The sequence below is a fragment of the Halichoerus grypus genome, chromosome 5 (genome assembly GCF_964656455.1).
Source record: "Halichoerus grypus chromosome 5, mHalGry1.hap1.1, whole genome shotgun sequence".
Taxonomy (NCBI): Eukaryota; Metazoa; Chordata; class Mammalia; order Carnivora; family Phocidae; genus Halichoerus; species Halichoerus grypus.
In genome coordinates, this window is record NC_135716.1 from 90,637,480 (window position 1) to 90,741,017 (window position 103,538).

The 103,538-nt window shown below is 45.3% G+C and overlaps 2 protein-coding genes and 1 long non-coding RNA gene across 7 annotated transcripts; 2 read left to right on the top strand and 1 right to left on the bottom strand.

The window, feature by feature from the left end:
• Positions 1-13,099: 13,099 nt before the first annotated feature.
• VTCN1 (V-set domain containing T cell activation inhibitor 1) lies at positions 13,100-63,946 on the top strand. Its single transcript, XM_036071033.2, has 5 exons — positions 13,100-13,261; positions 44,625-44,689; positions 55,120-55,467; positions 58,294-58,572; positions 63,810-63,946. Exons 1-5 carry the CDS (start codon positions 13,230-13,232, stop codon positions 63,932-63,934), a joined length of 849 nt encoding a protein of 282 aa, XP_035926926.2. The 5' UTR covers positions 13,100-13,229; the 3' UTR covers positions 63,935-63,946.
• LOC118522166 (uncharacterized) lies at positions 61,642-90,030 on the bottom strand. Its single transcript, XR_013447951.1, has 5 exons — positions 89,185-90,030; positions 82,774-82,908; positions 81,016-81,088; positions 75,872-75,974; positions 61,642-71,563 (listed from the first exon to the last, which is right to left on the bottom strand). It is a non-coding gene; the product is annotated as an uncharacterized LOC118522166 (long non-coding RNA).
• A 460-nt stretch (positions 90,031-90,490) lies between these two features.
• On the top strand, positions 90,491-99,592 carry TRIM45 (tripartite motif containing 45). 5 transcript variants are annotated; one of them, XR_004910506.2, is made up of 7 exons: positions 90,493-91,336; positions 93,214-93,947; positions 95,242-95,371; positions 95,975-96,089; positions 97,711-97,837; positions 99,040-99,356; positions 99,450-99,592. XR_004910506.2 is itself a non-coding variant. In XM_036071029.2 (7 exons), the coding sequence occupies exons 1-6, from the start codon at positions 90,849-90,851 to the stop codon at positions 99,186-99,188; spliced, it is 1,743 nt and encodes a 580-aa protein (XP_035926922.1). In that variant the 5' UTR covers positions 90,493-90,848; the 3' UTR covers positions 99,189-99,199; positions 99,450-99,592. The 5 variants fall into 5 exon arrangements, 4 of the variants coding, with proteins under 4 accessions (XP_077928685.1, XP_077928686.1, XP_035926924.1 ...); XM_036071029.2 differs by having other exon boundaries at positions 99,040-99,199; XM_078072559.1 differs by lacking the exon at positions 99,450-99,592 and having other exon boundaries at positions 90,491-91,336; positions 97,711-97,825; positions 99,040-99,322.
• Positions 99,593-103,538: the final 3,946 nt, after the last annotated feature.

Genomic DNA, 103,538 nt, shown 5'->3' on the forward strand with positions numbered 1-103,538 from the left:
ACTTCAAGCTTCATAACAAACCTTATTGAGTAAACAGCTTTTATCTACCATGCATTTCCTAGGTAGCTTCCGACAATTTACTGCGCCTAGAAGCCCAAACTGCCCCCTTCTTTCCTTTGTCTAGTCACTTCTCCACCATTTATCACCCTTTGTTAAAGTGGTATATAAACCCCAGGGTCTAACCTGTTTTTTGGATTTTCACTTCTTTTCTGGAAAACCCCATGGGCAGACTAAATAAACCTTTCTCCTGTTAATCTGTCTTTTTGTCATTTTAATTTGCAGGCTCTGCGAACTGAACCTAAGAGGGTAGAGGAAGTTTTTTTGTCCCCTACACTGACCATTCAACGATGCCCTCGAACAACTGACCAATAACCAGTCATGTGACCTCTTTTATTTATAGTCTGATGCCAAATCTCAGGTGGATTTTAAGTGCTGCCTGACAATCTGAATATATTTCTCTAGTAAATTTACTGGAGTGTGAGCTCTAAGTAGGCAAGGATTTCTGTTCTGCTCACTGGTCTATCGCAAGAGCCTAGAACAGAGCCTGGTACATAGCATGTACAGTGAATGTTATGGACAAGTATTTCACACTTTCTTCTCTTTTCAAAGACCTCAGACCCTTTCACTGCAATTCACACTGAGCTTTTTAGTTCACTGAGAAAAGAGAATCGGGGCACCTGGGTGGCTCAGTCGGTTAAGCATCTGCCTTCGGTTCAGGTCATGATCTCGGGGTCCTGGGATCGAGCCCTGCATCAGGCTCCCTGCTCAGCAGGGGAGTCTACTTCTCCCTCTCCCTCTGCCCCTGCTCGTGCTCTCTCTCTCATTCACTCTCTCTCTCTCTCTCTCAAATAAATAAATAAAATCTTTAAAAAAAAGAGAGAGAATAGAATTAATCTGAGGAGAATATCCACATACTCCTACAGCAAAGGCAGCCACCCCCTTGTAAACTTACCCATATTTGCTCCTTTCCACTATCACAAAGGACAATTTCTCCCAGCTTCTATCCAAGGCTGACTCTTCCAACTGTACATGGTATCCCAGCCCCTGGGATAGACTTTGCTCCTGCAGTTGGCTCTTCTCTCTCCTACATCACCAGTTTCTCCTCTCAGCTGGATGATTCCCAGCAGCATTCAGATTGGGTTAGGAGAAAGCTCTGAGCAGAAAAGCAAAGAGGTGCTTTGGCATGTGCTGGGTGCTAGCAACCTGCACAGCACAGTCCAACAAAACTGCCTTTAGGTGGCCTGCAGGCACCCAAAGCATCTGTTGAAGGAGCTGACTACAGTTTTTCTAATGCATAATTTTGTACCTGAGAATTAGCAGGTGTTAAATAAATATTCACTGAGGAATGGATAATATCTCCCATCTTAAATTGTCCCTCTTTTGGCTATAATCCCTCCAATTACCACCTCATTCCTCTTCACTTTTTTTTTTTTAAGATTTTATTTATTTATTCATGAGAGAGAGAGAGGCAGAGGGAGAAGCAGGCTCTCCGCAGAGCAGGGAGCCCGATGCGGGACTCGATCCCAGGACCCTGGGATCATGACCTGAGCCGAAGGCAGATGCTTAACTGACTGAGCCACCCAGGCGTCCCTCTTCACTTTTTTTTTTTTAAGATTTATTTATTTGACAGAGAGAGAGAGCACAAGCAGGGGGAGTGGCAGGCAAAGGGACAGGGAGAAGCAGGCTCCCCGCTGAACAGGGCGAGCCGATGTGGGACTCGATCCCAAGACCCCGGGATCATGACCTGAGCCGAAGGCAGTCTCTCAACCAGCTGAGCCACTCAGGCGCCCCTCCTCTTCACTTTTATAGCCAAATCCACAAGAGCATTGTTTATATACTTGCTGTCTCCACTTCCTATCCTCTTTGTCTCTCTTGATCTCACTCCAATCCTACTTTCATCTCTACCATTCTACTGCAATTTTGAGATCACTAACGACCTCCATTTTGCCAAATTCAATTCTTAGACCTCATCTTACCTGACCTGTCAAGCAATCATTTGACCCAGGGAATCATGCCTCCTTCCCTTTTCCTCATTGGCCCCTCCTTTTCAATCACATTTGCTGGTTCCTATTCAGCAATTAATTTTGGAATATTCCTTCTTCTGCCTTCAGACATCTCTTTTCTATCATACTGACTCCCATACTTTATGTCCTATCTATATGCTGATGACTAAAATTTATATCCAGGCCCTAAATTTGAGACTCATGTATTCAACATCTCCTCTTAGATTTCAAATAGACATTTCTTTTTCTCTCTCTTTTTTCTTTTAAATTTTAGGTGCATAGAAATGAATTAATCATAACCTTTGGTTGATGATACACTCATTTTTGGTCAATGTTTGGCCTTCTTTAAAATTTTTTTATTAATTGTTTTAAATAATATAATAAATACCTATGAATTCACAGCCCAATACAGAATATAGAATGTTGACAATAATGTAAATCATACTCTATGGTCTTCCTCCATCCCATCCCTGTATCGCCCTGCTCCCCTTGAACCCCTTCTCACCATCTCCATCACTATAATTGTCCCATATGTCATCAGCTATCTCCTGGACTTACACAGTAGTCTTCTAACCAATCTCCGGGCTTCTTCTTTTGCATCTCACTCCCACCCCCAGCCAATCAATTCTTTTTGTTGTATCTGGGGTGATTCTTCATGGTCTGCTCACATAAATTTTCTCTTCATAACTTCCAGTGGCTTCCCATCTCATGCAGGATAAAATCCAAAATCCTTACAATGAATTACCAGGACCTGTTTGACCTGACTCTTGGTTCTGATCTGCTATCATCCTCCTCACTGTTCCTTTGGCCTAAAGTCTTGGAAGTTGCTGTTCCAACTGCCTAGAGTACTCTTTCCCTAAATATCTTGTCCCTTTCTCTTATTTTATTCAGGTTGTTGCTCACCAGTTACTCCTCAGTTTTCATTAGGAACAGTATTCCTCATCCACTTCCCAAGTCATTTTCCAACTCCCTTATTCTATTCATGACACCCTTTAACCTCTTATATGCATATTTGTTTATTGTCTGTCTTGTCTCCGTAGAGTGAATGCTCCATGAGGGCAGGGGCCTGGTCGTGTTCACCACTCTAATCCCACTACCTAGAACAATATCTGGCACTTGTTATAGGCTGGGGTCCCTGGAAAGCAGACTCTGAGATAGGTTTTGGTGTGCATGACTTCTATTAGGGAGTATTCTTGGGATGAACAGCTATAAAAGGGAAGAGAAAGAAACAGAATTGGTCAGAGGGAGAAGTTGGGCGATGATACAGTCTTCATGAAGGCCTTAGCCAACCCCACAGGAAACTCTCAAGCTGGGATGGCCTTTCAGAGTTGTACCAAATTGGGGTGACAAACCTGGGCCTTTGTAGGCCCGTGTAGATCAGTTGTTATGGGGGTTGCCCTAGGAAGGGGGCATGACCTTGGAAGAAGGGCTCTCTTTAGCTAGGCAATTGAGCCGTGGGCTGACAGCTGAGTGTTTACTGCCAGCAACACTGCCAGGAGCTGGGGAAATAATTCCTTCATTTCTGAAGGAAGATCTAGGTGGCATATCACAATACCCACTATAGCACTCAATAAGTTGAACAAATAAACTTATTGAGATCCAAGAAGAGAACAGATGGGGTGAGGGTTCATGACATGCAAAAAAGGAAAGAAAGGAAAACCAGGTCAGTGAATCCTCATGCCTGAAGTCCCCCATTTGCCTACTCTGGGGAAGGCCCTGTGCTGGCGCTCTGTGGGATATAATGTCAAAAACAACGTGCCTCCTGCCCTTGAGAAAGAGAATGAAACAAAAGCGCAAACATCCATGGCACCGAGCAGTGTATTTTAACTTCCATGTGTAGCACAAACTAGTGCTCATAGTGGGAAAAGAGGAAGAGGATAATAGATGTAATGAGCATCACCAGTGTAACCTTACAGATGAAGACACCGAGCACAGAAAGATGAAAGGACTTCGCAGGGTCATGCAGCAGATCAGTGTCAGAAGTAAAACCTAACGATAAACGCATAGGCCCCATGCCCCTTAAACGACTGCCTAAATATTTGGCCAGAGCTCCTTATGTGTTGCCTGCTTCCCCCTTCTTTAATTAATACAATGGGAGTCACCGGCCAACCCAGTTGCGGGGTCAAGCAGACACTCTCACCTAACTGTTACCACTGCAAAGAGGAATGACATCACTTGAGTCAGCTTGGGGTCTGTCTTCCCGTAGCTCCTGAATAGCAAGCGGAGAAATAAACTATGGGCATTATTGTGGGGGTAAGAGAACAATATACAAGGCTCCAGCAGAGGTCATTAGCCTTGGCTGTGATGGAAAAAAGAAAATACTCTACGGTGGTGACATCAGAGAGTGACAAATAGTGACTTGAAACCATGGTTTCAGCTTGAGGTTCCAACGTGGCTTTGTGTTTTCCCTCAAGTTAACCAATTTCCGTTTGCCTAATCTAATCAACCTGAATAGCAACCTGCCAAACTGCCCTCTGTTGGATTATACTCCTGCTTGCAAAGCTTGAGGGTGCCTGTTTACCCAAACCCTTGACAACCCTTGTTGTCAAACCCTTGTACGGTTGCCAAGCTGACAGATGAAAATAGCATCTCACTGTAGTTTTAATTTGAATTGATCTTATTATAAATGAGTTGAAGCAGGTATTTTAAAAGCTATTTGTATTTTATTTACTATAAACCGTATGTTCATATCCTTTGCCCCTTTTCCATTGGGTAGTTGAACTTCTATATTTATAATAAGGAAACTTCTGTAAGGAATATCTTAGAAATAGAAGCCCTTCATTTGTAGTATGAGTTGCAAATAACTTTCTCAATTTGTCATTTGCCTTTTGATCTTGCTTATAGCATCAGTTGTGTGTGTGTGTGTGTGTGTGTGTGTGTGTAAGAAACCATCCCAAAACATATTGGCTTAACACAACAGGCATTTATTTACTCATAATGTTATGGTCTGGCCTCAGCTGAGACCACTGATGTCTGTTCCACGAGGTGTCAGCTGGGTTCACCTATGCTTTAAAGTCACCCAGTGGTTGATGGCCTCAATCACAGGTCTGGTGGTTGACTGTCAGTAGAGAAAATGGAGATCACTAGCCATTCAGCAGGCTAACCTCGTATTCATGGTGGTCACAGGTTCTAAAACATAGCAAGAGAGCAAGCACCAATGCCCAGGTATTTTTAAGTTTCTGCTTGTGTCACATTTGTTATTGTCCCAATGGTCAAAGCAAGTAACATGGCTAAGGCTAGAGTCAGGGTAGGAAAGCAATACCCAGGGATGTGAATAAAGGGAAGAAATTTGGGGCACCTGGGTGGCAGAATCAGTTAAGTGTCCAAATCTTGGTTTCAGTTCAGGTCCTGATCTCAAAGTTGTGGGATCAAGCCCCATGTCAGGGTCCATGCTCACTGTGGCGTCTGCTTGAGATTCTCTCTCCCTCTTCTTCTGCCCCTCCCAGTTGTGCTCTCTCTCTCTCTCTAAAATAAATAAAATAAATCTTTAAAAATAGGGGCTCCTGGGTGGCTCAGTCGGTTAAGCATCGGCCTTTGGCTCAGGTCATGATCTCAGGGTCCTTGGATCGAGCCCCGCGATGGGCTCCCTGCTCAGCGGGGGGCCTGCTTTTCCCTCTCCCTTTGTTCCTCTCCCCTTGCCCCTCTCCCCACTCATTCTCTCTCTCTCTTTCTCTCTCTCTCATAAATAAATAAAATCTTTAAAAAATAATAATATATCTTTAAAAATAAATAAAAGGAAGAAATTTGTGGCCATTTTGCAAATAACCTACCACACTTATGGGATTTGTTTGTTTTGGGTTTTGGTTCTTTATCTTGGTGTTACTATTTGTCAGTTTGTTTTTCTATACAGTTTTTAATTTTTATATAATACAATTTCATGGATTCTGAATCTTGAGTCATAGGTAGAAAGCCCTTCCCCACTCTAAGATTATAAAGGTAATCCCTATTTTCTTCTTTTATGACTTCATTGCTTACATTTAAACTTTGATTCATTTGAAATTTATCCTTGTGTTTACTCCACATATTTACATATATATATACATGTACATATATATATATATATATTTTTTTTTTTTTTAAGAGAGAGAGTGTAAGTGGGGGCAAGAGGGAGAGGGAGAGAGAGAATCTCAAGCAGGCTCCACGCCCAGTGTGGAGCTCAACATAGGGCTTGATCTCACAATCCTGAGATGGTGACCTTAGCCAAAATCAAGAGTTGGATGTTTAACTGACTGAGCCACCCAGGGCCCCCACATTTATATTCTTAACTAAAAAAGAGTCCTCCTCAATTTGGAAGGTTGTTGTATCAGTCAGGATAGAAAAAGTTATACCCAATTACAAACAAATCCTAATCTTAGTGGCTTTTAACAAGAAAAGTTTATTTCATGCTACATGTCCATCAGGGTTTGGCATAAGCTCTGCTCCACATCAGCTTTACTCTGGGGCCCAGACTGATGAACCATCCTCCATCTAGAACATTCTCAGTCTTGCACAGGAGAGAGACCATGAGCAAACACAGACTGCCTCTTCCAGCCTCCTCTTGGAAGTCACACACGTCCCTTCCACTCTCACTTCATTGGCTAAAACAAGTTGCACAACCACTCATGATGCCAATGAGGTCTTCCCCTGAGGAGGGACAGCAAATATTTGGGAACAACATTTACAACATTTCAGTCTTTCAAAATTGTCCTTTCTGCTAATGTACAGCTCTGGAAAGAAACCCACATGGAGCCTGAAGCAGGCTGGGGACCCCATCTCACCAGCGAGCGCAGGAACATCACCGCTAGCCTGTGGTTATACCTGCCAGAGGCATTTGGTCCCCAGATCTTGTATCCTGCTCAGATCAGAGGGAACAAGTATAGTCTAGAGCAACAAAGGACAGAAAGGAGGACCAGTGGGGCTCACCTAGGGGACTATTATAAGTTGAATTATGCCTCCCTTAAAAGAAATACATTGGAGTACTAACCCCCACCCCCGGTACCTCAGAATGTTACCTTATTCGGAGCTGAGGTCTTTACAGAGATACTCAAGTTAAAATGAGCTCATTAGGATGAGTCCTGATCCAATATGACTGGTATCCTTACAAAATGGGAAATTTGGACACACACATGTACAGAGGGAAGATGATGTCAATGCACAGGGAAAAGCCAGCCATCCACAAGCCAAGGAGGGAGAGAAAGAGAGAGAGAGAATGAGTGGGGAGAGGGGCAAGGGGAGAGGAACAAAGGGAGAGGGAAAAGCAGACCCCTCCTTCAGAGCCCATGAAGGAACCGACCCTGCCAACACCTTAGTGTCGGACTTCCAGCCTCCAGGACCGTGAGATGGTAAGTGTCTGCTGCACGAGCCCCTGGTTCTCGGGGATGGCAGCCCAAGCAAACAAATACAGGGAACATCGCCAGTTGCTTGGGAGGGGCCTCCTGGATGCTCTTTTGAAAGGGTTTCTGGTGCCCCAGCAGACGAGCAGGAAAGAAATCCGTGACCAGCTAGCAATGTTGTCCCTGAACGTGGGGTGGGGAGCAGTACTGAATTTGGACTCAGCTGGCCAGAATATGCAGCCGGGCTCCAGCACATTGGGCCTTTGCCAGGAAAACGGGGGCTTTGCTGAAAGATGAGGAAGGGGGCACAGAGAGCTAGCACAGCATCCGTGGGGATCCTGGTCCCTAGCCTGCCCAGCAAGAAAGCAATCGGCCCTTTACTAATAAGACAGCACAGCCACTAACAAGAGAAAGTCCAAGTCTCAAACAAAATGATAGCTCCTTAATATTTTACCAGATGTCAGCATCCCCTTCAATTATCCTTTTTGAAGTTTGCTATATTAAGACTGCATTGTCTGCTTTCCCCAGCTCTGCAGAGCATTATGAGATCTCTTCACCTCCAGCAGAGTATCATAAGATTCCAAGGCCCTGCTAACCGCAAGGTGTCTGTCACAACAGGTCTTAGAGTGTACCGGTGTATAAGAGAAAGCCTGAAATAGGCGTGAATAGGCCCAGAGGTATGGGTGTAAGAGTGGCTTTGGGCAGCTGAGGGCCCCTCTTTATTTCTCTCCTGATGGCACATTCAACCACAAACTTCTGTATGTTAAACCTGAGGCATCAGTGCATGTGTGCGTGTGTGTGTGTGTGAGAGAGAGACATGACTCAGCATACCAGGTGCTCCACGGAACACCACTCCAATTTGGAAGCAAGACACCGTTTTTGCTATTGACATCAGGATTGATTCCACAGGCCCCGGAAGTAGTAACCACAGTGAGATGACATTGGAAGGGACTCCAGAGGCAGCGATCACCACAAAGAAACACAGAGCAGAATAAAATGAAAGACATCAGCCTATCACTGATGTAACAAACCACCCCCAAACTATGGCTTGAAACCACAACCATTTTATTTGTTCATGATTACGGGGGTCAGTAATTTGGGCTGGGCTCAGCTGGGTGATTCTTCTAGTCACCCAAGGTCATTCATGTGGCGGTAGCCAGCTGGCTGGTCTAAGGGGGCCTGGTTGACGTAGGGAATGTCAGCTGGTTTGGCTTTCCTCTGCTCCACAGGCTTTAACACAAGCTGGCAGAAGAGTCCTCAGCAGCCAGAGAAGGCAAGTGCTGATGCATTAGCCCTTCTCAGGCCTCTGCTTACATCACACTTGCTAATGTCCTGGTGGCCAAGCCCAGAGCCGGTGTGGGACGGGATTGCACAAGGGCTTAGATCCACGAAGCCATGATTCCTTGGGGGTCTTTCACTGTAATAATCTTCCACGCTTTCACTACATCTAAAACGAATGATGTAATGTATGGTGATTAACATAACAATAAAAAATAAAAAAAATTTAAAAAAAGAATCTTCCACGCTTTGCTTTTCTGAGAACTTTGTAAAAGGTGCAGAGATTCTCCAAGGTAAAATTTGCAGACAGCTGGAGCTTCTGCTGTAGAAGGTAGTGATATCTTTATTACTCTCATTACTGTGATCCCATCTATACACACGGGTGAGTGGGCCTGGGGAAACTCAAATTATGGACCTCGGTCAAATCCCTTAATCTCTGAGCCTCAGTTTCCCATTTGTAAATCTCACCCCATAGGGTTATGGTAAGGATCGTGTGAGCTCATGGCCTTTCTGGAAAGTACAAAGCCATCAGTGGGTCTTCTATCAGCCAGGAGAAACTTTAAGCTAGGTGCCCAGGGAAATGTGCAGATACTCAATGAGAAAAGAGAGTTCTGAGAGACTGGGCTGTTTAACGAATTTTTTAAAAAATTAATGAGAAAAACTTTTGGTTCGAGAGACATGAAGTTGGTCTTGGTCTCTGTGTCTCTCTCCCCAAGATCGACAAGGAGAAAACAGCTTTTGTCTTTGTTTCACACATCTGCTTTCCTTCTGTGCTAATTCTAAATTGTTCCTCTATCTCAAATGCAAGCCACGTGTTCTCTCCTGCTCCGTATAGTGTTGGTCCATCTCCCAAGACATCTCCTCCAGAAAGGATTTGATGGATCGCACCCCAAGTTGATCCCTGCTCACCCATCCATCAAACATTACCATATCCTTTTTATGTGTCTGGCACGGTGTTAGGACCCAGCGACACAAAGATGAATGAGGCATAGTTTTTATCCCCGAGCTGCTCACAGACTAGTGATGAGATAGATGCATAAACAGGAAATAGCACTATCATTGTGTGCTGTGAAAGAAAAATGTGCATGTTTTTCAACAAACATGTAATGGTCTCTTACACGGTGCATGCCTAATACCGGGATGAAATGCAAAAAATGACTAAGATGACTTTTCTATTTTTAAGGGGCATCTAGTGCAGGAGTCAGTCGAGTCAACAGTCACAATTCCAGAACATAGACGCAAGCACGAGGCTCACATGGGAGCCCCAAGCCTGGCACCTGCTAGATTGAAGCAGTCGGGGGAAGTTTCCCATAGAATTTCTATCAAACAAGAAAAAGCAGGGGGTGGATTCCAGGCAGACAGAGCAGCATGCACAAAGGCAGAGTGGCTTGGGGGAATGTGGCATTTTGGAGAAACCCAAAGCAACTCAGAATGCCTGGCATGCAGAGTGAGCAGGGGGAAGGTGAGAGCAAAGTAGCAAAGTCTGAAGAGGTGGGCAGAGGCCAGACCCCAGGTACTGGGGAACCACTGATCATTTTAACCTGGCAAGTGGTCCGGTTGGATTTGCATTTTAGAAAGATCATTCTAGCAGAGGTAGGTAGATCGCCACATACAGGGGCAGTCTTGGGGTAAGACAGTGACAATTAAGAGACTGTTTAAAATTCACTTCAAATGGGAAATTATGAGGGATTGAATTTAGGTAATACTACTGAGGACAGAGAGAAAGGGGTGGACAGGAAGCCATAAAGCAATGTTATAGGCTGAATTGTGTTCTCCCCTGAAAAAAATCATGTGTTGACATCCTAACCTCTGGTACCTCAAAATGTGACTGTGTCTGGGGAGAAGGTCTTTAAAGATGTGATAAAGTTAAAGGTCATTAGGGTGAGCTCGAATCCTATATGATTGTTGTGCTTGTAAGATTAGGACACGGAGGCTTACAGAAGGAAGACCACGTGAAGACCCAGGGAGAAGACAGCTCTCCACAAACCAAGGAGAGTGGCCTCAGAAGAAACCAATCCTGCTGATACAGTGTCTCGGTTTCCAGCCTCCAGAATTATGAGATAATAGATTTCTATTGTTTCAGCCACCCCATCCGTAGTACTTCACTATGGCAACCCGAGCAAACGAATACAGGAAGGAAGAGTCGGGAGACCTGGGGGGAGATGGATGTAGGGGCTGAGGGAAGAGAGGAGAGGGTGGCTTTCAGGTTTCTGACTTGGCCACCTGGCAGGTGATGCCGCTGCTTTGCAAGAGGTATAACTCAGGAGGAGGAGTGGGGTAGGAGATGGAAGATGGTGCATTCGAGCTTGGCCATGTTGGGTTCCAGCTGGGACGTGTTCGTGGTCCCTCTAGAACAATGAGTGGAGATGCCCACTAAGCACCTGGACGTGTGGGGCTGGAGCTCACACGGGAGCGGGGGGGATACGGATGATGGCATCTTCAGACACAGGGGCAGTTGAAGCAGAGGACAGCCGAGGTCCCCCCAGGAACACGTGTGCTCTGAGAAGAGGAGGCCGAGGCCAGAATCACAGAGAACCCCACTGCTTATAGGAGAAGTGCAGAAAGATGGTCTGGGCACAGGACAGAGCGAGAGGCTTCGGCATTTCTCAGAGAAGAAAATGTTAAGAGAGGCTCTTGAATCCTGGAGAGATCAATGTCTCAAAGTCTCTGTCTCTCTCTTTCTCTTACACACACACACACACACACACACACACACTCTCACACACCACACAGACGAATTTATGTTGTTCTACTGTCTTGCAATATTGGTCTGTTGCTTTGCAATGATTTTCCCATTATTTTATGTGCATTGCTTTTCAGGTTTTAGAGTCAGAAGTAGAGCAATGTCTCTCTACTTCTGGGAGGCAGCAGAATGCCTTCAGCTCTAGCCCCCTGCCTGTTAGTGCTTGCCCTCGTGGCTGGGGGGGGTTCTTCAGCCATGCCCCAAACAGAAGCTGCCCCTTGGTCACTTTCTCTCTCCCACAGGGGCATTTCAGTGGGCCCTCTTGCTTTTTCCCGCAGGGCCTTCTTAGCCCATCCTGTAGTGATGATGGGTGGCTGGAGGACACAGACGCAGTGGCCCTGCTCCAGGGTGTTTGAGGTGAGGCGGCTCTTTTTAAGGCTTTTTGAGGAGTCGGGCAGAAACCTTGTGCCTTCGGGGTGGGGTCAGTTGTATAGGAATTGTGGAAATCACTGCTCTCACTTACCCCAGCCGCCCAGACCCGGGAAACGCTAGGTAGCTCAGGCACTTCCTAGGTCCCAGGTTTATTTCCACTGGGGAAAGGGAAGGCACATGGACCCCCTCTCGTGGACTCCTCACTCCAATCAAGATGCCTTGCAGAAAGGTAATTTGCCCAGAGTTGCATGATTAATTAAGAACTTAGGAGGCGGGGGCGCCTGGTGGTTTAGTCAGAAGAGCACGCAACTCTTGATCTCGGGGTCGTGAGTTCAAGCCCCACGTGGGGTGTAGAGACTACTAAAAATAAATAAGAACCCAGAATGTGGACCTGTCTCTGGGTGACTCTAAAGATCTCTCGACTGCTAAACGACCGTCTCCCCTGTTGTCTCCCCCCACCCCCACCTGGTTCTGCCTTCCTGTCCCGGCATCCTCCATGCTTGTTCCAGCAGCCCACGCACCAACACGGGAATCACGCTGCTGAAATCCTGGGGCGCTTTACCCCGAAATCAGCAGTCAGGCAGGCTGGATGTTTACCCTCCAGGGCCCTCCTCCGGGGTACGGAGGGTATGGACGAAGCAACAGGAGGAGAGCAAGAGAAAGAGCTTTATGCCCGAAGAACTTCCTGCCTCCTTGGAAATCTGAGTGCTGGGTATAATGTCAGAGATCAGTTTTTCTCACCCACTCACCCGACAGCACTAGCTTCTGGGGAATGCCAGTCAGTGTGTCTCAGGGCTGTGAAAGTCGTGGTGGGGTGGGCAGGTGTCCCCCTTTCGCTGAGAAGAAGCCTGAAGAGGTCTGCCCACCGGGCTGGACTGTCTCAGGGGCCCAGGGCCAGCTCCATCCTCGGTGACAAACTCAGCACTCTTGTCATCCGGGCTCACAGCCCTCCTGAGGTCCCTCGGCATGACCCCCCCTCCCCCCTAGATACCACACCGGTGGTGACCAGCGTCTGTCTGAGCATCCACTGCCCCCAGCGGGAGGGACTCCAGCCTCCTCGCTTCCTGGCACAAGCCCTGACACTTTGAGCTGTTCCAGGCCTTTCTTATTTGGAGATTAAATCGCCATCCCTGCTGCTGCCTTCCAGAGTCAGGAGGAAAAGACGTGCGCTGCATCCAGACCCTGAAGCAAGCCCTCCCCACCCCACCCCCCCGACCCCCGCCCCGGTCCGCTGTGGCCTCTGCCCTCTGGCCTGGTCGAGGCCCGGAAAGGCAGCTCTGCGAGCCCGGCCTCCCCGGCTGGCTGGGAGCGGGCAGCCTCGGTGCCTGCGGGGACTTCTGCCCGGCAGCCCTGCTTCCTCATACCTGAGCCGGCCGCCGCCGCCGCCCCACTCCCGGCCGCAGCACCCTATTTAAGGCCGGCCGGCGGGCGCTGGCTGTGAGTCAGGGCGCCGGGAGGGCGGCCGCAGCTCCGCGTCCCCCAGCACCCAACACGCCGCGGGAAGGGACCCTTCCCCTCGCCATGGCTTCCCTGGGGCAGATCATCTTCTGGAGGTAGTGTACTCTTCCCTAGCTTGGCGGGGGAAGGGAACAGGGGTGAGGGCTTTGGGGGAGGTGCCGAGGACTCGTGGGCTACCTGTGCCCTGTCTGACCCAGCCCCAAGGAGCCCGGACGGCGCAGAGCCCAGCCGGACTTGACCGAGCGTCGCAGCCCAGCCACTCGGGGTCAGGCTGGTTTTCTGCCATGGAGGGCTGCCACCTGCCCGGGCAGCTCTGGATCAGGGGATTGCGTGCACCAGGCCTAGAGCTCCCCGAGACATCGAGGCTCTTGGGGCGCACCGAGCAGGGCGGCATGGAGCTGCGTGCTGGGACTGGAAGGCACCAGTGACTGATGATGGGTGGGATGCAGGGGGGCCCGCTATACGGTCCCCGGGATGAAGCAGGTGAGCCTGTTCTGACCCTTCTCTGGGGGTGTGACTTCCCAGTACTGCTGTGTAACCCACACCAACACCCTCCCTCCACCCCCAGCTCCAGGAGGGGGTCCCTCATTCTCCTGGGGGCTCCCTGGAGAGGAGACTCCTGCAGCTCCTGCTGAGAAAGCAGGGATTTGCTAAACCCTCCCCTCCCCCCCCCAGTCTGCTCACCCTGGGGGCTGGGGCGGAGCAGGGAAGGACACTGGAAGGAAGAGCTTGAGAGGCACAAATGCAGAAGGCAAGTAGAGCTGACAGGATGGAGAGCCCAGAGCTGAGAGGAGGGGCCCCCATACATGAAGAAAGAAGAAAGCCTAGCCCTGACATTTTGCTCCTCTCACTTAGCTGCCTCTAGTTGCCTCCTTTCCCCTCAGGACATCACTTCCCTTTCTGCAAAGAAAGAGATGGAAAGTGAAGGAAGGGTTTTTCCCGGAGAGGGTTGGTGATTCAATGTCGGTCACAACTCATGATGGTGTTTAGGAAGGCAGGAAGGCTGGTACCTGTCGGTTCTAGGGGTTGTTTGCGAGACCAATCCTCTTAATTTCTAGGTGTCTTTTCCGCAGAGAGGAAAAGAAGGGAGAGAAGGAGGAAAAGAAAGCTCAGCTTAACAGTGAAGTTTGTCAAGAGGCTGAGGAACATTACTTCCCAGGGGCAGCCTGGAAAATTCTCTCCCTTCAAACAAAATGACAGCTCCCTCCCTTGTGTCCATCTGGAATAACTAGTCCTGCTGCAGGGGTTGGGGGGGGTGAGGGGCCCCTGTGTGGCCAGTAAGGGTGTAGGGCAGCACTCCCCTTCCGACAAGGACACTGCTCCCAGGAGAAGCAGCAGGTAGAGGGGGGCATGCACTGAGGTTTCCTGCCCTGCAAGAACGCCCCAGGAAGCACCGACGTCAGAGGAACTGGTGTTTTGCCAGCACCTTCTATCTCCATGCCCTGGGCTAGGCGCCATACAGAAGTCTCCTTTAATCCTTGCCAGGGCCTGTGAGAGTTCATTATCACCTCAGAGAAGTTAAGTCATGTGCTCAAGGCCACACAGCGTGCAGGGCAGCGTTTAAATCCACTCTACCTAACTCTGAAACCCAAGCTCTCTCCTCTGGGCCAGGCTTGCGCCCCCCCACCCCCCTCCCTGACCTGCCTGTCCCAGCTCCCCCCGCCCCCCCACCCCCATTCCTCCATTCTGGTTCCATAGATGTGAAACACTCATGCAACAGAAGTGATTCTGTTGTTCCAAAGATGGATGTGTGGGCTTTGTAATAATACATTACAACCAGCCCGACTGGTTTGGTGGGAGGATTAGCAGGAAGTGGGTGTTCAAAATGCATACTCCCCCACCCTTTAGAGACCAAATGGAATCCACAGAGGCTCCTCTCCGTAGCCCCAGCATGCCTCATTAGCTATTCATGCTCTGCAGTGGCAAAAGCAGTGACAAGGCACAGAACAGCAGAGCTTTTGTGACAAAGAGACCACCGGGAAGAGGGTCAATGGGCGGGCTGGGTGGGAAGCAGGGTCTGGAGAATTCATCCCAGGGAGCCATGGGAGCCCACCTGGGGGAACCCCGTGTCTACTTTTGGCCCTAACAAACCCTCTTTCTTTGCCATAATTGTCTTAATTCATAATAATTCCTTTTATTGAGGCGATCATGACCGTTGGTGATGTGGGAGAGCTTATGAGAGGGCCTGCCCATCCTCTGCAGGCCTGGTGGTGGACTACTTCCTTAAATAATTACCAGAGAGCTTAATACCTTCAAATCTCATGCTCAAAGATGCAGGCCACTCAGGGATGGAATACCCATGTGCGGTTTCTACTGTGCCTGACCTCCTTGGGCTATTTAAGTACTGTGTGATCAGAATTTTCCTCCCCTCCTCCCATTATAGCTGTCAACGGGAACAGCATTTGCCCATAGAACATTTGTTGAGTACCTGCTGGGAGTCCAAGGGCGGAAAAGTCATGACCCCTGCTCAACGAGGTTATGTTCTGGTCAACAACATTAACTGAGTACCTACTATATGCTGGGCATTGGACTGGGCACTGGGGCAAAAGCAGCTAAGACATTGATGAGATTATAGCCTAATGAAGGAGGACTCCCAAACAGATCATTCCAACCTGCTCTTCAGAGGTCAAGAGATAATAAGAGCAGGAGGCAACAGCAACACTTCCTTAACCTAAGGCTTTGGGGAAGGTTTCCTGAGCCAGGCAATGGCTGGATGGCTGGGTTAAGTCTTGAAGGATGAGTTAGTGTGATCCAGGTGAAGAAGGGTGGGAAGGACACCCTGTGCAGAGAAAAGAATAGAATAGAACTCATGAACCAGCATGGGGTGTTGGAAAGCTACAAGCTACTCTCCTATCATCATCAGAGTATGAAGCATGAGGGAGGGAGTGGGATGAGGCAGGAGAAGCGGAGCCAGGTCATGCTAGGCCTTATCTACCAGGCTCCAAGTTAGGAATTTGTCGTTGTGATGAGGAGCCAATGAGGGCTCTCAAGCAGGGGAATCTTGGTGGTTTTCGTCTTAGGTGGGTTACTCCCGAGGTAGCATGGAGGATGGATAGGAGGGCATTGAGCCTGGAGGCCAGGAGAAACAGTAGGGAAACAGTTGCGGTCAGAAGTATAAGGAATAATGAGGACCTGAAATAGAGAATGATAGCGGGGATCTAGAGGGGAAAATCAATTCCAGAAACGTTTAGAACTGAAAATCAGTAATATATGATAAATCAATAGAGGGGGAGTTAGGGTGGTGCAGAGTAGGAGTAGATGAGGCAAAGGAAGGAGCCTGGAATGCCCCATGTTTCTGCATTGGACAGAGTGAATAGGGAAGAGTGAGGAGAGATGGGAGTTAGTTAACTCTGGTACATGATGAATTTGAGGTTCCCCTGGGACCTCCAGTTGGAGATGCTCAACACGCAGTGGAAGGCATGAGGCTGAAACCGGGAGAAATCAGGCCTGGAGATAGCAATTGAGAGTCATTGACTCATAGGCAGGGAATGATCACTTGGGATGTCTTCTAAGGAAAACACATAGAGAGGGGCAAGGAGGCAGGGATGGGAAGCTAAAGAAAACCAACTTTCAAGGGTGGGCAGAGGAAGATGAGTCAAAGAAAGAGCTGGGAGTACATGGTGGGAGAGGTAGGAAGAGAGCAGGATAGACAAGTCTCAGGGATGTCAACAGAGCAAAGTTTCAGAGAGGTCCCAGGGCTGGAAGCGGTGTCATTCAGGCTCAGTAAGGTCTGGTGCTGATAGAGAGATCCACTCCAGATAAAAATATGGCCTATGCAGCATTTCAGCTGGCGTTGCCCAGAAAATGAAGAGAACATACTGCCAAGGAGATCCTGCACCCAAATGAGGCCAAGAAGGGACAGGGATGGCTCTGAGTCCAGCCTGAAGAAGGGCTCATGGGTGCACAGTCAGCAGAGAACACCAGATAGCCGTAACATCTGGTAGCTCTCCTTCCTGAAAACAGAGACACGACTACAGCAGAAATGAGGCCCAGCTCACACAGATTTCAAATTTTTATTCTGCTTTCCCTCCCTTCATCCTCCTCTCCCCCCCTCCCTTCTTTCCTTCCTTCCTTTTCTCTGGATCCTTCATCTATTCTTATTCTGACTCTTCTATCTGAAGTGAGTTCTTTGGAGCATTTAAGACTGGGGGAAATCACCAGCTACGATGGGTTTAATGAAGACATGTCAAAGGAAGGATATTACTGGGTGGAGAAAGAACAGGCATCATTTTACCAGAAGAAGGTACATGAAACACAAAATGAGGGAGGCTAGAACAAGAGCAGCTCAAGGAGCTTTGCTCTGCAGTCTTGCTTCCCATTGTCCCATGTTTTCAAGCTGGTGGCTGGCTCAAACATAGCGGACATTAATGGCCAGAGAAGACAGTGCTTGGCAACACAATGAAAGTTTGCCTGATGAGAAAATCACGCAAGGGCTGGCGTGGAGAGGATCTCAGCACAGGTCATGATGATACTTGCAACCCCACTTAGGTATGAGATGGGCCCAACTTTCAGACTCTCTGAGCCTACAAAATCTAAGGCTTCGGGGCCCATCCCCCATGAACAGGATAGGAAGTTAGAAAATGAGATAAAACTGCACATTAGAAGAAAGACTTAAACAGGTGGCACCTGTGTTCCTGCCCCCATCAGAAGTACATCATCTTCTGAGCCTGGCAGTCTTTCCCCATTTCCACCTCTTATAATGCCACTCCTCTCTTTCAACATTCAGCTCAAATGGTGTTTCCACTTTGAAGTCTTCCTGGATCTTTCTGGTTGCAATCAATTCCTCCTTTTATGTTCGTGGTTGGCCATGTTGATGGATTTCTGTTCCTGGTGCCCATCTGTTTCCCTCCGTAGAGTTAGCCCCTTGAGGGTCTGGCCTTTGTCTTGTTCACTGTTGTATGAAGGCCGTGTAGCACCATGGCTACATATCTGGGCTCTGGGATCAGACTGTCCGGATTCAAATCCTCCTGTCACCTTGAACACTTATCCCACTGGAATTAGTCTAATTAGCCTCTGTGAGCCTCAATTTCCCTATCTGTAAGATGGGGTGACAGTAGTACCTAACTCCTAGGGTTATGTGAATGACATGTAATGATTATATGTCTGGCACACCCTAAGAGCTCTATAAATATTAGCTATTGCTAGAGTTATTACTTGCAATTCTACAATGCCCAATACCTGACTAGTTCTCTGTAAGAACTTACTAACCTCAACTCCATGAGCCCACTGACCCTCCTGTCCCTTGAATAGATGTTCTCGTGAGACTATACTTTGGATAAATTGCCAGTGGGGTCTCCTAAAGACAGTTGACTCTAACAACAGTCTGGAGAATAGTCAGAGTTTTCTAGATTCTTGTTTTGAAAAAAAAAAAAATCAAGTCCACCTCACCTTCTATTGGTTATGAAACTGACACATGATCCATCTCTCCACCTGAGAATGACTAGTTGAGAATAAATGTCTGGCGCTGTCAGTATGAAGCATGAAGACAAATGAGGTGAGCTGGGGAGATCCCTGTGTATACAAGCTCAGCAGGTAGATCTTACTAATCAGGCACTTCTTTTTTTTTTTTAAAGATTTTATTTATTTATTTATTTGAGAGAGAGAATGAGACAGAGAGAGCATGAGAGGGTCAGAGGGAGAAGCAGACTCCCTGCCGAGCAGGGAGCCCGATGCGGGACTCGATCCCGGGACTCCAGGATCATGACCTGAGCCGAAAGCAGTCGCTTAACCAGCTGAGCCACCCAGGCGCCCCTGATCAGGCACTTCTGACATCAAGAGCCACAACCTCCAGGGGGCAGTGGGAGCTACGGAGACCTGACCAAGCACTAGGTAATGGTTAACCAGCTGAACCACCCCACACTCCTAATTATCTCCATTTCACAGATGCAAATGTTGAGGCAAGACGCCTTGCTCAATGTCTCCTACCCAGCCAATGGCAGGACCCAACTAGTTCCCACCTAGACCGCCATACTGCCTGTTATTAGAAAAGTATCTTTCTAATCAGCTCTGCCTCATCTCCTGCCACTTGAAGCAAAACCCATCTCATCACTGGCAAAACTCACTTCCTCTGGGACGAGTGACTGCCAGGGTTCTTAACCATGGAGGAGGGAGCTGTCCCCAGAACAGGCTGGAGCCTGGGGATTATCCAGTCCTGGTTTGTGTTATTTCAAGTAGCACACAGCTACCTGAGCTCTAGATGAGTGAGCTGAGGAAGAAAAAGTGCCTAAATCTCAGTGAGAATTACATACTTTCAGAACTTGAAAATTCAGACATTCATTGCTGAGACAATGAAAATAAATTGTGTGACTTGCCCAAGGTTATGCAGTTTAAAAAAGTGGGTACAACCGAGGTCTTTCAATAATCCTATATTGCTCAGTGTCCCTAGTGTTGGATGGCAGCCAACCATGATTTACCCAAACAACAAGGCTCCCTCAATCGGAGAGACCAAAGCTTCCTCCACATTTACCTTTGACATATAAAGAGGTAGAAATGATGTTGGTACTAGAATTAAGCTGACGTGTGTTCATATTCCAGCTCTCCATATTCCTAGCTGGGTGACCTCAAGTACGTTACTTAACCCCTCTGTGTCTTCATTTCCTCCCCAGTCAGTTGGGGTTAATAACAGTACCTACCTCGTAGAGTTGTTGTCGAGACTAAATGAGTTAACACGCAAGAGAGGTTGAGAGCGGCACCTGGCAGGGTTAGCGCTTTCTGTAGGAGTTACTCTTATTCAATTATTCCCTCCCACTGTTTTTACAGAGCAACAAAGTGATTTGGAGGGAGGGAGAGGAAGGACAAGTCCAACAGTGGCAGCTGGGGTTAAGAGACCTCAGCATCTGAATTGTTCTGGGGTTTCAGTCAACTGGAGATACCTTCTTTTCTAGTCCCTGTTTGGTGAGATACGGGAACAATCCTGGCCACCCGAGGGGCAACACACTCTACAACACTCCAAGCCAGTCTCCTGACGGCAGCGGCAGTAGCCCCACCTGGGCCTGTTAGAAATGCAAATTATTTCTGGTACCGCCCTCCCCCCCAAGACCCACTGAATCACAGCCTGGGGGTGGGGCCCGGCAATGTGTATTAACAAGCCATCCAGGTGATGCTGATGTGCTCTCAAGTTCCAGAAGCTCTGTAATAGCGTTCTCTCTGCGCTCTTGATTCCTCGGGGAAAGCAGGAGGATTTCATCCAGACAGAGATAAATTTCACCTGGGATCATTTATCATCCCCACAGTTCTCCTTAAGAAATGTTCTAAAGAGGGACAGATGGGCCTTGATGAAAACAAAGGGAAAAACATGAAGTTTCTGCAGGTAAGAAACCCAGGTCATATTTCCCTTTATATTAGCTTCCCGCAATCCCAAACCATCTGCCTGGAACGTTTCAGATTTACTAGCCGATCACTTCCAAATATATTCCTACTACTCCCAGCACAGCAGTAATGGGAGAAAGGGCAGACAGTTTCCCCTCTTTCTTTTTCTGCAGATTTAGAATGAAAAATTTCATAGAATAAAAACCATGAAAGATTTGAGAAAGGGAGAGAACATCCATACAATTTAGGGGTATTGAATAGTCTCTTTTAGCTTCCTAAGGGCTCCTCATTGTGCTCTCTCCCACCCCCGCCTCCACCCAGAATGGCCATTTCATACCTCTCTTCAGTCCTCTTGCAAGTCACCACCCCCACCCCACCCCACCCCCGCCCACACACACCTCCTGCCCCAGTCTCAGATGATTGTCTTGCTATATCCTTCGCTGAGAAAATAGGAGTCAGCAGACAGGTACTCCTTCATCTTTCCATTTCCAAAACTACCTGCTATACTCACCTGTGCCCTTTTTCTCTGCCTCCCTTCCTGGTACGGAGGATGAGTCCAGCTCCTATCAAAGAGCAACCCCTCTGTGCCCTGGATCCATGGGATCCATCTGATCTCGCCTGCTCCTCGAAAATGCTTCCACCAGCCAGCATCCGCAGTCCTCCCTCTGCTCATCTTGTATCCCTGTCAGCATGCAGCCCACAGTCAGTGTTTGCTATCTTCAAGGGGAAAACCTCTCGAAGCCTTACAGTCTCTCCAGCAGCCGCCCCCCCCCACCCGGCCCCCATGCCCCCATGTCTCTTTTCCCTTCTCCGCAAACTTGCCAAGAGAGAGCTGTCTGGAGTTACTGCTCTGAGATTTGCAGCATCGTGGAGGGAGTATGATGTGGTTCCTAGCACAGTCTGGAGCCAGGCTGCCACTTTCTAGCCATGTGGCCTTGGGCAGGTTATTTTTTCTCTCCGTGCCTGGGTTCCTCATCTGTAAAATGAGGATGATGTTAGAATCTGCATAATAAGACTGTGAATTAATACATATAAAGCACTTAGCAGACCCTTACTGTAAACCATGATTTTGTCCCCACTATACCAAGATATTGCTCCTGTCAATGCCAAACCTAATGTTGACTTCTCTGTTCCTATTTTCACAACAGCATTCAATGCAGATGTCCCACTACCTACTTCTTGATCTCTTTTCTTGGTTTCCATGATACGACACTCCCCTGATTCCACTCCCCCTTCCCCTGTGATCCTGGTATGATCTCTTGGGGTTCACCTCTGCTTCTCTATGCCTGGTCCTGGTTTGGGGATAGCTACACCCTCCCCTGCCTCCCCATACAACTGAAAACCAACCAGGTCTTCCTCTGGGGAACCTGCTCTGGTATGAGGCCTTTCATTCATTTCCTATATTTGATGATTGGTTCTACTCTGCTAAAAAGCCTCAGGGTCCAGGAACAAAATATAATGGTATAGGGACAATTATCCTTTAAAGGGGCTGGCATAAGCTTCAGGGTTGGGATAGAGTCCCATAAGGATGCTAGGGTGAGTCATGTACTAGCAAGTGCGGTGTAGGAGGATGGCCACATTGGGCCACCATTCTTGGAAACAGCCTCAATGCCTAGCAGGATTCCCCCATCTGCCTGCTTCTCATTCTGCTCAACCCATTATCCTGTCGCATCAGAGCATCATGGAGTCCAAGCAACATGCACGATTCAAATACCTAATAATCTCTGTGTTTAAGTACCTAAGACAGTGGTTCCCAAAGTGAGGCCAGCGGACACGGATACTGCAAAAAAATTTTCCCCAGAAGAGTTCGGTAGTCCAGCAAATTTGGAAGCGTTGAATATTATTAGGTTGGACCATATGAAATTGTCAATGTTCAATTGTTTTCGACCTACAGAAATGGTAATTTCAAAAGGTTCAACCTAAAATGTACTCTTCTGGGACATTCACTTAGGCATATTAGCATATTAAAGTCCTAAAAGTAAAGAAATCTGATTGTGATTGATGCAATGTTATGAAAATGTAATCCTTTTTAAAATAATACTTATTAATAAACATCAGGACACACTTTGGGAATCTAGGGGCCCGAGTAATTAGGAAAGAACAGAAGTCATGAATAGAAAAAAGCACATTACTGTGGGAGCCTGGGAGCAACATCAGGGACTGAGCAAATGCACGGGAGGAAAAGAGCAGGCTGGTATTTTCCATCCTGGGAATGCCCGCTCATCTTTGATATCCAAAGTCATATTTTTCAGACCTTCCCCTTATACAATAATTCTTCCCTGATTAACCTTCTTCCAAATAGGCTTTTTTGTAACTGACTTCTGCCCTTTCCTCCCTCGTAAAGTATAGGGAGGATTCGTGAGGTGACGTCAACAGCTCACCCCATATTCCTCAAATGACAGATACTAAGTAAACATGGGTATTATGTTGACTGCCCTCTCATTATTATAATTATTAATTAGGTTATCTTTTCCGGGTATTAGCATCATCCCAGTTCATAGGTGCTCATCTAATACGCTTACAACTGTGAGGTGAGTTCAGCTAATCTGGATGCAGGGAGGAGTCTCAGCGCTGATGTCCTCAGGGACCATCTCACATATGCTCTATGAAGAATGTGGGCACGTAGCCAGATCTGAATTTGTTGCTCTCTAGGCACCAGAGCCGAATGTCCGTGACAGAGAATGAAATTGTTGGACAGGGTAGATTCAGGTAGAAGAGAGTGAGACACGGGGCTTGGCCAGGACTACATCCTCAGTGCTTTCACCCTTCCCACCCCCCCATCCCACTGTCTGGAGTTCTTCCCCTGAGAGAGCCTTTAACAGGCTTCTCCTTCATTCATATGCAACCTAATGGCCATCACTGTGACAGACCCTGTGTGGAGCCACTAGGCATTTTGACATCTGTCAGCCCCTGTAGTCATCTAGCAGGTGTTAGGTGCAGGTAGGTATTGTCTAATACTCTGGGGAAGTGCGGGATGAGAGCTGATAGGTAGGGTGTTGCTTCCCTATGAGAGCAGAGAGTTCATTAAAGTAGCTAATTGTAGCCTGGCGGGACTTAAGTGACATTAAATGGGGCCCTGGCAGTTTCGTGTCCTGCGATGGAAGACACTGCCCAGAGTGGGCAGGCTTACAAAAGAAATGCTTCACCTGCCAGGGGCATTGCTACAAACACTCAGTTGCCAGGAAGGGTAAAAACAAGCCTTTTTGATTTCTCATGATGTAAGTGAAAACAAAGCCTTTGACTTAGGGATGCTGAAAGCGCGAGCACGGATAAGCCTTGAGCGAGCCACATCATCTTTCAGATCCTCACGTCTCATGTGTCTTCTACCGGTAAAAGTCAAATGATCTTCGTGATATTTGGAGAGCTCTCAGAGCCACGGGAAGGGAAGGGGCATGGACGTTGCTACTTCTCTTCAGCTGCATGATCGATGGGAAAAGGGTGGGATTTGGAACCACAGGGGCCTGACTCGACTTCCCTTTCCAAATCTATATTGTGTAATAGGCCAGTCACTTAATTTCTCCTGTTAAGCAAGGACAATACATGGACCTCCCAAAACCGCCCTGAGGATCAAAGGTGATGAGGCAGAGTAGATGATCATGGCAGTGACATTGACGGCAACACATAGCTCTCTTGCATTACTTGACATGTCTACATCTTTAATTAGAAGCTGTCTCACCCATTTGAAGAAGATAACTTTTAAAAAGCACCAAGACCCATACACTGTGGACTTTAAAATAGGCAGAAGTATTAAAAGCAATGGTCATACATGTCCTATCGTCCATTTTCTGTTGGGTCCAGCTTTCAAAGGGTCTGTCCGTGTTAGGGATGTAGCCCCACATTCTGGATCTCTCAGACCACAACTTATATCAGTTCTGGTGTTGGCCTTCCTGTAGGATCACCTTACAGTCCCACGACCTTATAATCAAGGCCTCCAGTATTGGGTTCTTCCTGTGTCAATATGGTTCTACAAGTTCTGCATACACTACTGATTAATTTGACAAATATTTATTGGTCATCTCTTTTGCACCTGGCACCAGAGATCCTAGGGTTTCAGTCATGTACCAGGTGTAGGGCCTACCATCATTCGGAGTACGGATGAGAAGAGGCAGATAAATAAGCACATGATTATCATACAGTACTCTATATGCCACTGCAGGCCAGTTTCCGAATGCTTTGAAATCAACTTCCAATCCAGCGTTGGTGACTGGAGAGACCTTTCAAAGGAGGTGGCTTCTGAATGGGAATTAGTGAAGCAAGGAGAAGTGGGAAGAACATCCAGGCAAAGTGCAAGGCCTATGAGGTGGGGCAGGAAGGGAAGACGAGTGGGAAGGCAGAGCAGGGACCAGAGTGGCATCGGGAGAGACCAGCGTGGGCTAGATTTAACCTTCTCAACAATTGAAGGGACGCCTGGGTGGCTCAGTCGGTTAAGCATCTGCCTTTGGCTCAGGTCATGATTCCAGGGTCCTGGGATCGAGTCCCATGTTGGGCTTGCTCGGTGGGAGTGTGCTTCTCCCTCTGCCTGCTGCCCCCCTGCTCATTTTCTCTCTCTCTCTAATAAATACATAAAATTTTTAAAAAAATGATTGAAGAAGTTGGCTTTTATCCTCCCATTTTGCAGCTGAGTAAATTAAGGCTTAGGGTGCTGTGAGAAAGTGAAGGGAGATGTCCGGTGGAAAGACAAGAAGATGTACAAAACCAGCAGAGGAGATCAAATCACTTTTGAGAACGATTTTCAAATGAGTGAGGAGAGATGATGAGGTCAAGAAGCCTTTGGTTAACGGCAGGACTCTGTGAGGCCCATTACTTATACTTTCTGCAGGGGATCATAAATTTCACTACTTAACCATGATCACAACTGTTGAATATAACATATGCAAAGGGAATCGAAAATAGAGTCTAGATCTATCTGCCTCCAAAGTCTATACCCTTTCCTAGTTTAGAAAGAAATTTATTTTATTTTTGATGCTAAGAATAAGTGGTTGCAGCAGCTGGGGAAGTCAGGGTGCCCGGGCTGGTGGCAAGGTGACTCTTACGAGGTCAATCTCTTTAGGTCCCAAGGCTTGATGGCTGTACCGTGTCAAGAGCCCGGCTCCCCAGGAGCCTCAGTGCCAAGACCCCAAATGCCACGTTCCACTGCCTTTCTTTAAAAGCCCTTTGAAGTAAAACTGCAAGTGTCAGCAAAGAGGGATATTGGTATGAGAGAGGCGTTTTGATACTGCAAGCTATCAGGTCCTTGGCCCTTTTGAGGCACCAGAAGGACTTTTTTCCTTAAAGAGGTCCCCCAAAACCTCTGTGCTTAAACTGTATGAGAAGACTAAAATTTTGAAAGCTTTTGCGGCACCTGGCTGGCTCTGTCAGTGGCGCATATGACTCTTGATCCCGGGGTTGTGGGTTCAAGTCCCACACTGGGTGTAGAGATTACTTAAAAATAAAATCTTGAAAGCAAACAAACTTTGAAAGCTTTTGACCATGACCAACGCTGGAAAAGGAAAAAAGATAAATCTGGCTGTTTTCTCATATTTCCAGGTCGACATTTTCTCATAGACAAATTCCTAGATCAACAAAATGCTCAACTTCGTTAGATTTAGCAAATAGGTAATTATAGTTGCCCTAACGCTGACCCCAATATATTCCGTTTATTCCAATAAAGGTGTTATCTGAATGTAAATGCTAATTTTCTGAGGCAGAAAATATGGGGCTTACAAGAGAATCTGTTTAATATGTGTGTAGAGGATCCTGCTACTTTCCCGTTTCCTACGCTTAAGGCAAGTACAACTGTAAAGAGGGGAGTTGCAAGATGGTGGGCTTTTACTGGCATTCCCCAAAGGTGCCAAACTGTGAAGGAAGTGTTTTTCATTTATCTGAAAATTCTGGGAGCTCCTGGTGCTGCCCACCTGGGCTTCCTGGAACTGAGGTTGTTCTTGAACCATCATGTTGGGCAGGTGTGAACAGCCTATCACGTTATGAACACTTCTGCTCACTTAAGTTGAAGACAAACCAGTTCTGTATGACTTCTAGTCCGTATGCACTGGGTCCCGGCTCTGACTCTCACAGTGTAAACCACTGACCCCCTGTTTTAACTGTTTCTGTTTTAACAGCATCACGTTGAAAGAAGTCTGTTCGCCCGCCATCTAAAAGACAGGTCAAACCTAAAGAAAATAGAGTTTTCTTTGCAAAATGTGTTTTCCTTATTTGTTTACATATGCAAAGTGGGATTAGTGTGGAAACTTTGGGAAATACAGAAAAGCACAAAAGAAAAAAATATCAAAATCTTTATCATCCCTAACCGAGGGATAATCACCATTGCTATGTCTTCCAGTCTTTTTCCTCGGTATTTATATTTAATAAATGATGTCATACAGTGCATATTATTTTATTTTATTTTATTTTATTTTTTTAAATTTTATTTGTTTATTTGCCAGAGAGAGACACAGCGAGAGAGGGAACACAAGCAGGGGGAGCGGGAGAGGGAGAAGCAGGCTTCCCGCTGAGCAGGGAGCCTGATGCGGGGCTCGATCCCAGGACCCCGGGACCATGACCTGAGCCAAAGGCAGATGCTCAACGACTGAGCCACCCAGGCGCCTCCCAGTGCATATTATTTTAGATACTTTCAGGACGCCTGGCTTGCTTAGTGGGTGGAGCGTCCAACTCTTGATCTCAGGGTCGTGAGTTCGAGCCCCATGTTGGGAGTGGAGATTATGTATAAAATCTTAAAAAAGAAACTACTTTCTATTCGCTGGCTTTGGGAACATGTTTCATATAAATAAATATTTTTGGGTGATGTGATTCTTTATGACTACATTGTACTGCCTCTAATAATGAACCTTAATTCACTCACTCAGTTCTCTGTTCTTGGACATGTAGGCTGCTTTCAGTGATTTGCCCACAATTACTATGTTAATTTTAACTAACCCTGTAGTTGCCATCCTTGGGAATGCATCCCTTTGGTTCTTTAGAATGAGTTCTTAGAAGTAGAATTACTGGTTGGAAGCTTGCTAGGTACATTGTAAGCCTTCTGATGCACGTGGGCAAATTGTCCCCCTCTCCTAACCCTAAAGTTTGCACCCACTCACACCCCTACCAGCCATCTAGACTTCCCAAAATAATAGTGTCTGCCTAGGCCTTTTCCAGGAGCAGCACTAACCCCTTGCCAACATTTTGATAAAGAAAATGGCAAATTTTGTATCTAATGTTCCCACTTTTTCCCATTTCCAAGGCTTTCTTTTTCATGCCTTAGCTTCCTTAATTTACCCACCATCCCTACTCTCAGTAAAGTAACTAATACACTCATTTACATCCAGGTCTCAGTGACTAATGAGATAAAATATTATACTACACATTTTAATCAGTAACAAAACCAAAGGGCTAAATTTCTTATAGGATTTCACTTGATTATCAAGCTACTGATGGGAGAGATTGTGGAGTAGTGAAACCCCAGAGGTAGTAAAACAGAGGGTCACCTCTTCCCCTTACTCCCAGGGCTGCCCTTTGCCGAGTCTCTTATATGGAGTGACAGAGGAAACAATGAAATATTCACAGCCCCTTCCTTCTCTACCCAACCCCTCAGGAAAATCTTGGGTGTTTTCTGCTAAATCTCCCCACCCTCCAGCTCATAATGATGAATTCAATGGAGTAAGCCAAGCAAAGAACGCTGGGAAAGGTCTAAGAGAGAGGAGAGAGGATTTGCTGGTGAGGATGGACTTAAAGTTATGGGGAGAAGAAACCAGGGAGTGGACTTCAGAGAGAGTTCTGGGGAAATTTCAAGAAGGAAAAGCTTGGGTAAGCTCATAAGAAGGATAGAAGTTGCAAAAGAGGACTTTTTGGGGTGGTATTTCTTTGATAGTGGCGCTGTCAAAAACTAGACCACAGGATATTTGGGCTTTCCATAGGTTATAATGAGATCATGTCTTCAGGCGCACCTGGGTGGCTCAGTCAGTGAAGTGTCCGACTCTTGATCTCGGCTCAGGTCTTGATCTCAAGAGTCATGAGATTGAGCCCCGTGTGAGGCTCCATGGGGAGCCTACTTAAAAAAAAAAAGATCGTGTCTCTGGAGCTAGACAATACTTATGCATAACAATGAGGAGCTGATTTCTAAATGTGTATTTATATTTAGCTACTCATTTTAATTATTCATATAAAATCTTTCCAAAAAGGTTATTTGAGGAGAGAGAACCCTGAAATAAAATATGGACTGCCATTCAGTTGGGCTGCCTCGTGGACATATTTTGGCTCAGTAGAAGAAGAATATGTTCCAAAATCAGATCAGCTCGGTTTGGTATTTATCAAATGCCTAGGATGAGTCAGGAACTTTGTCTGACACTTAGGGGAATAAATGTGACTGATATATTGATTCAGCATGACCAGTAGGTTCTAATCAAAGCAAAATTTTATTTTTATCTCTCTCAGACCTTTTAAAGTGCATTCAGTAGGGAAATACATGACAAAACTTCCGAAGGCTCCGATGAAAACTTGGCCTCTTCTCAGCCCCCGGTCCTGGGAGGGTGCACTTCTCACATGACTCAACGCTCAGGTCCCCTCCCCCTGGTATTCCTACTGGTGAGGACTCGCCATGACTTGAGGATATCTGGCCTGTTGGACAAACTCCTGTATTCCTTGCCTCATACAAGGGCAAATGACCTCCAAGTGCAGCCCTGTGTTCCTTCTGCCCCCCATCCCCCCCACCTGAACCCCCGTCTCTGTCTCTTTCTCTCTCACTGACCTGTTCTAGACCACATTAAATTTCTCCAGCATGATTTAGGGTCTAGTACATGGTGTCACCAGGACACACCAACTTTGTGCTTTGTGCATCGGTGACGGGGAGGAGTTATATTCTCAGAAACAACCTCACAAATCTTCTCTCCCTACTCTGAGCCCCTGTTCTATCCTTCATCTGATTGAGGTGTCTCGGAATCATGGACCTGGCTGTCAAAGATCCCCTTTTAAAAATCTGCACAGTGGCGTGGGATCTTGCTTTGGTATGCAGCATCTATTGTATCTTGGAACCCCAGCTGAAATTTTAAACTTAACATCCTATTACGCAAAAAGGAAAAAGGACAGTGCCTGTTATTGAGAAGTGTGGAGGAGACCAGGAGAGACACAAATGTGCAAACAGATCATTTCAATTTGATGTGACAAGCATCGGGATAGAAACACATACTGGGGACAGCGAGGACACGGAGACAGCTTCTGATACATATTGTCGCCACTTTCCCTCAAACATTATCTGGAGGAAGGCCATAAGCCGAAGAATGAGGAGTCCATGTGGCTTACAAGGGAGCTCAAAGAATATGGTGTCTTCCTGGGAACTTCATGCTTCAGAACAAAAGCTACTGAGGTGCCCCCTCGTTGCCCAAGTGCCTGGGGAAATGGAAAGATTACAGGTTTGCGGGAATAGTGTATAATTGGTTAATGTGGCTAGGAAAAGGGTCCTTTTCTAAGTATTTGAAAGGAGGCCCGGAAATCTTAGCAGCTAAATAGTAATCCTCTCTGAATCTGCCTCGAGAATGTATAGACACAGGGCAGGTTCTGGGGCCAGGGCGACTCCGATGCGTGTCACTGTGTGTCCCCGGCTCCGTGGCATCCGTGAACACGGAGGACACATCTGCCCAAACACAGCCCCGGCTATTAGGAGTGGAAAGGGAAAATAAGGGGCCCTGTCCACTAAAGCTGCCTTCTCATTCTCTGCACGTTATCTCCCCTCCAATTTCCTTCTTTTCCTTTGCAATAAATAGCTCATTGCACTTTCTCAGCCCCTAACCCCAACCCAAAACCTGGCCTTACACAACTGTCAGGAAAATACTGAACGGCTAAGAATGAGCTTACTCTTCTAAGACTGCTGAGGCAGGGGACAAGTGTGCTGTGACCAGTTAGGGCCTCAACTGAACTTTATGCTGCCGAGCCCAGAACCCTAGAGATGTCCCACCCAGCTGTCCAAACAGGTCCAATCCACCTCCCACACGGAGAGGAACCTACCATGGCCACATGTCCACAGGCCTGTTATACTTTTGGTTATGTTACCTATTGTCCCTCTGAGCCATTGACAGAGCCCAGAAATTCAAGTAGTTATGAATCTAAACTACCCCTTTCAGACCTCTCACACATGTCAAACCACCGTTCCCATTTTTGGAAGGATCACTCCCCCCAGCCAGAGACCATTTTGGAGTAGTGAAGCAGCATTCCATGCCCAGGGGATCCCCCACCCTGTTAGAGTCTGACTCCTCTGGCAGGCCCTGGAAACCTCCTTTGGGAGAATGGGGCTGGCTTTCACTGGGTAATAGGAAACCTGGCCGGATGGAGAGGTTCCAAATTCCCCACCAGTCATCCCTGCCTCTTGTCTTCTGGGCCCCCGGTCTGCGTTGCCCCATCCCCACGGCCATCCTGGGTTTCTCAACTCTGGTGGCCACCGGAATTTGACTGAAATGTGACAGATTGTTTCTGTCCTTGGTTTGGGTAAGATATGCCTAGAAAAGGGGGAAAAAACTAAGAAGCCATTGTAAATATGAAACTAACAAGGCTAGTTTCTTATCCTGACTTCTGAAATCTAAGTCAAGATAGATGTGGCTGGGGCAGCTTTAAGAACTTTGGCATTACTTCCTTTTCTCATCTCCATCCAGCCTAGTGAGAAACAAAGCTAATCAGTTTCTAGACCAAGGGAAAATCGGGGAGGCATTTCCCCCAGGCCCGGTAGGATTCTTGGTCCTCGACAGAATCTGCTTCTAACTGTGTCCTCAGGAGACCTTCGTCTCCTGATTCCACCCTCCACCCCTTTGGCCTGGAGAACAACACAGTTTGTATCCACCGTCACCCTGCTTCTTCATGTGGGCCTTGGCCTCTTGGGAGAGGAAAGGAATATAATATTTTTAGAGCCTTTGCTACATACCAGGCATTATCCTACAGGTGTTATATACACAACGAAGAAAGGCACCAAGTGAAGAAGGTAGTTCCCTCCCTGGCCTTCAACTATTTCTCCCTCGAGTTCAGAGCATTAGAAAGATGGTAGTGGTACCCACTAATGCCCCACCAACCAGCAGGTAATCCAAAGTACAAAAAATTACGAAACCTTAACACTCACACACAAAAAAACGTATACACGCGTTAAAATTAAAACCACTTCCCTCCAGTTTCCCTGATTGGAGGACAAACTGAAACTTAACTTTGATCTCTGGTCCCATTGTGAGTGTTGGTCAGGGGTGGGAGAGACAGGTTGCCATTTCAGCTGTGCTAATGCCACAAGGTCATGCTCATGAAGAGCCCAGGGCTGCCTGGGCTTTGGGTGTTGCCCAATAAAGTTTGCTTTCGCCCATCTCTTGAAGTTCTGATAGCTTGGACCCCTGGACAGCAAAGCTCTGTCTGTCATTTGTTTCTCTAACTTGTTCAATATTGCCTGAAACGAATTTTCTGGATGACCATTAAGACTGAGTCTTCCCCGTAGTGGAGGTATAAATCTTACTTTTCAGTTCTTGTAGCATCATCTAGTAGTCTGTCAGTGGGCATGAAGGCTTCATGTTGGGTGCCATATTCTCTCTATATCATATCTGTGTCTGCGATCCCTGCCGGGCACTAGAACTATGCTTCATATCTCGCATTTCCTGTTCTCTTAGCACTCTGAAGATATCATTCCATCATTTTTTTCTGACATCCCTTGTGACTTTAGAAAGCAAGCTATTAGTTTGTCATTCCTTTCTGGGTAATCTGTCTTTTCTCTCTTACCGTTTTTAAGATCGTTTTGGTCTTTGCTCATCAGCTGCGTTATGGAGTGTCTTGTAGCTTTCATTTACCCTACTTGAGATTCACTGAGCTTCCTGAATCTGAAAATTGGGATCTTTCATGAATACTAAAAAATACTCGGTCTTTTTCTCTTCGGATATTGCCTCTCTCTCTCTCTCTCTCTCTCTCACATTCTTTACCTCTGATATATATTAAAATTTCTCATTTTGGCCTTGGTGTGTCTTACCTTTTTTTCATATTTTTCATCTCTTTGTTTCTCTATACCGCATCATGTGTAATTCTTCAGCTCTTATTTCTGCTTAACCGAGTCTTCCTTCCAGTTGTATACAGTTGTAACTGAACTTGTCCCAGAGCTTTAAGTTTCAATGATTTATTTTCCATTTCTAGACGTTCTGTTTAGTTGTCTTTCAAACCTTTATCCGGTCAGATGGCGTCTTTTGCTCCTTCCTCAAGCTTCCCATTCTCTCCTTCCTTCATTTGAACACATTGAAAAGTCTTATTTTATATTCTGTACTCCGTGGTTTCAGTATCTGAAGTCTTTTCATTCCAAATCTGCTGCTTGTTTCTACCAATTCTTGTTCACGGTACCTTTTTCCTTGTGATTTTTTATTATGAGCTTATAGAGTCCAGGAAATTTCACCTGCTGAAATCCGTTGAGGCTTGGATTGAGAGCGTATGTCTTCAGAGAAGGTTTGCTTTTGCTTCTATGAGGCATTGGCCCATTAGCAACGAGGAACCCTTTCCACTTGATTCTTAGTTTAGGTTCCTTTGGAACCAGAGGCCTTGTGAAATCAGGCCTCAGACCTGTGTGACAACTGGCTGGTATACACACCATCTCAGGGTAGTGCTGCCTTCTCGTCCCCCAAAACCAAGACCAAATGAGGTGGTCGCCCTTTGGAGGAGTGGGGGGTCCTGGATTATGTGAGTCTCTAATTCAGAGCCCCCAGCTTGCGTGGCCCCTTAGCTTTGCCTCCGTCTTCAGCATGGCTCTTAAGATGGAAGCTTTTGGCCACTAGACGGCATAGAAACCACCACGTGCTGCCCCTACCTGTCTGGATTCATAAGTCTCTTTCATTTTAGCCTCTGCAAACCTCTCCTACGCTCCTGCCAGCAAAACCAGTGTTCAAAAAACGTGTGTGCGGTTTTTGGTTTGATTCAGCATGTAGAGCATTTTTAAAGCAAGATTGTTATTTTTAAAGGGTATTTATATCCACTGTTGCTGGAAATTTAAATTTTCCATTCCCCAATGAGTTCCTTTTTCTTGTGGAGGGACACCTCTATTTTGTAAATCACTGGTGGAGAGAAATGACTGAAAGGACCCAAGTTTAACAAGTGATCAAGCACAGCAGTGATCAATTAATTCCATCTCCAGGTTCACTTCCTGTCCCCCCACCCCCACTCCTGCCAACTAGGTCTTCTATTTCCTGCCCTCCCAGGCAGTGTGTTAGAATTCATGGCACCAGCAAGATTTCATAGACCCTAATTTTTAAAAAGATTATCTTCCTTTAGAGAGGAATATAAATGATAATTTCTCCCATAAAAGGCCGTTCGAAAGTTAAGACTGCATTAGTTTCCCTTAGTAACACAGCATGGATATTTGATTTATTCATTAATTCAACAACTTTTAAATACTACGTGCTCGATACTCTGAGGGAAGCATTCTCTAAGGCGAAGCATTTATTCAACAAATGTTTATTAAGTCCCTACCATGTTCTAAGAACTGGGAGAATAGCAGGAATAAAACACGGAGGCAAGAAACAGCCTGGCATCTTTAGGGGCCCAGAGTAGTTTAGAACAGTTGAAACACGGAGGTAGGGGGCCAGAAATGGGGCAAGAAATGGAATGAAGTATCCAACATTTATGTAAATTCTTCTTGAGCTTGTATTTGTGTTCGAACTGTTTAAACTTTCCAGAATTCATATACATTCTTTACTTTTTATGCTCAAATCAATATTTTATATTTAGATTTAAATTTTAAGCTTTTACTAAAATACGGTATTTGAATATGTAGAAGTCTACACCAGAAGATAAAACAGAAATTTTGTGTTTCCTAGTAGCCCTGTTACCAATTAATCCCTGGGTTACTGCCAAACCCTGGGCCAGCCATGGGTTACGCTCACAGAGGATTTTCATTTTTTTTTAATTCAATTAATTAACATATAATGTATTATTGGTTTCAGAGGTAGAGGTCAGTGATTCATCAGTCTTATATAATACCCAGTGCTCGTTACATCACCCTCTGTCCTTAATGTCTATCACCCAGTTACCCCATCCCCCCCTCCCCCACCCCTCCAGCAACCCTCAGCTTGTTTCCTAGAGTTAAGAGTCTCTCATGGCTTGTCTCCCTCTCTGGTTTCGTCTTGTTTTATTTTTTTCTTCTCTTCCCCTGTGTTCCTCTGTTTTGTTTCTTAAATTCCACGTATCAGTGAGATCATATGAGAGTTGTCTTTCTCTCACAGAGGAGTTTAACTCAAGGATGGATCCGAGGACAGGGTTTGTCTCCACTCCCATCCTTGGTGTGAGCAGCCCAGGTCTGTGGCTGAGGAGTGTGGCTCCAGCAGGCCGGGCCCTCAAGGAACGGGCCAGGCTCTCTAACTGCCACACGTCCATCCTCCTGAGCTTCCTACATCCACACCTGCAGAACCATGCCCACGTCTACACAATGAGAATGTGCGTCCTAGCAGGTGAGGTTTTGTGGTGGAACTCAGGGTCGGACTTTAGGAAGATGGAACAGCATATCCCTTTTGATTTCTGGCATACACTGGTCTGCCTTTCACTGGGGAGCTTTCCTGCTATGACTGAGATAGAGTGAATGACAGATGCCTTAGGGGGGTACAAATATGACACTGTATCCCATTTCAGAACACAGGGGCATCAGACCGCCTGACAGGTATATGTGCTCCAGTAAAGTTCTGAGGGTGACAGATAGACTTGTTTCCAGCTTTCTTAATGAATAAACAATGAGCTGATCCCAGGACTAGGCTTTCTGAGAGAAGACAGCCCAAGCACTTCTCTGAATCTCTTTTGTGACAGTGTGGCTTTCCCGAAGGCAAGAAAGGAATGAAAAGTCGCCACAGTCACTGTGGCTTTTGGATGTTGCAAAGGTAATCTAGACTCCAGGTCATTTGCTCCGTGGGCCATCCATCTGCCAGAGCCCAGGTCACCATGACTGATGGGGAGAAAGGCTTATGGGAAACGTACTCGCCCCAGAGGGAGACTGCCCTGTCCTCCCCCATCCAGCTTCTCAGTTCCATCTCCTGTGTCCTAGCCCCCATCCTAAACCCTAGTGCCTGGCCCTCCTCCCCTCTCTCGGGCCCTGCCCCCTGCGGTTCCTGCCTCACCCCCTGAAATCCACTAAGGAAAGAGAAAGGAGAGCCCGCTCTGGGCTGGGCCTTCAGGAAAGGTGTCAGAGAAAAGGCAGAGCTGAGCCGGGCTTTGAATGGGGCCTGCCTTTCAAAGCCAGAGAAGTGGTAGAAGAATGTTATAGGCAGAGGGCAACGGAGGGCAATGCACAGATCATTTTGCTAAGAATTCACAGCTCCAGAAGGGGAGAAGGGTCACATAGATAATACGGGGCCTTTCATGATGGTCTCAGATTCTAAGCAAAATTTGAACTTTGATCTACAAGCAATGAGAAGCCACTTAAATTGAAGGATACTGAGAAGGGCTAAAAATAAGAATGAACATTAATAATTTAAGAACAATAACTAATATCTGTACAAAGCGTAGTTTGTTTCTGTGACCCTAACAGCGATCCTGTGGAGACAATAGCGCTTAATGTGGACATAGGTATAGGATGAATTGCAGCGTCACTCAATTATACAAGCCCCCTGCTCCCATCAAGGCTTCGTTAGGAAAAGAACGCCGGGTTCTCCGTGGAGCTGATAAGGCGAGAGGTACGGCAGCACCTTCTCTTTGTTCCATCCATTCTAGAAATGACCAGGCTGTCACCGAGCAGTGCTCCTGCCCTCCTCTGCACCGGGCTGGAGCACTGGGAAGGAGGCCATGCATGCGAGAAGAGCAGCCGAAAAAACCACCACCCATCATGACAAGAATGTGCTTATTAGCAGCCCAACCTCACTGCAGGTGCTGTGAGCGCCCCTGGAAATCTCTCCCAGGCTTTGGTTTGGAAGACTTACAATTAGGCTGTTTCAGTTGAGCCCACACAGACTGCCCAAGGGCTACCTGCTTTTTCTGACATTACAGACCCTTCATGGGAGGTTCATAAACGGTCTGCAGTGTGTTTGTTATTAAACACAATGGGATCGGTTATATGGCTGGAGACATCTTCTGGAAACGGTTTTCTTTGCTCTGCAGTGAGAATAGGGAGGAATGGGAAACACAGGTATGATTAGGGAAAGACTAGCAATCAACCTTATCCTGACTTTTGTCTCGCTCTGCTTGCATCACTGGGAAACAGTGTGCACAAGGCCGATGAAATGCTCGTGTGTGCTTCATGGGCAATCAGGGGGCAGGTATAAATAGAGCGGGCCGAAGAATAAAATAGAATGGTTTGCTGCAAACTCAAATATTGTTTAGGGAAGGGTGTCTGTCTGTTCACGTTCTGCATTTTTCCACCTGTTACTACTCCGCCTTTTGGCTTTCCTTCCAGAGTCTCAAACCAAAGATACCACCTAGAGAGGTGAACTTCTTCCATCTATGGAAGATAGGGCATGGTGTCCGTCCAGAGGTTACAACTGGACACAAAACATGAGCCTGGAACTGACTTGAACCCCGGGGTTTAGAAAACTTTGGATTTATATAACGTACAGTGTAATAATTAAGGCCATGGGTGATGGAGTATTAGACCCAAGTCTAATCCTGCTATAATTCAATAATCTAGGGGTGAGCCCTTGGATGAGTTCCTTAACACTAAAAAGAAAGATAATAGTACCCATCTCGTAGGGTCGTTGTGGGGATTAAGTGAGATAAATGAGGCCATGCACTCGGGAAGTATTAGCTATCATTGTTATGTTATTAATAAAGGCTTTAGGAGGCATAGACAGAATGTACAACTGAGGCAGGGGAAGGGCCAGAGCAAATCCTGAGGAACATCAAGTTATGGAATCCTTTCACTTTTTGAAAGGGACTTTCAAAACTCTTCCAACCCCTATCTGGTGCCCCCAAACTTCCTTCCCCACTTCTGTCCCTAAGTAGTTACTCAGCCCCTGCTTGTGGGCACATGTCCCGTGACGGGAAACTCTGCAGTCTCAGGCCAGGACCAGGGAGCTCTGCCGGAAAGTTTCTCTGTATACCGAATCTCAATCTCACCTCCTAGAACTTTGACCTATTGCCTTTGTTTCTTCCAGAGTGATAGAGAATAGGCCCATATGGCACCTTTCAATTTCTGACATGATTGTCACTATATTTCGACTCCTCTAAATTAAACGACCCCGGTTCCTTCAACTCCTCTTCAAAAGCAATGTCTTCTAATCACAACACCATTGCTGGTCCCACTTCTCTTAGATCAGTGGTTCTCAACCGGAGTGACATGTCTAGAGGCATTTTAGGTTGTCACAGAAGGGCAGGACAACTGTCAGCATCGAGAGGCCAGGGATGCTGCTAAAGATCCTACAATGCACAGGACAGCCCCCAGCAGCAAAGAATTATCTGGCCCGGATGGTCAATAGGGCTGAGCCGGAGAAACCCTGTCCTAAACAAACACGTGCATCAGTGTTCTTCTTAAAATGCGGGCCAAAAATGCACACAGACGAGTGTCCACCATTTTACTGTCATTACTCTTGGATAAACTTAGCCTAAGACTCTGGTAGTTGGTGGCTAGTGGCTAGTTTCCTGTGTTGCTGCTAGCCCAGAGATGGCACTCACGGGGCCTCCATGCTCACTCAGAAGTCACTCATCATGAATGGTACTCTCTGCTGCTGAGCCCAGAGGCAGCCTTGCAATCTTCTCCAACGCAATATCCGAGGCCATTACTATCGATCATTCAGAAGAAGCTGGCATGTGAGATGCAATCCATTTGCTGGTCGTGTCTCCCTGGTTTTGTGGCATTGAGGCCCAGGTAGGATGTAATCCTGGGGCCTGTGCTCTGGAGGACCCCCATAATACCATGTCATGATTCTTAGTGGCATCTTAAAGGAAGACAGGGTGCCTCAACCTGATACTCAAAAGCACCCATGTATCTCCCATGCAGTTTTCTAAAATGTCTTTCCCAAACAGAAAGCCATGCTGTCCACCACCATGAGAGCAGTGTGGACAGGGCAGGGCTGCCCAGAAGGGCGCCCCCCACCCCACACCCAGTGCTGAAGCTCACGTAGCAGTCTCTTCTTTGCCAATTGCTTCCTGACCTTCCATTTACCACTCACAAATGCTCATGCTCGCAGTTCCCTAGATCAATACCGGCCTTGATTTTACCAATATAAAGAGATAAAGCAGGGGACTGTAGAGATGGGGAAAAAGTGTTTGAGGGGACAATAATCTAAGCCTCTCAGAAACTTAAAACCTGTACTAATCGATATCTAGAAAATAGATAATTTTACCTTAAAGCCCAATGCTCTGTTCCACATAGTATTTAAAAATAATTCCTTTTCACCTTTGATGGGGGAAAAAAAGAGAAATGTTTTGGATAGGCTGAAATAAATGTCTTCAATTTCAGTGTTCTTTATAAACTCAGTCGCTTGGTTAGTTTATGAACAAAGTAATATGTTCGATTTATTCAAATATTTACTTGATTTACTCAAATATTCTGGTTGGTATATTTAATTTAAAAGTATAATTTATTCAGATTAATCATATGTGTGTTAACTTAATCTACTTTTCAGAGTCTTAATCATTTATCATTTATTCAAGTGGAGGTAAGCTGATGATCTTAAGGAATGTGGCATCTCTCGGTTCTGTCAGTATTTGGGAAGGAGGCAGAAATTAGAGAACATAGAAACCATTAATGTTTGGATAAAACAAAGAGCGCTTATGTCTTCCAGAATGAGTGCTTTACACACTGCATAGCAGATCCAGAAATCCTTTGTTTTTGGAAACGGAGCTAGAGCTGATATGCAGGGGTGGGGATGAGGGGAGCCTTCTGAACTCGTGGCCTCTTGCCACATGGGAATTTTGTGGCTTGGTGTGGCTTTCAGGTTTGTTTGGCACTTTTATTTTTTTTTTAATTTTAAATAAATACCTGCCCTTGGAGCTCCCTCCCCAAAGAGGCACGTCCTAGGCTCCCCTCCCCACGTACCCATCTTTCCAGAAAACTCACTGGTGCACAGCACCCTCAGTCTGTGTCTGCTCAATTGTTTCTGTGCATTTTTAATAGCCCCTGAAGCAGCTTCTGGCCCTACTGAGCTGCCCGCTTTGGCTGTCAGAGTTATCTCCCCACATACCAAGTAGTATTTCTGTTAGTAGATCGATTACGAAGTCACCTAGGTTGTGAGTGGTCTGCCCTTAACCCTGTTTTTCCCCATAAGCCTTGCTCCTGTGTTGTGTGATTTGGTCCAGTGTGAGCCTTTTCTGGAACCCACATATCATGTCTTCACAGAAACGCCTAATTTCTTTCAAGGTGGTGGCAGCAGAAGCAAAGACATGTGAGAGAACTACCATCCTCGGGTAGTCCATACTACATGTTTGGCAGAATCCAAGTCTGTCCCCTGCAAGGCTCTGAGTCCTGCAGCCCCTGAAAGCCCCTTCTCCCAGCCCAGAGCCCTGCGCATGATGCTTGGGTCCTGACCCTGTCCGTGCAGCAGAAATACCACTTTTCTTCGGGTTTCTGCCTTAGAGAGCATGTAGCAGCATGAATTGGCCAAATATATTTCTCAGTGAAGCCTTTCTCTTTACTTTATTTGAAATTTGTTCATGGAAATACACTTCGATTCTCCCTGTTTCTCTCAGATTTAACCATCTGAGCCACCCAGGTGCCCCCTTGTTTCCCTCAGATTTAAAATACACCCTACTCCCTAGAATTCCTGTGAGATTTTGTTTCTCTCTTTACTGAAGCCCTGACCACATGTGTGTTGTGTTATTACAGTGTGTGTGTGTGTTTGTGTGTGTCTGTGTATGTTGTACGTGCATGTGTGTGTGTTTTACCTCAGTTACACTATAAGCTCCTTGAGGGTGGGGGGGCGCCTGGGTGGCTCAGTCGGTTAAGCGTCTGCCTTCGGCTCAGGTCATGATCTCAGGGTCCTGGGATCGAGTCCCATGTCAGGTTCTTGGCTCAGTGGGGAGTCGGCTTCTCCCTCTCCCTCTGCCCCTCCCCCCTGCTCATTGTCTCTCTCTTTCTCTCTCTCCAATAAATAAAGTCTTTAAAAAAGAAAAGCTGCTTGAGGGCAGGCACTTCATCTCTACAGTGTCCTCCCAGCAATATCTTCCACACAATAAATAATAAATGTTTCCTAAATGAACAAATCCTCCAAAAGCATTGGTTTTCGTCTGGGCCCCTTTGTAAGGAATGTCTAACAAATGTGCACTGTGAATTCCAATGCAGTGGTTAAAAGACAGCTTAGCATTAAAAATTTCCTGCAGCATCGTTATCGGAAATTATTCTGGAAAAGTAAAAACCAAAAAGCAATGTAAGAACACCTTATGTGATGATTTCATTCAACTTTTTAAAAAATTAATAAGCAGCAGGCAGGAACTAGGTAATTTGGCTGCTCTGAGAGTTTCTGCTTCTCTCTCCGAGGCTCTGGAGGGTGAGCTATTTCCCAAGGGATCGGCAGCTCCGAAGCAAACCTCGAGGTGATTGCTGCTAAGAGAAATCGCTGATAGCCAGGAGGGTTCTGCTTCCACAATTGGGGGAACATGTGGGTGTGCGGGTGACGGAGCTGGGCTCGGCCACTCTGATGGGTACACGCAAGCCCCACCGTCCCCTTCCTGTCGGTGAGCGGCCAGGTATCCATTCCGTTGTCTTTGCTTTGCCTGAGAGAGGGCAGAGGATAGCATAAGGGAGGGCCTGTGGCCGGGGGGCGGAGGGGTCTGCAATCTTCGAGGGGAAATGTGCGGAGAGGCAAAGACTGGGGAGAAGGCAAGGTACCCCCTTTGAAAGGCCATGTGGGCCACATCAAAGAGTGAATCTCCCATGGGGGAGATGACAGGGTGCTCAAAGTTTTAAGCAGAGGACTATGAGGACTCCATTACAGTCTGGTAATCATTCTTACAAAGAGCTCAGTAGCTGAGCCGAGGGGCTCACCCCCACACCGGCTCCCATGGGCACCACCAAGGAAACATACATTCTAACTTAGAAGCGTGTTGGTTACATCACTGCAGCAGAAAAATAAGAACCGGAATAGCTAGGACTTACTGAAGCTTCCCGGGTGCCAGGCGCTATTCGAAGTGATTTTAGAAATCACCGAACTCGTGGTAACGCTGCGGTAACTCATTTAATCTGAACAAGAAGGAATGGGAACTTGAAGTCACACATCTAGAGGCGGTGGCGCCGGGGCTCGAACCCACGCGGGCTCGGTCCGGGAGCCACGCTCGGGACCTCAGCATGTCCACTGTCCCCCTCATCACCCCAGCTCCCACTTGCCACTGGGTTGTCTCCCCTTGGCCGCTCCTGTATAGAAATCCCGGACTGCAAACAGGGGAAACTGTGAGGAGGGCACCGGAAAGATGCTGGGGAGACGCAGTGGTGACCGGGGACAGTGAAGACAGAAATGAAGAGGTGTGAGAGAAATGAAGGAGCTACTCAGCAGGACTTGATAAAGGGGAAAATGCTCATTGGACACCAGCCCGGAGCCTGGTGCATGGTATTTTTGATGTATCAAAATACTATAATGTTGCTATTATTACCAGTTGGGCTAGTCCCCAGGATTAAGTCATAGCTTTTTTTTTTTAAGATTTTATTTATTTATCTGTCAGAGAGAGAGAGAGAGAGCACAAGCAGGGAGAGTGGGAGGCAGAAGGAGAAGCAGGCTCCCCGCTGAGCAGGGAGCCCGATGTGGGGCTCAATCCCAGGACCCCGGGATCATGACCTGAGCCGAAGGCAGACGCTTAACTGACTGAGCCACCCAGGAGCCCCCAAGTCATAGCTTTTAATAACAAAGGTACAGCAAAGAGCTGCAGGTAAACTTTTTTATGGTAAAAAGCAATATGTGAATGGCCCTTTATGGATTATGCCACCCACCGCTGTCTACTTTGATCTGAAAACAACCCTTTTATATTAGTTTGTTCGGGCCACTGTAACAAAGACCCACTGACTGGATGGCCTAACCAGCAGAAACGTGCTCTCTCACAGCTCCAGAGATGAGCACTCCACTCGTCGGCAGGGTCACTTCCTTCAGAGGGGGAGGGGGAGTCTGCTCCAGGCCTCCCCTCCAGCTCCTGGTGGTTTGTGCTCCATCTTTGATGTTCCTTGGCTTATAATCTCTGCATTCATCTTCATGTAGTGTTTTCCTGGGTGTGTGTGCATGTCTGTGGCTAGATTTCCCCTTTTTATAAGGACACTAGTCCTATTGGACTAGGGGCCCACCCTACTCTGGTATGACCTCATCGAACGAATTACATCTACAAAGACCCTATTTCCAAATCAAGGGACATTCTGAAGGACTCGGGGTTTGGACTTCAAAATGTAAATTTTGGGGGTGGGGGCAGACACAACCCCTAACACCCTTAGAGCAGGTGAAGTAGGAATTACTCTTATTCCCATTTTAAAGATAAAGAAACCGAGTCTCAGAGACATGGAGTAATTGAAGGTAAGTGAGACCCCAGGTCCCAAAGTCAAGTCCGCCCTCTGGCTCAGCAGTCCATGCCTCTTGCTGAGATTGTGTAGCTGTTCTCCCACACTCAGAGCAGTGAGAACCAAGGCTGTCCCGAGGCTAGAGAGAGGGGGAAGTTGTCCAACGTGGTCTCCTCTTAGAATCAATGGCAGATACCCAATTATTGGAAGCATCATTTGGCTTATTCACTTGCTGCCTCTACAGCTGCACCTCACGAGGGCTTGACCTCCAGGGAAACTGTTTATTCAAATGGTTTCTTGTACGTCTGTTGTTTCTCTCCGGTGGGCCCATCCCTGAGCCAAGGGGAGCTGGGTACAATGAGCCTATTCAGGGCAGAAAGGCAAACGTCCCGCGCTTCCCTGTTCTCTCTGTGGCACCATTCTTTGCCTCCCTGTGCCTCTCTTTTGTCCTGCTATTGAGTAACTTCAGTGTGGGCGTGGGGACTGTGTGAATTGCCAGTGGGGAGAGAGTGTGGCCCAGGACACCTGCCTGACGACTTGTGCACAAGGGCGGGCAGCGATGGGCCAGCTTCCCAGGAGCCGCTCTGCCAACACATCAGCGCCGACCTGGGCCTTCTGTTCCGCCTGAGTCACTCTCAGCAGCTAAAGCTGGTGCCGCTCGAGGAGCCTGTGGGGAGTAGACGAGTGCAGATTCCAGAGACAGATGCCATTCCCAGCTCGGCCACTGACCAACAATGTGCACTGAGGGAAGATGCTTAATCTCCCTGTGTCATTTCCTCATCTGTAAAATGCGGATGATAAATGTGTTTACCTCGTAAGGTTATTGAATAGATAAATGATATCATCCATAAATGGTGCCTAGAACAACATGTCTGCCAAGTAGTTCTAGCACTCAGCAAATGTAAACAGTACTTCCTTATTTTTTTCCCCCAAATGCCATTTGTTAATCTGTTCATTGAAAAAGGGCAGGGATACATCTCAAGAAGCTAACCACGGTTGTGTCTGGATGATGGAATTGCAGGTTATTTTATTGTCCTTTTTTAAAACTTATTTGTAGTTTCTAAACTTTCTGTAAGAAATACGTATTACTTTTTTAAAAGATTTTATTTATTTATTTGACAGAGAGAGGGAACACAAGCAGGGGGAGTGGGAGAGGGAGAAGCAGGCTCCCCGAGGAGCAGGGAGCCCGATGCGGGGCTCGATCCCAGGACCCTGAGATCATGACCTGAGCCGAAGGCAGACGCTTAACGACTGAGCCACCCAGGTGCCACCCTGTATTACTTTCTTAATAAGAGAAAACAAACTCCCACTGAGGATCTACAGGGTTCAGGGAACTAGGGACAAGTGGGTACAGGCGAAGACATGACCGTTGTCCTTAGTGTAGTGTGAAGTCTATGGAAGGAGACAAGACAGGTAGATCAATGATGGGCATTGATGCTCCGTGTGGGCTGAGTATGGGACCCATCCCCATCAAGTCGCACTTAGCACTCCAGACATGTCATCAGTTTTGCCCCAACCATCTTTGTACGGGGTCTTTCCCGATCTGGAAATAGGACAGTGAGATGATACACGACGTCAGATAAAGGGGTCACTCCTTTCATCTCTCCCAGCACCTGGGGAGATGGGGATTGTTGAGATCCCTGCCTAAGGCACCTCTTTCTAGGAAGGGGCTACGGTGCGGACAGAGGTCAAGATGCTTTCAGTAGCACTTCTGACAAACGACACACATGAAACCCAGTCGCCAGGGAGCATGTCAAGTGAAATGAAGAGTAATTTCCTGTTTCTCTATCTCTCCATAGCATTATTAGCATCATCATTATTTTGGCTGGAGCCATTGCCCTTATCATCGGTTTTGGTATTTCAGGTATGTGATTTCTCGCGTTACTGTGACCCACTCACCCCTCACCGTTCTGGCCCAACCACTCCATGGGGCTGAATGGAAAGAGTGCAGAAAAATCTCAGAGTAGAACACTGGTTCTTCTGCTTATTGGCTATGCTCTCTTCGCCTTAGTCGTTTCACCCCCCTGGGCCTCGGTTTCCTCAGGTATAGGGCCGGGAGATAATGTCACCAGGTAGTTGAGAGAACCAAACGGTGTCCGAGGGAGAGGGCTGTGGCTGAGCCATTCTACCAGGGGTTGGCCTGGAGGATTCCTGCTCGGTGAAGCTTCTGCTGACGTGTCCAAGAGTATGAGGTCTTTGCACACCGGGGTCTTAGGGAAAGAGAATACTGGTTGTGACCAGTGGAGGGAACAGGTGTCACTATACGTGGAGGGTGAGTCTCTGAGCGCAGCTGATGTCAGTTGCAGGAAGAGTTTTGTCTTTCCTCTTCTGTGTGGACCACGTCTTGGAAGCATCTGTTGTGGAGGCACCTTAAGTAAGACATTGAGGTAGGCCAGCAGCCGTCTTCTCTGAGGCAGACATGTTTGCTCCATTTCCCTTAAACCGCCTGACTCCAGCCAACATTTCTATTTTAACTTAGCCCGCGGCCAAAGCTGTCCCTTGGCGACTTTAGTTTTTATAGTTCCAGCTGCCTTTTCTCTCTGTCCCTCTCCCCTGGCATGGGTGTGCGGCCACCAAATCGTGGTCACAAGGCCTAAATGAAGAAAACACGTGGTAGATGTGTTTGCCTCAAAAACGCATTAGCCCCCTTCCTCACTTTCTTTAACAAAAATAGGTATTTCGGGGCACCTGGCTGGCTCAGTCGGTACAGCACGTGACTCTTGATCTCGGGGTGGTAAGTTTGAGCCCCACGTTGGGTGTAGAGATTACTTAAAAAAATAAAATCTTTAAAAAAAGTTATTTTGTCTTTCATCCATTTTTCAATTGGATTATCTGTCTTTCTCTTTTTGATTTGTAGGAATTCTTTATATGTTTTGGATGCAGTTTGGTGATATGCATTGTAAAATCTCTTCTACTCTATGGCTTTTCACTCTCTTCGTGAAGTCTTTCAATGAGCAGAAGCTCTTAATTTCAATCTAGTCCATTTAATCCATCTTTTCCGTTATACTGGAGCTTTTTATAACCTGTTTGGTTAAGAAGTGTTTGTCTATCCCAAGGTCATGAAGATGTTTTTCTAGGTTATCTTATAGAAGCCTTATTGTTTTACCTTTCACATTTATATCTATTAAGCATCCAAAAGTAATTTTGGGTATGGTGCAAGATAGTGGTCAAGATTCACATGTTCCGCGTGGCTCTCCAGTTGACCTAGCGCCATTTTTTAAAACCACTGCCCTTCCCCCACTGCTCATCAGGTGCCATTTTTATCAGAAATCAAGTATCTAAATGTGTATGGATCTGTTTCTGAATGTACTTGCCTGTTTCATGCTAAGATCCCTTTATAATTCATTTTCTTTCTTATGTTATCTCTTTACCTATTCCTAATCTTGGGCACTGTGTGTGTGTGTGTGTGTGTGTGTGTCCGTCTCCTCTTAAAAAGCAGGTTTATGAGGTCAACAGTGGTTTTGAAAGAACCAGGTTTACGTTTTTTACTTTCTCTGATTGTTTTCCTATTAATTTTGGCTTTTATCTTTTTTAACGTCCCTCTTTCTGCTTTGTTTGCTGTCTTTTAATTCTTTTTTCTAAAATCTTAAAACTAAGCACTTTGGAAAAGAGTTTGTCAAAGAAGGCAATAAATAGCTTTTAGTAGATATTGTCATTCAGTTTTCCAAAATGATTTACCAATTTACTCTTCACCAGAGGTGTATGAGAGATCCGGTGCTCCATGTCCTCACCAACACTCGATATTGTGGAATCTTGTTGTGGCTTTAATTTCTATTTCCTAGTGACTGAGGAGAGTGAGTACATGTCCATATGGGAAACATAACGTAGAGTGACAGAGCCAGACACAAAACAGTACATTCTGTATAATTCCATGTATATATAGTTCAAAAACAGGCAAATGAATCTCTGCTATTAGAAAGGCAGGGGCAGAGGGAGGGGGTAGCCATTAGGAGCACGAGGGGACTTGTGAGGGATAATAAAGTCCTAGTTCTTGGTGTGGGTGGTAATTACGTGGGATGAAATTGTGGTAATTCTTCAAACTGCACAGTTATGATGTGTACATTTTTATGTATGTATGTTATACTTTAATAACTCCTATATGTACACACATATGACAAATATATATTATAAAACATGTGTATATATTTTTTTGGAAATAAAATATTAATAAAGCAAATATTTTGGGCTAACTTTTAAAGATATAAGTGCATACATTTCGGTGCCTTCCTCACTAATGCTTAATTAATTCTTCCTTAGTTATAATTTACCCTATTCTGGATCTTATATACTACCTTGAATTAAAACCCTAGTGCCTGTCCTTCACTCTAAATCTTAGTGACTAAGCTTTTTGGGCATAGGGCTAAATGGCTTGGCATCAGAGCCCCTCTGGAATTATGTCTTGCTTGTCAGGGGCTTTGACTACCCGAGCAAGAATGTTCATATTGTCCCAGCTTCCCTGGGAAAGTCAACACTTTGCCACTCACACTTTTTCCTGTTGAGTAACTACGGTGACCTCAGGTACTTAGCTCAGTTCCCGGAAGAGGGTACTCCCTAAGTGGTTTTTGAATGGAAAAGTGAAGGGATGCTTGGAGAGGCAGATACATAGATAAAAGCTAGTCTATTCAGTTCAGCAATATTCCACCAATAATATTAAAACCCTACCACCAATGAAGAGGTTTTCCGCCTCCTTCCTATTTCATGGGGGTAAGAGCTGGTTGTTCTGGATAAAATGGGCTGTTTATTAATTTAACACTCTTTAGTTGGATTTTTCTCAATTGCTTTTATTAAAAAGACCATAACCCTTACCTGAGAGCATCATATTATCACACTTTAGATAAATTCAATAAAATGTTAGCTGGCTTAATACTAAGGCAGTGAAATTAAGGAAATGGCATTATGTAAGTGATGATGATGGTATCTTTTGAATCCTTCGTATGTGTACTTCACTGTATTAAATAACTCGGCATACATCATCTGATTTACTACTCACAACAAATAGGAGATAAGCATTATTACTACAACCTGATGTACTCACCCAAGGTTGGTTGCACATCTAGCAGGTGGGACAGTAGCAGGTGGACTGTTTGAGAGGATCCCATTAACCCCTGCTTATAGGACAGCATTTGTGGATGACCCTTCGAGAAGGGGGGAGATATGTGGAAAGAGCCCTGACCCTATTTAGCCCAGTCCTTGTGCTATCACTCACTCACCGCATGACCTCAAACGGCTCTGTGTAAGGGAAGAGTTTAGGAATCAGACAGAGACATTCTAATCTTAGGTCTGACACTAACTGTATGTCCTTTGGGACATAACTTAACTTTCCAGAAAGAGTTTCCTTGCTGGTAAAAGAGTCAGAGCCGTTGTGGGAATTAAATGAGAAAAGTGTTTGTGAAGTACCTGGCACGTGAGCATAGAAAATGGCTGCCACTGCTATTTATATTGCCATTAATAATAATTTGTGATTATTAATGCATTTATATAGCACTTCCTGAAACTTGCACAATTTCCTGGCCACACCAGGGCTGACTTCCTTTGAAGTTAGAGAGGCCAGGGCAGGAGGCCTCAGGACACTGCCTCAGAATAGATGCTGCATCTTTGGACACTGGATAAGCCAACCAGGCATGTGCTTATGGCACCAAAACAGAAGACTGAACAGATTGTTTGAAGAGTGAGAGATTTTTTTTTTTAATTGTAATCATCTGAGAAACAGCTGTTGGCCTTTCTTACTTTGGTTTTATGGTTTTCAGTTGTTTTCGTTTTTACGTAAGGTGGGGATACCAATCTCTACGTATCTCAATCTGCCCATGGATACCAGCAGAACGTGGTAGAAAGAGGACAGGCTTAGTTCCAGACAAGATCGTGTTCAATACTGGCTCTGCGACTTGCTAGATACAGGGCTGTAGGCAGCGCTTGGCTCCCATGGAGCCTCTTTATCCTCATTTATAAAATGGCTATCATGGTAATTCTTACCTCTCGTGGTTCTTACCAGGCTTAGAATGAGTCACTCTAACTGAAGCACTTAATAAAGTGTTCCTCTCTGCCTGCTGCTCTGATCTGCAATCTTTCCAAATGATTCTAGTTAATCATGGTCATCGATACCATTAAGACCGCTAATACGTGGCAAGTCAGGTACTGTGTTAAGCTCTTTACCTGTGTTGTATCATTTAGGCCTTTCAGGGACCAGCTGAGGGAGCCTCTAACTATCATTAACATCTTCATTTTATAGATGAAAAAAAATGATGAAATAAAGCAGTTAGAAAACGTGCCCAAAGTCACATATCCAGGAAGGGATACGGCTGAAACTCGAACCCAGACCGCCTGACACCTGTTCTCAAACACCAGCTGCTTCCCACATTGTTCCTTCCTCGAGCCCGGCCCAGCATCCTTCCTAATTTCTTCTCACGGAAGCAACGATTACCCCCAAACCTGCTCTCTTCTCGGGCATGAATGGCACTCATATTGGAGCCGGCTAAAGCCTGTGTGTTACCACCGTTAAGCCTTGTGCTATGGTGTCTGTCTAGACGCCTGGGCTCCAGCAGGTGCTGAGTGGCCACTGCTGAACGCCTCCAGTATGTTCTCTAGGCTGCTGGAACGTACAGGACTTGTCTTAAGGAACTCCTATCTTACAGAAGAAAGTTCATTTTCCAGGTTAAATCCAGCGCTACTGGGACATTCCAGATTAATAATCTCTGTGAAGAATTCTTGCTTTGGTTACCTGTAACCTCACTTTTCCAAGAGATTTCTGCTCCTACTGCACAGGGCAATTGAATGTCGCTCAGCCCCTCTGAAAACAGAACACTCTGGATTTTGGCTTGCTCCTCTTTTCCCATGCAAACCAGAGCTGTCATAGTAATTAGCCCTCAAGGGCTAGAGAATATATTTTCAGTAAGTAGCTGGGTCTTCCGACTTTAAAGTTCAAATCTGTGCCTGTTTCAATTAACAGAATTCTCTGTCAAGAGATAACTGCCTTGAACCCACCTCCTATAGCCTTTTTTTTTTAAGATTTTATTTCTTTATTTGACAGAGAGAAACACAGTGAGAGAGGGAACACAAGCAGGGGGAGTGGGAGAGGGAGAAGCAGGCTTCCCGCCGAGTGGGGAGCCCAATGCGGGGCTCGATCCCAGGACCCTAGGATCATGACCTGAGCCGAAGGCAGACGCTTAACGACTGAGCCACCCAGGCGCCCCTCCTAGAGCCCTTTTGCCCTATGGCTCACCACACAAGAGCCACTGGTGGTTAAGAGGCCTGGAGAATCCTACCAGGCCAGATTGTGTTTCCCAGAACATAGCTCTTTGAGCCAATATTTGTTTGCAAGTTTGAATACAGATATCTTTTTTTTTTTTGAGAAACAATTTTATATGCTGTTGCTTGCTAATTACATTTCATTTAATCACTTTTGATCATCATTTATTCACCTAACAAGCATTTATTGATTGCTTTCTGGGTGCAAAGCAATGGTGAGGTCCTCCTGGTTTTCTCAGTTCTCACTGGCTTTTATTCCTCCTTTTGATTTGATGAAGGAGGGGAGAATTTAATAGACATTATATCCTTCCATCTGCCACATCTTTAATGCAACCTTAAATGGGCTAGAGTCTGCAGCAGGTCCCTGGGGCACTCCACACTTGCCTACTTTCAGTCATTAAGTTCTCTAAGAGATATTTCAGCAAATTCTCTACCTTTGGGCTCAGGGCCAACACATTAAAATTAATTCAGTAGCAAAATTACCAAACTAAGATATGTCATTACCATTTCATTTCCCCCATAAACTGTGTCAATCATGTATTTTTTCTGAAAAGTAATTTTTCAATTCAACTTTAATGGCGCTTTATAAACTACAATCAAACTTATTCTTGCTCTAACACAGTTACACTTGCTCCATGATTTTATTGGGACTCTCTGTATTTTCATTGCCTTCTTTTTCACTGGCTCACATTTCCCCGAAATTTAGATGTGATAATCCCACCGAATGTTCCTTACTCCTACAACCATTTTGGATAGAACCGTTATCTCAAACAGTGCTTTGATTTCTACTGCTCTCCATTCATTCATTCATTTATTCATTCACTCAACAAATACTATATTTCTTTGTAGAAATGTAGCACTAGGCACTTGTCTTACTTTGCTCAGGCTGCCATAACAAAATATCATAGACTGGGTGGCTTAAAACACAGAAATTTATTTTCTCACATTTCTGGAGGCTGGAAAGTCCTCCCCAGGCTTCAGGTAGCCCCATCTCTAAGGCTACCATCAGTGACCCTCTGTCTGGCCTGTTGAACAGAGGCGGTGGCCCCCATCCTTTGAAACCAAGAAGGTTTCAAGGAGCCCTGATGATCTCTGAATCACCTTCAGGGTTATTCTTCCCTTTTCTGGAGGAATAGCACACAGTTATGTCTGAATAGCTCTATTATCCTGTCCTGCAGGATCTAAGAAATCTGACAGCCTTCCTTCATTTTGTCTCATTTGTTCTAACCCCTTTCGTTTTTCTGTCCCCTGCTGGTGGTGTTGCTGCTGGTACAATCCCCATCTCTATTCCTGGCTTCTGCTGAGGTGGCTGCTTAAGCCCAGGAGAAGGACCTATGATCTCCTTGTCAAATGGCTGTGCAGCCCTACCCTGAGTGTTCTCTTCGGAACAGATTTCTCATTTTTGGCAATACGGATAGGCTGAGAATTTCCCAAATCTTCATGCTATGGTTCTTTTTTTTTTTTTTTTAAGATTTATTTATTTACTTACTTACTTATTTAGAGAGAGACAGCAGGGTGGGGGGGAGAAGCAAAGGGAGAGGGAGAGAAATCCTCTAGCAGACTCCCCTCTGAGCCCAGAGCCTGACACAGGGCTCGATCCCAGGACGCTGAGATCATGACCTGAGCCAAAACCAAGAGTCAGCTGCTTAACTGACTGAGCCACCCAGGCATCCCTGGTTCTTTTTTACTTAACAATTCCTTCTTCAATTCATCTCTCTCCTTTCCCACACTTTATTATAAGCAGTCAGGAGTAACCAAGATACTCCTTCCAACCTTTGCTAGACATCTCCTCAGCTAAATATCTAATTCCATCACTTGTAAATTCAACCTTCCACAGAATACTAGAACATAGTTCAGCCAAGTTCTTTGCCACTTTATAACAGAATGGCCTTTCCTCCAGTTCCCAATAACATGTTCCTCATTTCCACCAGAGACCTCGCCAGAATCACCCTTAACATCCCTATCTCTAGTATGCACCTTAAAACTTTTCCAGCCCCTACCCATTACCCAGTTCCAAAGCTTCTTCCACATGTTTAGGTATCTATTACAGCAGCACCCCCCTTCTCAGTACCGAAATTTGTATTAGTCAGGGTTATCCAGAGAAACAGAACCAACAGGATTTTGCATGAGTGTGTGTGTGTGTGTGTGTGTGTGTGTGTGTGTGTGTGTGTGTGTGTGATGAGAGAGAGACAGAGAGAGATTTAGAAAGAATTGGCTCACATGATTATGGAAGCTGAGAATCCCAAGATCTGTTGTCAGCAAGCTGGAGACCCAGATGGTTTAGTTCCAATCTGAGTCCAAAGGCTTGAGAACCAGGAAAGTTAAGGGTGTAGTTCCAGTCCCCAAGCTGGCAGGCTCAAGATCCAAGAAGACAGTGTTTCAGTTCTAGTCCAAAGGCAGGAAAAGACTAATGCCCCAGCTGAAAGCGGTCAGGTGGTAGGAGCTCCCTCTTACTCAGGGTTTTTGTTCTATTCAGGTCTTCCACTGACTGGATGATTCCCCCCCCCCACCCCCTTTTAAGGAGGGCGATCTGCTTTACTCAGTCTCCTGATTCACATGTTAATCTGATCCAGACACATCCTCACAGATACCTCGGAATGTTTGACCAAATATCTGGGCATCCCATGGCCCAGTCAAATTGACAAATACAATGAACCATCATAGCATCATAGGACTTACAAAAATCATTAAGACAGTTTCTGTCCTTGAAAAGCTTACAAATTTGTGCCAGGGCCAGACTAGACACAAAGTAGAAGGAGACAGCTGCTATAATAAAGGCAAGGGAAAGTGTTATGGGAGAGTAGAGAATCTATTAATTTTGTCTTGGCAGATCAAAAGAGGGTTTCATGCAAGGGCTGCCATCTGAACAGCCTTGAATATAAGTAGAATTTGGATAACTGGTGCTAAAGGAGAGGAGAGAACTATAAATTTTAGGTGCAAGATGAACAGGGGTGTGAAGATGCGTAGTATAATTGTATAACCAGCATGTATAACCTGGAATGTCTTGGATATTAGTCTGTCAAGTAAAAATAATTGAAAAGCAAATTAAATCTTTAAAGCATGTTCAAGAAAATGCCGAGGCAGGGGATGGGGTGTGCTGCATTCATATTACACAGCAAAACGTCATACTATCCTCTTTTATCATTTCTCTCCCAAATCTCACATATAATTCTCTACCAAATCTCTCCACCATGCATAGCAGCTGCTCCCAAGTCTCTCCTCTCTCACACTCTAAAGCCCCCAAAACATCCTCCCAAGCCAGCCCATGTACAGGTTTTCTTTCCTCTGCCTCTTTTTTAACCTATAATTTTTCTCCCATCAGTAACTCTTTGTTCTTTCTAATATAAATCCATCTGGCTTAGCTTCTCCAGCTCTGTCCCTCATCCATTACCTTTACCTACTTTCCAAAGGCCTAGGAGGCAATTAGTTCCAATCCCTAAGGGGCTAGAAGAGGTGAAATGTCAAGATATCCTTGTGTTCATGTTTATCTCTGAAATCTGAAAAATAGCATGTACACTTTGCTTATGTATCTTTCCAGTGAAAGCAGAAAATCAATAAATCACTTGATATACATAAACAGTAGAGACTATGAAAGGACATGGTAGGAAATGAGGCTGGAAAGGTAGCAATAAGAGCTAATGTCTAGGGGGCATTCACTATGTTCCATGCAGTATTTGCGCCATGTAGCATTTAGCTTTGAAGGCCATGCTAGTGTGTCTGAATTTTAGTCCACAGCCCTTGGGAACCATGGAAGATTAGTGATTATAAAACTGACATGTCCAGATTGTATTTTAAGGTCTACCTATAAGATTAATGCAATTTTACAAAATAGATTGGACGGAGGCAAAGATCAGAGGCAGGAATAGCAATAAGGAAGCTAAGAAGTACAGTTGAGAAGTGCTCAGGACTCATCAATTTGGACTTTTTGGGTTGTAAGAAAGAGAGGTTTGTCCAGACTGTTTTAATATAAAGTGTCTGTGTAAAGGATACTCCGAGATTGGGACAGGAACTAGGCTTGAAAACCCTCAGGATCTAAGACAGCTCTAGGGATGGAGGACTCTCTTCATCTTTCTCTTTCACGTTCTCTCCCTCACACTTCTTTCTAACTGCTCCATTCTCCTCTTGGGCTCAAATACCCCTCCTCTCCTTCACTTCACATCCAATCACAGAAGGAGCCTCTCAAGAAGATTCGGTTAATTAAATCACCCCTATAGGCATCCCCAGCCAGCAGCCTCCAGTGAGGAAAGAACAGTTGGCCAATCCTTCACAGACTGCCCAGGCCATCCAGTGGGCAAGTGGGGGAGAGGCCGTGGACACGGCTGACATCATAATTAATATTTCTACTGGTGATATGTTTGGAGAGGAGGGGATGGCTTCTAACTTAAGCCAAAAAATTAATTTAATTAAGTACCATTTTTCATTTTACCATTGCTCGCACTATAACCTTGACCAAGGCACTTATCTCTTCTCTGCTTTGGTTTCTTCATCATTCAAATGGAGATACAAGTAACAGCACTCTAGAATTTAGCATTCTTCCAATTTGCTAGCCACATTTAGTTAACATGAGGTTTCCCTTCTGGTTAACTAAGAATAACAATACCTTATGTATGTAATTACAGTTTGCAAATCAAGTTCACATCCATTTGATTTGATCCTCACAAGAACCCTTTAAGGTAGGTAAGACAGATATTACCTCAATTTTTCTGAGACCCAGAGAGGTTACATGACTTATCCAAGGTCACACAGCTATCAAGTGACAAAGCCAGGACTTGAATTCTCATCTTCAATCTCCAAGATCAGTATGTTCTCTTCTTGGTGCCTCTCAAGGGTTTGGTTGCCTATTCTCAAGGAGCAGATCTGCTGTAGACTCAAGACTACTGTCTTCCTGTTCTTTCTATTCTTATGTCTCCTTTTTTTTTTTTAATGCCTCTCCTGTTCTTCTATATTTCTAGTTTATTACGGAAGTCTCTGTTTTGGCTTTGGTAATGAAGGGTTTGGTTGTAGACATTCGACAACTTCCCTGGGCATTGATCCTTGCTTCCTGAATTGCAGGGAAACACTCCATTACAGTCACTACTCTGACCTCAGCTGGAAACATCGGGGAGGATGGAATCCTAAGCTGCACTTTTGAACCTGACATCAAGCTTTCTGATATCGTGATACAGTGGCTGAAGGAAGGTGTTATAGGCTTGGTACATGAGTTCAAAGAAGGCAAAGACGACCTGTCAGACCAAGATGAAATGTTCAGAGGCCGGACAGCAGTGTTTGCTGATCAAGTGATAGGTGGCAATGCCTCTCTGAGGCTGAAAAACGTGCAACTCACAGATGCTGGCACCTACAAATGTTACATCATCACCTCCAAAGGCAAGGGGAATGCCAACCTTGAGTATAAAACTGGAGGTGAGTTACTTTTGGCAAGGGGGAAAGAGAGCGCCCAAAGGTATTTGGGGCTAAGAACCACGGGATGCTGCTGAAATAGTTTATGCTCATGAGTGACCAGTAAGACAAAGACCATCCTGCCACCAGTCATCCTTGCTGTCCAAGACCCGCACCAACTCCAAAAATAGCCCCCCTATAAGATTAGGTCTTAAAATCTTCTGTTCTGGACTCTACTCTTCTCTGGATTTTCAGGTATATTCCCTGAAATAGTTTGCCAAAATAAATGTGGTCTCTTTTATGGTAGCCTTTGTTGTTGCTAGTAAGAGAAACCCATGATCTGGCCTGAGATTTTTCTGTGCTAAGTAGGCTCTAGCCCAAGTCTGAAATCAGTCTCCAGAGACTCATGGCAGTGGAACCTATTTTAGGAGAAGTTCAAAGGGAACTAACCAAAAACAATAATGTTCTATAAACACTAATCCTCCCCCAGTGAAATCCCACCCTTCCTTATCAACTCAGCTTGGTGAATTTATGTATAAGAAACTCAGAGAGGTACTGTGAGGAGTAAAAGGATGATTGAGAAAACTAGATGATGGTCCCTCCTCTTGCAGAGCTCACAGGACACAGCTTATAGAGTTGAGGGCTGGGGCGGAGATAGGAAAAATAGGTAAATACCTATCATAATCGATAAAGTCTAACAATGTTTTAAGAAAAATATAAAGTGATTTGGGGATGCAGAGGGAGAGAAGGATCACATCCAAATGCATAGGGAGGGAAGGGATAGGAGAGCCCCCATGGAGAATTTGGCATTTGAGAAAGGCCTTACAAAATAGGCAGAAAGTATCCTGAGGCCTCCTGGCCTACACTAGTCTGCACAGGCCTTCCTTGGACACTTGATAACATGTGTTTCTATTGGTGATCTAGAGCCAGACCTGGGCAAGTACTGGGGCCTGGGCAAGGCAAACTCACTGAGCCTCAGTTTCTTCATCTTAAAATGGGGATTAGTAGGGTCATGTCAAAGGGACCCTGGAGCCAACTGAAAGGGCTTCCAGTGACAAAGCTGGAACAATCTGAGCAACAAAACAAACAGCATAGTAGTAAATGAAAACTCCAAGTATAAAATAAATACACATGAATCCATACTTCCATAAATATGAGGGAGATGACACAAATCTTCCTTACAGATGAATTCCAAATAATGTATTTAGATCTCCCCACTCCAGGAGGTGGAGCTTAGTACTTCCTCCCTTCTCCTTGACCACACTCAGGGTGTGTTTTTCTTAGTGAAGTCCAACTTCCAGAGAAACCTGGCAAACACTGCCTCAGCAAGGTGATCAAAGTTAACATCATCAATGATAAGTCATGTCAATAGTATGCATTCTGATGTGATATGATGAGAAGGGCACTTTTCCTTCTATGGCCTTCCTCACCAAAACACATAGCTTCAATCTAATCATGAGAAAAACCCCAGACAAATTCCAATAGAGGGGCACCCTACAAAATACCTGACCTGGACCACTCAAACTGTCAAGATCATGAAAAACATGGAAAGACTGCAAAACTGACATAGACCAGAGGAACCTAAGAGGACAAGCCAACTAAATGCAATATGGGATCCTGGGAAGAAAAAGGACATTGGTGGAAAAACTGGTAAAATACAGATAAAGTCTGGAGATGAGTTAATAGTTATATACCAAAGGTGGTTTCTCAGTTTTGACAAATGTACCATGGTTGTTTAAGATGTTAACATTAGGGAAAATGGTGAGGTGTATACAAAAACTCTCTGTGTTATCTTGGCAATGTTTCTGTAAATCTAAAATTATTCCAAAATTAAAAACTTGTTTTTTAAATGGTGATAATAATAGAGATCCCTAGAACAGTTGTGAGGATCGAATGAAATAATGTCTGGAATTTGGTACCTGGCACGGAGTGCACCCTCCATGGTGGTTCATTGTCATGTACGCTTAGCTCCTTACATCATCTCCCAGGAGCTCATTCCCTGCCTACTGTGAGCAGATGAGTCTCATCTCCCCTGCTAGATGGAAGATTCTTTAAGGGCAAAGCAAGGGCTTTCCTTTCACCGCTCACTCAGTCCCAGCATACTCAGAGTCAAAGGAAAGTGCTAAATAAATTAATAACTTGGATCTTGCCATTTGGCATAATAAGCATTTTATAGTCAAAAGTCCAGGCCTTAACATTTTTCCACAAATGTCTCACTGCCTGGATATTAGAGGAAGCTAGTCTTAATTTCAAAGTTCATTTACCTCCCCAATAAAGAGGATTATCTTAGAAGAAAACAAATGACTGTCTCTACCCCTGGACACCAGGGCTGGAGAGTCTCCACCCAAGCAAAATCCAAACCCCTGTGATGACAAGGCCTGTGTATGGAATTTCTGTGGGTGACGGGTGAATGCTGTTTGTTTGTTCCTTCTCCCTCTCCCTCCCCACCCTAACTTTATCCTCCAGGCAGAAAAATTCATAAAATCCAAGAGGCTTCATAGGTGCCTGAGAAAATGTCCAAAATCCTTAAGGAATAAACATTTTGTGATCAACTTTATCCCTTATCTTTAAGGGTTGAACTGGAACTCCTCTTAGTTGGAGAAATTTATCTGTTATAACAATTATACCTAGAACTTAGGTCCTTAGAGTTTGTGATTTTGGCCAAAGGGTTGTCCAAATCATTATTTGCATCTACAATACAATTGGCCATACACAGACGGCCCACTGGGGAAGTACTGAGTCACTTCAATGGTGGAAATGACTATGTTTTTAAGACCTAGCACTTCAAAGCCTATATTGTTTTATCTGTATGACCTTGACATCTGCCCCTCTTCACTTCCAACCCTGCAGCCTTCAGCATCCCAGAGGTGAATGTGGACTATAATGCCAGCTCAGAGAGCTTACGGTGTGAGGCTCCCCGATGGTTCCCCCAGCCCACAGTGGTCTGGGCATCCCAAGTTGACCAGGGAGCCAACTTCTCAGAAGTCTCCAATACCAGCTTTGAGCTGAACTCTGAGAATGTGACCATGAAGGTTGTGTCTGTACTCTACAATGTCATGATCAACAACACATACTCCTGTATGATTGAGAACAACATTGCCAAAGCCACGGGGGATATCAAAGTGACAGGTGGGTTTCCCCACACTTTTTGCATGGGTTTATTGGGCTAAAATCAAATACAAATTGGGCGCCTGGGTGGCTCAGTTGGTTAAGCGACTGCCTTCGGCTCAGGTCATGATCCTGGAGTCCCTGGATCGAGTCCCGCATCGGGCTCCCTGCTCAGCAGGGAGCCTGCTTCTCCCTCTGACCCTACCCCCTCTCATGTGCTCTCTCTCTCTCATTCTCTCTGTCTCAAATAAATAAATAAAATCTTTAAAAAAAAAAAATACAAATTAAAATCTAATTGGCTTAACAGATATATTATGTATCGGGTTATAGAAAGCTTGAGAGTCCTCTTCATGGAGAACTTGAGCACAATTATAGTTGGGATTGCATTACATAAGAAGACTAATACAAAACAATATTTATGGAATATAGGTCAAAAATCACAATGAGGCTTCATCTTGTACGCCTTCTCATTGACTGGGGGTAGTTGCCCGGAGAGCAGTATTTAGGATTCTGTGGTCCTAACTCAATAAGACTGCTTTGGTGAAACAGTGAGGAAAATGACAAATATTGGATACCTTTGATATATTCAGCGGGTGATCTACATCCCAAGCCCCCCAACCAAAACTGATTTGGTTCTAGCCTGCCTTTGAGAAGATTTTCGATCTGAAGACTAAAAGTCTTAAGGTCCGACTCCAACTTAGTCTTATTCAACCCATCTAGGACTGGCTCATGATCCCACTAATATTGGCCCAGGATTAGTCAGAAAGCTCTAGATTGAACTGGGTCCCAGGCTAAAAAAAACTAGGACTCAGAGCGGCCCAGCACCCTAGTTTCCCTACCTTAGTGCATAAAAAAAACTAGGGTTGAGCTAGTGTCAAGAAAATGTACAGACTGGATTATGACTTTTAAGACCATCCTTACTGCAGCTGAATTAAATTCAATCTATAGTGGAAGGAGTATGCCAGGAGAACTGCTGTCTTATATCAAGCCCAGAACCAGGTGGAATACCTTGTACATTTAAGTACCTTATAAATGTTTGCTGAATTTAACTGAATAAATCATATTTTTTTCAGCTTACTTTTTTTTTTTTTTTTTTAAAGATTTTATTTATTTGCGAGAGAGAGAATGAGAGACAGAGAGCATGAGAGGGAGGAGGGTCAGAGGGAGAAGCAGACTCCCTGCTGAGCAGGGAGCCCGATGTGGGACTCGATCCCGGGACTCCAGGATCATGACCTGAGCCGAAGGCAGTCGCTTAACCAACTGAGCCACCCAGGCGCCCTCAGCTTACTTTTTAATTTAAAAGTATATATATGAAAAGGCAACCTATGAAATGGGAGAAGGTATTTGCAAATCATATATCTGATGTCCAGAATATATAAAGAATTCCTACACTCGACAACAAAAAAATCAAATAACCCAATTAAAAAATGGACAAAGGCCTTGAATAGACATTTCTCCAAGAAGATAAACAAATGGCCAACAAACATGAAAAGATGCTTGATATCACTAATCATCAGAGAAATGCCAATCAAAATCACAGTATCACCTCACAAGCATTAGGATAGCTAGTATTTAAAAAAATGGAAAATAACAAGTATTGGTGAGGATGTGAAGAAATTGGAACACTTACGTGTGTTGATGAAATTGTAAAATGGTGCAACTGCTATGGAAAATAGTATGGAGATGCCTCAAAGAATTTTAAAAATAGAACTACCATATGATCTAACAATACCATTTCTGTGTATATATCCCAAAGAATTGAAAGCAGGTTCTCAAAGATATTTGTACACCCATGTTCATAGTTGCATGATTCACAATAGACAAGAGATGGAAGCAACCCAAAATATCCATAGCAGATGAATGAATAAACTAAATGTGGTATATTGGGGCGTCTGGGTGGCTCAGTTTGTTGTGTCCAGCTCTCCATTTCAGCTCAGGTCATGATCTCAGGGTTGTGATATGGAGCCCCACGTCGGGCTCCATGCCAGGTGTGGAACCTGCTTAAGATTCTCTCTCTCCCTTCCCCTCTGCCTCTCCCCACCATCCCCCACTCAGGCGTACTCTCTCTTTCTCTCTCTCTAAAAAAAAAGGGTGGTATATATATACAATGGAATATTATTCACCCTTAAAAAGGAAGGAAATTCACATGCTACAACATAAATAAATTTTCAGGATATCATGCTAAGTGAAATAAGCCAGTCGTAGACAAATACTCTATGATTCTACTTATATGAGATATCTAAAGTAGTAGTCAAATTCAGAGGAACAGAAAGTACAATGGTGGTTACCAGCACTTTGTGGGGGAGGGAAAAGCAAAGAAAGTTGTTTAATGGGTATAGAGTTTCAGATTTGCAAAATGAAAAAGTTTTGGAAATCTGTTCCATAATAATGTGAATACACTTAAAACTACTGAACTGTACATTTAAAAATGGTAAAGATGGTAAATTTTATGTTTTTTACCACCAAAAAAAAAAATATCTAACAAACAAATCATACATATGAGAAAAAGAGAGCTCTTCCACCATCCTGAGGAACAAATTGGTGACTAGTGACTAGAATGCTCTTAGTTGATTGTAACAGAAAACCAACTCAAAATAGCCTAAGCTAAACAGAGAATTTAATAAAAGTGCATTAGGATAGCTCATGGAACCAAGAACAGAAAGAGTAATTTGGCTTCAGGAACTGCTGGAACCAGGAATTTAAACTCCACTGGGATTTTCAACTCTCTATTCTCTTGTTACTCTCTAATTTAGTTTCTCTTGTTTTAGTCTATAGGGCAGAATGTGATTCCCAAGAGTTCCTAGCTTTAAAAGTCTCTCTCACTCGATAGAGGAACCAGAGTGAGCCTTACTCCCACAGTCTTATTCTACATTCTCAGAAAGGCTCAACTTGCGTCAGTTGCCCACACGTAGACCAATCAGGCAGTACCTGCTGGAAGGCCTTCCCTGAAGAAAAGGGGGAAATTAAGCATTGGGCATTTAGAAGGATGGGTGTGAACAATAGTATCTCAGTTCAGATCTCAATAAATATCTCCAAACTGGATAACTAAAGCCTTCCAGTACAAAGGACAATAACTGAATAAACCACAGATATTGAGCACACCTTTTATTCAGTGAGCGGATTCTTTTTCCATACATGCTTATTGAATACATCAGGACAAGTGTCCCATGTATCAGTACTAGGACTAAATACAATATGGTAGCAAGACATAGCTCAAAATTCAGAAAATAACACAATTCCTTCTTGCCACGTACAAAGTACTCCATACATGTTTTTAAACCATTGGATGAGATGGCAGAGTTTACATCCTGTGTTCTCTGACTCTACTGCTAATTTAGGTCATTCGTTCAACAAGTATCTATTGTGTGCCAAATATGTACAAAGCAATTTTTAAGTCCCATGAAATATGGAGGTGAATAGCATAATAGCATAAATGTCGTAAGAGGAATTAATCCCAGTGTAGATGTGGTGTTTAGGGGAAAGAATTGTTAATTATGACTGTGGCTCAGTAGATGAGGCAGAGTTGAAGCTGGGCTTTGAAGGAGAAAAGAATGGTTTTGATAGAATAGGAAGGTATGAAGTCAGGAGCCTATGTCAATGGTCCAGGGGAGAAATTAGGAGGGCTTCAACTGGGACAGTGGCAATGGAAAGGAAAGGGGAAGAATCAAAAGCTAATGAAAAAAATCATCTTGGTTACACAAATATGAAGGACAAGAGAAAGAGGAAGTCAAAATGGGTCTAAACCCCAGTTGCTGAGGAGGTTAGTAATGCTATCAACCCAAAATTAAAACAGGAGAAGCAACATGAAGGTGAGGGTTTTGGAGATGTTGAGTTGAATTGTGCACATAGGTAGAGATGTCTAATGCATGGCACATTACCCAGCATGTGACAGCATTCTCCCCATAACCTTCAACCCTCCCCTACATATTTCCTTCCATGAGAAAGGATTCCCCACCAATGTAACCCTTCTAGCCTCTCTGGTCTCCCTTCTTCCCCTTCTCCCCAGAGGAGAAGGAGTTAATTTACCTGATTAGGGACTTTTGTAGGAGAAGCTAGACACAAAGAGTTTGGCTCCTTCTTTTCCTTTTCTCTCTAGCTAACCCTCAGAAAGTGTGCTCCTCTAAGCCATCAGTTCTTCAGAAGCAGAACCTGCTCTTGCGGCGGGAAGCCTGCCCCAGGCTGGTGCTGCCTGTCACTGGGAAAGTCTGGGGGGCAGCCCATCTGCCTGCAGACAAAGCTTCATCTTTTATTATCAGACTTAACCAATGATAAAGGTGACATTTTGGTCTTCCAGTTGCCTCACTCGTTTTATCTTATCCTTTAATTGGTTCAGAACTCAGCTGGGGAAGAGGGTGTTCCTTACTGGACTCCTTTGAACCCCAACAGCAGGTGCTCAAAAATATTTACTGAATAATTAAATTTTTAACTGACATATACAGTGGCAACCATAAATCCAGATGTGGAACTCAGGACAGAGCTCAGACTAAGGAGGTGGGTTTGGAGATGGTCAGATTAGTGGAAATAATGCTTATTGGGCTCGAGTGGGGTCCCTCTTATTGTTGTTACAGGGGATACTTGAGTGCTTATTACGTGCCAGGTCCTGTTCTAAGTGCTTTACATCCTCAAAAGAACTCTATGAAGTCCATTATTACCTTAGCCTTATTTTCTAGGTGAAGAAACTGAGGCATGTATAGGTTGAGTAACCTGCCTAAAGTCACACAGCTAGTAAGTGTCAAAGCTGAAACGAACTAAATGAGATTGGATTGTCTAGGAAGCAAATAGAGTAAAAGAAGAGTAATCTCATGTCTTCACTTCTACCTTTCTCGACTTCAAATGAGAACAATACTTTCGCATTGCTTTGTAGTGGTGTGATGAAGCAAATGACACAGAACCTGTAAAGGTCACTGCCTACAGGAAAAAAATGTGTCCGAAGCCAAGGACTGGCCATGACCACTTATCTTATTCTTTCTTTGGTAAGCAATAACAGTCTCTTTATTGGTCTAGTTTTTCATTTGGCTGAGTGTTCACTGGAGTGGACAACAGAAAGGAACTTCCTTTGAAGAAAGAGAAAGCTCTGATTTTAAGCCAGTTACAGAGAGGTAGAGAATAGGGTACAAAATTGCCCCCAAATTGGGGTATAAGTTGTATTAGAATCAACTTGTTCTGTTTTTCAGGTACCTTTCTTTGCCAAGCAGCCACATGAAGAAGACATCCAGCTTTTCCTCTGTGACCCTGAACTTTTTTCTCTCCCTTTGCAGACTCTGAGATTAAAAGGCGGAGTCACCTACAGCTGCTGAACTCAAAGGCGTCCCTGGGTGTCTCTTCTTTCTTCGCCATCAGCTGGGTACTCCTGCCTCTCTCCCCTTACCTGATGCTAAAATAATGTGCCCTGGACACACAGAAACACGCAAAGTCATTGGTACGACAGGTGAGATGAATCACGAATGGTGTGGGGATCGGATCTGTGTGTGCTTGCCTTCCTAACAAGAGTCAAGCAACCTCCAGCATCAGCCTCAGAAAGAAACTTTTGATAATGCCAGGGCAGTGGGCACTCTTCCTGCTGGTCTTGTGAAAGGTAAATATGTGTGAACAAAGAGTGTAGATCTCATCAATATACTTCCAGCAAAAACAACTCTGCAATTCAAATATTTGTGTAAATTCAAACATCTTTTCATTGACCGAGTTATCCATCCACAAGGCATAAAGACAAAGAGATGTTTAGCCCCGATAGTTCCTCTGGATTTCACTGTTATCTTACAAAGCCTCATGACATGCACATAATCACTCACACAGGTGACCTCTTCCTAGCCCCCCAACAAAGCTCCTATTGACCAGAAGTTTGACAAAGGACTCCCCAACTAGCCCCGCCCCTGCTGAGACTTCTGTCACTTCAGTCCTCTGGCTCCCATTATTAGTAGGACATTGCTTTCTGAATATTCTTCTTGTATGACATCTGTGTACAGCTGAGCTCATGAAGCTCCAGTCAGCACTATCACATGACTCAGCGGCATCGCCACCATGCATCCAGGCTCGCAACCTTAGAGCTATTTCTGTCCCCGCTCTGTCCTTGATGTCCATTTGTTACTAAGCCCCAGAGCATTTTCCCTGGGTTGTCCCTCAGACTGACCCTAATCCAGCCTCCACTGTTTCACACACCAGACTAGTTCTAAAACCTTATACTTGCTCCTTCCTCTCCCTGTGTCCATCAATAGGAAATAAGATGCCAAAATAAAATGATTCCAATGCTATTTTCATCACAGCATTCCTTTGCTCTGGAACCGAACGTGACTCTCTGGGCACTATTGTGTCAAAGTCAAAGTCCTCAGCCATGTGGTCACAACTCTCTGAGAGTTTCTTTCCCTGCGCTTCCTGCTTCTCTCAGCTGCCTGCTCCTCTCTCTGGCCTTGCTCCCTCTCTCACTGCCCCTTTCTGGAAGTCTCCTCAACTCTATGGCTATTCAAAGCCACCCTTCCGTCACCCATTTCAATCAAGTGCTTCCCAGCTCTTAGCCCACTTTCCTGATGGTCCCTTCATTCCCCATCCCCTTGGCATGCATGAATAATTTATGATCTCTTACACTCTCGAAGGCACATATATTCCTCGCCTAGATTGTTAAGTAGGGCAGGCAAAGATCTGTTGATCTGCTTTTCATTCTTTCTCCTGTTCTCCAAACACAACAGTGCAGTGCACAAAAGGGATTCTTTGTAAGGAAACCCGCCCGGGCCCACCTCCACGGTTGACAGTGGAGGGAGGTTTCCCTGAGGAAACTCTCTCTTGAGGATCTCACTAATAGAAAAGGAACACACTTTCTTCTTTCCTTGATTCCCCACAACACTGTAAATGAATTTTTAATATCCTGCAACTAGATAATCTAACCTATAAAGTATAGCTGATTCATCTTTATCTTGTATTTCCTTTGAGCAGTAATTTGCAGCCTTTTTTAAAAGACATGACATCCGGACGCCTGGGTGGCTCAGTTGTTAAGCGTCTGCCTTCGGCTCAGGTCATGATCCCAGGATGCTGGGATCGAGTCCCACATCGGGCTCCCTCCTCAAGGGGAAGCCTTCTTCTCCCTCTCCCACTCCCGCTGCTTGTGTTCCTGCTCTCGCTATCTCTGTCTCTGTCAAACAAATAAAATCTTTAAAAAAAAAAAAAGACATGACATCCGTGTAAGGGACCATGTTCACATGCAGTATGCATAGGTTATATACAGTTACCTGATTAGCTACAGCTCCACCTCTTTCTCCCTACAACTACAGAGGCATAACCTTAAATCAATTTTTAAAAATAAATAAGTAGATCATTACTTGTGAAACCCATAAGGGACTGTGGGGGAAGGTCATTGAAAAGATGTGAGTGACTGTCAGTTGACCCATGAGCTAGACCCGGGTGATCAGAGGCTCCTCACCTCCACCCCTGTCCTTGGGACAAGGGTCCCACTTGCCTGTCTCGCTCCCAGAGGTTGCTCCAAGGACACGGCCTTGAGATAATGATGTGGCGTTGAGAACACCTTGCACGGTGTATGTGACCGAACCTAGTGACAGCCCCTATATAAAATTTTAAGACTTGCAAGGATCTACTCGTCCTCTTGCTGCCCAGGACAAGCCTCATGTATAAGTGCCCTTTGCTCAGAGACTGCCACCCACCAACCTGGAGTGGTCTGCCTCTTTCTTCTGTCTCTCCCTGCTCTACAAGGAAGGGGGCGCAGTTTCAGACTATTCCCAGGGAGCTCCTCCTGGGAGAGTTGCGAACCAACGCTGAGCACAACATTTTAGGTCACACACATTCCTTGGTTGGACACTCAAGGAGAAGTCATCTTTCTACTTCTACCCGGAAGCCTGCTCCTAGCTCATCTCTCAGCTCGTGTTTTCTCTAAGCGCAATCTCCTTCCTGAAGAAGAGACTCAAGCCATCTTCTTTCCTCCAAGCAACCCATGGTAGCATGTGGTCTTTATAGAACATCGTCAAAATACAGAAAAATGAGCCCATCTCTGAACAAGAGATACCCTCATACAGGGGCAGAGACAATTGGTACTCCATAAATGTTTGCTAAATGGTTGTAAGGACATCCTATTTCTGTTATTTTCAGAATCCCAGGAATCTGCAGAACTATTTCACCATAAGATATGACCGAGTTTTGTATTTCTGGGGGGAAATGAATTCATGTCTAGAAGTTTGGAGTGAACAAATAAGATCAAGAAGCAAAAAAAAAAAAAAGTCAAAAGCAACCCACAGAAGACTCCAATATGAACCAAATAAATCTATTTTCAAAGACCTATATTAAAAGCTGGGAACATAATTCATCTGAACTGGATATGTGTTAGGACCAAGTCAATTGCAAGTGGAGACAAGTGGATCTCCGTACCTCAGGGACCTCCCCTTACAACCACCCCCCTCATCCAGGGAGTGAGAGGATGGGATATTGCCTCTCCTTTGTCTCTGAATCTTTATATTGCTGTAATGTTGCTCTAAGTTCCCAGAAAATTTTGATTTGCAATACCTCCACATCTTATAATCCATAAATTAAGCCACAGTGGATACAGTAAGAAGCTGCTAATTAACTGCCACTTCACAATTCAGAGGTGGCTGAATTTTAGTGATGGGTCAAATAATTCACTTTTCGTTAGGATGCTTCCCAAAGTGCCTTGGACTCTCCTCCCACCTGACAAATGCTAAAGAAATGTGGGCAAGGTCATAATTTTAACTTAAAACATGTAGTTGGGAGACACTGGTTTTCCAAATTATCCAAACATCTTCTTTTTTAAACAAACAAATGCCATTTTATTTCTCAGATGACATGCATCCTTGACTGGTCCAGGAAAGGACCTCTCGTCATCACTGTATACGGCATTAGGTCAACACAAGTGTTTCAGGCTTCTCCTTTCTGTCTTGCGTGGACAGTGATAACCTCAGCTTTCAACAGCACCTAGAGCAGCGGGACTCAATTGGGGTGATTTTTCACACCCCTCCCCATACACAGCCGACATCTGAAAACGTTTGGAGACAATTCTAGTTGTCACAACTCGGGGGAGAGAGGAGGGTGCTCATGTTATGGATAGGACCCAGGGATGCTGCTCAACATCCTACAGTGTACAGGATTACCCACCCACAACAAAGAATTACCCAGCCCCAAATGTCAGTCCTAGAAGAGGATCTAGAGAAGAGGGGGGATAAACAAAACCTGTTTGCTTCCTACAGAGAGGCACTATCCTCTGTCTCTCTGGCTGCTGTCACAGCACAGAGAGTCAGAGCTCAGTTTCAGGCAAACAGGAATTCCTGATGGGGTTGTACCTGGTGGGTTCCTTTCCCTTCCTTCTACGGTACAAATTAGGTTCTGTGAGAGCTGCCTGCGGTCTATCTCAAGCTCTCTTGCTCCAAATTCAGATCTCAGGACCCTGCCTAGTCATAATTCCGATGAAGGAAATGAAAACTTGTCCCCTCCTTGAAACATACAGAGACTTCTGAAAGCAGGGGCAATGGACCTTTGAAATGAGACCCTAAAGAATAAAGTTTTGATCGAAAAGAATGCTTTGTTCACACACACACCCCCTTTCCATACTTTTCACTTGTTGACGTCTGCCTCCCTGACACTTTGGACCCACCATGACTGTATTACATTTTGTTATAGAAAACTCAATTTTTGAGCTCTGAGCATTCAAGAGAATGATTAAATGCACATTTCCTATACTGTTGTCTGCCTGGTTTGTCAAAGAAAGTGAGCATAGGGAAGATGGATAAAAAGCCATGGATCAAATTCTAAAGATTGGCACCTAGCACATAACAGGCCTTCAATAAATGTTTGTTGAATGAAGAGATAAATGAATAGGAGTGGCTGGGCCTAGTTTCTGAAGGAAACTCCATAGATTTTGCCAAGCCTGCCATGTGTCCATCTGGGAAAGGTCTCAGTGGCTTGAGGCAGATAACATTTGGGAGAATACATATAGGTTGACAAACCCATTGCTCTAGTGTCAAAAAATCTGATGTTTACTATTCAGGAATTGTCAAATTCTCAAATCTTAGAGGTGAAGGACCTCAAAATCATCTTGCCTAGTCCTTTCACTTTTCAGATGAAAACCCAGAGGCCCAGGGTGAAGTGTGTGTCATGGCCTCAGGTTATGTGACTTGCCAAAAATTGCACTGATAGTTGGTAGAGGGATAAAAATCTATAGAAAATTTAATTGCCAAAGGACAAATTCTCGGGGACTTTCAGAACAACTCTTCCCTGCTGTATTTCCAGCTTGGTCCTAATTGGCCTTTTACAAGAAGGGACCAATGCTGAACCAAATTGAAAAAGCAAACTGTGAGAGCATAAACATTCCCAACCCAGGTTAATTGTTTGGCCTTGTCCATCAGCACATGGCAGATGCATTAGACAACAGTATTGTATCAGCTAAAGTGAAAGAACCAGAATATGATGCACACCACAAACATTTGGGGAAGCTCAAACCTGGATGCCAAAGGCTAAAAAGTTTCATAAATGTTACACATTTGACCGAACAAGTCAAATTTCAAGGTGCAGTATCAGCTCCCAGCTATCCCCCCCCAGGTTGTCTGAAGATTTGTTTTCGGTGCACAGTGACCTCAATCTGTGCATTATTAATTGGGGGAAAGGGTGTGCACGGTTCACTATTGCATAATAAAGCTTCTGCTTGATGGCATATGTGGTATGCTTCGGTTCTGTTGATGAAACAGAATTCCCAATCTCCCTCCGGCTGGTGAAGTCTCCACACATCCAACTGGCTGTTCTAACCCAGACTGTCTTACCATGTGCCTGAGCTCCTGCTCCTTCTGACTTTGTCCTATTTCCTCTTTCACGTCAGTCATCTCCAGGAGTTTCAGTATGAAAACCATGAATGAGAATTAACTGTCACAAAAATAGAGCCTTAGCTATGCTCTCTCCTGTCTTTCTTTAAATTCTACCTACCCTCCAGCAAAAACTCTTTCCCCATGAAGCTGTTTCTGAGCAGTTCTACATAACATGATTTTACTCGTCTTTGGTCTATGCATGCAATTTAGCATGGTTTTCACTGCTGTGTACTTGGACTCCCTTGAAGATGATGACAAAATAAGGATGGGGGTCCAGGCAGGCAGCCCTTGGAAGTCTACTCTTAGAAGAGGGTCAAACAGATACACCCAGGAAGCCTTGTTTCCTGATGGCGTTTGCTGGGACAAAGCAGTTAAATCGCAGCCTAGAAGGGGGCTCTGCACTTACCACTACAGGAGCCCCTGTGTCTACTGAAAGGTCTGGCTCCCCCAGAAAATGATATGTCTGTGGCTTCTCAAAGTCATAACTTGACCTTCAGCATTACCTTGTCTCTTCAGTTCAAATCTAAACATCCTGCCTAAGGAGTGTCCTTAGCATTTTCAGTCAGAAGATCCCTTACCCAAAACTCTAAACATTTCAAATAAGAACTTTATGAATATCTCCCTTCTTTAGAAGAAGCCAAAAGTGATGCTCAGTTAATCTAGCCTGTGAGCAGTTCATAGCAGAGTGAGAGCATTTCCCTTCTCTTTGCCCTCTATATTTGCAGTTACCAAATGTTATTTGTAACTACTTATGTGTCATTCTAGAGAGAACGATTTAGGTTTTGACAGATACAATTCCAGGACCTTATGGTACGTAATATGACTTTGATGAGTTGGTTCAGGTAGCCATATAGGACTCCAGTGGTGGGTCCAGGCCTCACACGTAGGGTAGGTGAGACTAGAAGTGTGACCGGGTTACAGCATACAGATAACAGCTTCTATTGAGAGGCAGTGGTGCCCCAGAAGAAGCCAAGTCACAGCCTGCTAAATGAGGACCTAGGAGAAAAATAATAATTGTCTTCAGTTTCCTCTCCCTTCCCTTTTATCCATTTTCTCCCACATGGCCCAATCAACGCTCCTCTAGGCCCTGAATACTCTCTGTGTTTCCACCATTCTTTCCATTAACTGCCCCACCTCCCACTGCCCAAGAAAGAAAATGCTTCCTGGCACCTAGCTACACATGAGAAGGTAATTTATGGACTACCTTTTTCATTAGCTTAATGTCTTGCCCTCCCATGAAGGCAAGTCCTTACTTTATTGAAATAAAGCTGTGAGTGAAAATATCAAACAAAAATATTAAACTACTGAGAGATACTTGGGATATCAAAGTGTAGACCAGTGATTCTCAGCAGGGAAGTCTGGGGGCAGGGGGTAGTGGGGCTTTTTAACAATACAGACATCACTACCTCCTTCCCATCACTGCAGTGAGGAATCACTGTGTGACATGAGACAGATTTGAAGAGAATATGTTACCTTTATACACGGGGGACTATTGTGGAAGTCTTGAGGTCAACTGAGGCAAATAGGTACCTTTAGAGAAGGAAAGGAAATCGAGCGCCTCCTATGTGTCAAATGTCAGACTAGGTCTTTTTTCTCATTCAAGCCTTATCCTATATGGTGGGTATCACCTTGCCCCATCACCATCACCATCACCATTTTACAGAGGAGAAAACAGGTCCTGAGAGGTTAAGTAACTTATTTAAGATCACACAGCCAACAGGTTGAACCAGAATTCAAGCTCAAATCTATCATCACAACCCATACTATTTCTGAAAGAGTCTGGTCATGTGTAAAAGCGCTATCAGAGGCTTAAAATATTATATAAATATTGGCCATCATGTAATTATATGTATTAAAATACAAGGAGTCCTTGGGAGTGTTCAGCTTCGTTGCTCCTGCGGGTTTGCAGCTATCTGTGAGGACGGCTCTTCTCCCTGGAGGAGACTGCAATACTGCCTCAGTTACACTTGGGGCCCTTTCCCACCGCAGCCTCTCCCTGGGTCACTGAGGGGCTGCCAGTGGAATCGCAAGCCTCTCCCACCGGCTCTGACGACACCACCTTGCTGTGTTCCCAACAGTCCTTCCAGGACTACCTCTGAGACTTCAGAAGAGGACTGTGATCTGCTGAAGTGAAGCCTTTTCTAGTTGATCCAAAATGTCTTCTGAGACCAGTTTATACGGTCATTCTTGTCCAACCTCAAGTACACCTGGAAAGAACGCATTTAATTACTATAACTTCTCCCCTGGATCCACTAATGTTGAGCACTGGATCACACATGACCCCTTCTCCTCTGTCATGACCAACCGTACTGCTTTTATGTAATCAAATCTATCAGTTTTTCCACTTTTGTTTCTTCTTTTAGTACTTCTGTTTATGTATGTTTAAATATAAACTTCTGCACCCCTGGATTAGGTCAAGCTATTCATCTTTACATTATAATATTTCCATGTTTCTTTTTAACATTTAAAACTTTACTCCAGGGGTGCCTGGGTGGCTCAGTCGGTTAAGCATCTGCCTTCGGCTCAGGTCATGATCTCAGGGTCCTGGGATCGAGTCCCTCGTGGAGCTCTCTGCTCAGTGGGAAGCCTGCTTCTCCCTCTCCCTCTCCCTCTGCCGCTCCCTGTGCTTGCGCTCGCTGTCAATAAATAAATATTTTAAAAAATAAATAAATAAAACTTTACTCCATCTTAATTTTTGGTATAATCTGTGAGGTAAGGGAGTTAACCACTGTTTTTTCAAATTATTCTCCAATACTATTTATGAATTAATCCTTACCTCCACTAACTTTTTCAAATATTACATTGCATGTTTCTATATATACTTGTGTCTGTTCCTGAACTTTTGATAACCTTTGAGACCTACCATTTTAACAAGTCTATACAGGAAAGGAAAAAGAATAGTTATATGCAAATACAGCTTTCCCAGCTATTCCCTGGAGATGGGTAAGAAAGAGACCGTAACAGGGGGGAAAAATCAGAAATGAATAGTGAATGATCAGAAGGGACTTATCAGTTCAATAAATAAACCCTTGTAAGAATTTGCCCTGGTGTAAAGGAAGGTGTTACTATTCTCCCTTAATGTAGTGAGCAAGGAGGAAGCATAATCAGGATAGAGATACACCTGTCAGAAAAATGCTTGGCTCCATTTAATTCCTCTCCCCACCTCACCCATTTATGAGCCAAAGTATTCTACTTACTTACCTACCTTCAGGGTCAGGCCTGGGCATAGTCTGAACAGAGTTCCTGCTGTGGGCAAAAATCATACTGGGAGTCCCTGTCTCAATAGGACCTACCCCATTCGGTAACTGCAACTATTAAAGAGATAATTCATGAAAAGCAGTTACTACATTGCCTGGCTGTACGAGTTTGCTAGAAAACTGACATAACAAATACCACAGACTTGGGGGCTTACACAACAGAAATTAATTTCCTCACAGTTCTGAGGGCTGGCAATCCAAGATCAAAGTGTCGCTGGTTTCGTTTCTCCTGAGGCCCATCTTCATGGCTTGCAGATGGCACCTTCTCGCTGTGTGAAAGGCACTAGCCTTTTCTCAGTACACGTGCATCCCTGGTGTCTCTCCCTCTTCTTATAAGGACCAGTCATATTGGGTTAGGGCCCATTCATATGACTTCATTTAACCTTAATTATCTCTTTAAAGGCCCTATCTCCAAAGAGTCACATTCCGAGGTATACTGGGGGTTAGGACTTCAACGTACGAATTGGGGGGAGGGTACACAATTCACACAATAACACTGACATATATGAAGGAACTAATAAAAACAAGCTATTCTTAAGTACATGTGTTGGGCACGGCAAATAAACATCGATGCAACCGTAACGGGAAATAGATGAACAACTTCGCTTTTTCTTCCTTTCTGACCAAGAATAGATGTCCAATGCTTGAAACAGCTGGGACACAACAGAAAGCCTTGTGCAAATAGCTACCTATTCCAACCAGGTCAGAGGATACTTGAAGGCTAGAGCACAATGGCTCAGCAGGTGGATGCTGCTAAGGGAACTGAATTGGCTAATGGCCTCCCCAAAACCATAGGTTACTATTTTAAATGTTACAAAAGACCGTAGAGCATGAAAAGATGAAAAATAAAACCAGCGTGGGTCCAACCTTCAAAGGAGGAGAACTGAGTGATAGGGGCAGTTTGGCTGCATGAGACTAAACTAAACTGCTGAGTACTAAGCTGTCTGGGGGCTAGGCGAGATCACAATCTTTTCTGTCCTGGGGCTCTCAGGACAGAAAATAGCCTTTTCCTTTTTTCTTTCCTTTTCACTAAAATCCTTTTTGCAGTCCTTGAAGATGGAAAACGGCTGTGTGCTGGCCAAAATCATGCAAAAGGGACACAAACACACTTACCCCTAGTGCTACATAATGTAAATGTAAAAGAGGGCTTATTTGGGGCAAAACCTCCCAAGCAGATTTGAAGGAGCAGGGCGAGCCTCTGCGCTTCTTTAAGAGCGGCATGCTTAGGCAGGGCATAGCTGCACGAGACCCAGCAGGGCCAAGTGTTCAAGTAGAGAGTAGTCACCCACCGCCATTACAGTGCCAAGTGACCCTGCCCCCAACAATGCTCTGTGTATTTGTGGAAAAAGAACAGTAGGTAACTATAATGCCATGGAAGCCCTCAATTGAGGAAAGGCCTTGTTAAAAAGGGGATCACCCAAAGCTCAAGAGCTAGTATTTCTTTTTAAGATTTATTTATTTATTTTTATTCTGAGAGAGAGAGAGAGAGAGAGAGAGAGAGAGAGACTGAGCATGGGGGGAGGGGCAAAGGGAGAGAGAGTGTTAAGCCGACTCCACATAGAGCGCAGAGCCTGACATGTGGCTCGATCTCAGGACCCTGAGATCGCGACCTGAGCCGGAACCAAGGTCAGCTGCTTAACCGACTGCACCATCCAGGTGCCCCTGCCGGAGCTAGTATTATGTCATTCTCCGCCCAAGGGCTTTCAAGCCCTCCAGATGCACATCTACTCAGTCAAGGAAAAGGAATATGTACCAGCCATTGTAGGGAGGGCAATCCTCGCTACATATAGATGTCATTGGACTACTTGTCAGTTGAAATGGCAGCACCAAGTGGGACTGATTTTCTTTAAGAGCTCTTCTATAGGTGTGGTCTTTAAGAGCCAGGACTCTGCAGGACTCTTATTTTTTGCATTAGGGCCCAAATTGTGATTGAAAAACAAACAAACCACAAACAAACAAACAAAAACAAGAAAACCCTCTGGAGTTACACTGCCAGAAAGGACCATGAACATGGGCTCTCTAAATTTCTTTGTGTCATCTGAAGACCACCAACAGCCTCTTATCCCCAGGGCACAGACAGCCCTCTGAGTTCACTGAGGGATGAAGTCTTTTCTTTTGACTTTCTGCTTCATGTGCTCAGTTGCTCCCTGGACAAATGGTGGTCCAAATTTTATCATTAACGCTATGAAAATAGTAAAAATGTCTCAAACATCTATTGTAGAGCAGATGTAATTTACACCAAAGGAAGAGGGTCACTTTAGTCAAAAGATTGCAGACATTTTTGGTAGTTATCAAACAAACAAAAATCTGATGATTCTCAAATTTTTATCTCCAGCTTTCATCACTCTCTCCCAATCCAGACACATTCCCAACTATTGACCAGGCACCTCTATCCGAAGCTACCTTATTCTAAACACATCCAAAACAAGCTCATTTTTGTGGGTTATACTATCTACTTAAGTCATCCACGTTAGAGCTTTCAGTCTTTGAAAACTTTGACCCCTAACTCCTAATTAACTGGTCATCAATTTTTATCAATTATACTGCCAAAATGCCTCTATATCCTTATTGTTCCACTGTTCTTTATCCTTACTGTTCCTTAGTTCAGTATTTTCTCTCAAGTGAACAATTGCCCAACCTCTAATCTTTCTGCCTCCAGTTTCATTTTGATTTTTGATCTGAGAACCATCCCTTTGAGACATGGTGGATGGGAATACAAGCTTGACCTCTTCCGAACAGGAGGAAAAAAGCAAGAATTCCTTAGGTCCAACTCACAATAGAAGAGTGACAGAACTGAGAAACAGAGGAACAAGTCTTTCCCCGTCAATGTGGCATGATGCTGTGGTTTGATCCAATGATTGTGGCAGAGTTCTATGCATTTTCTTGAGAGGAGATGGGAAGGAGATGTTTTTGATGGAAGATGGGAAGACAGAGGGAAAATGGCTACTCAACTGGGGGGGTTAAATTAGCCAAGAATCTATTAGGACTCAAGATAGGTGATCCTTAGTTTTCCTTAAGTAATATGCAAAAGAACTTGGGTATGTACACACTCTAAAAATTACAGGCAAATTTTAATTTTTAGAGAAAACAATTACTCCTAAATCTACCACCCTGATAATGACTATCAAATCTATACATATCCTTCTAGCCTCTTCCCACTGCATAAGTATTTTACATAGCTGCAATCACAGCCTTTGTCTTGAGTAAATATATAGAATTATATACCTAAAGATGTGCTAAGTTAGAAAAACAATTGACCTGGGGCGCCTGGCTGGCTCAGTCGGAAGAGCATGCCACTCTTGATCTGAGGGTCGTGAGTTCAAGTCCCATGTTGGGTTTAGAGTTACTAAAATAAATAAACCTAAAAAAGAAAAAAAAAGGAAAACAATTGACATTACCTCATCTCATGCATTTCACTTGAGGACTTTTCAATTTGGCGTATATCATTCATTAGAGAGTAGCTCCTAATGGTGAAGGGTGACGTTGGAGCCTGGTTGTACCTACACAATTTTACCCAAAAGGAAGGGTGCCAAATTTGGTAAAGTTCTAGCCATTTAATATGAGTGGACCTCAGATATGGGGAAAATGCCTAAAGTCTAGGAAATAAACAAGAGGATCTCTTACCTTCATAGCACATTCTGGCACTTAACTAGCAGCATCCTTAAAATGGGGTTAATAATACCTGCTTTCCAGGGCTTTTGTGAGGAATAAAGTATGTGAAATTACATTGTAAACTATTAAAAAATGATACAAATTTAAGGAAAAACTATTAGTATCACTCCTAAGTCTGTATCTCTCGCTAAACTGCAAATTCCTTAAGAAACAACACCCTTACTTCCTATCTTTGTATCTCCCCACTCCACCCCCCAGAATGCTATAATATAGAAGCAGAAACCGAGCTCTTTTGGAGCCGAGAGAAACAATTTTTCCCAGAATTGTCAGGGGCATCTCACCAAGAGTTTTACAGGGGTAATAATAGGGATCCGGGAGCTATTTTTAATATTATGAAAGTCTAACCTGATATTATACTGTTATCAGCAGTAAAGCTTTACAAGCTAAAAAAAAATCAGTGTTTTCCTTAATTTTTCTTGTTTTCCCTTATAAATGGAATTATATAAAACAAATATGCATCTCATAGAAAAATTAATTGTTGCTTTATTTAATAAATATTGTGTGAGGCCCTGTGGTAACTGCCAAGGAAAAAAAGATGAATAAAAGAAGCCGTAATCCTTGCCTTTATGGAACTCACAATCCAGTGAGGACAGACAAGTTCAATGTGCAAGTATAATATTATATGACAAGGGCAATAATAAGGACAATCACAATAAAGGGAATATATGCAGGACTGTTAACCTAGACTTAAGTGGGGCTGGGTGGTCACGAAAGGCTTCCTGGAGGAAGTAAAACCTGAAAAGACTTCTGGGAGTTATCCAGGCAAACGCTGGGTATAAAGGAAGAAAAGGAGGCCGCACAATATGTCCAGACAGAGGGAGCAATATATGCACAAGATTAAAGGTGACAGAAAACATGTCACCAAGAAATTATAGTTCAACAGGGCCCCAATGTAGAATCAGGGTATAGGAGTAGATAAAGAGAAAGATGGCATTTTACCCCTACTTTTATTTTGAAAATGTTCACACCTAGAAAACACTTGAAAAAATAGTGTAATGAATACCTATATACTTTGACCTAAATAATCCAGGGAGTGGTGGGGAGGGTTGGTGGGGAGAGGAAGAGATAGGATGAATGAATGAATGAATGAATGAGGTAAAATATTAATAATTGGTGATCAACTGATGGTAGAGATTTCTAACACTCTTCTGATGCTCCCTCTCCCCCAATCTGTAAATGTAAATCTTTCTACAGCTTCCCTCTATTTTTTCCTCCTCTCCCTACTTGGGAAACTTTGAAGATTAACTGGTCATAAAAACATTCTGCTGTAATGTGAGGTGACTGTTACTGTATGTTGTCTCTGTTCCTTTCTGGTCTATGTTACTTTTAGGCTCTCTCTAAAGCTGCAGGAATTTCTTGTCCAGATAAACCAGTATTTCTCAGTGTGTTTCATAACCAAGCTCCTAAGGAACACTTTCAGACTTTTTTTTCTAATTGCCTCTTCGGGAAACTTTAATATGCAGATATACTGTATATTTGGCTTTATAATGTGTGTGTGTGTGTTATATACATATGTATTATACATATTATGTATAAGTAATATATATGCTTTATACTTAAAAGAGTAAAATTTGGGGGGCACTTAGGTGGCTCAGTTGGTTAAGTATCTGGCAAGTGTCTTGGTTTTGGCTCAGGTCATGATCTCAGAGTCTCGAGATCAAGCCCTGCGTTGGGCTCTGTGCTCAATGGTGAGTCTGCTTGAGCTTCTCTTTCTCCCTGTGCCCCTGTCCCACCCCTCCCCCACTCTCTCTAAGATAAATAAATAAATCTTTAAAAAAAACAAAAAGGAGTAAGATATTTTCGTACTCCGAGAACCAATTTTTGCCCACTTGTGGGCAATATCACTCCCACTGAGAATGCATGAGATAAACTGATCTAACATAAAGAGGAATAAATCAGATTATAATAGAATGAACTCCCATTCCAACTAGTTTTTATTTATTTATTTTTTTTTAAAGATTTTATTTATTTATTTGACAGAGAGAGACACAGCGAGAGAGGGAACACAAGCAGGGGGAGTGGGAGAGGGAGAAGCAGGCCCCCCGCCGAGCAGGGAGCCCGATGCGGGGCTCGATCCCAGGACCCTGGGATCATGACCCGAGCTGAAGGCAGACGCTTAACGACTGAGCCACCCAGGCGCCCCCCAACTAGTTTTTATAAACAATATTAATGTATTAGTCACTTATATAAAGTAAAGTAAGATAAATTCAAAAATTTCTAACAAAAAATAAGTTAATTCCTAAGGCTTTGTGTCAGATCTTCTACAAAAAACTTTTTATTATAAGCCACTTGGCCATAGACACCATATTTAATATGCTCCAGCAAACCTAGTGCAGTGATAAAGGACTTAATTCGCCAACTGTCACCTTCCTGACAAAATGAATACCGTAAGTCTCTTTTGGGAAAAGTAGGGGAGGACCACAGCAATCTCAAGTAGCTTGGGGGCAACAGAGAGGAACCAACCCAAAGCAGACAAGTCCTAGAGAAGGAGAATGCTCTTTATAGGAGGCAGCAAAACTTAGGCAGGTGTTGGAATGAGAAGGTTGTTTTGAAGATAAACTACCAACAACATCATTTTACCAAGGTCTACAGCAGCGCTGTTCTGTAGAAATTTAATGTAAGCAGTGTATACAATTTTATTTTAGAAGCCACATTACAAAAGTAAAAAGGAATGAGTAAAAATAATTTTAATAATAGATTTTATTTAATAGAATTTTATTAAAATATTATCACTTTTAGATAAATAAACTGTAGTAGATTCACATATTGGAATAGCATCCAGTGCAAAAAAGAAATAAGCTATTGAACCATGAAAAAATGTGAAGGAATCTTAAATGTCTATTACTAAGTGAAAGAAGCCAATCTGAAAAGGCTACATACTGTATGATTCCAGCGATATGACATTCTGGAAAGGACAAGATGATAGACAATAAAAAGATCAGGGGTTGCCAGGAGTTTGAGGAGAGGAAGAGGTGAGTAAGTAAAGCACCGGGGATTTTTAGGACAGTGAAACTACTCTGTGTGATACTATAATGATGGATACGTGTCATTATACATTTGTCAAAACCTATAGAATGTACAACACCAAGAGTGACCCTTAATGAAAACTATGGACTTGGGTGATAATGACGTATCAATATTGGTTCAGTTAGGGCGCCTGGGTGGCTCAGTTGGTTAAGCGACTGCCTTCGGCTCAGGTCATGATCCTGGAGTCCCTGGATCGAGTCCCGCATCGGGCTCCCTGCTCGGCAGGGAGCCTGCTTCTCCCTCTGACCCTCCCCCCCCTCATGTGCTCTCTCTCTCTCTCTCATTCTCTCTGTCTCAAATAAATAAATAAAATCTTTAAAAAAAAAAAAAAAATTTTGGTTCAGTTATACCAAATGTAACTCCCCGGTGCAGGATGTTGATGGTAGGGAGGCTGTGCATGTGTGAGGAGAGGGGACATATGAGAACTCTCTGCACTTTCTGCTCAGGTTTTTTTTTAATAATGAAATTTTTTTTAAGTTTTAGATTATTGTTTTTCTAGAGGTTTATTCTTTTTTTTAAGACTTTATTTACTTATTTGTCAGAGAGAAAGAGGGAGAGAGCGAGCACAAGCAGGGGGAGCGGCAGGCAGAGGGAGAAGCAGGCTCCCCGCTGAGCAAGGAGCTGGATGTGGGGCTCGATTCCAGGACCCTGGGATCATGACCTGAGCTGAAGGTAGATGCTTAACTGACTGAGCCACCCAGGTGTCCTTCTGCTCAATTTTGATGTGAATCTAAAACTACTCTAAAAAATAAAGTCTGTATTTTAAAATATGTATTTATAATATGTATCATTTTCAACACGCAATCAATATAAAACATTATTAATGAGATATTTTACCTTCCTTTTTGTATTACAAATCTTTTAAAACCCGCATGTATTTTACACTTACACCATTTCTAATTTGGATTAACCACATTTCAAGCGCTCAAAAGCCACATGTTGGACAGCTCAAGTCTAGAGCAGTGGCAGCACCGAGCCACACTGGAAACTCACATGATGTTTACATTTGCTATGCAAATACAGCTTCCAATCAAGCCTCTGAATCCTCTTTCCACCCTGATTGCCGATTGTGGCCTCTCAGCTCCTCTCATATAAACATTTAGGAGCAAGCCCTTTCCCCAGTCTAGCCCTCCAGATAGTCTCACTCCAGAGATTTTCCTGATGGGACTCTGTCTAAAAGAGAGGCACTGAATACTGAAGAATATAAGGGATTTATCACACCAGAGTTTCCTGAAAACACTATGTACTCCTCATTAATAAAAAGAGAAAAAGCTTTCAGGTCCTGCACACTGTGCAAAAAAAAAAAAGAATTTATTAAAATGCAGTGCAGATTTAAATACTACCTAGAAAATAAGTACTTAAGAAAAAAAGAGTTGTTGTCAATATAGAAATAAATAACTTGGCTTTGCCTCAGTTGGTGGGGATTATATATATTTCTATGCAACTAGGAACATTATTTATTTATATTTCCTAGCCACATTCCTGGAACTAATGTATAGACTTCTCTATAAACCATGATATATTATAATCTACTCATGCTCTAAATGCTATTACCAAGATGTGGGTGCACTTCAACTCAGAAAAGTTAGCTGTCATTTCAGTTAGAAAGGCACTACATTAAATCATAGTCTGCCCTTTTATATTCATCATTTTCAGGTTCTATCACTCAGAGAAGTGAGACAAAAAGGCATTTATTTGCTTACCATTTTGAACAGCTCCTCCAAAAGACGGGAAAAGACAAAAAACAGAAAGTGGCCCGCACAGTCCCACAGAATCCTGAGAAAAAAACAGTGTGATATAACACAGGCTGCATACATATACATATTTATAGTCACAGAAATCATTATTAAATGCCCAGCTCCCACCTGAGTCCTTTTTAAAAGGAAGGAGGGAATTTTAAAATAAAACAAATAAAACTGGTATTTAACTGTGTATGGTATTTTTAAAATTAAGACTTCCACATGAAAAGTCAAAATATTTTCATTATAGCTAAACATTTTCAAATAGGTATCTTAATATAATCTTAATATATATATATATTTTTTAAAGATTTTATTTATTTAGTTATAGGACAGAGAGAGACACAGCGAGAGAGGGAACACAAGCAGGGGGAGTGGGAGAGGGAGAAGCAGGCTTCCCGCTGAGCAGGGAGCCTGATGCGGGGCTCGATCCCAGGACCCCGGGATCATGACCTGAGCCGAAGGCAGACACTTAACGACTGATCCATCCAGGCGCCCCTATAATCTTAATATATTAATAATATATATAATCTTAATATATTAAATTTAATAAAATGACATGATATCTAGGATTTGATTGAAAATACTCCAACAAATAAAAATGATAATAAAAGTAAAAGTTGAAATAAAAATGACACTGAATGAGAGATACTTGGGAGGTTCATTATACTCTCTCCACTGTGTATAGCTTATATCTCAAGTTTTCCAAATAAAAAAGTTCAAACTTGCTCGTAATAAGTTTTAAAATACGTGGGTATCTTTAACAAAAAAAACTGTTAACTGGTCATTTCTGATTCAGGGTGTGGCACAGGAGGTTTACTATTTACTTACATTCTTTTAAATTAGTCACATGTTTTTATCAAACATTATTTTCTCAATAAAAAAATCTATATATACACATATATATACACACACATACACACACATTAGTGTTTTGTTAAGTGTAAAGCACTTTATACTTCCTGAAGAAACTGGTTATGCATTGAGCTCTGCACCTGATTAGTTGTGGGTCCTTAAGCAAGTTACTTCTGAGCCTTATTGAGTAAGAATAACATTTAAATGAGAAAATACATTTGAAAATACCCAGCACAGTGTCTGGCACAATGTAGGTGTTGATTGTCGGTTTAAACAACATTTAATACATAGGGAGAACTAGATTTACTATGGAGATAGGTCCACCCCTAACATCTGAGGGGCCATGAGCAAAAGGAGAAAAAGAGTCATTTGCCCATATTGTTTTTCTCTTTCCACCCAATACAGGACACCCCAACAAACTCCATCAAGCTCCACCACCCCCAACAGCTGCCCTTTAACCACTTCTAAGGCCAAAGTGGAGGGGGTGGACTGGGATAATGTACTTAGTATTCCTTGTCCCCTGGGTAGGGATGTGACTGGAGAGGGGCCTGAGTAGGTCCTTCCAAACCAAAGAGCCCAGAGCAGGGGACTCAGGTGCCTGGACTAAAAGCTGTACTGATTAGAGACCAGGTGTTACACTGAACCATTCAACAAGAATAGCAGTCAGAAGACATGGATTCATGCCCCAGTTCTTCCAGAAACTCCATGTGACTTCAGGCCATGTCTTTACTTAGCTGTGCCTCAATTTTCTCATATATCCATCTAATAAATATTTATTGGGCTCCAACTTCGGGCCAGGCATGCATCTAGATACCATGAATACACAGAGAATACAATAGATAATAGTCCTTGCCTTCAAAGACTTACCATTCTGATAGGAAACAAGCCAAGAAGATATCTGGGGGCAAATGTATTCCAGACAAAGGGTCTCTTCTAAATCAAAATTTCCATGATTAATCTTGCAAGCTGGCACGTTCATTAAATAAAAATAACAAAAGAAGCCTAAGGAAAAAATAGCATAAGTTAAATTATAATGCAATATTATAGAGTGTAAAACATGTCTTTTTTCTTTTTTATTAACTTTTTAAAATTTATTTTTTTAAGATTTCATTTATTCAAGAGAGAGAACACGAGAGCAAGTGAGCAAGCAAGCACAAGTGGGGGAGGGAGGGCAGAAGGAGAAACAGGCTCCCCACTGAGCAGGGAGCCCACCATGGGGTTTGATCCCAGGACCCTGGGATCACAACCTGAGCTGAAGGCAGACGCTTAACCAACTGAGCCACCCAGAAGCCCCGGTGTTTTTTTTAAAATTTTTTTGAGTGTCGTTGACACAATGTTATGTTAGTTTCGGGTACAACATAGCCATTTGACAAGTTTAACCATTAAGCTGTGCTCACTACAAGTGTAGCTCCCATCTGTCACCATACAACACTATTACAATATCACTGACTACATTCCTCATGCTGTGCCTTTTATTCTGTGACTTATTCCCTCCATGACTGGAAGCCTGTATCTCCCACTCCCCTTCACCCATTTTGTCTATCCCCCACCCCCCACCCTTCTGGCAATCACCAGTCTGTTCTCTGTGTGTACAGGTGTGATTCTGCTTTTTGTTTGTTTATTCATTTAAAACATGCCTTTTATTTCTTTATTTTTTAAGATTTTATTTATTTATTTGTCAGAGAGAGAGCACAAGCGGGGGGGGGGGTGGCAGGCAGAGCAGGCAGAGCAGGCAGAGGGAGAAGCAGACTCCCCACTGAGCAGGGAGCCCGATGCGGGACTCGATCCCAGGACCCTGGGATCATGACCTGAGCCGAAGGCAGACGCTTAACCGACTGAGCCACCCAGGCGCCCCTAAAACATGCCTTTTAATATCTGTTCTCTAATACACCAGTATGAGCACGCCACAAGGGCTGCTCTAATTTTAATCACAAGAATTATCACCATATGCAGTACAAAATCCAATCTCTAAATGTGCCATTTTCTTTATATTATTACCCAGTTTATGTATATTTTATGTGGAAGATAAATTTATATAAAAGATAATGTAATCACGAAGAATTTATCCACATTAATTTTTTAGTAAATACGTTAATGTATCAGGCGCTTCATGAAGCATTTATTTTAAAAAAGGTTAATAATGAGCTTTATTATTTGATAAACATAAAAAAGGAATTCACAGAAAAAGATGAATAAAGTGTGTAATAAAGTACAGTCTAAGAATAGTTTATATTTATGCCAAACCAATTAAGATTGGGTGCAGCTTTCTGACTATATCAACTCTGGAATGTTCAGGGTCAGGGCAGAGTATCTGGTCAGACAACTAGTGGTCAAGTGAGAAGGGCCAGAAGATCTTAAAGAAGACTGTGGAGAATTCTTTCTGAAAGGGTGGGTAGTTAAGTAATAATGGAACTTATGTCTCATTTAGTTCCAGTCTGACCTGAAAGAAGTTACACAAGGAGAGCTCCAAGGCTCAGATCATTCTAGCCATTTCATCCTACACCTTCTCAAGGTTGAAGAGTTGCCCACTTAACATAAAATATCAGTTCTAAGGAACTACTTATACTTGTTAGATCTCACAATTAGAATACAAGTAACAAAAGGTACAGTGAATTTCTAGATATAATGCAAAGCTGCCATAATGCAATGCAACCAAGTTTTCTTTTGTCCATCTCAGTTCAAAAGAAGCAAAATAGAAGTGTGCAGTCCAAGCTTTCTTAGTATAGCATTTTATTGTAGCTACTTCCACTAGATGGCACTAAAGACTCTTTTAGGAATCAGGTGCTTTAAAAAAAAAAAAAGTCTGGGTGGGGCAGTAGAAGAAATGAGGTTACCTAGGCTGGCAGAGGTAGAGCTAAGGGAAGCCCCTACTAGAAGATAGCTTCCATGAAAGGAGGGACTTTTGCTTGTTCTACACAATGATATATCCTGGCACACAGTCAAAAGCCCCTGCCTTCATCACTATTCTAGGCGGGGAGCAAGCCACGAAGACATTCTGGGAAAACACATTCCAGGTGCTTAAAGAATAGTTGACGAATAAATGAAGGTCTTGGAAGAGCCACTGAAAATCATGATCAAATTGGAGTTTCAGAAAGATCTCTGACAGGATTATAGAGAATGGACTGGAAACAGGGACACCAGTTAGTAATCCAAACAAAGTATAATAAGGACTTGAACTTGACTTGAAAGCAGGAATAGTGGGGATGGATGGGAAGGAGTAAATTCAGAGATATGGTGTGGATAATAATGATAACAGTAAAAAGAGCCCCCCATATCAAATACGAGCTAATGCTCTCGAAACATCACCTCCAAATCTCACAACAATCAAGGGAAGATGAAGGTTTTTTTTAAATAGGGCTGAGGACCCTGGGAAATACCAATGTTTAAGAGCTGGGTGGGAGAAGTCATGCTCTGCAGGGAGAAAGAAAAGGAGTGGTTAGAGGGGCAGGAAGTAGAGGGAAATTCAAGAATAGTGTTATGGCAACCAAGGGAGGAGAGAGTTTTGAGAAGAAACTTGTCAATGTCACAAGCAGGGCTGACTGGCTGGTTCAGTTGGTAGAGCCACTTGGTGTGACTCTTGATCTCCAGGTTGTGAATTCCAGCCCCACAGTGATCACAGAACTTACTGAAAACAAAATAATACTATAGCAAATTCTGTTCGATAACAACTGAAAAGTATCCACTGGATTTAACAAGTAGGACGTTATCAGGGACTTTGGAAAAAGCAATTTTCAGAGGAGTGGTGACCGCAAAAGCCAGATCCGAGTGTTTAGGAGTAAAATGCAAGAAGAATTAGAGCAGCAAATGTAGACTATTCTTTTTAAGAGGCCAAGGGAAATCCGGAGCTAGAGAGGGGCATAGGGTAGGGGACTTAAGTATGAGTATGAATTGAAAGAAAAATCCAGCAGAAAGCAAAGGATGAAGACAGAGGAGAGGGAGGAGGCAGATGACGCTGGTCTTCAGAGCACAGAACCTAGGAGATAGGATTCTCTTTCCTTTAAAGTAAGGAAGCAAGAGGGAGGGTGAGTGAGAAAAATGTGCAGTGGTAAAAGGTAAGTCTGACATAGCTCTCTGGTTCACTTTCTATGTACTCAGTCTCTGGTGGGGCTAGTCGATCACTATGTCCAATCAAGACCTGCCTGATTTCTTCCTGGTCATCCTGCCCTCCCGTCCTTCCTGCCTTTGGTATTTTCTCTATCTTGGGCTACAAGGGTGGGCTGAAACTCTTTAGACACCTTGATGGGCCTGATCACTTTCATCAGTCCCATTCCTCTGATCCTGTGACTTCTGTACTTCTCTATACTATTTGCTGCCTGGGGTCCCCAAAAAGATGAAGCAATATGTGAGCATGGAACAAAACACTGAACTGATCCTGGGAAAGGAGAATCCCTAACTAATGATCTCCTGTGACTTCACCCCGTTATCACCTATGGTCTGCGTGACCCACAAAACTCTTGGCTGCATGTAGTCCTGTTTATTCTCCTTTATTGGCGATCATCATTCCCTGCCTCATCAGTAACAAGCCTTTATTACAGGTCTACTGATTAGGCACTAGGTTAGTTGCTAAGAGTTTCTCATCTTCATACAGAGACAGCGTGTTTGTGTGTGTAGTGTATACATATAAACATGCCCCGTATATACATATACACACATACAAACTAAATAGAAACACTTAACACCACAATATAACACAAACTGAAAAGAGAAAATTATAGGAAAAGAGCTCCTGGAGTTCAAATCTGGAACCCTGAAGTAACAGGGAGTTTTAAGGAGGTAATGTAAAGCAGGCCTGACATCAAAGGAAGGGTAGGTTTAAATAATAAAGGTGGAAGGATTCTGCAGACAAAACTGGCAAAAAAAAAAGAAGTGTGTTTGGCAATGCTTAGGGGATAACCAGAAGGCCAGTGTTTGAATGTATTAGGGAATCCAGATTTTATCCTATGGCGATAGGGAGCTACTGAAACTTTTAGAATGAAGCCTGCCTTGTACCATGTTTTCCCAATTAATTTGGGGGAAATTGTAGGATTGATTGAAAAAAAATGTGACGGCAGGGATAATTCAGAGACTATTACAATATCTGAGGTGAGGGTGTAATACTACAGGTCAGAGTCCTGTACCATCCTAAAATTCTATGCAGTAAGATGTCGGCAGTGGGGATGGAAAAAGATTGGTACCTGCCTGGATATGGAAAAAGAGAAAGGAAGCCAGGAGCACTATAAGGTTTCAAGCTGGAGAGAAGGGGGGATAATGATATCCTTGAGAGAATAAAATAGAAAAATTCAGAGAGCACAGTTTAGTGAGCAAAAAAGTTCAGTGAAGTTTAAGGTAGGTGGGCCTAAAGATGATAGGGACACATTTGGGTGCAGATTTAGAATTGAGAGTTGTGACCAAAGCTCAGGGCAGAAAGTGTGGATCTGGGAATCATCTGCGTAAGAGGGCATGTAGAGAGAAAAAGTAGGGTATAAAGAGGATGAAGGGGAACCAGTGAGGAAGGAGAGTGTGAGAAGCAGCCCAAGAGATCAGAAGGCCAGGAGAGTAGAGCATTTCAGAAGTCAAGTAGGAAGCAAGTCTGAAGGATGAGGAAGTAGGTAACAATAGTGAATACTAAACAGACTGTATATTGAGAAAAGGCCAGTGACTTGGTCACTGGCAATCTACAAGAGAAAAGCTTCAATAGAAAGAAGAGTTGGAAGTTAGTTTATGTGAGGGAGGAAAAAAATGGGTGATGATGGTGACAAACACAGAAAGTGGGACTACTCTTTTGAGAAATGTAGGGGTGAGAGTCACGAAAGTCAGTAAGTGGAAAGCCAGCTCAGTCAAGGGAGGATTTGCTTCCCCCTTTAGGGCTTGATCATAACTCTGAACAGAAAGAACATGCTGGTAGAGGAGTGATTGAAAATGTAGGAGCAGCAAGGTTTTGAAGTGCCAGGAGAGGTTGGAATAAAGAGCAAAGGTGTTGAGGAACAGAAGAAAGGCAGTCAGGATGGGTATGAGAGGAGGTGTGACAAACCATAGATTTGGGGGGAAGGGTAGAAGGGGAGGGGTAGAGGGAGATCCCCGACAGCCAGACTTGATCTCACAACCCTGAGATCATGACCTGAGCCAAAATCAAGAGTCAGATGCTTAACCCACTGAGCCACCCAGGCACCCTGATAAACCATAGATTTTTAAGTAGAAAGTGAGGGAGTTCTCCAGATAGCCTTGCTTTTCTCACTCAATTAAAGGCAGTTACCTGCTGAGTATATAAGTGATTAGATGCTTAAGAAGCTAAGAACGGAAAGGGAGGTTGGGGTCGAATCCTAAACACGGCATCATAAGACAGGAGTTCAAGTCTCAGAGGTGTTACCTTGGGCTGCCCACCAGATCTCTCTGAGACTCCGTTTTCCTCATAGAGTTGTTAAAAGATTAAGTGAAATAATGCACATGTCACTTATAAAGCACTTCTTAAACAAGAGGAACTTCTAACACCTACCATGGGAAATGTGACAGAGCATGAGTAAGAGATGAAGCAAAGCATCACCAAGCATCAGGTGAAGTTCAGAGCAAGAATATATAGCAAACACAAGTCTGCACAGTTTTTGCGACTTACTCCAGCACACCAGAGTGTAACAAGCAGATTCTGAGTCAGAGCAGGTGAGGAAAAGGAGGAGAAGCTGAAGAAATCTAGGTGAGGACTATTTTAAGACCTTTGTAGGCATATTTATTTTTGGAAATCACATGTAATTTTGTATAAAAGTGGCCTTTGGGGATGCCTGGGTGGCTCAGTCAGTTGGGCGACCAACTCTTGACTTTGGCTGGGGTCGTGATCTCGGGGTCCTGGGATCGAGCCCCACGTTGGGCTCGGTGCTTGGCAGGGGGTCTGCTTGAGGATTCTCTCTCTCCCTTTCCCTCTGCCCCTCCCCCCGCTTTGCTCGTGCATGCTCGCTCGCTCTCTCTCATAAATAAATCTTAAAAATAAATTTTAAAAAGTGGCATTTGACTCATTAACATGTTATATTTTGGAAATGGCCAAACACTTCAATTTCTAAAAATTTTTATAGTTTTCATATTTTATTCACAAGTTTTATTTTGTTTGGTGTTTCAGATTTCCCTATTTTTGGAAGCTTAGGCTCCAGGCATTGTGCCTATGGCATGAGATGAGTAATGGAGACATCAATGAAAGAGCTGCATCAAGTAGGGAAGGTGATAACACCAGCAGTGAGAGAATCAGGCACACTTGACAGGCTTAAGCGACCAGAAATCATAGGAACAGCGGAGGGTAAGGAGCTAGAGTGTTACCATTTCTGGAAACTGTGGAGTTATCGGTCCCAGATCCCAGGTGCGGCAAAGCCCCCACAGGGCCGAATCAGGAGACTCCAGGTAAGGGTACTTGGAGACAAAAAAACTGTCAAGGCTGCCTGACGCGTTCATCTTCCCGATCAGTTTGTGAGCCCACAAAGGGTTCATCCCTCTTTGACATCCTCACTCCCACTGTGACCAGTCACGGGCCCTCCCCCATGATCAAAACGGCGGGACAAACGTGCTCCGTTTCTGGTATACACAACTGTAGAATTCTGGGTGACAAATCCTTAAGCCCTCAGGTCTTCCGCGCCCCTGGCCCCGAAGGGAAACAACGGCTTCTCCAGCCCCGGCGAACCGCGAGCCGAGCTCCCCAACGGCCAGGCCTCGGTTCAACGGTCAACCAGACGGGTCCCCGGAACCAGGGCCTCAGAGCCCTTAGTCCCGGGAAACGAAGCTCTCGTAGCCCGTGGCTAGGCCTGACGGATTCCTGAACTAAAATAAGCTGGGGAGGCCCAGAGGGGAACTCGCGGGCTCCCACCGGCTGAGCAGAAACGTCGTCTGTTGTCACGTCCGAAGCCTCCCGGACGAGGAAGACGCCTCGTCCTACAACTCCCAGCAAGCTGTGCGCGGAGCTCGGGGCCCACTGACAGCGCCACCCACCAATGGGAAAGCCCAGTCTGGGTTCGTGGGCCCAATCCGAGGGCCCAAAGGAGGTCGTCCCCGGGGCGTATCAGCGCGGCTTTTTAAGGGGTCCTCTGGCTTCTCTGGTCGCTACAGCGATAGAGAGACAGTCCCCGTAAAAGGGTGACGCTGGCTATACTATGCCGCTCACTCCCAGCCTCGCTCTCTTCCTCCCCTCGGCCCGAGCCCTCCGGCCGCCCGACTACCCCCCCAATTCCTAGCCGTTAGTTTGGTCCCTCCCCCCCCGTCGGAGTGGACCGGCGAAGATGTGGAATTTCCAAACCTTATTGGATACTGGTGGTGTCACTCTGGTGGGAGGCGGGGCCCCCAGCGGCGAGGGCCGCCCTTCTCGGACGGTGATTGGACTCCCCTGAGTAGACTCGGACTGGGATTGGTGCGAGGAGGGGCCAGAGCCTTCGGGCACCGTGGGCCGCGGTGTTGGGGAAGCGGTGGTCAGCCAGGAGCCGGCGGGACGCACAGCTTCTTTGCCGGCCGTGTGCGGTCCGCGCACGGCCGGGTCGGGGGAAGGAGCAAGAGGCCCCCCCCCCCACCTCATCACGCGGGGGCGGGGGTGGCGCTTGTCGCGTGTCGGGCCGGGGCCAGTGGGGCGGGCGGCGGGAGGGGGGTGGTAGTGGAAGGAGTGAGAGGTGCAGGGGTCTGGGAGTTGGCGGCGGCAGGACCAGCTCAAGACTTAGACCTGGCAGCGCTTCCGGGGAGGAGGAGTTGGGGGGCACAGGAGGGCGTGGGCGCGTCTGGTATGGGATGCCATGGAAAGGAGGGGGCCCTCCTAAGTAGATCTGTGGATGGTTCCTTTGACGGCTCCTCTTCTACCATTTTGCCCTTTGAATTGCCGAAGAGAGAGTCCCCATGGTCTCTGCTCAAATTCTGCAAACTTTCTCTTTGGGTGGGCTTAATCACCTACTACTTCATTATAGAGCTGCCCACCGCCTTTTGTGATACTGGGCACAAACGTGGGGAATATGTCAGAAAAGAGGAAGCCGCTGCTGGGCTTCGTGGGCAAACTCCCCAGTGGGACTGCGCTTGGGAACTCAGGCAAGACTCACTGCCCTTTGTGCATGGGGCTTTTCAAAGCCCCCAGGCTCTTGCCTTGTTTGCACACAGTTTGCACCACGTGTCTGGAGCAGCTGGAACCCTTCTCAGTAGTGGACATCAGAGGGGGAGACTCTGACACAAGCTCTGAGGGGTCAATATTCCAGGAACTCAAGCCTCCCAGTCTGCAGCCGCAGATCGGCATCCTCTGTCCGGTATGTGATGCTCAGGTGGACCTGCCCATGGGTGGAGTGAAGGCTTTAACCATAGACCACCTGGCCATGAATGATGTGATGCTGGAGAGTCTTCAAGGGGAAGGCCAGGGCCTGGTGTGTGACCTGTGCAGCGACAGAGAAGTGGAGAAGAGATGTCAGACCTGCAAAGCCAATCTCTGTCACTTCTGCTGCCAGGCGCATAGGTAAAGTCGGGCTCCCCCACCCCCAACCTCCTCCTTGCAGCTTAGGAGCAGAATACAAAGAGGTGTCAAGCCAGAAATCCCTGGGTGAGCAGATGGGAAGGAAAGCTCTCTCAGATGCCCTGTAAGGCCAAAGAGCAGTATACGCTGTGATAAATACTCCAGAGTGGTAGTTAACTCCTGCAGCCTTACATAATACCCCTAGTAATAATAGAAGCAAAGGTTTGCGTAGCCCTTTTCAGTTTGCAAAGCACACTCACTGTTTCCTTGGATCATCAGTCCTTTGTATGGTGAATAATTGTAGTGGGTGCTGGATAAACAGAGAAGAATGAATATAATAGCATAGCCCCTGGCCTTGATCGCATTTGATGCCTTGCAGCTCTTACAGAAAAGCAAGCACTGTTTTCACTCCCGTTTATTATTTGAGGAAACTGAAGCTCAGCAAAATGTGATTTGCCAAGGTTCCACAGCTGGTATGTAGTGTATGACAGAACCCAGGTTTGGTTTTGTTTTTATTTATTTATTTGACAGAGAGAGACACAGCGAGAGAGGGAACACAAGCAGGGGGAGAGGAAGAGGGAGAAGCAGGCTTCCCGCTGAGCAGGGAGCCTGATATGGGGCTCGATCCCAGGACCCCGGGATCATGACCTGAGCTGAAGGCAGACGCTTAATGACTGAGCCACCCAGGCGCCCCCAGAACCCAGTTTTAAATCCAGGTCTTCTGACTGCATTCTGTGCTCTTTCTAGTAATCCATGCTGCCTTCCCAGTATAAGGTGCTGTTTGGCGGGGCCCCACTGCAGCCTTAGCCTTGTACCCTAGAGTGACTCTGGAGCTTGGTGAGGTGGGCCAGTAGGTGCTTGTTGGGGTGCAGATTTATGTCTTTTATGGCATTTGGTGAATAGCAGGTCACATGAATCACTCTTTGTCCCTTCTCCGCCCCCTCCCCCATTCCAGGACATCCGAATTTAAAATAGCCAAGATTTTGGATTTAGCTTAAAATAGTTTTTAAATTCTGTCCTCCATTTGGTTTCTGGTCTCACCAACAGAACAAGTTTGTCTTCAGTCTTCCTATTTTTAACTTGTAGTTATGACTACCTTGCTGCCAGCTAATCAGCTGACCCTGTTTTCTCTACAGCCATTCTTCTGGTGCCGGAATAGACATGCCAGCTCCGAGGTGGTCTCCTGCTACCGGGGGATCTCTCAACAGTCACTGGGTTTCCTGGGGAGTCCCCTGAATCTCTAGAGGGCTACAGAAAAGGGGAATTAACAGAGAGCTGTGATCCTACTGACCATTGATTTCAGTCTTTCTAATAATGCCAATGACTCTTGGGGAAAATTCTAGCTTGCTGCTTTGGGTGATGTAATCTCTGGTCAAAGGAAATGCTTTACTAAAATCTCAAGTGAAAGTGGACGGAGACTCTCTGTCGGGGCCAGCTGGACACTTTTTCATTGCCGGGGGTTTATCGCTGTGCCACGTGGCACAGTTTCTGTCTCTTGGTGCTGGATTCCCACCATGCTCTCACCTCTAGCTTGCTGAAGGAGTAGGCCGTGGCTCTTGTCTCAACTTGCCAAACTGATGCTTCAGAGAAGGTTCCAGGCCGTAGCCTTAATGTTGCAACCTTTGGCAAAGTCCCGTCCCAGGCCAGAGAGCCGTAGTCTACTATCCTTTTATTCAAGGTAGTAGCCTTTTCGAGTAGGTGTTATTCCCTCCCCATACAGATGAGAAGGAACTGGAATCCGAGAGGATCGCATAGTTAAGAGGTCAGAGCAAGGGGCTGAACTCAGATCTCTTTGACTTCCCGAGTGATGCTGTGAAAACTGTCAGATCATTTCCCAACCGAATCGTCCCCTAATTTCCTGTCCCTGACTCTGTCCCCAGGCGGCAGAAGAAGACAACTTACCATACGATGGTGGACCTAAAAGACTTAAAAGGCTGCAGCAGGATCGGGAAGCCCATTCTGTGTCCTGCGCACCCTGCAGAGGACCTGAGGCTGTTCTGTGAGCTCTGCGACCGGCCCGTGTGTCGGGACTGCGTGGTGGGGGAGCACCGGGAGCATCCCTGTGACTTCACGAGCAATGTTATCCACAAGCATGGGGACGCGGTGCGGGAGCTCCTCAAAGGCACCCAGCCCCACGTGGAGGTGTTGGAGGAAGCCCTCGCACAGATCAAAGGGATGAACAGTGCCCTCCAGGAGCAGGTGGGGGCTGTGGCCGCCGATGTGCGAACATTCTCTGAGGGCTACATCAAGGCCATTGAGGAGCACCGGGACAAGCTGCTGAAGCAGCTGGAAGACATACGGGTCCAGAAGGAAAACTCCCTGCAGCTGCAGAAGGCCCAGCTGGAGCAGCTGCTAGCTGACGTGCGGACTGGTGTGGAGTTCACAGAGCACCTGCTGACCCGTGGCTCGGACCTGGAGATCCTCATCACCAAGGGGGTGGTAGTAGAACGGCTCACAAAGCTGAACAAAGTCGAATATAGTGTCCATCCTGGAGTAAACGATAAGATATGCTTCTCTCCTCAGCAGAAAGCAGGCCGGTGCCGTGGCTATGAAGTTTATGGGGCCATCCATACCAAAGAGGTCGATCCAGCCAAATGTGTCCTTCAAGGAGAAGGTAGGAGGCATTTCCTGCTGGCCTTGAGAGGGCAGTGGACGGGGACGTGGTGTTTAAAGAGGTGTGGCTTTTTTAGCTGGGGCCTTCATCCAGCTAGGAAGAGTTTCCTCCTGACCAGTTTACCAAGGGAGAGAGCCATACTGATCTGAAGGACGGTGACCCCTCCCTCGCCCTTTCTTTCTGTTTCATTCTGGCCAGGGTACGGTTAGTACTCATACACGGGTGAGGCTTGACCCTTTTCCAGTTGAGCAAAGTAGTAACTAGCAAGGACCTCAAAGGAGCATGCTGTTTCTATCAGATGATAGAACAGAGACAGTGCCTGAAGATGATCCCAGGATGGGCCGGGGTGAAATCCTGCCCGCCCGTAGAGGAGCGTGGCAGGGCCCCAGTGGGCTCGGATCATCCCGAAGAGAGTTTCAGAGGAGTGAGGAAGACAAGGTTAGAGCGTCCTTTCTTCTGTGCCCTTCTTGGTTTATGTAAGCCACATCTTGACATTTAAAAGATTATAGTAGGCATTTCATTCGGTCGGGGGAGAAACAATTTCCTTTGGCCCTTCTCTTCCTAAAGGAGGCAGTTATTGGAACAGAGATACATCCGAGATCAGTCCTGATGGGCAGACTGTATCGTAGATGCAGCCTGACTCCGGCACGGGCGTTCTCAGCCGTTTGGAGGTCAGAGACCCCTTTGAGAATGATCCCTCCCCAAGAACATCCACTAATTTGGGCACCGCACTTCTGGAGATTCTTGGACCCCTCATAAGCCTCTCCAGAGACCACATGGTAGTTCATGAGCCCCAAGTTAAGAAGCCCCGTTGCATCTGCTGGCCCAGAGGCTGCACCTACTGAATATTTCCCTAGCAGCTTGGCTCAAGTGCTGAAGGGTCTGGTCTGATCAGCTGGACCCCCTGCCCATTCCAGCATGATCTGCATCTCAGAGAGGGTAGTTTGGGGCTTATGAGCTTCCCTCACAGGGTCTAGAGGTTTTCTGCTCTGAATATGTAGGTCTATCCTGAGTATTTTCAGAGCTCCCTTTAGGGCTGCAGTTAAGGTTCAGGATCCTGTGTGATCCAAGGCAGCAACTGGCTGAGAGACAGCCAGGCTCGCCAGGAGGGACTCCCAGGAGGTATGCTCTGGGGGCCAGAGCAGGAAGAGAAGAGAAAGGGAGCAGGGCAATTACGGTAAACGGGAAGCATGACCTTTTGCTCTAAAGAGAAGCAGCAAGATGGTGTCTGATCTGGGGATGCAGTCACCCTGGCTGGCCTTTGAGGTGAGGACTGAGTGTTTATCTTCCGCAGATCTCCACCGAGCCCGGGAGAAACAGACAGCCTCTTTCACCCTGCTGTGTAAGGATGCGGCAGGAGAGAGCATGGGCCGGGGAGGAGACAGCGTGCGAGTCGCGGTCATCCCTAAAGATAAGAAAGACAGGTGTGTATTACACAGCCAGGTGTCAAGGGCAATAAGCAGTGACAAAACTGGGCACTTGAGGCCCCTTTGCAGTTGGGGAGGTGTACCTGGAGTAGTTACATCCTAACCCCCGCCCCCCAGCTGCTATTAAAAAATGTGATACGACCAGCTGGAGCAGATGTGTTTTCTTGCGCGGGTTTTATGCCAATACTCCATTCTCTCCCAAAGGTCTGCTCCGCCCCTCAGCTTGTCTGAAAAATACTCTATGTTAGACCACATGGGCCCCTTCTCAAAATTCAGCCCCACTTTGCTACTCCACTGGGCTGGGAATATATTCATGTGCCTCTGAAATCAGAGGAGGAAGGAGAGCAAGAGGGTACAGCAAGCCCATCAAAGAGGACACAGTAACTCTTTCAAGGAATTCCTCTGTACACCAGATTAAATCGGCATTTACGTTGCTTCCCTTCTGTTGTAAAACTAATTTCCGAGACCAATGGAAGGAGCGTCCTGCTTGGGGGACAATTTCAAGTGAATGTTGGGTGGAATGGTGTAGGGTTCACACCTCAAGTGGTGGGCGGCCCCAGCAGGCCTGTGAGTGATTTTCTGAACCCCATCTGCATTCAGTCCAGTCAGAGCGCTGGTGCAAGATAACAAGGATGGGACGTACTGCGTCTCCTACACCCCCAAGGAGCCTGGTGTCTACACCGTGTTGGTCTGCGTCAGAGAGCAGCATGTGCGGGTGAGTAGGACCTTTGCCTGTCCTCCCTGGCCTTCTCTCTCCCTGCTTCCTCTGGCTTCTACCATCTCAGGATGTGGAGACATGTCTCGTGGGATCAGCTGTATGGAGGGATTGAATAGGATCCTCTTTCTTCCTTCTCCTCACTTGAGAAATGAGCCAGATTTTGCTGGTGACCATAACTCTGTGCCTATTCCTCCTCCTGGCTGTTGGCTTGTATTTTATCATTCTCCCCTTCAGGGAATTCTTAATTTGGGAAAGGTACCTTTATCCCAGGGGGCATTCCGCCAGGGGACAAGCATACACATTCAAGCAATATCCTCTAGCTCGGGATTGTTCAGACTGTGACCAGACAGACCGGAACTTACTGGAACACAATTTGGGAGAGTTATGCCCTCTTCCCCTCAACTGACCAGTCATCTATCTACCTGACCATCTGTCCTCATAACTCTTTCGCCTGTTTCCATATGTGCTTAGCTCTTACCAGGGTTACTGCACGCCCCCCCCCCAGACAAGACTGGTCTAGAGATTGCGTATATTTTTAAAATCGGGCAATACTCAGCAGGTCCGACGGAATCTCGAGTAGTCACAGATTTTCCCCAACCAGAAAGCAACACTGACAGGGATGATAAAGTACCATAGTGTCATGATGTGTCAGGCTTGTGATGTGTGCAGGAAGGAAGACTCCTGTTCAACTCCACTTACTGCCTAATTACATTGGCCGGAGTGGGCTGCGTCCCTCTGCATACATTCTTAGGCCTTTCTTCCAGGCCATTCGGGCCTAGGGATCATCGCGCAATTGGACTGAGAAACAAACGTGCTGAGGTACACAGTCCCTGTAGAGCAAAACCAGAACTTGAACCCATTTCTTTGAACTCCAAGTTGTTTTTAAAATGGACCGTAAACTCTTGAAAGGAGGAGAGATCGAACACGTGAAAGGCTTTTAAGGTGCCAGACTCTCTGTTTTGTGCTCCTGCAGACTGTGTGCTTCTCAGTCAGGGACAGGCCCATAAGCTACACTTATTAGATGCTGACTATCTAACATAGGACAGGAAGTGGAGAACGGAAGTTGTCCTGGAAGGAGAGGGGCAGGTGGGACAGTTTCGAATTTGAGGATTATCAACCACACGCTCTTCACCTTTCTGCCTGTATCCTCACGGGCCGAGACTAAGTGGATGGGGAAACAGAAACATCCAGGATGGAAGGGTGGGAGGAGGGGAGCGAGACTCAGCGTGTGAGGGAAGGAGGTGCGTGACTGAGACATTGGAGAAGGGATCACGGGACGGCCTAGTCTTGTGGTTGCGGCACTGTACTAACGAGCCCTGAGACTCTTCCAGAACGGAGAAGATGGAGACACCAGTGACACGAAACGCAGCTTGGGTTTATTCGTGTATCAGGCGGGCTCCGTGCTAGAGGGGCCGCACAGATTCCTTGACTCTCACGCATCTGTGTCTGGCGCCACACAGCTGAGCACCCAGTGTCACTGTCCCCTCGTCCGTTTCCCTCTGCTGTCCTCGTCTCTCCGGGGCCAGGCCCTGTGCCTGCGTTTAAGCCCATGGGATGCTCAGCACGTCCCTGTTGACTCATAAGGTGCTGTTCTTTGCTCTTGGTCTGAACACTGAAGGGCTCGCCATTCACCGTGACCGTGAGGAAAAGGCATCGGCCACACGCGGGCGTGTTTCACTGCTGCACGTTCTGCTCCAGCGGAGGCCAGAAGACTGCCCGCTGTGCTTGCGGAGGTACCATGCCAGGTGCGGGCACACTCGCAAGTCTCCCAGCAGTGGGGCTCACCTACCGCACAGCCGCTAGGTTCAGGAGATTCAGACTTAGGCTTTCTCTCTGGGAATATAATCCGTGCATATCAGTACACCACCGTTCTAAAAGTTTCACTTTAAAGCTTTTTTGTTCTGAAAAGTGAGATAGTAAGCTTAAAAGTTCTGAGTTCTCTCAGTTCTGATCCAGTTCACCAATCTTATGAGCCCTGTGCTTCTCCCCGGGATGCTCGATGTCCATCTGTACCCTTTCCACCAGCCTGGCAGTGTAAAAAAAAATCCAAACCCACTCTGTTCCTGTTAAAACCTTAAAGAAATTCCAAGCAAGTCAGGGATGGGGAAGTGGATGATTAAATCAGTTGACCAGGTCTGGCTCTTTTTGGGGGAAGGAGGGTCGACTCAGGCAGGAGATCTAATTTTTTCTTTTTTTAAGTAGGCTCCACTCCAAGCGTAGAGCCCAACGTGGGGCTTGAACTCACAACCCTGAGATCAAGACCTGAGCTGAGATCAAGAGTCGGACGCTTAACCAACTGAGCCACCCAGGCGCTCCTCTAATTATTTTTTAAAAAGTATTCTATTGTGTTCCTACTCTGATGGTGAGCCTTAAGATAGGCTCGTGCATGGGGCGCCTGGGTGGCTCAGTCGTTAAGCATCTGCCTTCAGCTCAGGTCATGGTCCCAGGGTCCTGGGATCGATTCCCGCATCGGGCTCCCTGCTCCGCGGGGAGCCTGCTTCTCCCTCTCCCACTCTCCCTGCTTGTGTTCCTGCTCTCTCTGTGTCTCTCTGTCAAATAAATAAAATCTTTAAAAAAAAAAAAAAAGGCTCGTGCACCCTTTTGCATAAACACTTTAGGAACTACCTTCTTTATTTCAGCCACTCTACCCTTCTCTTTTATTTCAATTCTTTTTCAGTTAAAACTCAAAACAGTTCATCTCCTTGAGTTAGCAGAATGTTAAAACAACACTCTTCTTAGAACTTCAGCGAATCTTAATTGATTTGCTGTCTTCAGTCCTTGGGGGTCCTCCTCCTACAGAGGCACCAGATAGCTTGTTTCTCTCTCTGGGTTTTTATCACGTTTTTACATCCATGAGTCTAAATGTGCCAGAAACGTTAGTTTCCACGGTAAACTGCTGGACTTCACTCTTAATGGTTGTCTTCTGTCTCCTCTCGGTACCACACAGGTGGGTACCTAGGCTGCGGCCACGGACACAAAGGCCACCCGGGTCGCCCGCACTGGTCATGCTGTGGGAAGTTTGCCGAGAAGTCGGAATGCACGTGGACAGGTGGGCAGAACGCACCAAGGAGTCTCCTCAGGACCGTGGCACTCTGATGCCTTCCTGGGTACGTGGCCAGCCCGTTAGCTGCAGCCAGTTCAACTTCCAATTACCAGAGGACCCCAGACCTTGATTAATTCTGAAGAAACGGATAGAATTAAAAACAAAGTGCCTTATCTTATACTCTCAATTTCCAGTCCTTTCTTGTGAGTCACTCACTGATGGTATGTATGGACGATTGAGCACCAGAGACCACGTTTCTCTTCATGATGGTTGGCAGGGTTCATTCTACACTGAGGCTCCCTTTTCTTGTACAGGAATGGAGCAGTCTACGCTGTTGGAACTTAGTGATCACGGGGAGAGTTCAGTTCCTGACTTCTGGATATATAACTCGTTTATTTCTCCCTAAGCCACAGGTTTGCTGTTTCCCTCAAAGAATTAAAAACTGCTTTTCATCATATCTACTTTTTGCTAGCACACCTTAAATGGATTATAATGGGATCTTGCTGTTTTGGTGGAGGTCCCCGGCTTCACCCCTAGGCCACGTTCATCTCCTACTCACCAGCCTAGATTACTCTTTGGTCAAGGGCATACAAGTAGTAAGTAAATAAAGGGGAACAGTGTTGAAATACCACCTCAGAAATTTGTTACAGGTCTACTCTTGCCAGGCACTCTAGATACTTTCATCCTCCTCACATCTCCCAACCCTCTGTCATTTAGAGAGCAGTCTTCCCTTCTGTCTGTAAAGCTAGAAAGTTCAGTAGAAGCTCTGAGTCCTAGTGTGCCTGCTTAGCTGTCAGAGGCTGAAAGGAACTCTGGGAAGAGGCAGCACGCAGCGCTGGTGCCACATCCCTGCCGAGGGCGTCCCTGTATAGAGTTGGTGTGTTCTTCTGGGACTACTGATTTCAGTGTGTATTAGCTATCATTACTGAAATCTGCATTGCAAGAGCCATTAAGAAGCAGGTGACTCATTTGAGCAGTGAATTGGGTCAGGCAAAGGAAGTGAAGTAAGCAGACGAAACATGGACTGTCGGGTCATCATGGGATACATTTCTTTCCTCCTTAGGGCTGATAGATGTGAGCTACATCATTGCCGTAAATCCTAAGATACTCACTGTATTCCCACCCTTTTCTGGGAAGATTCCCTTCGGTGCTCTCTAACCCAAATCTGATCTTCCCAGAAGACAGTGATGGCTCTGCGAGCCTCGCAAAGTGTTAGCTACTTGCTCTTCCTCACTCCTTATAACCGCTGGGCCCCAAGTCAGGTAGGTGTCCTGTGAGCTCATCACTGCTGCTTTAGGATCAGCATTTCTCAGTCAGGAGCGGTCTTTCCCCACCAGGGACATTTAGTCAAGTCTTAGAGACATTTTTCCTTGTACAGCTGGAGGCTGGTGCTACATCTGTTGGTAGAAGTCTGGAATGCTGCCCAGCTCAGGACAGCCTTCTGCAACAGGGAATTACCCAGTCCAAAATACTCACCGTGCCGCTGTTGAGAAACCCTGTTCCGGACCATTCTCTCTCTTTTTTCAGAAAATGGCCAGCCTTGAGGCTCATGCCTCTCTACAACTTGCTGCCCACCCCCCATGGTTCAGCCATCCACACAGCCCCACATCATTCTCCTGCATTCCTTGAGGATTTTAGCCTGAGCTTGCTGCCACGGCAGAACCATGCCTCTTGGTCTCAGAGTAATTCAGTATCCACATAGGCTTCTTAATTCCGTGACCAATTCTCTGCTCCTTTTCCCCTACCTTAGCCTACAGTCAGTCATCCCCTAGAGCTGGCTAGATTCCAGTTGTACCCTCTGCATCCTTTCCATTTCAAGCATCCCATGACCACAAGCTCCCATCTCTCCAGCTCACCCATGATAATAACCCGACTCTCTTCCTGGAACCCACAATGCAGTGATTCCCCCACCTTCTCGTGGTTCCCCTCATGCCCGCATGTGCTTTCCTTCATTCTCTCTCAGCTTAGATTCTACAGACCATCATTATAATCACTCTCTTGCATGTGGTCTCCCTGTCATTCTTGAAAAAACCCCCAGTTGGATCCATCTCTCCATCTAACCCGACTGGATGATCCTGGAGAAAAACACAAGAGCACGAAGACTTAGCCTCACTTTAAATCTACGACCACTAATGTCAGTGGGCTCTTAGCATCGCTTAGTTGTTTGACAACATCTCTCTCGTCAGTTGGTTCCCCTGCTCTGCCAGACAATTATTTCATACTTTCTTCTCAAACTCCACTTTCCACCCAGCTTCCCCTCCCCACTTATGACCTTGCTTTTTATTTCACCAAGAAAATAAAAGGATACAGAAGAGAATTCTCCTACCTTCTCACCACATCTACAAATCTGCCTATAGCCTTATCAAAAGCAAACCTCTGGGGCCGCCTGGGTGGCTCAGTGGAGTAAGTGTCTGCCTTCCTCTCAGGTCATGATCCCGGGGTCCTGAGACTGAGCCCCACACTGGGCTCCCTGCTCAGCAGGGAGTCTGCTTCTCCCTCTGCTTGTGTTCTCTCTCTCACTCTCTCACTCACTGTCTCAAGTAAATAAAATCTAAAAACAAAACAAAACAAAAAACAAACCTCTATACTTGTATGCTAGACCACATTGCATCTCCACAACCCAGGAACATAGCTCCAGGAATTCCCTCAGGAACATGTACAATATTCCCCCCTCTTTAAAAAAAACAGATTGCCTTTGATTTTTGTACTAGTCTGCTCCTGCTGCCATGACTGAATACCACACACTATGGGGCTCCAACAACAGAAATTTATTTCTCTCAGTTCTGGAGGCTGGAAGTCCAAGGTGAAGGTTTCTCTTGAGGCCCCTCTCTTGGCTTCCAGGTGGCTGCTCCCTCCTGTGTCCTCACGTGGCCTTCCCTCCGTGCAGACACATCCCTGGTGTCTCTTTCTCTTCTTACAAGGACACCGGTCCTACCGAGTTAGGGCCCACACTTCTGACCTCATTTGACCTCAGTTATCTCCTTAAAAGCCCAGTCTCCAAATACTGTCACACTGGGGATCAGGGCTTCAGTCTATGAATTTGGGGGTAACAAAATTCAGTCCATAACATGTTTCACCCCTCTGACAACCACTCCATTTTCTGCTTCCCTTTAAAAAACTTCAAAAATAATTGTTTGCTATCTCTACTTCTCCTTGCGTCCTCTTAGATCGAACCCAATCAGCCTTTCTTCCTCACCACTCCACTGCTCATCAAGGTCCCCAGGAATGTCCACATTATGGAACCTCATGATCAGTTCCTGATGTTTCCATCAACCGCATTTAACACAGCTGATCACTTTCCCCTCCTTGAAACATTCCCTTCGCTTGGTTCGCATGGCATCACTCTCCATTCTGTCTCACTGACTTCTCCTGACTCTTCATCTTTGCTAGTTCCTTCTCATCTCCCCCGGTCCTACATGTTGGACAGCGCTAAGGATCCGTTCTTGCATTTCTTTGTCCTCCCCCCTCCCTAGATGATCTCCTCCTCTCTTGACTCTAAATACCATTTAGACACTGAAAACTCCTACGTTTACCTCCCGCTCCAGATTCCAACAGCTTAACACCTCCACTTGGAGGCATTCCAGGCGCCTCAAATTTCAGATGTCCACAACAGAACTCTCAGTTTCCCATTCTCGCTTCCCACCTGCCTACACTAGCACACTGCTGCTACTGCAGTCTGCTCCACCTCTAAGAGGAAAGTCCAAATCCATTCTTACAGGTGGTAGAGTCAACGGCCTGGCAAACGTGCTTGACTCCCCTCTCACGCACCACATCCAATCCATGGGTGAGTCCGTTCGGCTTTCCCTTCAAAATACATCTGCCGAGCATGGCTTTCCACCTCCACGGCCACTATCCTGGTGTAAGACACCAAGATTTCTCCCCTGCCTCCTAAATGGTCTCCCCGCTCCCACCCTTCCCCTCCTGTGGCCTGTTCTCCCCTGCGGAGTCAGAGAGGTCCTTCTGAAATACCTCAGATCATGTCACTCTGCCGCTCAACACCCAACATCTTCCCATCTTACTCAGAACGAAGCCAGCGTTTACGTCAGCACGTAAGAGCCTGTACCCCGGCTCCCCGCTCTCTCATTTCCTCCCCCTCACCCCAGTCACTCATTCCAGCCCAACCTGCCTGCCTGGGGCTCCGCAAACTCTGCACATACTCTGTGTAGCAGCCTTTATGATCACTGCCCTGCCGTCTGGAATGTTCTTCTCACAGATATTGAATGACTGATTCTCTTTCTCCTCAGGTTTCGGCTCCTACGTCAATCATCATCTTACGGGATAGGTCCCTAACTACCCTGTATAAAATAGCACCTCCCCACCCCAGGGCCCCGCATCACCCTCACTCGGCTTCATCACCGTCTCACATACATATTCTATTTGTTTAATGTTTGTTCTCTCATATT

Coding starts and splice junctions, on each gene's coding strand:
- TRIM45 (XM_036071029.2), top strand. CDS start 90,849: ATGTCAGAAAAGAGGAAGCCGCTGCTGGGCTTCGTGGGCAAACTCCCC. Junction 91,337..93,213: donor TTCTGCTGCCAGGCGCATAG/GTAAAGTCGGGC, acceptor CTCTGTCCCCAG/GCGGCAGAAGAAGACAACTT. Junction 95,372..95,974: donor CCTAAAGATAAGAAAGACAG/GTGTGTATTACA, acceptor ATCTGCATTCAG/TCCAGTCAGAGCGCTGGTGC.
- VTCN1 (XM_036071033.2), top strand. CDS start 13,230: ATGGCTTCCCTGGGGCAGATCATCTTCTGGAG. Junction 13,262..44,624: donor GGGCAGATCATCTTCTGGAG/GTAGTGTACTCT, acceptor ATCTCTCCATAG/CATTATTAGCATCATCATTA. Junction 58,573..63,809: donor GGGGGATATCAAAGTGACAG/GTGGGTTTCCCC, acceptor CTCCCTTTGCAG/ACTCTGAGATTAAAAGGCGG.